Source organism: Saimiri boliviensis, chromosome X, assembly GCF_048565385.1.
Source record: "Saimiri boliviensis isolate mSaiBol1 chromosome X, mSaiBol1.pri, whole genome shotgun sequence".
In the NCBI taxonomy this organism is placed as follows: domain Eukaryota; kingdom Metazoa; phylum Chordata; class Mammalia; order Primates; family Cebidae; genus Saimiri; species Saimiri boliviensis.
In genome coordinates, this window is record NC_133470.1 from 27,530,674 (window position 1) to 27,674,852 (window position 144,179).

At 39.6% G+C, this 144,179-nt stretch overlaps 1 protein-coding gene across 11 annotated transcripts; it reads left to right on the plus strand.

Moving 5' to 3' along the window:
• The first annotated feature begins 8,401 nt into the window (after nt 1-8,401).
• Nucleotides 8,402-89,135, plus strand: GK (glycerol kinase). Of its 11 annotated transcripts, none has more exons than XM_074391933.1 (23): nt 8,402-8,629; nt 20,588-20,661; nt 23,711-23,817; nt 25,334-25,474; nt 33,019-33,096; nt 42,789-42,872; nt 46,680-46,756; nt 50,049-50,186; nt 52,147-52,256; nt 52,719-52,785; nt 53,801-53,818; nt 55,773-55,808; nt 56,199-56,266; nt 62,137-62,179; nt 63,515-63,595; nt 76,726-76,804; nt 77,605-77,701; nt 78,200-78,284; nt 78,808-78,928; nt 79,039-79,182; nt 81,972-82,052; nt 85,335-85,421; nt 87,270-89,135. In XM_074391933.1, exons 1-23 carry the CDS (start codon nt 8,552-8,554, stop codon nt 87,278-87,280), a joined length of 1,905 nt encoding a protein of 634 aa, XP_074248034.1. In that variant the 5' UTR covers nt 8,402-8,551; the 3' UTR covers nt 87,281-89,135. The 11 variants fall into 11 exon arrangements, with proteins under 11 accessions (XP_074248034.1, XP_074248035.1, XP_074248039.1 ...); XM_074391934.1 differs by having other exon boundaries at nt 81,972-82,049; XM_074391938.1 differs by lacking the exon at nt 85,335-85,421 and having other exon boundaries at nt 8,403-8,629; nt 81,972-82,049.
• Nucleotides 89,136-144,179: the final 55,044 nt, after the last annotated feature.

Here is a 144,179-nt window from a genome sequence, read left to right on the forward strand (position 1 = left end):
AACTACTTATAAACATCATGTGCTGGTTTGTGTGTGAACACAAATTTTAAACTCATTTAAGTAAATATCAAGGAGTGTAATGGCTAGATCATGTGTAAGAGTATTTTTCAACTGTCTTCCAAAATGGCTGTACCATTTTGCAACCCCACCAGTTATGAATGAGAGTTCTTATTGTTCCACATCCTTTCCAGCATTTGATGTTTTTCTACAGTCCTTAATCCTTCAATCTCTACCATAGACAGATTGATGACAGAGATGAAGACTTGGGTTTTGTATACACTGGTGAGGAATGGAACTCTGAGAAAATAATGTATAGAAAGCGTGATAGAAAAACTCCCTGAAGAAGGCTGTAGATTTTATCAGTGATGGATCAATTATTTACACATATAATGTTTATATGTTTACAGTAGCTTTGAGGGAAGTAGTACTGTTGATTGATTATAGGTTGGCTTATATTCCAAGTTCTTTTTTTCTTTTTCTTTTTTTTTTTTTTTTTTGAGACGGGGTTTCGCTCTTGTTACCCAGGCTGGAGTGCAATGGCGCGATCTCGGCTCACCGCAACCTCCGCCTCCTGGGTTCAAGCAATTCTCCTGCCTCAGCCTCCCTAGTAGCTGGGACTACAGGCATGCGCCACCATGCCCAGCTAATTTTTGTATTTTTAGTAGAGACGGGGTTTCACCATGTTGACCAGGATGGTCTCGATCTCTTGACCTCGTGATCCACCCGCCTCGGCCTCCCAAAGTGCTGGGATTACAGGCGTGAGCCACCGCGCCCGGCAAGTCAAGTTCTTTTTTTCATGAATAATAATAAATTCATAAGACACGTGCATTTCACCACTGGGTGAAAATGATCATGCATTAAAATAACCTTGGACAACTTACCCTGATTCTTGCCCTCATTTTCTTCATCTCTAATAAGTCATACCCAATCCTGAAAGTTCTTTTCAATCCTTTAGTTAGTAAAAATTAAATCTACGTATTTCTTCACTATGCCTACTATGTGACTTGTCAAAGGAAGCACTAAATGTTATTATTTGTATGATTTGAATGTGTGAATGGAGCACTTGAGAAGTCAGTATCCCATGATTATAAATGTAATAAAAATGTAGAACATGAACTAAATTGTGGTTCCCTAAGGCTACATGTTTTTATCAGTATCCATATTTTTTTACTGTGTACATATAGTTGTAAAAAGCAGAAAATAAAAAGGAACACACATCTTTGGGCTGGGCACAGTAGCTCACACCTGTAATCCCAGCACTTTGGGAGTGTAGAGGTGGGAGGATTGCTTGAGTCCAGGGGTTCAAGACCAGCCTGGGCAACATAATGAAACCTTATTTCTACAAAAAAATCAAGAAACTAGCTGGGAGTGGTAGCTTGTGCCTGTAATTCCACTTTCCTGATGCTTGGGAGGTTGAGGTGGGAGGATTGCTTAACCTGGGAGCTCGAGGCTGCAGTTAGCCATGATGGTGCCACTGCACTCCAGCCTGGGCAACAGAGTGAGACACACTGTCTTGAAAAAGATAAACAAACAAACAAACAAACAAATAAATAACTAAAATAACATACATTTTTGTTTTTCTTCTATTAGCCACTGGAGGCTTAGCGGTAGACATAGATAAATGAAAGATAAACTAGCACACAAAAGAGAAAGCACAAGGAAAATGAGAAGAATGTGAAACTGGAAGACCAAAGGGATGTGGAAGAAGGAAATAAAACAGCCAAAGTTTCCAAGTGTCCATCTTGAGCACCACTTTTCCCTTCACAGATCCAATTATTACCTCAAAAGCATCCCAAGTATGATCTTTACCCCAAACCCTTATAAACAACAGGTTTTCAAATTAAAAACTGCTCGTGCCAGGCACGATGGTTCATGCCTGTAATCTCAGCACTTTGAAAGGTTGAGGCAGAGGATCGCTTGAGCCCAGGAGTTCAAGACCACCCTGGGCAACAAAATGAGACCCTCATCTCTACACACACACACACACACACACACACACACACAAACACACACAAATTAGCCAGGTGTGGTGGCGCAACCTTGGCCTCCTTGATTCCAGCTACTCTGGGGACTGAAGTGGGAGGATCCCTTGAAGCCAGGAAGTCAAGATTGCAGTGAGGTATGTTCATGCCACGGCACTCCAGCCTGGGTGACAGAGTGGAACCCTGTCTCAAAAAAGAAAAAAAAGAAGGCCGGGCGCGGTGGCTCAAGCCTGTAATCCCAGCACTTTCGGAGGCCGAGGCGGGTGGATCACGAGGTCAAGAGATCGAGATCATCCTGGTCAACATGGTGAAACCCCGTCTCTACTAAAAATACAAAAAAAAAAAGAAAAAAAAAAAAAAAGAAAAAAAAGAAAACTTCTCAACTTGAACCAGTAGCAAGTTTTTCAAATGTTTTTGGAAAATGAGAAAACTTCTGGATACTTGTATTTGTATTTTTCCAAAAGGCCCAGTGCCTTGGTCATAATCAGATATGACCAAGAATTAAATTGTGAGGAATGGAGATCACACCAGAATGTACCAATTGCATCATTTATCTATTGCTGCATTAAAGAAATGACTCCAGAACTGGGAGGCTAAAAACAAAAACCATTTGTTATTTCTCATGATTCTGTGGACTAGTTGGGCTCAGCTGTGGTTTGTTGTCATTGTTTTCCATTCTAGGTGCTATTGGCTAAGGTCATTCATTCAACTGGGACACCCATTGAGCAGCTGCAATCCACTGAGAACTCTGACAGGGCTTAAATATGCAAGATGCTTTCATTCACATATCTAGAAATTGGTGCTGGTCAGCTGGGGGGCCTTAGTTCTCCTTCACATGGCCTCTCATCTGCTAGCAGTTTATTTATTTATGTATTTATTTATTTTTTAAGATGGGGTTTCACCATGATGGCCAGGCTGGTCTTGAACTCCTGACCTCAGGTGATCCACCCACCTTGGCCTCCCAAAGTGCTAGGATTATAGGCGTGAGCCACCGCGCCCGGCCCGCTAGCAGTTTAAATTATCTTTCTTTTTTTTTTTTGAGACGGAGTTTTCGCTCTTGTTACCCAGGCTGGAGTGCAATGGCGTGATCTCGGCTCACCGCAACTTCCGCCCTCTGGGTTCAGGCAATTCTCCTGCCTCAGCCTCCGGAGTAGCTGGGATTACAGGCACAAGCCATGATGTCCAGCTAATTTTTTGTATTTTTAGTAGAGACGGGGTTTCACCTTGTTGACCAGGATGGTCTCGATCTCTTGACCTCATGATCCACCCATCTCGGCCTCCCAGAGTGCTGGGATTACAGGCGTGAGCCACTGCGCCCGGCCTAAATTATCTTTCTTAACAGCATGGCAACTGAGTTCCAAGAGGAAAGGCCCACTTTTCTACAACTGCACATAATACTTCCAATATTCATATTAATCCATATCTAAGTAATCATTAGAATAGCAAGGAGGGATTAAGGAAAGGCTAGCTTTCCAAGTAGACTAAACTAGAACAGATAAGTGCTACTTCTCAGGCAAATATGTGAAGACCAAGAAGCACTTCTGGGGATAAAAGCAGGTGCAGAGATTCTCTAGGAAATTCTGCATAACTTAACAAAAAAACAGGAAAAACCAGAGGAAGAATAAGTGAAACACCTATGGACTCTCCAAGAGGGAGGTTAACATTGATTTCCTGCTCTACCCGCCAGAAATCATCTCAGTGAGCTTTAGATGACTCAAACTACTTAATTTGCATGAAGGACTTTGATCTTCACCTCTGGATTTCTTTGGTGGAGAAAGCTGAGATTGCCTCTTGTCCTTTCATGATTAACCATTCTGCTTGTACAGTGCTTTCTCAGGCATTACATCATTTAAGTCTCACTTTAACCCATCTACGTCAGTGACATTTTCCCTATTTTACAAACAAGTAACAAGAAACCTTGGAAAGAAATGAGTTATTACTCAAGTTTATGACGATTAAGTGTCAAATGGCAGGGCCAAGATCAAACCAATGCCCTTCCCTTCCCAGTCCAGTGTTTTTTCTACTGCTTTGCCTTCAGATCTGGGGTGGGTGGTGAGAAGGTGAACCAGCATCCTATCTTTTCCCTTTTCTTTTCTTTTTTTTTTTTAATTGCATTTTATGTTTTGGGGTACATGTGAAGAACATGCAAGATTGTTGCATAGGTACACACATGGCAGTGTGATTTGCTGCCTTCCTCCCCATCACCTATATCTGACATTTCTCCCCATGCTATCTCTCCCCACCTCCCCACCCCCTGTCCCTCCCCCATTTCCCCCCAACAGACCCCAGCGTGTGCTCCCCTCCCTGTGTCCATGTGTTCTCATTGTTCAACACCCACCTATGAGTAAGAATATGCGATGTTTGATTTTCTGCTCTTGTGTCAGTTTGCTGAGAATGATGGTTTCCACGTTCATCCATGTCCCTACAAAGGACACGAATGGAATATTATGCAACCATCTTTTCCCTTTTCTTATGGTTTCCTACTTAACTTCCTTCAGCTTCCGTTCCCTCAGCCTGCTGTAAAAGGACACTAGGTTTGATGTCAGGAGACTGAAATTCTATTTCTGATTCTGCCACAGGAGGCTGGCTAGTCTTAAGACATGTGTGTCACTTATGCACTCGTGGCCTCAAAGGCCCCATTATTGTTAATACTTCCAACTCTGTCTCAATGATAGTACGAAAAATGGAATCAGACTATCTATTGGTTGATTTTTACATTTATATAAAGGTTTTGGACAATAGCAGGGGCTTGAAGGAGTGAGAAGGGTTAAGCAAAAGGAGACTGTCCCTTTGGGGATAAATTCCAGGATGACCCCACCCCATACATACTCACCCTCCCTACCCCGAGGATACAAAAATCCGAGAATGCTCAAATGTCTTAAATAAAATGGCATAGTAGGGCCGGGCGTGGTGGCTCACGCCTGTAATACCAGCATTTTGAGAGGCGGAGGCAGGTGGATCACCTGAGGTCAGGAGTTCGTGACCAGCCGGGCCAACATGATGAAACCCCATCTCTACTAAAAATACAAAAAATTAGCTGCACGAGGTGGCGGGTGCCTGTAATCCCAGCTACTTGGCAGGTGGAGGCAGAAGAACCACTTGAACCCTGGAAGCAGAGTTGCAGTAAGCTGACATCGGGCCACTGCACTCCAACCTGGGTAACACAGCGAGATTCGATCTCAAAAAAATAAATAAAACAAAATAAAATGGCATAGTATTTGCATATGACCTTCGCAAGTCCTCCAGTATAATTTAAATCATCTTTAAATTAACTATAATGTTTAATACAATGTAAATGCTATGTAAATCATTTTTATTTGTATTGTTTTTTATTGTTGTATTTACATTTTTTCAAATATTTTTGATCTGTGGCTGGCTGAGTCCTTGGATAAGGGACCCACACATATGGAAGGCTAACTGTAATTCTAAAAAAATAAGACAAAGTGGACTTACAAGAGTTCACAGTAGGTGGGGCATGATGGCTTACACCTGTAATCCCAGCACTTTTGGAAGGCTGAGGTGGCTGGATCACCTGAGGTCAGGAGTTCAAGACCAGCCTGACCAAAATGGAGAAACCCAGCCTCTACTAAAAATACAAAGTTCAAAGTTAGGCCGGGCGCGGTGGCTCACACCTATAATCCCAGCACTTTGGGAGGCCGAGGCGGGTGGATCACGAGGTCAAGAGATGAAGACCATCCTGGTCAACATGGTGAAACCCCATCTCTACTAAAAATACAAAAAATTAGCTGGGCATGGTGGTGCGTGCCTGTTATCCCAGCTATTCAGGAGGTTGAGGCAGGAGAATTGCTTGAACCCAGGAGGCGGAGGTTGCAGTGAGCAGAGATAGCGCCATTGCACTCTAGCCTGGGCAACAAGAGCGAAACTCCGTCTCAAAAACAAACAAACAAGCCGGGCGCGGTGGCTCAAGCCTGTAATCCCAGCACTTTGGGAGGCTGAGGCGGGTGGATCACGAGGTCGAGAGATCGAGACCATCCTGGTCAACATGGTGAAACCCCGTCTCTACTAAAGATACAAAAAATTAGCTGGGCATGGTGGTGCGTGCCTGTTATCCCAGCTATTCAGGAGGTTGAGGCAGGAGAATTGCTTGAGCCCAGGAGGCGGAGGTTGCGGTGAGCCGAGATCGCGCCATTGCACTCCAGCCTGGGTAACAAGAGCGAAACTCCGTCTCAAAAAACAAACAAACAAACAAACAAACAAAATTAGCCAGGCATGGTGGCACATGCCTGTAATCCCAGCTACTCAGGAGGGAGGCTGAGGTAGGAGAATCGGTTGAACCCAGGAAGCAGAGGTTGCCGTGAGCTGAGATCACGCCATTGCACTCCAGTCTGGGCAACAAGACTGAAACTCTGTCTCAAAAAAAAAAAAAAAAAAGAGTTCACAGTAAATATTTAGGGTGTGGATGAGTTAAGATAGTCTGAGCTCGATCAACTCTTCCATCTAAGACCTTTCCGCTTATCTTTCCCTGGTCTCTGACAGGGTGCTTAGATGTAATTCCTGAAAGGCCAAATAATATTTTGACTTTTCAGTTTGTTTTGGTGAAAGGAATGAGGATGTGGAATACGCATTGTTATAGGAACCACAGGGTCGACAAATTTAAGAATCCCTCATGTACATCTAGCCCAACTTATTCTGAAATGTCCCAATTCTAATCCCATTGTGCTGCCCAACAAATAATTTGCTGCCCTGTTGGAATCTGAGAGTCAAAAGTGTGTGAAAGTTCAAACGTGGTCAGGAATTTTTTTTTTAAATGGATCGATGTGGTAGGTTTGGTGGCTTTGTTTTTACTGCCTTCTAGAACCAAGAAAATCCTTTTCTATGTCATTCACTCAATTAATGCCTTTCAGTGTTTTTAGAGGCAAGTTGGTCTAGTTCCTACTTATATGCCTGTTTCCCTCTTTTCCTCTTCCAGAAAATTCAGCAATACTGACTCATCTTCACTCTTATATTAAAGCAAGCCAGTTTTTCAATAGTTATTATTAAATCTAGTATGTCCATGAGCAGGCTTCATCTGGAACATTGGAATGTGAGGTCCAGACAGTATTAGGGAAAATTGGCTTTCAGATCACGTGTGGTTAAACTACACAAAAAGAGATGATAAAAGTGAGGTGGTGTAGAGCAAGGCGAGAAAGAAAAAGAAAAAGAAAGAAATGAGGTTCCAAAACACAGAGATTTGGGAAAGGGATGGAAAGAAATGACAGTGGGTAGAGCGGAGTGCTTTTGAAGTTGATAGAGAGTATGGTGGGTTACAAAAGCAATTTAGTGATTTTCAATCAGCATTTAAAAAAATGATATGCCATAGTATAAAAATACAGAATGCATATCGTGGAAGGACAAATATTGTTTTGTAAAGTTTTTAAATGTATATATAAATGTATATTAGATGTATATAACATGTATTTACATGTGTAATAATTGTAACTACAAATGCGTTCCACACACAGACACACACACACACACACACTCCAGCTTGGATTTGTTTTGTAAACTGCTTCGCAGTGTGGGCCTTGGTACCAAGTCTGAAAACCCTTAAAAGAGAGGATCCAGAAGGATCCGGGCAAGGTAAATTCAAGGTCAAGGGAGAGTCCCTTTTCTGTCCCCCAGCCATCCAAAGCAGTTAACGCAAGGAGAGGAAATGGCGTGTGGGGGAGGGGAGCAAAGAGTGAGGCCAAACGGGGAGCAAGAGCGCGTCAGGACTGGGTGGTGCCGGGCGCCTTCTGCCTTGGTCAATTGAGGAACTTGGAGAAGTTGACTTTGGGTGTATTCCTTAAATACTAAACCGAAAGAACTTTCGCGTTTCTTGTCGCTGAAAAGCTTGTAACTGTGAAGGATTCGCGTTGCTCCTTAAGGCGACCCTATAAGGGGTCAGTCCCAGTCAAAGGAATGATTATGATTATTACCAGGGGCCAGATGTAGGGCGGTGGGCGGGGCGTGGGAAGCGCGGGAAGGCCGGGCCGGGTAGGTCCACATAGCGACTCACATCGTGCTCTGCACAGCCCACCGGAGGGAACAAGCAGTTATACACACTTTTGGGACCCCTATAGACGCGAGACCCAGAACACGAGTGGAAGTGCGCTCTTTTAGCCGGCCAGGGGCGCCGTGCGCCAAAGAGCAATACTCGTCTCCGCCCCAAGCCAAGCAGCTGGATGGCTCGGCGTCTACAAGCCGGGCCCCCACGTGACATACTGCGCGGGCCACCGCCTCCACGGCGCCCAGGCCCCGCCCCCGTGACGTATCACCGCCCTCTGCTTGTCCGAGCGTTCGGATCTTTTGGGTTCGCTGATTGGCCGGCCCAGGTGACAGCGCCCACCCCCACCCCTCCCCCCGACACTCCCCTGGAGCCTTGGGGAACGCGGTGGGGGGGCGGGGCCTGGGTCGGAGGGGCGGGGTGAGAAGGCTGCGCGCGGGTAAAGGGGCCGCCTCGAGCGCGGTCTGAGTGTTAAGCGGACGCGCGCGGCCTCGCTCACAGGACTCGTCACCCGCCCCTCCCCCTCCCGCCGCCGTCACCCGGGAAACCGGCCTCAATCGCTGTTGGACCTGAAGCTGGTTTCATGGCAGCTTCAAAGAAGGCAGTTTTGGGGCCATTGGTGGGGGCGGTGGACCAGGGCACCAGTTCGACGCGCTTTTTGGTGAGCCCGGGGTGACATTTGAAGAGGTGCTGAGCCGGGGCGGGAGTTGGGGGATGGAGGTGGCGGCGGTTGTGTCCCCATCCCGTGTCTCTTCAGCCCGGGACCCCCGCCGCTGGGCAAGGGAGGGAGGCCCGAACGAGACCTACCATATTAGGGGTGCTCCACCTGGGCCTGGGGGACCTCGGCCTCTCGTGACCTCCACGGCCGAGTTGAACGGTCACAGTTTTGATAGCGAAGCTGAGTCAACTAGTAATGGGGTGACTCTTCCCCCAAAGGGAGCAGGGACTGTCCGAGCATCCGCGCAGAGCGGCCCGCTTGCAGGAGGGGACAGGTGGCCACATTGTCGGCTACCGCGGTCTTCCCCAGGAGCATTTGGCCTGCGAGACACAGGACGTCCTTGGATGGGGGGAAAGCTGTGTCACGGCTGTGGTAGCTAACACAGCGCCCTTTCCAGCAGTAGCACGAATGAAGTATTGGAGTGATGATGCGTTGTCATCCTCTCCCACAGAAATTGCAGAGGGCTGAATAGTGGGGAGGGCGGCAGAACAAATTAGGAAACAATCACACTACACTACTTTTGCCAGAATATTTAATTCTGAAGATTCAGAAATTTCAGTTCTGAGACTCTGTCCATTAAAAACAAATGATTGTCCTCACTGTGCTTCCCAGCATAATGTGAGACGGAAATTCGGTTTCTCTTTTTATTTATCATGTGTGACAGCACAGTTTTACCACAAAAGATTGCTATTTAAGTGACTCTGCTGATTAATTTTTGTGCAATTAGGAAACTTGCTCTTAAAGGGACCTAGCACTGAGTTCAGTAAGATAATTTAAAAGTAATTGAGGCCGGGCACCGCAGCTCACGCCTGTGATCTCAGCACTTTTCGAGGCTGAGGCAGTTGGATTACCTGAGGTCACGAGTTGGAGAGCAGCCTGGCCAACCTGGTGAAACTCCCTCTCTACTAAAAAATATAAAAATTAGCCGGGCGCGGTGGCTCAAGCCTGTAATCCCAACACTTTGGGAGGCCGAGGCGGGTGGATCACGAGGTCAAGACATCAAGACCATCCTGGTCAACATGGTGAAACCCCGTCTCTACTAAAAATACAAAAAATTAGCGGGGCATGGCGGCACGTGCCTGTAATCCCAGCTACTCAGGAGGCTGAGGCAGGAGAATTGCCTGAACCCAGGAGGCGGAGGTTGCGGTGAGCCGAGATGGCGCCATTGCACTCCAGCCTGGGTAACAAGAGTGAAACTCTGTCTCAAAAAAAAAAAAAAAAAAAAAAAAAAAAAAAAAAAATATATATATTTTTTTATAAATTAAATAAATATAAATTAGCTGGGCGCCTGTAATCCTAGCTAGTTGGGAGGCTGAGGCAAGAGAATTATTTGAACCCGGAAGGTGGAGGTTGCAGTGAGCCGAGATCACACCATTGTACTCCAGCCTGGGTGACAGTGAGAATCCGCTTCAAAAAAAAAGAAAAGAAAAGAAAAGAAAAATAAATAAATAACAAGTAAAAGTAACTGAAATGGGACAGGCCTGGTGGCTCATGCCTGCAATCCCAACACTAGGAGGTGGAGGTGGGTGGATCACTTGAGGTCAGGACTTCTAGACCAGCCTGGCCAACATGGCAAAACCCCGTCTCTACCAAAACTACAAAAATTATCCGGGTGTGGTGTCATATGCCTGTAGTCCCACCTACTAGAGAGGCTAAGGCAGGAGAATCGCTTGAACCCAGGAGGCAGAGGTTTCAGTGAGCTGAGATTGGGCCACTGCACTGCAGTCTGGGCAACAGAGTGAGACTCTGTCTCAAAAAAATAAATAATAAACAAAAGTAATTAAAATGAGTGCCTGCTGATAAAAGTCCATGCTTTCAATGGATATTTGACCAACCTGGCAAGTTGATATAAATAATGATTATTTAGCTCTTCACTTTACTGCAAATCATGTTTTTCTGCATTATTTTAGGAATAATGCAGGAAATATTTGTATGTGTATATCTATACATATATACACATGTGTATATTTATACATATGCCTTATACATACAACATATATATTTTATTCAAAGTCCTGTCAAAGCTGGCACTTGACTAAAACTTGCATTTGTGCTTTGATCCTGACACATATTTTTTTTGTTTAGAGTGAGAAGCTTTCAGTCTAATTTTGGTTTGAATCTCATTTAATTACTTATCCTGGTTTGAGCTGCTAAAGCATAGTTCCACTGTCTCTTGTACTGTTTATCTTTTGATCACACAGGGCAGGTTTCACTTTGTCTTATATTCAAAGAAATGTTTATAAGGTAATCCTGAATCATAAGAAAGTTTGCTTAACTAGATTTGATCAATACATAATATACACGATCATCATCTTCCCAACTTAAGAAAGACCATTAAGACATGTTTGAACTGTGGGTTGATGTTTAGTCATATTCAAGAATTGCCCACACAAATGCCTGCAGGGGCCAGGCAGGTAGAAGGGGGAAAGCAGACTAGAGAGATATCTGGGCCAAGGGGACAGCTAGTGGCTGCCAAGCAGGAACGCAAGCCCAGTGCTGCCAGATCTTCAGATTAAAAGCTGGTAGTCTAGAGTTTTCAATGGAATCTTTCAATTCTTAAATGTTGGCAATTAGTTTATAAAGCACTGTGGGAGCCAAACCAAGCATGGCAGGTGTTCTCAAATTTAAACAGCCTTTGCTCAATATGAAAATGGGTCAAATATTTCATAACTTTGTAGGCTTTCTTTTTAGGAGTCAGCTTGAACTGTCCATGCCTTCTTTTTCACTCTTCATTATTGCTGTCCATGTTGCCCAGCAATCTTCTTTATCCACTGCAGGTTGTTACTGGTCCCTCAGGTTTTGTTGCCCAAAAGACATCTTACTATGTCAATGAAGAAGGAGTTGATCAATTTCATATTACCACAATCAGTTGTTCAGTGTGTAACATGAACAACATGAGCCTTCAAAAATTGGCTCCTGTTTACTGGGCTCTGTGAGGTATATAAATAAGTTGGTCTCATTGCATATAAGCTAAGATGCAAATTCAGAAGACGCTCATTCTCATCTCATCTCAACTTTTATACATTACTTAGAAAGTATATGTATAAAAGTTGATCAGTAAAGACTAAGTATAACTAAGTAAGTTATACTTAGAGAGTAATGTATAAAAGTTGATCAGTAAAGACTGCTCCTTGAGAAGCAACTATGAAATAATGCTCTAGAGGCAAATAAAAAAACCTTAGAGATCCTGTGTAAAGTAGCGAAAAACTTGAAAATGGTTTAGCAAGGTGTTTTTTCTTTGTTTATAAGGAAACAGGTTGCTAAACCACTCCTTGCAAAATGCAGATGAAAGATTTGCTGAATAAGTGCTTCAATCACAGGGTGATTCCCAGGAGTTATTCCAGTCATATTGCTCCATGTTGTAATTATGACTGAAAAATAATTGCTTACCTTCTCAGGAAAGAATACAGTGGATAAGAGCTGTCATAAGGAAGCTTATAAAGTTAAAGATATTTAAATAATTTCCTGGCTATTATTCATTAAATTTGCACATTTAACTCAACTTTCCTGAGACCAATAACCTCTAAGCTTTCTTCTTTTTTCTGTGTTAGCAATATTAGCTTTCTCCCATAAGGAGAAAGTGCTTTACTTGTGCTCTTTCATCCTGGGGAAATGCCTCTATCCCTATCCCCCTTTCTGCTTCTCTACCTCTAAATAGCGACTCAACTGCCACCTTTTAGTGTAAGTCTTCCTCAAACCCTATTCAGAATTTCACCCTCTTCCTATAGCACTTTTAAAAATACTTCTATTAATAGCTCTGATTAAAAAAAAAAAAAAAAAAAAAGCTCTGATTACCTTCCCCCTTGTATTATAATTGTATAACTGCTGTACTTGGGAGCAGGGACCTCCTTTTAAGCTATTTGTCATGTTGACCAAGATGTTTCATGAAATACAAAGAGGAACAGCACTTAAAGACTGTTCAGTGAGTGTTTTATGCATGTTTACTAAGTAGATTTTTATTTCTCTTTAATAAATTAACTAAATTTTAATTCTGGTTTTCTTACCTCTTAAAACTTTCTTACTTGGGTATGCTTGGTTAGTTAATTTCTTCTTAAATTTTAGTAGTAGATATACAATAGAACATGTTCATTTCTTCATCAAATTGCCAAATAATTAATCTTGGGACTTCATGCATATGCTTTGTACTAGTGGAACATTTCCAACTTATCTGATAGGAAAATGAATTGGGGTTGGCACATAGTAACTCAGATTGCAGAGTAGGAACTTCTTGGAAAGAGAATTAGTGTAACAGGTTTAAGGAGGGGCCATTTCTTTGTAAGTCGAAAGTTTCAGCTTAAAAATCAGCTTCCTTCTTTAATTTGGTAACTTAATTTTTTCCCCACTGTGATGATTTTTTTTAAAGACTTGTAATGTGTTGTGACTTGAAATGTGTCAGGTACTATGTTGAGGACTTTTCCAGCATTATCTCATTTAATCCTCATAACTCTGTGATGTAGATAGTATTTGTAAGCTTCTTTACACAGGTGATTAAACTGTGGCTCAGGATTGTGCCCAAGGTCGCAGAGTAACCGGTGGAGCTAGGATTCAAGTCCAGGTCTGTTATACTCTGAAACCAGTCCTCCTGACTATTGCCTTGGGTTCCTTAGCTGTCTAGAGCACTGTGAAGGGGAGATGAGAGAGGCCACTTTCTCACCTATCTATCAAGTGTCTGTTCTGATTATTGTCACAAATGAATGAATCTTCACCAATAAAAACATAGTTATAAATTGGTTTTACAGTCTATTAAAAATATTGCCTTTGAATGAGTACTCTGGGTTATGATCATCTTGTGACTCAAATTCAGTGGGTCCTAGGCAGGGCTCAGGTGTGTCACTGTGGATAATGGTTGCATAATCATTTCATTTCAACAGACGGTCCATGTAAAGAATGACTAGAATTATGCCGGGCGCGGTGGCTCAAGCCTGTAATCCCAGCACTTTGGGAGGCCGAGGCGGGTGGATCACGAGGTCGAGAGATCGAGACCATCCCGGTCAACATGGTGAAACCCTGTCTCTACTAAAAATACAAAAAATTAGCTGGGCATGGTGGCACGTGCCTGTAATTCCAGCTACTCAGGAGGCTGAGGCAGGAGAATTGCCTGAACCCAGGAGGCGGAGGTTCCGATGAGCCGAGATCGCGCCATTGCACTCCAGCCTGGGTAACAAGAGCGAAACTCCGTCTCAAAAAAAAAAAAAAAAAAAAAGAATGACTAGAATTATCTCAGTGCTTGTTTTGGCAGGAAGCATTCCCTTGGCCCCAGTTGTCCCATCATACTTAGAGATCTCATAAGGTTTACAGATGGATTTCCTTTTTCCTTCATTTATTTATTCAACTCATATTTATTAAGCACCCATTATGAGACATGGACTAATGAACAATAAATTTGGTAAAACTAATTTGGCTCACAACTGGAATGAGGCCACTCTTGTGATAACTAGAGTGATTCTTTTGTTGTTTCTTTTTTTCCCCACTACATTTGCTTGTTTCCTTGCCTGTCATGTTACACAAGTAGCATGAACACATTCTCAACAGAGAGCTGCCACCCACTCTTGTCTTCTTGTCTGTCACAAGACTAAGTGGTAAGAGCTTTCCATTTTGAGCTTTTTGAGGGACTGAACCATGTCTTTTTCCTTCCCCAAAGCCTGAAACAGCATCTGGCATGTGGTAGACACATGTTGCATGAATCAACATTAGCAGCAAGGGACCTACAAAGACTCAGGTGTATTGACTGGAATGCTTGGATTAGAAGAATAGACAGTTAAAACTTGAGGCATCTTGGAACAAGTCAAAATCAGAAACTATAGCTGTATTTGATGTGTGTATGTGCCATTTACTACAATTTCATTTTTAAGAAAAACGTAATTTCATTTGCTGTTTTCTTCTGTGGCTTGTTGGAAGATGCCTTTTCTGGTCAAATTTGGCATGGAACATACTTGTGCCTAATATTTTTATTTTCAATCACTCATGTTTATGTAGTATGGTGTTCTCAAGAGGGAGTTTACATTTCTGAATAATGTCTTATCACATGGTAAAGTTTAGTGTGTCATAAAACAGTAGGCTAGTGGGGACATCACATGGGGAGGGAAATGAATGTGCACATTTATGATAGGATAGATGAATTTGTCATAGGATGAGTGAAGGAAGCCTACAGGGACAGTTACTTAGTAAAGACAGCATTTTGGCTCTCCACAACTCTCCTCGTTATAAGGCAGAGAATACATATGTTGTTTCAGAAGCTTATTTTGAAGCATTTTTTTTGTTTTTGAGACGGAGTCTTGCTCTGTCACCCAGGCTGGAGCACAGTGGTATGATCTCAGCTTACTGCAACCTGTCTCCTGGGTTCAAGCAATTCTCCCCCCTCAACCTCCCCAGTAGCTGGGATTATAGGTATGCACCACCACACCCAGCTAATTTTTGTTTTTTTAGTGGAGGTGGGGTTTTACCATGTTGGCTAGGCTTGTCTTGAACTCCTGACCTCAAGTGATCCACCTACTTCGGCCTTCCAAATTGCCTGGATTACAGGCATGAGTCACCAGGCCTGGCCAAACATTTTTAAATAACAAATTTTCTTGTTTTTTCAGTTTTAAATTATTCTCCTCCTTCAAATCTGGAATTGAGTCATAGTTTGGGCATAGAGCTGAATATAGACCTGGTGACTTCCAATTGTGATACTACCACTTGTAGGTAATAGTAGTAATAATGATGTGGCAGTAGTAGCAGCAATGGCAGTAGTGGTTACATCTTTTGGGTATTTACTGTGTCTGCACTGAGCTAAATTCTCATCCTATGTGCACTTTCCTTGTTTCTTCCTTTTTAAATTGCCCTTCCCCCAAAACAAAATCTGAAATTGAGACATGATTTGGGTTTAGAGATGAATATAAGACTGGCTTCCTATATTCATGATTCAGAATTAGTGATTTCTAATCCTTATTCTGTCATCCATTAGTGGTGGTGGGAGTAGTAATTGTCATAATAGTAATTATAAAAATAGTAGCAGTAGTAGTAGCAATCCTAGTGTTAACAGCTTTTGGATGTATACTCTGCCTATTCTGTGCTAAATGCTCTTCAGAAATTATTATATTATCCTTTTACAAATGGAAAAATAGAGGCTGAGAAAAAAAAATGTCAAATAGCTGATGTGGGCAGGGCTGGAGCTCAATGTCCCCTAGCTCTCTGTGCTTCTGGGGTCTGTATGTGCTCTTTGCTTCTACATCACATCAAGCATAACGTTCTCATCTACCTTTTTGGCCCACTCAAAAGTCTGGGAACGGATCTTTTTCTTTAAGCTTATGACCTAAAGTAGAAGCAACTGATTAGTCGATATCGCCATTTCTTTGCCCAAACAACACTTCAAACACACAATTTGTAATCTCCTATGCGTTCCTGTCCTGAAGCTATTGCTCCCACCCTATCCCTTGCCTGGGAAACACTGCCTACTCAATTGCGCTGATGTGTAGCTTGTCATCCCTGAGTGTTGTTCTTTCTCCTGCTTGTACCTCCTGAATTAATATCTCTCTGCACTTGCACTTCACTTCTCTCAACCCCATCGCAGCTGACCTCCTAGTGGCAGCCCCTGTATGTCTCACCTGGACTGCAGACACATTGCAGCTGCTCTTTCTGTCCCAGCCTGGCCTCCCTCTAACTCTAATCCTTACTCATCAGCAAGTACTGTGCACCTTCGCCCACCTGTATACCCTGCACTCCTATGCCCAGTGTCCCACATAGACTCCCTTCTGTTCAACCTGAAGTCTTAGTTTAGAAGTTACCACTTCTGAAACTCCTCCTCAGACCCCCATAATTCTGGGTTACATGTCCTTTCTCCTCTTCATAGTGCTGAGAGCCCTATGTGAGGCAGAGTTTGCAGTGAGCTAAGATTATGCCACTGTATTCCGGCCTGGGTGACAGAGCCAGACCCTGTCTCAAACAAACAAATCCTCCCCCTCCCCCAAAAAATGATCATTCTAGACATTTTATAAAGCAAATGGTACAGCCAATGCTATCTTTAATTGGCAATGATTTCTGAAATTTACTTGAAAAAAATCAAAGTAGCATTCTTGCCTCTGGGCACTGTGTTCTAATGTGGAGTTAATTACCCTCCACCATAGAGTCTTGTGGAAACATCATTAGCCTACTTTGTACATTTGTCTATCTGCAGACAAATGGCCAGAGGGCTTCATGTGAACCTAGATATATGAAGAAGAAAGTACTCTAGAACTTCATGTACAGTACAGTAGCCTCTGGCCATATGGGACTACTGATTACTTTAAATGTGGCTAATCTGAGTTGAGTAGACTGTAAGTATAAAATATATACCAGATTTCAAAGACTTAGTAAAAAAATCATTAATATTTTATAGTGATCACAAGTCAAAACCATAATTTATAGATATATTGGCTTAAATGTGTCTTTAAAATTAATTACATGTTTCTTTTTACTTTTTTAATGAGAAAATTTAAAATTAGTATATGGCTTGCATTTTTGGTTTGGGTTATATTTTTATTGGACAGGCTACATTAAAAAAAATTTCAGGCCGAGTGCAATGGCTCACCCCTGTAATCCCAACACTTTGGGAGGCCGAGGTAGGTGGATCCCATGAGGTCAGGAGTTTAAGACCAGCCTGGCCAACATGGTGAAACCCCATCTCTACTAAAAATACAAAAATTAGCCAGGCATGGTGGTGGGTGCCTGTAGTCCTAGCTATTCAGGAAGCTGAGGCAGGAGAATTGATTGAACCCGGGAGGCAGAGGTTGTAGTGAGCTGAGATTGTACCACTACACTCCAGCCTGGGCAACAGAGCAAGACTGTGTCTCAAAAAAATACATATAAAAACATTGCAGATTCTAAAAAATATTAAATCCAAAACGTATCCTACAAACTTGAGAGTGGTGCACAGGGTCAGATTCTAAACACCTAAAGGTGGCATTGGTTTCCTAAGTTTCAGAGCTTTAATGAAGTAGAGAGGTCTAGGCTCCATCCTGGTACGTCCTATGTTGTGTTGTTTGATTGGATAGCTTTATGATCTAATAGAACAAGTAGAATTTACCAAAATCTTTCCTTTTTCTGTGTGTCTTCCAAAGATCTATAAATTCATTTTTAGCATAAGGGCCCTGACATTGCTCTAGTTAAAACTAGGAGGTGATTTGGCTGGGCGCGGTGGCTCAAGCCTGTAATCCCAGCACTTTGGGAGGCCGAGGCGGGTGGATCACAAGGTCAAGAGATCGAGACCATCTTGGTCAACATGGTGAAACCCCCCTCTCTACTAAAAATACAAAAAGTTAGCTGGGCATGGTGGCGTGTGCCTGTAATCTCAGCTACTCAGGAGGCTGAGGCAGGAGAATTGCCTGAACCCAGGAGGCGGAGGTTGCGGTGAGCCGAGATCACGCCATTGCACTCCAGCCTGGGTAACAAGAGCGAAACTCCGTCTCAAAAAAAAAAAAAAACAAAAAAAACACTAGGAGGTGATGGAAGAGGGGTCTCACTCCATTAAGAGCCCCATAGGTCTGCTACTGAGGTTTTTATGAATCCAGCCAGCAAAAAGGGACACCTTGTTTTTTTTTTTTTTTTTAAGATGGAGTTTCACTCTTGTGTCCCAGACTGGAGTGCAATGGCATGATCTCAGCTCACTGCAACCTCCACCTCCCGGGTTCAAGCCATTCTCCTGCCTCAGCTTCCTGAGTAGCTGAGATTTCAGGTGTGCACCACCACGTCCAACAAATTTTTGTATTTTTAGTAGAGGTGAGGTTTTGCCATGTTGGCCCAGTTGGTCTTGAACTGACCTCACGTGATCCACCTGCTTCAGCCTCCCAAAGTGCTGGGATTACAGGTGTGAGCCACCGCACCCGGCCAACACCTTGTTTTGTAACCTAGAGTCCTTTAGGGATTTGAGAGTAGCAGGGGAGCAACAGTAATATGATAAAAGTAATACAACTGGAGTTTCCTATTATAGTAGTTTTTCTGCATGTTTCTCATTTTATTTGATAATTTTTGTCCGAATAAGTACATGTAATAGACCATATTTTTTGCACATTCAGCAAATACTTATTGAGTACCAACTCTGGGCCTGGCACTATTCTAGCTCCTAGAGATACTTCAGTGAATAAAACAGGGCAAATGGAACTGGCCTCCTAGAGACATACCCTAATGCTACGTTGTAAATCAGAGGGCTATCACATTGTGTATGATGTATGATGTGTCAAGTTAACCTTTGACTTGTAAGATACTTTATCTCCTCAAAGGACTTCAGAGTTTGCCCTCTTGCTTTCATTATGTTTATTTTTCCTCCAGAAAAGGGGGAAGGGGGTATGTGTGTTGTAAAAGGAGGGAGGCAACAAGTCACAGACTCAATGCTTTTTCTTTTCTTAGTTTGCATTGAACAGGTAATTTTCTCCCACAGGAAACCTAGGTATGGAAACAGTTTACTAATTGGAAGTGACTTCACTGCTGTAATTACAGTGATTTTGGAAGTTAATTTTAATCAAAATATGCATCTTACTCTGTAAGATTAAGTACTTTGACACTCAAATATAGATACAACAACATGGAAAAAATATATATGAAAAACTTGCTACATTTTAAAAAGTTTTATTTTACTAGTGCTAAAATTCTAGAGGATTTTTAGCACTGACAAAGAAGATAGCACTTCGTTAGTTTTCATCCATTGGTTTTAATGTTTTATATCAAGGTCAGCAATTTATGACAAGCATGTCACAGAGATATTTAGCTGGATGGGGCCAAGTATATACTTATTCCTCTACTAACAGGACTCTTGCTCCTTTTTTTTTGAGACAAAGTCTCACTTTTGTTGCCCAGGCTGGAGTGCAATGGCACGACTGCAACCTCCTGGCTCACTGCAACCTCTGCCTCCCAGGTTCAAGTGATTCTCCTGCCTCAGCCTCCTGAGTAGCTGGGATTACAGAAATGTGCCACCACATCCAGCTAATTTTTTGTATTTTTAGTAGAGACGGGGTTCCACCAAGTTGGCCAGTCTGGTCTCGAACTCCTGACCTCAGGTGATCTGCCCGCTGTGATTTCCCAAAGCCTTGTAATTATAGGTATGAGCCACTGCATCTGGCTTTCTATTTCCCCTATATAAGAGCTAGATGCATAGCCACACTTCCCTTCAAAGGAATCTACACAGTACTCATTTATGTGTCTGAACATCTGTGATCCTTTCTGTCTCCACCTCCAGGATAAATGAGGAGTGGAACTTTATACCATTGCTATTATATCACTGTATCAGCTCTCTTTTATTATTCTTGGTTCCCTATTCTGTAAAAGAAATCCATACTATTTTTTTTTTTTTTTTTTGAGACGGAGTTTCGCTCTTGTTACCCAGGCTGGAGTGCAATGGCGCGATCTCGGCTCACCGCAACCTCCGCCTCCTGGGCTCAGGCAATTCTCCTGCCTCAGCCTCCTGAGTAGCTGGGATTACAGGCACATGCCACCATGCCCAGCTAATTTTTTTGTATTTTTAGTAGAGACGGGGTTTCACCATGTTGACCAGGATGGTCTCGATGTCTTGACCTCGTGATCCACCAGCCTCGGCCTCCCAAAGTGCTGGGATTACAGGCTTGAGCCACCGCGCCCGGCAAATCCATACTATTAATTAATGTGTTAAATTTCCTACAACTAGAGAACCATTTTGGTTTTGTAAGGAATAGGGAATTGCCTCTTAATTTACCTTTGTCTTCAATAGGTTTCTTTTTACCTAAAGAGAAGTTATTTCTGATGTTGACTTATATCTTTTATGATTCCGTATGAAAAGGAAGTCGAACATCGTGTATAGCATTTCATCTCATTGGACTTTTCCACCAGTGAACAAGAACTTTAGTTACTGAATAATTTTGAAAATCTTTGATATCTGCCTGCATTTTTACATTAACATTGTAATATCTTTTTCAGGTTTTCAATTCAAAAACAGCTGAACTACTTAGTCATCATCAAGTGGAAATAAAACAAGAGTTTCCAAGAGAAGGGTATGTTTCCGAATTTAATATGTAAAGACACATTATGTTTATTAGTCCATCTCACCTGACTTGCCCTGTGGATTTGTTAAGTAAACTTGACCAGACACTCTCCTGAAAAGATTTGAGAGGTTGTTATTAGTTAAGAAAATATGCAATAACTTGCTATGTCTTACATGTGATGAATTGATGGCTTAGGAATTCAGTTACATACAAGCAAGGAATAATAAAGTGATAAAGCAAAACTATTAACTTTGAAGTCATTTAGTTCTGTGTTCCTATTATTGCAAAAATGCTGCTTTGCTGATTTGAGTGTCAGTTTTGTTTTATAATAAAGGTATCTGTACTGGACCCCAAACAGTAAAAAAAAAAAAAAAAAAAAAAAGAAAGGTATCTGTTTTTTAAAAAATACTCACCTATCTTATCATCTAATACTAAAACCACATTTTTGGGAATAGTATTCATATGTAATAATTGTGATTAAATATAATGTTAAGTATATTATTTAAAATTTAATGATGTTTATGATATAACCACATTGGAAAAACTGTTGCAGTTTCTTGCAAAGCTGACCATACACCTGCAGCATTTCACTCTTAGGAATTTACCCAAGAGGCTAAAAGCTTATGTCCATTGAAAGACTTGCGCATGAACGTTTATAGCTCCTTTATTAAAAGTAGCCCCAAACTGGAAACAACCCAAATGTCTGTCATCAGTACAATGGATAACAATGAAATACCATTTTAGTAATTTTAAAAAAGTTAACAGATACTTGCAACAATATGAGAGAATGTCACTAGAATTATGGAAAATGAAAAAGTTGGATACGAAAGAATATATACTGCATGACTCCATTTATCTGAATTTTTTTTTTTTTTTTTTTTTTTTTTTTGAGACAGAGTCTTGCTCTGTCACCCAGGCTGGAGTGTAGTGGTGTGATCTCAGCTGACTGCAACTTATGCCTCCCAGGTTCAAGCGAATCTCCTTCCTCAGCCTCCTGAGCAGCTGGGATTACAGGCGCATGCCACCACACCCAGCTAATTTTTGTATTTTTAGTAGAGATGGGGTTTTACCATATTAGCCAGGCTGGTCTTGAACTCCTGACCTCATGATCCACCCACCTCGGCCTCCCAAAGTGCTGGGATTACAGGTGGGACTGGCTTTATCTGAAATTTAATAATAGTCTAAACTAATCTAGGATGATAGGAATCAGAAAAGTCATTGTCTGTGAGGTGTGTGATTCACTTGAAAGGAGCATGAAAGAACTTTCGGGGATGCTGGAAATATTTTGTATCTTGACTAGGGTGTTGGTTAGATTGGTATTTCCATTTGTCAGAACTCAGCAAATCGTGCACTTTAGATCTGTGCATTTTACTGTAAAGTTTACCTCAATTTTTTTTTTTTTTTTTTTTTTTTTTGAGACGGAGTTTCACTCTTGTTACCCAGACTGGAGTGCAATGGCGCGATCTTGGCTCACCGCAATCTCCGCCTCCTGGGTTCAGGCAATTCTTCTGCCTCAGCCTCCTGAGTAGCTGGGATTACAGGCACACGCCACCATGCCCAGCTAATTTTTTGTATTTTTAGTAGAGACGGGGTTTCACCATGTTGACCAGGATGGTCTCGATCTCTCGACCTCATGATCCACCCGCCTCGGCCTCCCAAAGTGCTGGGATTACAGGCTTGAGCTACCGCGCCCAGCTAATTTTACCTCAATTTAAGAAATAGAGAAAAAAAATTGACTTCTTACCAATTTGTATTGTCTTCTTCACATGAAAAAATGTTCTATCTTATAGTTCCTTTGTTTAATAATACAAGTCATTGATACATTAGCAGCATTAGCATGACTGTCCACAAGCCTGAGCCCAGTGCAATTTGTAAAGAGGATACTTGAGTCTTGGCTAGATGAAAATTATAAATACACAGGAGACTGGGTTTTCAAAAATAAGTTAGAGACTGGCCAGGTGCAATGGCTCACGCCTGTAACCCCAGTACTTTGGGAGCCTGCGATGGGCGGATCACGAGGTCAGGAGTTCGAGACCAGCCTGACCAACATGATGAAGCCCCTATCTCTACTAAAAATACAAAAATTAGCTGGGCATGGTGGCACATGCCTGTAATCCCAGCTACTCAGGAGGCTGAGGCAGGATAATCACTCGAACGCAGGAGGTGGAGGTTGTGGTGAGCCAATATGTCACCACTGCACTCCAGCCTGGGCAAGAGGGAGACTCTGTCTAAGAAGTTAGGGACAGAATTCAAAGCCCAGGAAAGGGAAGCATTTAGGTAGGCCTGAGAAAGAGAAGAAAGGCAGTTGGAATTCCCTTGCAACTTCCGTATCCTAGGGTAGAATCATTTTAGTTTGCAGTATTTCCACTTTCGGACTTTCTCAAATTACCATATTTCTCCTAGGCTTCTCACCCTTCTAATTTACAATTAGCCTTTCGTCCTTCTGAGGCCCTGGTACCTTACCAAAATTGTACTGAGATTAGGTCTGAGAACTTGGACCAATCACTTATCTACATGAGATAGTTAGAAGAAGTTTTAGATTTTCCCCTAAATTCTAACAAAACATTTTGGGAAAAAAGTAGCAAAAAGGAATAGTATACTTATTTGATTTTTCAGAATTCCTTTTGCTTCCCAAATATATTATTCTCAAGAATAATAAATATATTTCTGTCTACTTAGAAATAACCAGTGATTAGTGAAACATGCAGATAGTTAATCAAAATTACTTAAATCCACAGGATATAAAGAAGGGAAACTAATTTCTTATTGGACTTGGAAAAATAATTTTAAAATATGTAGATATTTGCTGTTTGTGGCTTGCTATTAGTGGCCTCCTTAAAAATGATTAATTACTATGTGGAGAATAATAAAATTGTAAGGAAATAGGCTTTTCTTGAAATCATTTCTTTAAAATGTGGAATGTGGAATGTAATTTGCTTATCTGATTTACTTTAATGTATACATTAGCCAAACCCTCATAAGTTAACATTTCTATAGAAAAAAGTTACATTTGTTTTGCTTTCTAACTGACTAACCAAATGCTTTCTTTTGTTCAAAGATGGGTGGAACAGGACCCTAAGGAAATTCTACATTCTGTCTATGAGTGTATAGAGAAAACATGTGAGAAACTTGGACAGCTCAATATTGATATTTCCAACATAAAAGGTATTTTAATAAAATATTTTACCCACATGGTATGACTCACTTAATCAAATTCATTAATTTATTCTTTCAGCTTATAATTGAGTGCCTATTCAGTGCCAAGCATTTCTGTGAGAACTTGAGGATACAACACTAAACAGGAAGATTTAAGTTGTTTTCCTCATGGAGCCTTTATTTGGATGGGGACAAGATAATAAGAGCAGACAAACATAATTTCAAATACTAAAAAGTTCCATCCAAAAACTGAAAACCAAATGGTATGGTGGGTTGTGTGTAGAAGGGCTTGCTTTAGATTAGGTGGTCAGGAAAAGCCTTTCTGAGGATGTGACACTTTTGCTGAGATCTCAAAGGGCAAAAGGGGTCAGCCATGCAAGTATCTAGAAGAGTGTTTGAGGAAAAGGATGTAGCACATGCAAAGGCTCTGAAGTGGGAATAAGCCTGGGACATTTCCGGGTTGGAAAGAAGGCCAGCATGTCAAAAGAAGACTAAAAATGTTGAACAGTGAGAGTGGGTAGAGGGTTTCAGTAGGAGATCAAATTGGGGAAGTGGGTTGGGCCTCATCAGCCATATTTAGGATTTTGGATATTATTCTTAGTATCATAGGGAGCCATGAAAAAGGTAAGTAAGGTGGCAAGGGATGACTTGCAGTATAAAGGCAACTTTCTGGCTGCTGTGTGGAGAGTGGATGGTAAAGGCATAAGTGTGGATACAGGGAGACCAGTGTGGAGGCTGCTATGGAAGTCCTAGAGAGGATGGTGGCTTGATCTATAATGGTAGCAGTGGAAGTGAAGAGAAAGGGCCAGAATTTGCTGATAGACTGGATGTTGGGGTATCAGAGAGAGTAGTGGGGTTGAGAGAAGAGATTGGTTAAAGGTGATGCTTGGGTTTTTGCCAGAGCTCCTGGATAGATGAGGATGCCTTTCACTAAGGAGAGAAAGACTAGAGGAAGGAGTATGTTGTGGGAAGGGGTATTTGGAATCCAAACTCTTCACTTGTAAAATTTCCCTGAAATAATTGCTTGAGGGTGTTAGATTGTTACAGATTTATCTGTGAAGTCCTAGTAGTTTTAATTGAATCTCTACATTTGGCCTTTCATCATTCATATAGGAAAAAAAAAATCTAGCCACCCAAGATTGATATAAGAGCATAAAAGGTGGAAGCATAATGTGGAAGTTTGCTATCTACTTTATAGCCTAAAATTTTCAAGTTCACCATTCAAGGGCTGTTTTTTTCCTCTTTAGGTAGTTTGGCTATAGATAGAACAACCATCAATTGGTGGTGGTGACTTGATTGCCATCATCTTGGCTTTGATACTTATCATAACTCCTGAGCCTTTCCCCTATTTGTATAAATTAAAACTCACTTTAAAAAAAGACTACAAATCCACAGAGTCCTACTATGTGCTAGATATGCTAAGGATACAATGGAGCTAATGCTCAAGCATGGAAAACATGTTACTCTGATAATCACAAATGAATGGAAATGCATAACAGTAATAGAGTTATTTCTGTTATTGCAGATTTTTGTTTTTTTTGGGAGATGGAGGCTTGCTCTGTTGCCCAGGCTGGAGTGCAGTGGTGTGATCTTGGCTCGCTGCAACCTCTGCCTTCCAAGTTCAGGCAATTCTCTTTCTCAGCCTCCCGAGTAGCTGGGACTACAGGTGAGTGCCACCACACCCGGCTAATTTTTATATTTTTAGTAGAGACAGGTTTTCACCATATTGGGTCAGGCTGGTCTCAAACTCCTGACCTCGTGATCCGCCCACCTCGCCCTCCCAAAGTGCTGGGATTATAGGCTTGAGCCACCGCACCCAGCCTATTGCAGATTTTTTAAAAGTACAATTTGATATTTTATCAACAACTTTTAATATTATGCACATATTAAACCTTTCCTCCTTTTATCCCTACATCTAACTGGAAGGGCTTCAAACTTGCTTTAGGGTTGCAGTACTGAACTTTAGATGAATTGTGCATTAGTGATTGTTGTTGATCATTTCTTTGGGCTGTTCTTGCAGTTCTCACAGTCTAAGCAGTGCAAACAAATAATAGGCATTCAGTAGCACACCCTTGTCAAAATTACCAAAGACATAGGTAATCTAGGCAGCTTAAAGCCATGTTTAGAATGTAGAGTCCAGGGTGACTGACCATGGCTTTGACATCATTCTACCTCCCTTACAGGTAAGCTAGGCTGTGGTGTGTTAGCTTTCTGGACCCCATTGGGTGCTATTCCTTTTTCTCTTGTTTTTACGGTTTATGTGAAGATGACGCACAACTCCAGCCCAAGTGACTTGTCTTCCACTTGCACTACCTGGTCTAAGAATTGAACAGGCAGCTTCTCTATACTCCTCTGTGTCTGGCCAGTGTGAAGCCCACATCTGAGCCAAAGTGACCCAGCACTTCCATCTCTACAGCTACCACCCTCTGGCCACAGAAGAGAACATCCCACGAGCTCCTCCATACCAGGCCAGTTGTGCTAATTTTTTTCCCAGAAAATTTATCCAGTTGGCAATGCCAAGGGGCAAGCTTTTGCTTGCCTGTATAGAATTCTAGATCACAGACTGTTAAAGCTATAAAGGAGGTCGGGCATGGTGGCTCACATCTATAATCCCAGCATTTTGGGAGGCCAAGGTGGGTGGATCACCTGAGGTTAGGAGTTCAGAACCAGCCTGGCCAATATGGTGAAACCCTGCCTCTACTAAAAATACAAAAATTAGCTGGCTGTGTTGGCAGGTACCTGTAATTCCAGCTACTCAGGAGGCTGAGGCAGGAGAATTGCTTGAACCCAGGAGGCAGAGGTTGCAGTGAGCCAAGATTGCACCACTCCAGCCTGGGCAACAAAGGAAGACTCTGTCAAAAAAAAAAAAAAAAAAAGAGAGAGAGAGAGAGAGAGAGGCCTGGCATGGTGGCTCACGCCTGTAATCCCAGCACTTTGGGAGGCCAAGGTGGGTGGATCGCCTGAGGTCAGCAGTTCAAGACCAGCCTGGCTAACATGGTGAAACCCTGTTTCTACTAAAAATACAAAAAATTAGCTGGGCATGGTGGCATGTGCTTGTAATCCTAGCTACTCAGGAGGCTGAGGCAGGAGAATCGCTGAGGTGCCTTCCTGAAACTCCATTCATGCGATAGAAGCAAAACACAACATAAACTGTTTCAAAATTAAGAACATAAAATTCTCAGAGATTAGATTATCTTGTATCTAAAGCAATTATTTCCCTCTTAGAGAAAAGGGAAACCCACACATCCATTCCTCCACTGCCTTGTCCTACCCAACATATTCACATACATTTCTACTATTTCTTTTTTTTTTTTTTTTTGAGACGGAGTTTCGCTCTTGCTACCCAGGCTGGAGTGCAATGGCGCGATCTCGGCTCACCGCAACCTCCGCCTCCTGGGTTCAGGCAATTCTCCTGCCTCAGCCTCCTGAGTAGCTGGGATTACAGGCATGCACCACCATGCCCAGCTAATTTTTTGTATTTTTAGTAGAGACGGGGTTTCACCGTGTTGACCAGGATGGTCTCGATCTCCTGACCTCGTGATCCACCCGCCTCAGCCTCCCAAAGTGCTGGGATTACAGGCTTGAGCCACCGCGCCTGGCTCACATTTCTACTATTTCTTAGACTCATACTCTCAGGGACCTCAGGGGATTTCAGGAAGGCACCTTGTTCTCCAAAATGTTTCCAGCAGCAGCTACATCTCATTTGCAAGTTTTCTAACCTCAAGTGCCCATCTTCCAGAGTTTGCTTATATATATATATAATATATATATATATAATATATATATATAATATATATATAATATAATATATATATAATATATATATAATATATATATAATATATATATAATATATATATAATATATATATAATATATATATTATATATATATATATATTATATATTATATTATATATATATATATAAAAAGATGAGGTTTCTCCATGTTGGTCAGGCTAGTCTCGAACTCCTGACCTCAGGTGATCCAACCACCCCTGCCTCCCAAAGTGCTGGAATTACAGGCGTGAGGCACTGCGCCTGGCTTCAGAGCCTGTTTTAAAAAGCTTTGTCTCTCTTCCCACATGGTATTACTTTTTGTAGCCAGAGAAGCTTCCTCTGAAGCTCTTATTATTTTGCTCTGTGTGTTTTTGTATATTATGATTTTAATTTTAAAAAATGATGCATCTCATCCATCATTCTACCAAGACAACAATTATTAACATCCTGGAGTATTTTCAAAGGCTCTTTTTTCTAAGGTATATTTTCTTAACTGCAATTATAACTTTTCAGAGATACTTTTAAGAAAAATTTAACCAGAGATTTTGCGAGTAGCTTTTAACTAGTTTAATTTTACTACTGACACTCAGTGTAGAGGAAATTGGCCCCAAAGGAGAATATGTGGGTAAAGTATGAAGCTGGTAAATGCAAGAGCAATACAGTATATGATAATGGTTACGATATCCATAAATGAAAGATTTTGAGGCCAGGTAATATATGTTTTATGCATGTAACTTTCATATTATCTGAAATGGTGCACATGAAGTGAGTGGAGAATTATAAAACCTGAATGTGTTATTCTAAGAAAGAAGGAATTAAAATTAGGAACCATTAGGAATGGCACATGTGCTGAGACTAACAGTTGGAAATGTTTTCTTTAAAAAACAGAGGATTTTAGGGTAGGAATGACAAGATACTTGAACATTGAAAAAGTTCAGAGGTATCACGTAAGACTTGTGTGCCCTGGGGAGAAACAGATAATAAAGACATATTTGTGGCTGGCAGAGAATCCTGGAAAGCTACTTCACTGGACTTTGTCTGCAAGCAAAGCAATTTTACTTGGCATGAAGTGATCCAATTAAGATAGAAGAGAAGGAAAGAATGCCCAGGGAGGAACCCGTGACTGTAGAATCAGATTGAAATAGGTCTAGATTAGATTCTGAAGATAAGTTAGAATGAGCCAGTAAAGATAGGTAGCATGAGAGGCATAGGATAGTGACTTAAGGATTGTGAATAAGAAAGCAGCCAGCTTATTTATGGTAAAATTAACAGAGTGAGGAGGAATAGGAGATTTTAGTTGATCATGAGTTCATTGTGATCCTATGCTGTAAAGTTGTCACACACACAAACAAAACATCACATTCACAGTATGTTCCAATAGAGCTGCTGCAGAATTCCTTTATTTGCCCTGCTTAGCTCAGTCCCATTCTCTGAAACTGTTACTCCACTGTCTTCTCAATAATGATGACCATGGTAGCAGCAGTAGGTAACATTTATTGAGTGCTTACTGTATGCCAGGCATCTGTTGTAATATACATTGACTCCTCACTGTAACCCTGATTCCTCACTGTAACCCTGTAAAGTTGGAACTATTATTCTCTCCCTTTCACAAGACACAAAACTGAGACCCACAGTCACGCTGCTAGGAAGCTCAGGAATTGGAATTTGAATCCCAGCTATCTGGCCTCAGAGCCTGAGCTTTACTGAATAATGCCCCAAACTCTCACCCTGTTTTGACAGATAACCTTACCTCCTGCTTCACAGAGTAAATTGAGGCTCCGTGGCCTTAAATCTTCAACTTTCTGTTCCTGTGCTTAATATCTGGATCTCCTGCCAACTTTCCCTCATCACAAGGGCAGCAATAGCCTTCTGCCCTACTTGGATCTCCGCCCCCTACTTGTGCTGGTAATCCATCCTCTCCTGTCACTACATCAGTCAGAACCAAGTTGCCATTGATTACCAGCCCCATCTATCCCTGCATACTCCTTTCTCTTCTTCTTTTTCTTTTTCTTCTTCTTCGTCTTCTTCTTCTTTTTTTTTTTTATTGAGACAGAGTCTCGCTCTGTCACCAGGCGCCAGGCTGGAGTGCAGTGACGCGATCTTGGCTCACTGCAACCTCCACCTCCTGGATTCAAGCAATTTTCCTGTCTCAGCCTCCCAAATAGCTGGGACTACAGGCACATGCCATGCCCAACTAATTTTTGTATTTTTTAGTAGAGATGGGGTTTCACCATGTTGGCCAGGATGGTTTCGATATCTTGACCTCATGATCCACCTGTCTCGGCTTCCCAACGTGCTGGGATTATAGGCGTGAGCCACCGTGCTCGGCCCCTTTCTCTTCTTTATTTACTTTTATAAACATTTTTGTCTTACTGAGAATCTCTTCCCTGTCCTCTATGCCTCTAAATTTCTTTGGAGTAGAATCTCAATTATCTTTGGGGTACAGATCCCGTTACCCAGGTAGTGAGCATACCGACCAATAGGTAGTTTTAGAAAAGATGTTAAATGAAGTAAGTCAATCTGCATTGGATAAATAGTATTAGAACAAAGGAACAGATGGATCCCCCTTAGCTCTGTGCTGGTTAGTACATTCCTAGAGTATTGTGTTTTGTTCTGGGTGTACAATTTGAGTGATGTGGACATATAATTGCATGTTCGTAGGTGTGGTGATAAAGGGACTTTAAACTATGTCGTATTTAGGCGGGGTCAGTTGAAGGAAATTGGATTGTTTAGCCTAGACAGCAGAAGAGAAGACTTGATGTATAAAAGAGCTGCTTCAAGTTTTTGAAAGACTGGCATGTAGAAGAAGGATTACCTTTATTCTATATATCTCCAAAGAATATGGCTAAGATCGGGAGGTGGAAGCTACACAGAAAATGAGTTTTATTGATTAATTTTTTTTTGAGACAGAGTCTCACTCTGTTGCCCAGACTGGAGTTTCAGTGACACCATCATAGCTCACTGCAACCCTGCACTCCTGGGCTCAAGCAGTCCTTCTAAGTAGCTGGGACTATAGGTGTGCACCACCATACCCCCCAATTGTTTTTTTAACTTTTTTTTTTTATAGAAACAAGGTCCCACTATGTTGCCCAGGCTAGTTTTGAACTCCTGGGCTTAAGGAATCCTCCCGAGTAGCTGGGACTAAAGGAACACACCAGCACACCTGGATTTTTTTTTTTTTTTTTTTTTTTTTGTGAGATGCAGTCTCACTTTGTCACCCAGGCTGGATGGCAGTGGCACAATCTCAGCTCACTGCAACCTCTGCCTTCTGGGTTCAAGCGATTCTCCTGCCTCAGCCTCCCAAGTAGCTGGGATTACAGGTGCATGCCACCACCCCGGCTAATTTTTTGTATTTTTAGTAGAGATGGGGTTTTACCATGTTGGCCAGGCTGGTCTTGAGCTCCTGACCTCAGGTGATTCACCCACCTCAGCCTCCCAAATTGCTGGGGTTACAGGTGTGAGCCACCGCACCATGCCTCTGACTAATTAAAAAAAAAATTTTTATGAAGACTTGGTCTCACAACATTGCCCAGGCTGGTCTTAAACTCCTGGGCTCAAGCAATCCTCCTGCCTCAGTCCCCTGAGTGGCTAGTACTACAGTTGTACACTACCGCATCTGGCTAATTATTTTATTTTTTGTAGAGATGGGGTCTTGCTGCATTTTCCAGTCAGGTGGATTTACAAAAAAAAAAAGAAAAAACCCACCAAAGGTGTCCAATAGAGATTGTTATGCCTTGAGAGATGTAGTGAGTGTCTTGTTACTAGAAGTACTGTCTGGCTGGTCATGACAGGTGATTCTAGAGAAGATTTGAGCTTAAGAAGTATTGTTGGTTATACAGACTTTAAGGTCTGTCGTAATCTTAAATTCTGGAAAAGCTGGATCCTTTAGCCCAGTGTGTTCCATCCAGGATGCACATTAGAATCACCTGGGGAAATTTTAGGAACCCATACCAACACTCACATCCCATCTCCCAGGTCAGTTAAATTGGAATGTTTTGACCAGGGCTTTGACATTGGTGGTTTTTTTTTTTTTTTTTTTTTTTTTTTTTTTTTTTTTGAGGCAGAGTCTCACACTGTTGCCCTAATTGGAGTGCAGTGGTGCAATCTCAGCTCAGTGCTACCTCCGCCTCCCAGGTTCAAGCAATTCTCCTGCCTCAGCTTCCCAGGTAGCTGGGATTACAGGCACCCGCCACCACATCCAGCTAATTTTTTGTATTTTTTTTAGCAGAGATGGGGTTTCACTATGTTGGCCAGGATGGTCTCAAATCCCTGGCTTCATGATCCACCTGCCTCAGCCTCCCAAAGTCCTGAATTCCAGGCATGAGCCACTGTGCCTGGCTGGACATTGGTATTTTTTTTAAAAGCTCCTCAGTTGATTCTAAAGTATAGTCAAGTCTGAAAACCTCCGATTTAGCTCAACCAAGTTGAATTCAATAAGATAGTGTGGGTTAGTGTTTACTTATAATAACTTACGCTACATACAGTACTTATTTTATGTAAGTCAATATAATGTAAATGCCATTATGTAATATGCTTATGCATTATTTAAATTCTTATGTATTGCGACATATTATTAAAACACATGAATAAAACTGAATTCCTAACAAACCGTCATATAAGGACGCTCAGCATGAAGGATTTTGTCCATAGCTATTTTCTTTTTTCTTTTTTTTTTTTTGAGATGGAGTTTCACTCTTGTTGCCCAGGCTGGAGTGCAATGGCACGATCTCGGCTCACCGCAACCTCCGCCTCCTGGATTCAGGCAATTCTCCTGCCTCAGCCTCCTGAGTAGCTGGGATTACAGGCACGCACCACCATGCCCAGCTAACTTTTTGTATTTTTAGTAGAGACGGGGTTTCACCATGTTGACCAGGATAGTCTCCATCTCTTGACCTCATGATCCATCCGCCTCGGCCTCCCAAAGTGCTGGGATTGCAGGCTTGAGCCACCGCGCCCGGCCCAGCTATTTTCTTAAAATGTAGAGATGCACGCGTGCGCGTGCACATACACACAAACACAAAAATGCACACACATAGGGAGGGAAATTTCTTGTAGCAATTGGTAAACAAATGAATAAGTTGATTATTGGTCTGTTCAGAATAGTAAATTGGGTATTACAAATTTGCAAAGTTATTGCACTCCTTAAAGCAACCAGTGTGTCTTTTATTTGGGTATTGATCTGGGTCCATGTCATTGTGTGCTAGTAGTAAAGCCGAAAGGAGTATGTGGAAATGAAAAGAAACACTTGACATTGGATATTGACTTTCTCTGGAGCCACTACAAGAAAATAAACTAATAACTACAAATGTTTCAAATATTTTATTGACTTGTTATGTTTGGTTGTGTCTATAAGTAAAGATGAGAGCTATTCTCTGAAGTAGTTTTCTACTTGTTAAATTGTTGACTTCCTTCTATTTAACTTTCTCTTTAAAGCTATTGGCGTCAGCAACCAGAGAGAAACCACTGTAGTCTGGGACAAGTTAACTGGAGAGCCTCTCTACAATGCTGTGGGTAAGCTATCATGCATGGATCTCAAATGTAGGTCCTTTCTTCACATTGCAAATGTGGTCATATTAAAATATCTTGCTAAAAAAGAATGCAGTCATGTTCCCTATAATCTGATAATCTGATGAGATGGGCAGAAGAGTCCTCTAAGAAATTAACTGTTGTATATTTACAATTTTTGGATCATATATATTCACATATTGAATTAACTCTCCCATGCTCTCTCCTCTTGCTGATTGTCTTACAAATGGGTGAATTTTGCCAAATTGTTTTATAACCCCTGCTGTTTGCAACATCTAAAAGAGATCTTACCTCCTTACCCTCAAAAAATTAAAATTACATATGTTCATAGTCATTTTTCTATAAAGTACTTGTGTGTTTATCTTTCCGTCTAGGAATTTGAATTACTCTTCTAAGGTTATAAAAATAGAATATCCAAATTTTAGCTGCTCCTGCTATAAATGTGGCTATTTGAGCAGGAGTTAAAAACCCCAAATCTCAAATATACCACTTTTAGATATTATATCTTTTTAGATGTAAATGATCCTGAGTATATTTTAGCAGCAATATTAGCATATGACAATTGTTGAACACTGAATGACACTACCACTTCCTAAAAGGAAAATTTTGTTCTAAATTACAATCACTAAAAGACTTCATTGTGTCAAATAGCAAAGCACAATTTTTTCTATCAATAGAATACTAGGTTGTGGGGTGGGGAATGGAATCAGAAATTATCAGAGAGGGGATAATTTTGGGGGAATAATCTTTATTAAAAGTTAATGTATTTAATGTTTTTGTATTATAAGAAAGCATTTAGTATGTTTTCTGTATTTATGATAAAAAATTAAATTCTCAAAAAATTTCAAAGAATTACAACCAAAGATCCTTTGAGTACATTTTTTCCTGTGGGTTTTTTTTTTTTTTTTTTTTTTTTTAATTCCCCAAGACAGAGTCTTACTGGTGCTCAGGCTGGAGTGCAGTGGCACAACCTTGGCTCACTGCAACCTCTGCCTCCTGGGTTCAAGCGATTCTCCTGCCTCAGTCTCCTGAGTAGCTGGGATTACAGGCACCCACCACCAACCCTAGCTGTTTCTTTTTCTTTTTTTAGAATATTTTTAGTAGAGATTGGTTTCAGAATGTTGGCCAGGCTGGCTTGAACTCCTGACCTCAAGTAATCCACCCGTTTCAGCCTTTCAAAGGGCTGAAATTACTGGCCTGAGCCACCATGCCAGGCAAAAGCACATCTTTTAAATGTTTATTTTGTTCTCATTCTCATGAGTAGTTCATGAGAATGTAAGTAAAGCAGAGTATTTAATGGCTAGTACTTAGGAGAGTATCCTTTGATAGATCACTGTTAGCTAACTTCCTGAACTAGTTAAGGTTTTACTTTCTTTTGTTTTCTCAATGAAAGGAAGAGCCTACTCAGGCACACCAGAATGTTCCAGTTAAATTCTGAGGTTTTTTTTTTTTTTTTTTTTTTTACACAGCGTCTTCCTGTTTCACCCAGGCTGGAGTGTAGTGGTACGATCTTGGCTCACTGCACCTCCCGGGTTCAAGTGATTTTTGTGCCTTGGCCTGCTGAGTAGCTGGGATTATAGGTGTGCACCATCACGTGCGGCTAATTTTTATATTTTTAGTAGAGATGGGGTTTCACTGGGCTGGTCTCAACCTTTTGACCTCAAGTGATCCGTCTGCTTTGGCACACCCAGCCAGTTCCAGTTAAATTCTAAACATTAAATTGTAAAAATAAAATGTTGGACTTTGATTTGTTATTTTTCAAATAATGCAACTAGGTAAGCTGAAGTTATGCTTACAGTAAAGATTTAAGTAAATGTTTTACTAGAAAATCTTTCTGTCCTGTGCTTATTTATTTCCTTTTCTTCTGCCTGAGTCCCTCTGTACCTCTCCCCAATTCTTTGTGCTTTGCAGTATTAATTCAAATGTTCATAGGATATGAGGAACTCTTTTCTTCTATCCTGAGCCACATACATGTTTTGAGAACCTCTTATGTGTTTGATGTTATCCTGGGTACTATAAAAGATACAAATTATGTTGGCTGTTTTTGTAAGCACTTTATAATCTAGTTTTGGAAAGAGAAAACTAGGGAACAATCCATAAAACAAAATTAGGGAATAGTTGATAAATCATGTGTTGAGAAGTTGAATAGGAATTAGAGCAAGTACAGATCAGTATGGATTTTGAAGTTTTGGAATACTTTTCATAGTGGAGGCTGAACTTCATTTGGGCCTTGAAGCATATGTTGGATTGCATTAGGAAAAGAGAAAATTGAAGAATAATGTGAACAAGCTATGAAGGTGAAAATGTGTAGAAATATTTTGCCAGAGTAAAGGAATGGATGACATAGGTTGACTCATTTTTTTGTTTTATTTTTATTAGAACTGGCAGTGACAATAATACTCAGTAAGTGCTAACTGCTATTACTTTGGGATTGTGCTAAGTATTTTATCCATATTCTTTAATTTCACTGACCCTGTGAAACAGATTATACTACCTCTATTTTATAAATTAATTGTGGAAAAGCTCTATAACTTGTCCAATGCCATGTAGTTATAAGTAAAGCCACAGTTTAAACATAAACACTCCCCAACCTCAAAGCTTGTCTTCTAATTTGGATAGCCAGGGGGTGGTAAGGATATGGAGGGGGCTGAAAGACATGCAGTGTAGTATAGACTTAACACATGAGGCAGCTTGAGCCAAAACAGATGATAAAGGAGAGTTTACCATAATGGTAGAATGGGTTGTTTCAAACACACCAGTATGCTGAGAACGGCCAAAAAACACTGGATGAAAATGAAACAGAATTCTGAAGAACTGGAAGGCTACCAAGGCAGCGAGGAGCAAAGGAAAGCCCAGAGACATAAGCCTGGCATTTGGAGTTGATTATCTCCCCTAGAGATATCTGTAGGTTCTGAAAGGAGTATCTGACAGGCTAAGCCACACTTTCACAGGTCAATAAAGATAAGGAGACAAAAGGTAGAGTCAGGGGCTACCAAGGGTGGGGATGAGTATTGGTAAAATCCCAGACTTTGGACTAGAACTGTGAAAGGTCAAATCCTGGAAGTGAGGTAAACTGAAAATAAATCAAATCTCACAGGAATTGAAGCCCAGATTCAAATGATCTTTTTTTTTTTTTTTTTTTTTTGAGACGGAGTTTCGCTCTTGTTACCCAGGCTGGAGTGCAATGGCGCGATCTCGGCTCACCGCAACCTCCGCCTCCTGGGTTCAGGCAATTCTCCTGCCTCAGCCTCCTGAGTAGCTGGGATTACAGGCACGCACCACCATGCCCAGCTATTTTTTTTGTATTTTTAGTAGAGACGGGGTTTCACCACGTTGACCAGGATGGTCTCGATCTCTTGACCTTGTGATCCACCCGCCTCGGCCTCCCAAAGTGCTGGGATTACAGGCTTGAGCCACCGCGCCCGGCCTCAAATGATCTTTAACCCTGATTGGATTAAGATGGTCTGAGATTGCTAATGCTAGTAGCCTAACTTCCTTCCTTTCTTTTTTTAAAAAATTTTTTATTTATTTATTTTTTATCTTTTTATTTATTTATTTATTTTGAGACAAAGTCTCACTCTGTTGCCCAGGCTGGAGTGCAGTGGCATGATCTTGGCTCAATGCAACCTCCACCTCCCAAGTTCAGGCAATTCTCCTGCCTCAGCCTCCTCAGTAGGTGGGATTACAGGCAAGCACCACCATGTCCAGCTAATTTTTGTATTTTTAGTAGAGATGGGGTTTCACCATGTTGGTCAAGCTGGTCTCGAACTCCTGACGTCATGATCCACCCGTCTCGGCCTCCCAAAGTGCTGGGATTACAGGCGTGAGCCACTATGTCCGGCCCTAACTTCCTTTCAGAAGTAAAAGTAAATCCTTTCTGGAGGAAGACAACATTATGTAGAGGCTCAAACCTCTAGAATTTTTCATATGCATTATCTAGTTTTCTATTAAAAAAAAAATACATACAAAACGTAAATGAAAACCAACAGAAACAAGTGACATTAGAAACAGAATCAAGAAATTCACATACTAGAGTTTCCAGACTTTAAAATAGCCATAATTAATATGTTCAAGGAATTAATTGACAAGATTGAGATTGATTATCTTGGCAAATAATTGGAAGTCCATTTTAAAATGGAAATTCTAGAAGTGTATTGAAAACTCAATTGATGGGGTTTTACCATCAGAGTAGACATAGCTGAAGATGAATTTGTGAATGAGAAGAGAAATCAGAACTGGAAGAGAGAGTGAGTAAAATATTTAGACTGAAGCACAGAGAAACAAAAGTTTAGAAAATGCAGAAAAGAATATAAGATAAATATGGGATAAGGTGAAGAATTTTACCATTTGTAATTGGAGTTCCAGAAGGAAAGGAAAGAGAGAAAATGAGGCAGAAATAACATTTGACAGATAGTGGGAGAAAGTTTTTCAAAACTGATGAAAGATAACAAGCTGCAGATTCAAGAAGCACTACAATCCCTGGCAAGATACATACACAGGGCCGGGCGCGGTGGCTCAAGCCTGTAATCCCAGCACTTTGGGAGGCCGAGGCGGGTGGATCACGAGGTCAAGAGATCGAGACCATCCTGGTCAACATGGTGAAACCCCGTCTCTACTAAAAATACAAAAAATTAGCTGGGCATGGTGGTGCGTGCCTATAATCCCAGCTACTCAGGAGGCTGAGGCAGGAGAATTGCCTGAACCCAGGAGGTGGAGGTTGCGGGGAGCCGAGATCGTGCCATTGCACTCCAGCCTGGGTAACAAGAGCGAAACTCCGTCTCAAAAAAAAAAAAAAAAAAAAAAAAAAAAAAAAAAAAAAAAAAAAAAAAAAGATACATACACAGAAGCCCATACTTATGCTGGAATATGAAGATAAAAAGTTTTGAGGTAGGCTGAGGAAAAAAGATATATAACCTTCAACAGAGTTAACCCTGACTTTCAGCTAAGTTATCAATGGAAACAAAGCAAGTCAGAATGCAATGGAATGAAATCTTTATAAAGTACTCAAAGAAAGTAACTTCCACATACAGTTTTATATCCAGTGAAAAAATTCTTAAGAAATGAAAGTGAAATATGCTAGGAGTTGGTGAGGATTTAGAGGTCACCAAAAGCTATGCAGAGTAGTGTAGACTTGATAGACTAGGCAACTAACCCATTGTCTTAGTCCATTCAGGTTACTATTACAAAATACCCTAGATTGGATTATTTATGAAAAACAAAAATTTTATTGTTTATACATTGGATGGGGCATAAAGAGGAGAGAAAAAATAAAGCAGCCTCATGCGATTTTCACCCTCAGAGAACAGAAGGAAATTAAATAATATTTAGCGGGTACCAACCTGAGAGAAAAAATGGCCTTGTTTTGGACAAGGTGAGTATTGAACTTGTAATGGAAGCTAATTCTGGGCAATGAGAAATTAGATGGTTCAAAATGTAGACTTGAAAGTTGATACCATAGATGTGATAATCTCAATTTATTACAGATGAATTTACTATAGTAATTAATGTAAAATTAATTCAATGAAAGAACAAGTGCTTTTCTGCGTTCTAGGTTTTGTGATGACCCTTGGCATATAGTGACAAGTCAGCAAGACCTTGTACTTGCCTTTGTGCTATGGAAACTAAGGATAGGAGTTTGGAAACTAGAAGGAGAAAGGGAAATAGAAAAGGAGGAGAGAGAAGGAATAATTAGCTGAGAAGCCCTAAGAAATGACAAGGATAGATTCTCTCTCCAGTTTTATTTCATCCAGGAAAATACTCAAGTGTCATATCTCCATGTAGGTCTTCAGTTGAGAATACCAATGTAATATTAAATCTTTAGCAGTTTTGTTCTAAAGCAACACAAGGTAGGATGGATGGAAACAATGAGATTTTCACATGTATTTGTCTTTGAACTTGTTTTGTTTTGTTTATATCACAGTCTGGGGGTTTTATACTGTTTTCTCTTTCTGTCTCAGTTCAGGCTGCTATAACAAAAATATCGTAGGCTGGGTGGCTTATACGGTAGAAATTTATTTCTCATAGTTCTGGAAGCTAGAAGTTCAAGATCAAGGTGCTCACACCCCTTTGGTGTCTAGTGAGGACCTATTTCCTGGTTTGCAGATGACTGTCTTCTCATCCTCGTATGGCAGAGAGTACATAAAAAGAAAGCAAGCTCTCTCCTCTTTTTATGACGGTACTGATCTCATTAATGAGGGCTTCACCCTCAAGACCTGGTTTATCTCTCCCGTCTCCTAAGACCATCATATTAGGGATTAAGATTTTAACATATGAATTTGGAGGAGACACATATATTCAGTCCATAGCAGTCTCTTTGTATGTTTTCTTCCTTCCTTGTCTATTTCTCTTGTAAATCTGTTATTCTAGGCCTGTCCTTTTCCTCTTCATGTCTCTGTCTTACTAAATTATATAACAGAATATATAGCTGTATATAAGTGTATATATTTAAATATGGTCTCGCTATGTTGAGTAGGCTGGTCTTGAACTCCTGGCCTCAAGTGATCCTCCCATCTCGGCCTCCCAAAGTGCTGGGTTTATAGGCGTGAGCCACTGTGCCTGGCCAGATGAGCATATTTATTACAGACAAGAATATGAGAGGAGCAGCTTATGTTTCCCTTTTTAAAAACTTCTACGTGGCCTCCTTTGTTTATGCCCCAGGGACACTTGATAAGTAGTAATTCACTCACCCCCACTACAGTAACAGGAAAACCTAGATAGGAGAACTTCAGGATATCATTGGTGGCTATGGCATAGGCTTGGTGAAGTTAAAGAGTGATAAGAGCTATTTGGTTTTTGTTTTTGTTTTTTGGGTTTTTTTTTTTTTTTTTTTTTTTTGAGACAGAGTTTCACTTTTGTTGCCCAGGCTGGAGTGCCGTGGCACGATCTTGGCTCACTGCACCTCTCTGCCTCCTGGGTTCAAGTGATTCTCCTGCCTCAGCCTCCTTCCCGAGTAGCTGGGATTACAGGAGTGCACCACCATGCCCAGCTAATTTTGTATTTTTAGTAGAGACGGGGTTTCTCCATGTTGGTCAGGCTGATCTCAAACTCCTGACCTCAGATGATCCGCCCCCCTCAGCCTCCCAAAGTGCTGGGATTACAGGCTTGAGCCACTGTGCCCAGCGAATACTTGGCCAATTATTAAACCTATGTGATCATGTCTTGAGATCTGAACCTTGAACTCAATCCTTTTATCTTTTCTGGAACTGGCTTAAGTTGCAGACAATCAGCAGAAAAGAAAACCATAGATGACAAACCACCTAAGCACACTTGCCCTTAAACAATAAAAGTATGATTTTTTTTTTTTAATTCGTTCTTTGTGGGAGAAGGTTTTTTTACTTTTGTGAAATCTAGAATTTTCAACTTTATCAAGATCTACTCATTTTCCATTAAAAAATTCCATTATTACAGCATTCCTTGAAAATCTTACATCTTCCTCAATCCTGGGTAAAGAAATACTGCTGTATTTTGCAGTGATTGAATTCTTCAAATCTGGCTAAGTAAAAAGAAACTGACTTAGGTTTCAACTTTGTGTTCTCCAATCTTTAATATTTATTTTTATCCCATTAAGACTGTGATGTCAGCCGGCTGCGGTGGCTCACGCCTGTAATCCCAGCACTTTGGGAGTTCGAGGCAGGTGGTTCACCTGAGGTCAGGAGTTCAAGACCAGCCTGGCCAACATGGCAAAACCCCATCTCTACTAAAAATACAAAAATTAGCTGGGCATGGAGGTGCATAACTGTAATCTCAGCTACTAGAGGGGCTGAGGCAGGAGGATCACTTGAACCTGGGAGGTGGAGATTTCAGTGAGCCGAGTGCAGCCTGGGTAACAGAGTGAGACTCCACCTCAAAAAAAAAAAAAGACTGTGATATCATCATGGCTATACCTATGTATAGGTTTAATTCTGGATTCAAGCTCTGGGAAAATCCTGGCTTTTCCACTTCCTACCATTCTGTACCTGTTCCCTTGACAGTTAAACTTGGGGGATGAAAAGTTTATACCTTATAGGATTGAGGTATAGATCAGTGAGTTCATCCATGTAGGATACTTAAACCAGGGCCTGACGGACTATAAGGCTTCAGTAATTATTAGTGAGGGCCACTGTTCTGAATTGGCTGATGGCCTTTTCATCCAGTAATGCTAGATGAAATGATTGGTTTATATACATGACAGGTATTCCTAGGGGAAATGCAGAGCCTACCTGGGATCATCCACACAGAGTCAGTCATTGATATTTTGGCATTTATATACCTAAGCACTGAAATTGGTTTCAGCCCCTGCCTTTTGGCACATATGTAAATCAGTCTTTCTTCCCCAACTCTCTGTTTTACTTTTGGCCCCACCTGTTTCTGATAATATCACGTGAGGGGCAGCCATCAGTATAGTCTCTTCTACCTTGCAAATGACCACTTACCCAGTTTAATTAATAGCTTAGCTTTTGGCAAATGGTAAAATACCATAATTAAATCTGTTTTACTATCATGTCTCTTGTAGGAGAAACAACCTAATAACACTCTGTGTAACTGTCAGCAGTCTGTGCTTAGGATGTATTTCGTAACCCGGAGCCTCACCTTCACTTCACTTCCTATCACCCTACCAACTCGTGACAGACCATCTCAGAGATTTATTATTTGCCTTTGTTTCTAGTCAACTGAAAATCAGCTAGATGATTTTAGTGGTTTTTTTTTTTTTCACTTTATTTTGTTTTTTCTTCTATTATGACTAACAAAAAAACTGCAAATTTTTGCTTTTTTATTATTCTAAATAGTTTAGAAATAATTTATTCCTCTGTAGTGTTTGTTACTATGTCACTAACTCTAGTCCCTGGGGATTAAGGGAACTACATTTATCTTCACTCTTCAATCTTTTGTTTTTTTCCGGAACAAACTAAATCTACCAGACAGATTGGATGTGACTTTATTTTATACAAATAAATTCAGATCATCCAAGTTGTTTTTACTGACTTACTTATTTGATGGTCTTGACCATTTAATTCCACTTTACTTGGTGTAGATAAGGGGAGAGACATACCTTCTAGAGATGGGCTGTCTAGTGTTCTGGACTCCCTGGCATCTGTTTTCCTTCTATTTTTTTCCTAATTACTTTGGAAGTTAGCAATTGCCTGTTCCCTCTAGACCTGTTGTTCCCTTCTGTGGAGGTACCCTTTATTCCCAGCTGTCTTACCAGGAAAGTGCTTTCTTGGGGGCCTCCCTTCCCAAAGCAGCCCTTTCATGTCTTAGAGTAGATGGCCACAACACAGACTGTAGCATGCTCCTTGCCATTCTTGTCTAACATCCCCTAGGATTGATGCTCCCTCAGAACATCATGTATCATTTTAATTAATGGTTGAACGAGTAGTCATTTACCACCTGAGCCACTTTTCTAATTAGGATGCATATATGTTGCCAGGTAGAGAAGAGTCATCCTAAACAAGAAGCAGGTATTTACCTGGTCTTCGTCCAAATGGAAATATTATTGAATCAGAGATTCATATTGGACTTCCTTTGTTCCCTTTCTGCTCCATGCCTCTGCCTTTTCTTTTTCTACACTCCAATGTGTAGAAAAATGTTCATTCTGATGAACTTGCCCAAGTGATCTACCATTTCCTACATGGTCAACAAGAGACCTTGAACCTGGCCATCTCTAGCATGAATTGCCCTTATTTCTTCTAATGCTCCAGCTGCTCCAGTTTCTCCTGGCCCTTCAGTTCCAGTTGCCGTTGTTCCCTCTGGCTCTTCAGTTCCAGCTGCTGGTACTTCCTCAGGTATTGGTGCTCTGGCTATTGCTCACCTCCTAGCCTCCCAAGTCCTATATGTTGGGGAAAATTGACTTCTGCTGCCAGATCTGGATCTGTCATTTCTTTTGATTGTTCTCAGAAATTACCTACACAAGGGGCTTAGTCCTCCAGCTTGGGGGTCTTCCTTTTGGCTTTTGGTCTCTTCTGCAAATCTAATTCTGCCATCTTAGCTTCTTTAATGAGTTTTCTAATTGTTTTGTTCTTAATTCAATTAATTTTAAGCATTTGTGAATTGCTTGGTAGTGTACCAACCACTGATATTTTTCTCTTTGGAAGTTTTACTAATGCATTCCATGTATTCTAACTGCCTTAACGTCTGACTATAAAAACAAAGTAATTATGACAGCTTTCTATGATCATGGAACAATGGCAGGAGAAAGACTTTAGAGACGATCTAGTCCAGCCTCCTTATTTTGTGTTTAGAGAATCCAGACCAAGAAGGGTAAAATGAGTTGCCTAAGTCATATAGCTTATTGGCGGCAAAGCCAAACTTTGAATTTTGGTCTCCCTGATTTCACATCCAATGTTTTGATTCTTTGTGGTGAGGATTTAACTGTGTATTTACCACTATTGTCAGTCGTAGCTGCAAACTTTCAAGTGAGGAATAAAGTGTCTAAGTGGTCCTTGCCAAGGAGCAACAGTATCACAGGGTCAATGGGACTCAGGGAACCACCTGATTATCGGGGTGGGGGGGTTAGATTTTTTTTTTTTTTAACAAATAATTGAAACACACCTAGTATTTTAAAGAACATGCTCTTGAAAAGGAGAGTTTCCTCCAGGAGGCGGAGGCTGCAGTGAGCTGAGATTGCGTCACTGCACTCCAGACTGGGTGACAGCGCGAGACTGTCTCCAGGAAAAAAAAAAGAGAGAGAGAGAGAGAAAGAGAAAGTAAAGAGGTTCTCATGTTTTAGTATTCTACTGAATTACTTGAGATACTTTTAACAAAAGCATAGAGAGTATACAGGCTCAGGGCTCAGGCCTTGCCTAGACCTGCAATCAGAACCTTGCAAGATAGGGCCTGGATTTTAAGGTTTTCCAGGTAGTTCTGGTATGCTTTATAGGAAAGAACCACTGCTGTGAAGTCTAGCAGTGTTTCTCAAAATGGGTCACCTATTTAAAAGTCAAGATTTCTGGGCCTCATTCCCAGAACTACTATCTTAGAATTTATGGGTATGGAACCCATCTTTAAGCTCCCTTGTGAATGTTATATCCATTAAAATATGAAAAAACACTGCTCTAGAATATTTTAAGTCATTAACCAAGAAAGCCTAGAGCAGTGGCTTTCAAATGTATTTGTTCATGTCCCTTGGTAAGAATTACATTTTACATAATGATTCAGCAAATCCACATAACTAAAACAAAAGTTTCACAAATCAATATTTATCTTACCCAGTACAGTGAGCTCTGATATTTTCCATTCTAATTCATCCTATTTCAATTTTTAAAGTAGGTAATCAAACCTCACTAAATTCATTTTTAAACTCAGGGCTCACTGTAGTTTGAAACACTGAGGATTGAGATGTGCTTGTTAATTCTACCTATCATAGATTTAAAACTTTTCTTTTTTTTTTTTTTTGAGACGGAGTTTCGCTCTTGTTACCCAGGCTGGAGTGCAATGGCGCGATCTCGGCTCACCGCAACCTCCACCGCCTCCTGGGTTCAGGCAATTCTCCTGCCTCAGCCTCCTGAGTAGCTGGGATTACAGGCACACGCCACCATGCCCAGCTAATTTTTTTAGTATTTTTAGTAGAGACGGGGTTTCACCAAGTTGACCAGGATGGTCTCGATCTCTTGACCTCGTGATCCACCCGCCTCAGCCTCCCAAAGTGCTGGGATTACAGGCTTGAGCCACCGCGCCCAGCTGATTTAAAACTTTTCTAATTCTTCTTTTTCTAGTTATTTCTGTAAGCCAGTAACACCTGTAAGGAAGGTCCACCTTTGTCACAGTCATATAGTACCGCCATTGTGTAAAAGTAGACTGCCTTTGTTCCCTGGACATGGGAGATCTTGCCACCTCCATGATGAAGTCACTAATGGCTTTCAATCACAGTGTAAATGATAGAAAATTCAATTTCAACTAAATGAAGTTTAAGGCAGTGGGGGAGGTCTTTTGCCCATGGAAGCAGCAGTCCAAGGGTAGATAAGTTCAGGTGCTGTTTGATTACAGACTCAGACAGTATCATCTGCATCCCCTCAAGCCTGCCTTTTCTGGGATGACTCCTGATGTGGCATATTCCTCCTTTCATGAGGGCAGCAGGCCCATGCCACACACTGCCAAGGTCAGCTGAGAAGAAGGACTCTTGCAGACTGAGCACACATTTCTTTGACCACATGTTCTCTCCTGATCCAGTCACTGGGGTCCAGACCCATTCCTGGAGCTGGTAGTCAGATCAAATCTCCGGCACACTACATGGCTGAGGATGTGGGAGGACCAATTTCCTAAAAAAAATTCGAAATACCTCTCCCCGACGGATGCAGGAGGAGAAGATACTAGGCAGCAAATGCAGATGTCATCTATTATAGGCCATCTATTTTCACGGTCTTTCTCTTTTCCCTCCTGTTTTCTTGGTTGTAATGAGTCTTTTCTTGCTGCTTTTCCCAACTGTAGACACCAGTTTCTTGTCTTGAAGTTTCCAGTTTAAATCTTGTTGGAAGTCGCCACTGTCAAATGAAGTGCGAGACCCCCCAGGGAAATAACAGCATAAGTAATTCGAAAGAACTGATTAAAATTCACTACAGGAAAGAACTGTTTTTTTTTAATGAATAGAATGGAGTAATACAGAAGAGTTAACCAAACTACACAATGATTGCTAGCATTCAAATGTGTGGCAGTGGGCAAGCTTGTATAGTCTTCCTTGGAGTCCTTTAAATAGACTATGCGACTGAGTCTTTTCAGGAAGTATCTGAGCACAGTCAGTGTCCTAAAAATATCAAATGACCACAAATAGATGAAGAGTTATCAAAGTTAAGTACAAAACTTAAATCTGGCAAATAAAGCTCAGCTGATTCTATTGGCTGCCTTTCAGAATTACTTTATATACTATTTAATGTTTCCTCTTCCTCAAGCCTTCCATCATGAAGCAAAACAGACATTCTTTCTACCAGGGGGTTAGAAAGTAGATGATAGCGACTTAGTAAAGATAATGTTGATCCATTAAAATTGAGATTTTTTTTCTACAGTCCAGCAGAGAGAAAGAATGGTACCTTTAAAAGTTTCCTAATGATTCCAGGTCTACTTGGAAAAGATTTCAATGTAAATAAGCATTTCATACATAACAGACTGAATCTTTCGTTTCCTCAGTAATAGAATCAAGTTCTCTACTTTGTCTTTGTCACAAATCACTCCCTAGTTTGTGAAGATGCACACTTTATATATGGTATGATGATCCTGGGTTTTGCATTTTGTGCTACCAACTAGCCTGCCTAGCTTTTAGATATTCTCTGCCCTCAATGTGTGCTTAGAGAATCTATATTCCAAACATTTTTTGTAGTTTTGTTCTATAAAAATAATACAAAATAAGCACTCTAAGGTTTGTATTATTCTTCTAACTTGGTCTGTAATTTTGCATAAAAGCTTTAAATCCTCTCATAAATTTATTTTTCTCTAACAATATGCCCATTCATTTCTAATTTTCTAATTTCCATCTCTTAAAAGCTATAGCATTTTAATTGCTTATAGAAACTAATCAGTGTTTTATCCTTGATGGTGATTTCATTAAGTTCTTACTTTTTGAATGAAGTTTTTCATGTTTATTATTATTTTTTGGTTTATAGTGTGGCTTGATCTAAGAACCCAGTCTACCGTTGAAAGTCTTAGTAAAAGAATTCCAGGAAATAATAACTTTGTCAAGGTAAGCATTTCTTCAAAAGTATACTTGCTATAAGAATGTTTTTTAAAAAATAAAAAGTTTTCAAATTTCACTAGAAAGAAGCATCTTATGATATAATAGTTATTTGATACATTTTTTGTTTGTTTGTTTGTTTGTATGTTTGTTTTGAGACTGAGTTTCACTTTTGTTACCCAGGCTGGAGTGCAATGGCACGATCTTGGCTCACCGCAACCTCCGCCTCCTGGGTTCAGGCAATTCTCCTGCCTCAGCCTCCTGAGTAGCTGGGATTGCAGGCACATGCCACCATGCCGAGCTAATTTTTTGTATTTTTAGTAGAGACGGGGTTTCACCATGTTGACCAGGATGGTCTCGATCTCTTGACCTCGTGATCCACCCGTCTCAGCCTCCCAAAGTGCTGGGATTACAGGCTTGAGCCACCGCACCTGGCTTTGATACAATTTATAGAATATTTTTCCCGGATAATTGAGGCCAACTCAAATCTTTACTTTCCTGTGTTTCTTGCTCTGTGGTGGATTGGAACAATAATACCCCAAAATTGACAGGCTGGAGGAGATTATAATGCATCTCAGTGACTTAAGTCATACTTCCTAATGGATGCTTTCTGTAATTGAACTATGCTTTCCAAATCTATCCCTGTTATTTTCTACTGCCCATCAAAGAATGTTCTGGATGCTTTTGAGTTTTTAAGCATCTAGATTCAGGGAGAGAGAGAAAGTAGAAGACACTCTAGCCCTTTATTGAACTCCTCTTCCACTTCGTTTACATGAAGAAGGCTAATAAAACTGCCTAATTTTCAGTCCTTATATAGATCCCTCTTCACATAAAGGAAGGGAGAGAGAATTTTTAAAATAGGCAAGGAATTTTCTTTTAGCAAGATCAAGGCCAAGTTCTTCTAGCATCTGAAAGGAAGTTCCCTTTTTCTGTGTGTGTGTGTGTGTGTGTGTGTGTGTGTGTGTGTGTGTGTGTGTGTTTATCCCCTTTTGATTTTTCAGTGGGATGCTTATGTCATTTTCTTCTAAAACTATTGTTGAAATCTCATTAATTGCAGTAATCTGACCATTCCATCCCCCAACAATAACTTCAGACTTGTCCTGAATAAACCGTTTTCTATTCTGTTCTCTTCATCACTCTGCCCAACACTCACTATCACCTCTAGCTGCACTCCACTTCAAGAGATGCATGTTGGGCCGGGCACGGTGGCTCACGCCTATAATCCCAGCACTTTGGGAGGCCGAGGCGGGTGGATCACAAGGTCAAGAGATCCAGACTATCCTGGTCAACAAGGTGAAACCCTGTCTCTACTAAAAATACAAAAATTAGCTGGGCATGGTGGTGTGCGCCTGTAATTCCAGCTACTTGGGAGGCTGAGGTAGGAGAATTGCTTGAACTCAGGAGGCGGAGGTTGCGGTGAGCCAAGATCGTGCCATTGCACTCCAGCCTGGGTAACAAGAGCGAAACTCTGTCTCAAAAAAAAAAAAAAAAAAAAAAAAAAAAAAAGAGATGCATGTTTTTCTCTCCGATGTCATTTTAGGCAGCTTTTACACTTTCTACCCACATCATGAAAATAAGATATTATGTACTAACTCACTATTGACTTTGTGGGATCTTCCCAGGTCATCTTTTGGGATGATCCTGGGTCCTCCAAATCCAATAATATTTCCATAAATTATCTCCTTCTATTATTTTTATGCATTGATTTTTTAAAAGAAAGCTAGAAAACCTTGAGTTACAATTTTTAATTTACAGTTTGCATTAAAGTATTAAATCCTTTGGTTTGAGTTTTCTTACAAAACCATAGTCACCAGAGATAAGAAGGAAAAAGTTATCACTTTCTGTAGTTAGGTGATAAATGAGAATAGGGATGAGGAGGGGAAACATAGTTGTGTTATTTTTGTGTATGTATTTTCTTGACTAGTTAACTTTAATCAGCCTTTATGTATAAATTTGGTGTTTAATATACTAACCACAAATGAGTTGGGTTTGACCCATTCTCAAGGAAGATTGGTAAGCACATATGTGTTTCATTTTTACCCGTTAACCTTTCTTCAGTTCACATTCCCTCCATTCAATATATTTCCTAAATTTAGACAACAGCTGTTTTATATAGAGCAATTCTGTGTTGCTTTATGGTTTTTTATTTTTTATTTATTTATTTTTTTGAGACGGAGTTTCGCTCTTGTTACCCAGGCTGGAGTGCAATGGCGCGATCTCGGCTCACCGCAACCTCCGCCTCCTGGGTTCAAGCGATTCTCCTGCCTCAGCCTCCCGAGTAGCCGGGATTACAGGCACGTGCCACCATGCCCAGCTAATTTTTTGTATCTTTAGTGGAGACAGGGTTTCACCATGTTGACCAGGATGGTCTCGATCTCTTGACCTCGTGATCCACCCGCCTCAGCCTCCCAAAGTGCTGGGATTACAGGCTTGAGCCACCGCGCCCGGCTTGGTTTTTTATTTTTTATTTTTTTTTAGACAGAGTCATGTTCTGTTGTCCAGGCTGGAGTGCAGTGGTGTGATCTCAGCTTACAATCTCTGCCTCCCAGGTTCAAGTGATTCTCTTGTCTCAGCCTCCCATGTAGCTGAGATTACAGGCATGCGCCACCATGCCCAGCTAATTTTTGTATTTTTAGTAGAGATGGGGTTTCACCATGTTGGCCAGTTTGGTTTCGAACTCCTGACCTCAAGTGATCTGCCCACCTTGGCCTCCCAAAGTGCTGGGATTATAGGCATGAGCAACTGCACCCAGCCCTGTGTTGCTTTAATTTGGCATGTCTTTGAGCTCTACTTTAGTGTCTACTAATTTAATGTTATTTGAATACGTGTGTGTATATATGTAAAATATATTATTAAGTCTTATGTGTTTTAAAACAGTTTTCTGGTTATGATCATTAGTTTATGATTTGATGTACTCTGATCTTTCATAGTTTATATGTCATTTTCGTGGAATATAAAATAAATAGCATAGTTTTGGGCTAGGTTCTACATACAATACTAATTTATTGCAAAAATTAGCATCTACATTGTCACTATCTAATTACAGGATGTTGTGTCATTTAATTTTCTCTTTACCTTGCTACGTGGATGCCCTTTGATCTGTAAACACTTCACCCTAATCTTTGTTCATGAACATGCTTTCCTGTGCCATGAGACAGGAAAAGTATTTTTATTCATAATACAATGGGATTGGCTTTAAAGTCTTTGAATAATTTGTGATTTGTTGAGTTCTTTGGTTTGGTGGTTTTGTTTTAAACTGTTACACATTTCATTCGCTAACTGAAGTTCACAACTGTTTTAGTCCAAGACAGGCCTTCCACTTAGCACCTACTTCAGTGCAGTGAAACTTCGCTGGCTCCTTGACAATGTGAAAAAAGTTCAAAAGGCTGTTGAAGAAAAACGAGCTCTTTTTGGGACTATTGATTCATGGCTTATTTGGGTATGTTTAAATATAATGACTATATGGAGAATTTTTCCAGAAAATTTTCTAGACTGCCTTGCCTATTGTTTTCTACTAGCAGGTCAGGCTTTTTAATTGGTAGCATTATGAAGAAGAGCCACTCAAGAAGCAACAGAACATTTCAGCTTCCATTCAAGCAGCATTTTCGCCTACTTTCTCTTTATTTTTTCTTGTCTTATTTCATTGAAAATGAAGGATAATTACCAAAACCATATCTCATATCTATTATCTTTAGGATGAGTAATTCAGGTACCCTTTCTCTATTGTCTGTCGTATGCTCCTTTCCTACTAGCCACGTCTTAGAAGAAATAACTGTTTAACAGGATAAAATTCATAGAGTACTTGTTTTTTATTTTTGAAGTGGAGTTTCGCTCTCGTTGCCCAGGCTGGAGTGCAGTGTGTGATCTCGGCTCACTGCAACCTCCGCATCCCAGGTTCAAGCAATTCTCCTGCCTCAGCCTCCCGAGTAGCTGGGATTACAGCCATGCACCACCATACCGGGCTAATTTTTGTATTTTTAGTAGAGATGAGGTTTCTCCATGTTGGTCAGGCTGGTCTCAAACTCCTGACCTTGTAATCCACCCGCCTCAGTCTCTCAAAGTGCTGGGATTACAAGCGTGAGCCCCCACACCTGGCTGAATACCCAGAGTACTTTTATCTTTTGCTTTCAACATTACACAACTGTCTCTTGTATAATCAAGCCATAATATGAAACTAAATCATAGTGGAAATTTCTATTTAGAATCTTTTTGCCTCCGCTGAACATGCAGCAATTATCAACCTATGGCCAATCTTGTTTTTTCTATACTCACATATGCTTTCTCCCCACAGATAATTTTAAAACAAATGCCAGACATTTAATTTTATTTGTAAATATTTCAGTAAGTATGTGATGATCTTTTTCAACATTCGAGGAAATGTCACGGAAATATTGTCCCTGCTCTCACTTGCCAGATCCACAGAGCAGGTCTTTCAGAACCAATACTCAGCAAGAGGCACCTACTTCACTTCACCATGTGCTTGGCCAGGGCAGAATGCGCTCTGTGTTCATGGCCAGCCATTTTCACGTGTCAGTCACAGTTGAATGAGTATCTTTGACAATTGCATCGAACCAGAGTAAGGCAAGATGTGGGAACTGTTAGCTGCAGGAGACTCAAGGGAGCACGTTTTGCCTATATCCCCAGTGGATGTTGCTTATCAACTTTTGTTCCTTTCCTACCTCTTACTGCTTCCGTGTAAAAGATGGTAGCAGTACCTCCAGTTCAGGCATGTGGGTATACCTGAGAAAGAAAGTTTAAAACCTGTGAGTGGAGACAGCATAATGCAAATTGTTATGTAAACAATAATAGGAACAAAGAAAAAAACCAGAGATGACAACAACACAGAATTATCTAATATCCTTATGAAGCAGATACTTCAACTTGCCAAATTTAATAAGACTCTGAGTTTTCTAAACATAATAGGATGAAAACAAAACTGATTTTTTGTTTATCCATCAAGTAACTGGAATTGTGCTGATAAGCTAGCCACTAGCCTCATTTGACTATGGAGCACTTGAAACATGATCAAATTGAGGTTTGCTGTAAGCATGGAATATACACCAGATTTCAAAGACTTAGTATAGAAAAAAGAAGATAAAATGTCTCAATAATATTTACACTGATTATATGTTGAAATGACATTTTGGGTTTAATAAAATATACAGTATTAAGATTAATTCTGTTTCTTTGTATGCTTTCAATATAGCTACTAGAAAATTTAGAATTACATATGTGGCTCACATTTTATTTCTGTTGGACACTGCTGTAAACTAGAAAACTTGATAAATGAAGTGTTCCATTCTTTTGCTTTATGTGCTCTGCTGATTATAACCCTTAACAATATGTAAATTAAATTCCAAATAAGTACAAATTTAACCTGTGTTTTTTATTCTGTTTAGAGTTTGACAGGAGGAGTCAATGGAGGTGTCCACTGTACAGATGTGACAAATGCAAGTAGGACTATGCTTTTCAACATTCATTCTTTGGAATGGGATAAACAGCTCTGCGAGTGAGTTCTGTTTTGCTCTAAATATAATTTTTCCAATGTATTACCTATTTATAATCAAAATCTTACTATTTTCAGATGTCAGTGGAGCACCAAAATTTAACTGTTGCTATTTCAACTACAATATGCAAATCTATGTTGTGTGTTTTTTAAAGAGAGACTATTGCTTATATAATAAACAGGCCAAATTAATTATTCTTCAGGGAAGATTAGGTTCCTTTATAAAAGTACTTTGTTTTCTGTGTGCTTTCCAATTTTTATTGATTGGCTTGTATAAAGTTAGAACGTTAAATATCTAAGAATACAACTATGTTCTGTTGGCTTATGTTATTTATTACTATCCAACTCCATGCTCAGAAACATCCATTTCTAATTGTATTGATACTTTTTGCATTTAAATACATATAAATGTTTCTAGATGTCTATTCAAAACAGTGTTAAATACCCAATCTTATTGTTTTTTAGATTTTTTGGAATTCCAATGGAAATTCTTCCAAATGTCCGGAGTTCTTCCGAGATCTATGGCCTAATGGTAAAAAAAAAAAAAAAAAAAAAAAACCTAATAATTAACGTTTTTTTATTAGAAAAAAACTTGACTATTCATTATTCAAAAGTCAACTGTTTTGTAACTTAAAAACTTTAAAGTCATTCTTACCAATGGATTTACCATTTATAAACTTATTTATAAACTTCAATTGGTTTTTCTTTGAGTATTATTATTTTTAAAGAATTAATGGGATACTCGAATTTGGCATGAGCCAATTTATTCTTTGAATCCAAAAAACTGTTTAGTAGTAGTGGTGTCTGCTTTTAATTTAGAGGAGAGACTGTACATTTAGTAATGTTATTTTTCCTGTTGAATCTCTTTTATAGCCAAACTATGTTATATATTAGATTCTTTGTCTGCATGAGCAAAATTTAGCAAAGAAACTGAAAGCAAAGAGTATGTTTCTGATTTGAGATTGCTAATTAAACTGGTTTCTGTAGTGGACATTTTTACTTTTTATTTCATTGAAATCCAGTAAAAACGTAGTTTCAGCAAAAAGTGTGCTTAGCATTGCTAAGGGTCTGTGATTAAACATCAGGAATGAACGCCTCTAGGAGGAATTGCACTGGTGTTTAAGCACAAAAATCTGAAATTTATGATAAGACTCAGGAATAAGTCTGTGATAAATTGCAAAAAGCATTACTTAGACATTTCGTGAAAGATATGAGAAACTTCCCTTATAAAGTGAATAATAATGCAATGAACACTAAGTGCTCTGGATAAAGCTTGAGCAAGAATTTTTAACTGTTTCATTTATAATAAAGCTTTTTAAGGCAACATAGAATTTCTTAAGGGAAGCGTAGTCACTGCTTATCTTCAGCAAAAGTGCTTTGATCATTTCATAGCTGTCTGCAAACTGACTTGGGTCAAGAAAAAAGAAACTATGCTTGAGAAATAGTTTTAGAGGATGGTTAGAAAAAAAACGTTGAACTGGCCTAGTTTTCTCTTGCATTTAAAATATTATGCTTCTATCCTTCTTTTTCCCCCTTGCTGACTATAGAAAATCTCTCATAGCCTGGTGAGTAGGTTGCCCACCAATTATGTACCCATTCATTTGGAAAAGATACAGTGCACTTCCATTTATTTGTAGACACAAGCAGAAGTCCATTTACTAAACATATATATCTGGAATGTTTGTGATCTTCCAAATTATTATAAGCTCTGGTCAGATTTTAATTTAAAAAATTCTTCTTTTTTTTTTAGACGGAGTTTTGCTCTTGTTACCTAGGCTGGAGTGCAATGGTGCGATCTCGGCTCACCGCAACCTCCGCCTCCTGGGTTCAAGCAATTCTCCTGTCTCAGCCTCCTGAGTAGCTGGGATTACAGGCACGCACCACCATGCCCAGCTAACTTTTTGTATTTTTAGTAGAGACGGGGTTTCACCATGTTGACCAGGATGGTCTCGATCTCTTGACCTCGTGATCCACCCGCCTCGGCCTCCCAAAGTGCTGGGATTACAGGCTTGAGCCACCGCGCCTGGCTTCTTGTTTCTTTTTTAAGAGTAATGTTCTAAAATAAAAGACTAAGGTAGTTTCCTGGAATGAGAGATTCTGATATTCTCATAAAGTAACAACTGTGATGTCCTTTGGGCCTTAGCATAATAGGGCAATTAGATATAGTTTGAAATGTCTATTTTAAATAATATCTTGATTACCTTTCCAGACCAGTTAGGTGGAAATGCACTGTTACTTTTTCTGCATGCTTCATCAAGGATGCTCCAGGAGGAGCATCAGAAGCCCCTCCCTGTGAAGAAAAAAGAGCACTTTATGTGCCTGAACACACATAGTAGATCCTGTTGATAGTTTGTTAATTTTGAAAGCATAAGCAAAAACTTCTTGTAATATTTCAATATATCAAGATATATAGCCTCTATATTTCCTATAGATGTACTTAGAGCCTTTTGAGAAATTTACCTTTTACTTAATATCTAGATCCAGATTTTCAAATAATATATACAGTAAATAACGATAACAGATTTTGAATTAACTGGAAAACATGAAAGAAATAAAATGATACCAGCTATCTAGAAGACATTTTCTATTTTGTAGAGGGTTTCTACATGTATGTTATTATTTCCTCATTATCATAGCCATGAAAGGTGGATTCTGTTCTTGCCCTCACTTTAACAGACAGGATATCTAAACCTCCCAGAGCCTGGGAAACTTGCTCTGACCAACAAGTCAGGTCTAAAGCTTTAGTTTGGTGCTCTTCCTAGTACATCGCCCCTACTTCAGGGATCATATTTCTTAGTTTTCCTAATTCCTTAATATCATTAAATATTGCTTTGAGTTAGTGTGCTTTTTTAAAAATTAAGTTTGTAAAGTCTACAATCAGCCACTTAAATCTCATTTTTCTTTCTAGAATTCTGGCCATCACGATCAAAATAAAAACCAGTATTTATGATGTAAATTAACTATTGCTTATCAAAATTTGAAGACAGATGTTTGCTATGAACAAATAATATCCAATACCTGAACACTCTTATGTTCAGAGCAGCTTGAGTAGAAAGAAAAGTTGCTAAAATATGGCCTTGCAAACTAAATGTTTCATACTGGTTTGATAGCGATTTCAAGAATATATTAGTCATTTCTTAATAATGGCAATAATAGCAAAGCACTAATGAACTTGGGCAATCATGTAGCCCAGTCTTCATTTTGTAGAGAAATAAAGTGATGTATTGAGAGGTTTCAGCGGCCTGCTAGTGGATTAATACTAACCAACTAACCAAGAGTAGAGCCCACATTTACTGGCTCGCAGTCTAACATTTTGTGTTCATTCTTCAGTGCCACATCTCTTCCTGTCATTCTAGGAATACTTGTAGTATCTGTCTCTGTATCATCTTTTAGTTGAAATACTTTCTTTGTCTTGTCCACCCACATCCTCTGGCACGTTGTTATTTGTGTTCACCCTTGTTGCAGAGTAGAGCCAAAATTTTGTGATTATTCATAATCTTTTTTTTAAAATTTCATTAGAAAGCTGGGGCCTTGGAAGGTGTGCCAATATCTGGGGTAAGTTTCATCACCAAGTATCTCCCCATCCCTACCCCTTTCCATGTTATGGCTTTCCTTCTGTTAGTTCATCAGTCTGCCCCTTTTAAACTAGGGAAAACAAGTAAAAGTAGCAAAATTGGCTAATTCTTGTTCTTATGTAACATACTATGGGCCATTGGGAATTTTTTGAATAAATTAATTTAACTCTCCCTTCCCAAACTTATTCTCTTATATATTAACTAATGGTATTAACAAATGGGGAAAATGGCCAAATGGAGAAAATGTAAGAAATTTAGACAGTTCATTCCTTGATAAATAAAAAAGAAAAATAAGTCCCATGGCTCTTCTAAAGAAGAAATTAATACTATTGTATTAGTCAGTGTTTTTAATTGTCATTTATACTTTCAGTGTTTAGGGGACCAGTCTGCTGCATTGGTGGGACAAATGTGCTTCCAGAATGGACAAGCCAAAAATACGTGAGTTTAAGAAACAGACTTAAAAACCAGTGCTGTTTTGTTTTTCCCACTTGGTGCTTTAAATGAGGAAAAGCTTTTGAAGTTCATCCAGGATGCATATCAATAGTTTAATAGCTCCAATATGTATATATACATTTACCATTTTTAAATAAAATATATTATGACATATATATGCACACTGATGAAGCTTATAAAGACCTTAATTTGTAAAATTAAGTTTTTTTTAATCCCCAAAACTAAATTTTGGTTCAAAGTATTCTTGCCTTTTTGGGGAGATTGGTGGGGTGGTGAGAGGGATGGGAAGAAGTGAGGAAGAGCCATAATGTAAACTGTAATTTTCAGCATATTAAGTCTTTCTCACTAACTGTAAAGTTATATTTTTGTGGAATTTTCAAGGTTATTTTCCTAGCACTGTGCTTTCTCTCCATTATCTGAAGTTTCTCCTTCAACAAGAAGCAGAAAGAATGATAGAAGTAGAGATTTGGTATATTTTTCTCTCAATCTCATCTTCTTACTACTCATACATGCAGAGTCTGGGACAAGCACCATATCTAAGAGTAATAAGAAGATGACTCTCACTTTACGATGAGAAAATGGATGTTCAAAGAGGTTATGTGCTTGCTAAGGTCATAGCCTTGACACAAAAGCAGAACCAGATCTCAAGCCCATACCTTCTGAGTCTGAATCTGGCACTCTTTCTTTCTGTTCCACCAATCACTATACTTATTTAAAGGTAAACTTTTAAATATTAAAAAAGCTACCTGCCAATTATATGTATTCATGAACAAAAATGAATATGCCACAAAAGCTGAAATAATACTGATAATTATAACACAAGCTCAGCCAGTGGCTATTGTGTTACATATAACGCTCCATGTGCTTGAAACACATTATACAATTTAATCCACATACACATCCTGTCATTCCCATTTTATAGATCAGGAAACTGAGAATTAAAGAAAATAATTTATGCAACAGCACGCAACTAGTTAAGTGGGAGATGCAATATTTGCACCTAGATCCATCTAATTCCTTAGCCAGGGTTCTTAACCTATGTAGTATACTGCCTCCTGTGTGGAAAAGATTTCCATACAACTGGCAAGAGACTACATTTAATTGTTCTTTTCTTGAGGATTTCCTAAATGTCTCATCAATTTTATCTTCAGTGGTTAAGTTCTTCCTTTGTGAATAATGGAATGTGTAACATTTCTAGGTGAAACGTTTTCGTAGTCTAGCAGGGTCAGGGGCTCTCATGTGAAAGTGTGACATTATTTGTGTGAAGTTTTTGAGGAGGAGGAGTGTGGACATTCTTTGAAGGTCATGATAATCTAAGGTGACTTGACCAAGAGCATTTGAGTCAGCACAAGTCTGAAAACATTCTTGAATCTGGGTTCCAGGTAGTTGAATCAAGAGTCAAGAGAAATAAGATAGAAAACTGGGTTATTTTTCTCTTTCTTTCCTCCTCTGCCAGGAACACTATTGCTAGTAAATCAAATGTTATTTATATTTTAGGTGCCTAGCACAGTACAATGAATCCTCTGTGTCTGCAGGTTCCACATCTGTGGATTAAAAATATTCAGGGGAAAAAAACTCATAAAAATGTCAATACAACAGAAAAATACAAATTTTAAAATACAGCATGACAATTATTTACATAGCATTCATATTGTATTAGGTATTATAAGTAATCTAGAAATGATTTAAAATATACAGGAGAAGGATATATGTAGGTTACATGTAAACATGAAATATGACACCATTTTATACCAGGGACTTGAGGATCCTTAGATTTTGGTATCTGTTGGGGCAGTAGGGGACCCTGGAACCAATGCCCAACCCCCCCACCAGATACCAAGGGATGACTCTATGTGTAGCACATGATAGGTACCCAATACAATAGCCTGCTTTTCCTCTTCTCTATTCCCCTCCCCTCTAACATTATCAGCCAAGTCCTTAAGTGATGAATTTAAGTTAGGGAGGACTTGTTTGAGTACCTCTGCAGCTACTGCAGATTGGAAGAGGGAAATAGCGAACTGTAAGATCTTTGATCTTTTATTTATCTTCCTGAGGGAAAAGAACACAAGTATGCATTTAATCATATATAAATCAGAAGTTATGTGCCATGAGAAACTTTAAAGTAAAGCTGTTGAGTTTCAATGAGAGGAAAGAAAAATCGTGAAAGATTATCTAAGTAATGAGATGCTTTGAAAAATGAGCAGTATTGGAGGATACAGAGAACATTGAACAAGATACGTATGGGGAAATAGAAGACTTTGTTTAGAGAATGTAGAGAACATTAAAGTAGAGAAGTGACAAAAAACACAAGGCTAGGATCATGTTGTGAAGCCCTATATTTCAGGCTAAGGAGCTTTTCTTGATAGGCAGTAGGAAACTTTTGATGGTTTATGAACTGGTGTTCAGAGATGACTGGAGTTGTCAGTTTATAATACAGCAGTCTTGGGTGAAAGTGAGGAAAGACTAGAGGTCAACACGCCATGGAGGAAGCCACTATAGTATCCTAGTAATAAGTACATGGGCTCAGAAGGATGGAGACAGAGAAGGAGACCATGAGTGGATGTGCATGACACTGCAGAGGAGAAAGGGAAGGGAAGTAGGTATGTAATCTAGGTACCTGGACCCAATGGTTAGGCTTAGGAAAACGTCTGAGTAGAATATAAGGAAAGGGTCTGAGTAGAATTTTTGTTCAGAGCATGTTTGTGGTACTGGCAGACTGTATGTTACACACATTTGGAAATGTGGAATAAGTTCAGTATAACAGTGGCAATTTTTGGCCAGGTGCAATGACTCATGCCTCTAATCCCAACACTTTGGGAGGCCGAGGCAGGTGGATCACTTAAGGTCAGGAGTTCGAGACCAGTCTGGCCAACATGGCAAAACCCCGTCTCTACTAAAAATACAAAAATTAGCTGGGTGTGGTAGCAAGTGCTTGTAATCCCAGCTACTCAGGAGGCTGAGGCATGAGAATTGCTTGAACTTGGGAGGTGGAGACTGCAGTAAGACAAGATTGTATCACTGCACTCCAACCTGGGTGAGAGAGTGAGACTACCTCAAAAAAAAAAAAAAAAAATTGAAATTTTGAATTTCCTCTAGATAGAGGGGGTTTTGAAGCAACAGAAGTAGATGAAATTACCAAGAAAAAATATACAAGTAAAGCGATGAGCCACTGCACCTAGCCTGAAGTTATTCATTAGTGTGGAAATCCTGGGTAGAGATATTTATGAGGGAGGCATGGTCAGTAACACAAAACACTAGTAAGAGGTCATAGAGGCTGAGAACCAAGAATGGACCATTATACATTGAAATTAGGTCTTCATTTGGTGACTTTCAAGAACGCTCAAGATGGAAGCCTGGTTGCAAATGGCTTACAAAAGAGATGTAAGCAGGTAGAAAATCGAAGATAGGTGCTTTGCAAAAATACAGCCATACAGGAATGGTGAGAGAAGGACATAGTTTGTGAGGTTAACAGGATTATGAAACAAAATTTTGTTTGATTTTGTTTGTAAGTTATGGTAAGACTAGAGAATGTTTCTTTGGAGTCTGAGCAGAGAACAGATGAAAGTTGTGAAATAAATGGGGGATAAGTGATAGGCAAGACCAAGTCCTAAAAGGTTAGAGAGATTGGGATTGAAAACTTAGTTAATTTCTCCCAACCTCAGCAGGGAGAAAATGACAGTCAGCTCAGAATTCAATGAAAAGCCCATCTCTCTGGTTCAGGGTCGGGGAGAAATTATGGATGATTCTGATTTTTCTTTTAGCTTAGCTGTATTTTCCAATTTTTCTAGAACCTAAAAAAATTGATTAATTGAACATTAAATTATATTTTTCTGAAAGAGCACCTAAGATAGCTGTCTCATCTGTCCTGGGGTGCTGACTGAGTGTGAGAAAGTTTTTGACCTCCTTCACCGCTTTATCGGGGGCAAACCCCCCTACCCCTATGTGCCATCTTTGTCACACCTCTCTGGACTGCTCAGTCCTGATCTGATAGTCATGAAGAAGAGCAAGCAACCTTTACCTTTGCAGAAGTTAGAAAAGTAAAACATCTTTCTGGGATGTTTGAACACAGTACAGTGTTCTGTGAGTACAGTGTATAGTGAGGAATGCAAGGTAGATCACATAAATGCTGAAAGCTGCATACATGCTTGATGACTGGGAATAAAGAACAATAAAATTTAAGAGGAAAATGCTTCCTATGTACTGCTTTAAAAGCTGTGGCCTAAATATAGCAAAGAAGTGTCTTCATATTTGCTAATATTCATTAATTGCTTATTAAGTATACACACTTAAGAATTCACTTTTATTAAGCGCCTTGAGCCTTCTCATCAATTTTGCACTTTAAGACTCATGCAACTGTTCAGTATAGTGTTTATATAGATGCTAGATTGGTACAGATTTCTCCTTTAAAAAGCACAAAATAGATAATTATCTTCCATTTTTATGAATATTTATCACAGTAGATTAACTGGAAATATATAGCTTTTTCAGTGTGTGGAAATAAAAAGGTATAGTGATTTTGTGTTTTAGTTTGTAAATGTATTGCCTGTACCTAGTGTTATTTGACAAGTGTCTTTACAAAATAAGATATTAGTCCCATGCTCCTTGAATTTGTCACCTGCTCATCAAGCAGGCCAAGAATATATTTGAGTGAGAAGAGATAGACTATCCTAGGCTAATCCTTATTCAGAACAATGGTACCTGGAAAAATGTCAGAAAACAATTTCCCTTGGTTTTGTGTTTGTTGCACAATCAAAATGCAGCTGATAGGATCTGTTGAGCTAGTGTTGACCAGTAGTACCTTCTTCTGGGATCCTTCTGCCAACCCCTGGACTGAGCACTGTCATATCTCTCAATTGCTAGAATGTCACCTTGTTACCCCAACTCAGCCTAACTGTTCCTCTGTGACCCTTATGGGTATCAGTTTGGGCCACTTACCTGCCTGGCACAAGTCAAAACTACCTATTAATGTCCAAGGGCCAGACTTGCTGCAGAGTCCAAAGTTTATACTGATAAGGCTGCCACAAAATAAATTCACTTCTTCCGTATCTGCCATGTTACATTCGGGCTCTGATTATCAAAGATAGGCCTTAAATTGCATTGTCTTCCATGCTTTGGAAGCTACACCCAGCTTGTCCAGCTACACCCTTTCACATGCTGCATCCAGCCGCCCAACCCTGCCAAAAGATAGTGGTGTTTCTCATCTAAGCTGACTGTCAGTCATGATGCTTCACTATGACATAACTTAGAATTTTTGTAATTCAGCCGGGCGCGGTGGCTCACGCCTGTAATCCCAGCACTTTGGGAGGCCGAGGCGGGTGGATCACGAGATCAAGAGATCAAGACCATCCTGGTCTCTACTAAAAATACAAAACATTAGCTGGGCATGGTGGCGCGTGCCTGTAATCCCAGCTATTCTGGAGGCTGAGGCAGGAGAATTGTCTGAACCCAGGAGGCGGAGGTTGTGGTGAGCCGAGATCACGCCATTGCACTCCAGCCTGGGTAACAAGAGCGGAAAACTCCATCTAAAAAAAAAAAAAAAAAAAAAAAAAAAAAGAATTTTTGTAATTCAGTGGTATTTTATAAATACAGCCCTGATGTATGACTGACTAAACACTAAATACTATACCTGCATTTTTCCATTAAGATTGCAAGTACATTTCCTTCTAGGCTGATTTCTAAAGCATTATTCCATGAAGATATATGATTTTTGTTAACTTTAGGAACTTTTCTAAAACTATAATATAATGACTTTTTTGTACTAAATTATATGTCAGTTTTGATCATTTGTATTATTAATGTTTCATTATTTGCTTTCAATAAAATTGTCTTACTATTCATTGTCCCTTCAACTATAGGTATGGAACAGGATGTTTCTTACTATGTAATACAGGCCATAAGGTTGGTTTTTTAAATTTAAAAATTGATAAAAGTCTTTAAGTTCATATAAATAATGCTTAGACATACTTTGCTATTAAGTTACTTTTAGTCATTAGTTTTTACTTTATCAGGGTTTAATTTAGAGCTCAATACAAAATTTAAATGGTTCTAATAAGAAACATTTTAGGTTCTTTGAATCTTATATGTGTGTTTTTAATTGTGTTGGTGGGAAATCTAGACTGAGACCTCGTCAAATTCTTAATGCAACTCTAATTTGAAACAAGGAATAATTTTCTTTTTTTTGAGACAAAGTCTCACTTTGTCACTGAGGCTGAGTGCAGTGGCACAATCTAAGCTCACTGCAACATCTGCTGCCCAGGTTCAAGCAATTCTCCTGCCTCAGCCTCTTGAGTAGCTGGGATTACCAGTGCATGCCACCGTGCCTGGCTAATTTTTGTAGTTTTAGTAGCGATGGGATTTCACTGTGCTGGCCAGGCTGATCTTGAACTCCTGACCTCCGGATCTACCTGCCTCAGCCTCCCAAAGTGCTGGGATTACAGGTGTGAGCCACTGTGCCCAGCCAGGAATAAACTTTTTATACAGTTAAAAAAAATTTTTTTTAAAGGAGTCTTGCTCTATTGCCCAAGCTAGAGTGCAGTGGAGTGATCTCAGCTCACTGCAGCCTCTGCCTCCTGAGTACAGGCACCATCACTGCACTCAGCTAATTTTCATATTTTTTAGTAGAGACGGGCTTTTCATCATCTTGGTCAGGCTAGTCTTGAACTCCTGACCTCGTGATCCACCTGCCTCAGCCTCCCAAAGTGCTGGGATTACAGACATGAGCCACTGTGCCTGGCCATGTGTTTTTAATTCTGATCATTTTCTTTCTTTCTTTTTTTTTTTTTTTTTTGAGACGGAGTTTCACTCTTGTTACCCAGGCTGGAGTGCAATGGCGCGATCTCGGCTCACCGCAACCTCCACCTCCTGGGTTCAGGCAATTCTCCTGCCTCAGCCTCCTGAGTAGCTGGGATTACAGGCACGTGCCACCATGCCCAGCTAATTTTTTGTATCTTTAGTAGAGACGGGGTTTCACCATGTTGACCAGGATGGTCTCGATCTCTTGACCTCGTGATCCACCCGCCTCGGCCTCCCAAAGTGCTGGGATTACAGGCTTGAGCCACCGCGCCCGGCAATTCTGATCATTTTCACTATAAAGATTTATTTTTAAAAATTGGGTTATTCATTGCATTATTTTTTACCTATATCATTTTAACCATTTTAACTTTAAAAAAATGTTCTTATGTTATCTTTTCATTTTCTACTACTGAAATCTTTTTTTCTCTCCTTTTCCTACAGTGTGTATTTTCTGATCATGGTCTTCTCACCACAGTGGCTTACAAACTTGGCAGAGACAAACCGGTATATTATGCATTGGAAGTAAGTTCTTTTTAATCAATATGGATAATATGACAGACATTCAAAGCTGATGCAAATTTCAGTGTTTTCTAACACTTTTCTAGTAACTCTTAATACAGAGGACTCAAAAAATTCTGCTTTCTTGGCATTTGATTGAGTGGAAGGAACCTGAGACTGATCTGGGTGTCAGGACTCACAGGAGACCTTGATTATATTGGTTCCTCAGTTCTTATGCCAATTAATTGTGTCACCTTAGGTATATTACTTGACAGCTCTACAATGTAAGGTTTTTTTTTTTTTAATCTCTAAAATTTAATCAGATTAAGGGGCTCTCTTACATTTCTTTCATCTTGAAAATTCTTTGTTTTTATAAATAAAATGTCTCAGTGTTCCAAAGAGAACCCCTGGGCACAAGAAGGCAGAACAACTGTCTTTACTTGTCTCCTCATGAAAATAAATTTTATGTAACTTTTTTTCTTTTTTGAGACGGAGTCTTGCTCTGTCTCCCAGGCTGGAGTACAGTGGCATGATTTCGGCTCACTACAGTCTCCACCTCCCGGGTTCAAGCAATTCTTCTGCCTCAGCCTCCTGAGTAGCTGGGATTACAGGTGTGCACCACCACACCCAGCTAATTTTTGTATTTTTAGTAGAGACAGGGTTTCACCATGTTGGCCAGGTTGGTCTTGAACTCCTGACCTTGTGATCTGCCCTCCTCAGCCTCCCAAAGTGCTGGAATTACAGGCATGAGCCACCTCACCCAGCCTAACATTTTGATATAGAAAAGAAAGTGAGGAAATTTATGCCACTTATCACTCGAAACATTTGCTTCTAATGTGTTTGTATGTTATAGTAGGAATATGCCAGCCTAAGCCCATAGGATACAGTAAGTTTGTATTAGAAACATTTATTTATAAAGTCAAAGAAATAGTACTCTTTTTATAAAATTAGATACATTTCTTATAAGCATTTCTATATAATTAATTTTGAATTGGCTACCTTATAATGCACAAGTATACAGTTGATCTGCAAACTTATTGAGGCTCACGTATTAGAGTGCCTGATGATAATTTGGTGACAAGTTCAAGACTTCTAGTTAGAGTTAAAACATTTTATTAGTCATTATGCTTAGCACATGAAGAATATTAGTTTATTGATGTTTTTTCTCCCTTTTCCAACCCATAAGCATCATAATATCGACCCCCAACCCCTTTTCTATGGATGGAAGCATTGTGAAAACTTAGCCTGTATATTAAAGGAATCTTAACACTTCTCAGAACTGAAAATCCTACAACCCTTCTCCCTCTCTACTTTCCCTCTGTGCAAAGTGCATAGCACAACAGTATGCACATAGAATATGCACTTGGTAAGTGTTACCTATAATATAATAAGAAGAATATGATTCTGCTTTCTTTTTCTTCTTGCACAGGAAATAATTAATGCTTTTTTTTGAGACAGAGTCTCACCCTGTCACCCAGGCTGGAGTGCAGTGGCACAATCTCAACTCACTGCAACATCTGCCTCCTGGCTTCAAGTGATTCTCCTGCCTCAGCCTCTTGAGTAGCTAGGATTACAGGCATGTGCCACCACGCCCAGCTAATTTTTGTATTTTTAGTAGAGACAGGGTTTCATCATGTTGGTCACCCTGGTCTTGATCTCCTGACCTCGTGATCCGCCCACCTCAGCCTCCAAAAGTGCTGGGATTACAGGCATGAGCCATTGCGCCCGGCTAATTAGTGCTTTAGAATTACAGATGCCTTAGACCTGGGACAGGCTTCAGGGACAGTGGTCACCCGGTCTTAACTTCCCACCCAATATGAAAAGCCTTCTCCTGTCTCCTTACCAGTAGCCATCCAACTTCTGTCTGAAGACAGCACCCAAAATTGCTTCTTAATAACATCTCTAGCTTTGGACCTACATTGGTTGTCAAAAGCGTTCTGACATTTGGAGGTTTCGGTCAGTTTCTCTGGGTCTTCCTCCTCTGGGGTAAACCAACCCAATACCTTAATCTCATGTGGTTTCTGGATGCTTTATAGTTTTGAGCTCCTTTCATTGGGTGCATTGCAATTCCTGTCATCCAGACTGGAGTATAATATTCTACATCTAATCTGACCTGCACTCAATTGATAGGGTGATTTGTGCCTCTCCTACCATAAGTACTGCTTTTGCTCCTCTAGCCTGAGAGTTCATTATTTTAGACGAATAACCCCTTCATATTATTGGCCCTGGGAGCATATGCTAAAAAACCTAGCTCATTTTCTTTTTTTTTTTTTTTTTTTTTTTTTTTTTGAGACACAGTTTCGCTCTTGTTACCCAGGCTGGAGTGCAATGGCGCGATCTCGGCTCACCGCAACCTCCGCCTCCTGGGTTCAGGCAATTCTCCTGCCTCAGCCTCCTGAGTAGCTGGGATTACAGGCACACGCCACCATGCCCAGTTAGTTTTTTGTATTTTTAGTAGAGACGGGGTTTCACCATGTTGACCAGGATGGTCTCGATCTCTTGACCTCGTGATCCACCCGCCTCGGCCTCCCAAAGTGCTGAGATTACAGGCTTGAGCCACCGCGCCCGGCCCCTAGCTCATTTTCAAATGAGTCATTGTCAAACCAAGTCTGCTCTGTTCTGTATTTGTGTAGTTTTTTTTGTTAAATCTAAATTCAGGTCTTTGTTTCTTCCTGTTTAATTTCATAATAGTGATTTTAGCCTATTCCTATATAGTCTGAATTCATTTTCACTCTTTACTGTTACTCTTTCTGTTTTGTCTCGTCTAGAGATTTAACAAGCATATTGTTTATAATTTTGTTTCAATTTATGTAATGCTTTTAGATGCTTAGAATTGTAAAAGCTGAGAGGCACACTAGATCATCTGACAACATACTTAGTTACACCCTCCTATCCCCTTGTTTTACACATGAGGAAACTGAGATTAGAAAAGTGAAATTGGAGTCCCTTGGCCAAGTAACTTTTGACAGCATTAAGTAGCAAATCCAGGATGCAGATCCAGATGCTTGGACATGAAAGCCTTGATGCCTAGGTCACCCTGCTGTACCATTTCCTTTCTTGTAAGTCTGGAAGTTCTGGGCTCCAGTCTCCCAAGTCCAGTGTTGTTGTCACTGCATCTAGCTTATGTCCCTTCCTTCATCTGCTAATCTAGCAGTCTCAGCACAACAACAACACACATACACATACTAATATATTAACGGTGTAGTTAGAATTTTTTTCTTTAGGTTTTCTTAATTGTTTTTACAATTAACAAACATTAAAAAAATTTAAATTAAACCAAACCAAAAAACAAGGGTAGGGAATAATGCTAGACTGGTAAAACTTTTTATCAGTTAACTCTTGCTGATTTCTCTAATTCCTTTTTTTTTTTTTTTGTAAGTGTTTACATAGTATATATATATATATATATATATATATATATATATATTTTTTTTTTGGAGATGGGGTTTCGCTCTTGTTACCCAGGCTGGAGTGCAATGGCGCGATCTCGGCTCACCGCAACCTCCGCCTCCTGGGTTCAAGCAATTCTCCTGCCTCAGCCTCCTGAGCAGCTGGGATTACAGGCACACACCACCATGCCCAGCTAATTTTTTGTATTTTTAGTAGAGACGGGGTTTCACCATGTTGACCAGGATGGTCTCGATCTCTCGACCTCGTGATCCACCCGCCTCGGCCTCTCAAAGTGCTGGGATTACAGGCTTGAGCCACCGCTCCCGGCCCATAGTATATATTTAATAATATTGTCTTTCATCTGATGGATTGTTGTTAGGCTTAGAAGTTGGAGACACGAAAATTTTAGTCTTTATGCTCTTTAAAACCTAAAACTATAGCTACCCATCTTCAGTCTTTTAGTCTTTTTTCATTCTTCCTCTGCTGATTTGGGAGCAATAAGATGGATTTCTATGTTTTAATTTTGGTGATTTTTTTTTCTTTTGTGTATAGCCTTAGGTTGTTTGTTTATTTGTTTGTTTGTTTGAGACAGCTTTGCTCTTGTTACTCAGGTTGGGGTAGTGCAATGGTACAATCTCAGCTCACCACAACCTCCGCCTCCCAGGTTCAAGTGATTCTCTAGCCTCAGCCTCCTCAGTAGTTGGGATCACAGGTGTGCACCACTATACCAGTTTGATTTTGTATTTTTAGTAGAGACGGGGTTTCTCCATGTTGGTCGGGCTGATCTCAAACTCCTGACCTCAGGTGATCCGCCGTCCTCGGCCTCCCAAAGTGCTGGGATTACAGACATCAGCCACTGTACCCAGCATGATTTTTAAGATATTGTTTAACCGTATATTTTTCTAAGAGTATATGTCATTGTTTGGTATTTTTAATCTCCCAACCATGATGAGGACCTCTAATATTTTACCCTACCACCTCCATCACCAATTTTGCTAAAGCTTTCATTTCCCCCATTTTCTTAAATATACAATAATTACTACTGTTTTCTTTGCAGTCCACAGTAAATCGTATTTATTGACTTATTTTATCTATTTCTGTGTCCAGTATCATTTCTTTGGTCTCACATCTTTTTTATTTCCACCTACTTTTTTTTTCTTTTCTTTTCCTTTCTTTTTTTTTCCTGAGGGGCATCCTTCTTCTATAGTTCTTTTACTGACAGTGTAGGATAGTAAGCCTATTCTTTTTAGGTTTGTCTTTATTTTGCCCTCACTCTGAGGATGAGTATAAAAACCTACATTAACAATTATTTTTCCCACATCCCTTTTGGCCATTTTCAATGCTGATGAGACCTCTTCTGTCAATATGTGGTTCATTTGTAGATAATCTAGTTTATTGTCTGGGAGTTTCTAACATTATCTCTTTATCAGTGATGTTCTGTAGTTTTACTGTGATATGCCTGGGTTTGGATTTATTTTTATTTATCCTGTTAGGTACTTGGATCCAAGTCTGTCTTCAGATCTGGAAAATTCTCAGCAATTACCTCTTCAAATATTGCTCCTCTACCATTACCTCCATCCTCTTCTGGAGTTGATATTGGATGAATACTGGAACCTTTCAACCCATCATCCATGTCTCTTAACTGCCCTTTTATATTTTTTTAATCTCTTTGTTTCTCTGTGCTGCGTCCCTGGTGAGTTTCTTAGTATCTACCTTCCATTTCCAAATTATCTCTTCAAAACAAGATAAAACATAAAAGCCTTTTTTTGTATTGTGAAATAGAAGACACATACAGACAAATGCATTAAATATCAATGTACAACTTGAAAAATTATTATAAAGACTCATGTAACTTGTTCCTAGAACGCTACCAATACCAAGAACCTCTACTTGCCCCGAGATCACAACCTCCTCCTTCTCCCTGAGATAAACATAAACTGACTTTTATCATAATCACTTCTTTACTTTTCTTTGTAAATTTAACACTTAAATGTACAACCCTGATCACCAGAGTTTAGTTTTGCATGTGTTTACTGTTTTATATATTAAAAATATGAAAGATAAGAGAGAGAGCATGTGCATGTATATCTGACTCACTTAGTATGTATTTTTTGATCTGGCTTCTTTCAACATTATGTTTGTGAGATTCATCCACAGTGTTAGATATAGCTGTTGTTTTCATTCCTTCTCGTTGCCATATGAAATTATTGAAATTTAGTATTTATTCAGCTATCGATGACATTCGAGTTGTTTTCAGTATTTGGCTATTAGGAAAAATGCAGCTATGAACATTTTTGTATACGTCTTCTGATATAAATGTATTCACCTTTCTGTAGGAGTAGAATTTCTAGCCCATAGATTGTGTGTATCTTCACTTTGAGTAGATAATGCAAACCATTTTTCATGGTAGATGTAGCAAGTTATACTCCTACCATCAGTGTGGGGGAGTGCTAATGTACTCATCATCTCTATCTTGTCTAGCATTTACCGCATCTATTACATTTTTCATCTTATTTAATATTTTCATTTCTTTTCTTTCCTTTTTTTTTTTTTTAAGACTGAGTTTTGCTCTTGTTGCCCAGGCTGGAGTAGAATGGTGTGATCTCAGCTCACTGCAACCTCCGCCTCCGAGGTTCAAGCGATTTTCCTGCCTCAGCATCCTGAGTAACTGGGATTACAGGCATAAGCCACCACACCTGGCTAATTTTGTATTTTTAGTAGAGACGGGGTTTCTCCATGTTGGTCAGGCTGGTCTTGAACTCCCAACCTCAGGTGATCTGCCTGCCTCGGCCTCCCAAAGTGCTGGGATTGCAGGCGTGAGCCACTGTGCCTGGCTAATATTTTCATCTCTATGATTTTTATTTGGTTATTTTTCACATCTACCTGATTTTGTTTCAGTTCTCTTTTCTTTTGATTCATTTTCATGTTTGTTTTTAAAATGGAAGTCATTTTCTAATTTATCTCTGACTACTTAAAGCATACGTCTTTTAAAATATGTGTTAGATGGGAATGAACCCTAGTCTAGCTATTAAGTTTTGTTGGATTTCTTAATACAAGATTTCTTCATATAAATTAGAATTGTCACTTCCAGCTTTGTCTTCCATTAAGCCATAACTTCAGTCAGCAAATACACAGTTGCTTTTTTTTCTAGCATCTCTACACAAGTAAGAGAGCGCCACCTAGCCCCTGGTTTCAAGCATTGACCTGGATTCTATTTCCATTGTCTTGCACAAAGCATTTTGGACCCCTTTCTTCTGCAGGAACCAGTTCCTAGCCACCACTTCCACTCCCTGGCACATATAGAAAAATAAATCAGAAGCCATCATGCTTGTGGCTTCAGTCCTGTTTGGTTATGTATTTCTGTGTCTGTCCACATAGATGTTATTCTGTATTTGAGTCAGCATGTGTTGTTTCGGTTTTCTCTTTTATATTGTGTCGGTTATCCTCTGTGGTTAGACCAAAGGTGATTTTTGCAGTAGAGACTCATTATTTCGGCTCACGTAAGCATCTATGTCTTCTTTTTCATCACCAAGAGAACTCTTTTTCTCTCTGAAGCCCCTGGCAGGTGATACTAAGGCCTGACATGCCTCTCCTTTCCCTTGTTCCTCTTCTTTTTCCAAATATTGTTTCACAAAACAAAAATCTTTTTGGGAACTTTTAATATGATATTAAATTGAGCTTACTTATCAATTGTCTATCTTGTTTACCACTCTATCCCAGCAGGCTGGCAGATAATATATACCAATTAAATATTGTTTAAATACTGAATCCTATGTTATGCCATTCTTTTTCTTTTTAAATATGAGCTTCAAAGAGGGTTCCCTATATCACTTCATTGGTTTCTTTAAATGTCTTTTCCCCATCTCTTCTTTGGTATGGCTTATGATTGTGGCATTAAGATTTCCTTTTTAGAGTTTTTCATCCTTCTTGAGCTAAATACCAATTTTAGGTATAAGCCTATGTAGTAGATATCTATTGCTGTGTAACAGGATTACAACAAACTTAAGTAGCGTAAAACAACACATTTATTGTTTCTCAGTACCCATGGGTTCAGAATCCAGGCACAGCTTAGCCGGATAACCTGCTCAGAATCTCACAGGGATGCAGTCAAGGTGTGGACTGAGGCTGTGCTGTCATCTGAGGTTTAATCTGCTTCCAGCCTCATTCAGATTATTGGCAAAATTCAGTTGCTTGTGGTTATAGGACTGAGGACTTCAGTTTCTTGTTACCTGTCAGATGGAAGCCACCCTCAGCTCCTAGGGCTATCTGCAGTTCCCTGCTACGTGAGGAACCCCCAATGCCCCTCTGTTTCCTTAAAGTCAGGAAGGGAGGGAATATATCCAGCAAGACAGGCAAAATAAATCATGTAATATAAGCACGTACACATCACCACAAATATCCTATCACTTTTGACATGTACTGTTGGGTGGAAGAAAGTCACAGATATCACCACACTCAAGAGGAGGGGATTACACAAGGTTGTGAACATCAGGAGGCAGGGATCATGGGAGCCACCTTAACTACAAGTCTATCTGCCACAGCATGTAAACATTGTTTATGAACTTTTATAATGTTCTTTCTTGAAAAGTATACTTTCTGAACAATAATTGCTTTTCATTTTATTTATTTATTTGATGGAGCTTCGCTCTGGTTGCCCAGGCTGGAGTGCGGTGATCTTGGGTCACCGCAACCTCTGCCTGCTAGGTTCAAGCGATTCTCCTGCTTCAGCCTCCTGAGTAGCTGGGATTACAGGCATGCGCCACCACGCCCGGATAATTTTGTATTTTTAGTAGAGATGGGGTTTCTCCATATTTGTCAGGCTGGTCTCAAACTCCGGACCTCAGGTGATCTGCCCGGCTCGGCCTCCCAAAGTGCTGGGTTTACAGGCATGAGCCACCGAGCCCAGCCAAATGCTTTTAATTTTAATTCCCCAACTTACTACTGAAGTATTAATGAAATCTATTACATTTCAAAATAATGTTGCCCCAATTCAACTCTGTTCCCTCTCTCTATGCGATTAAAAATGCTATAGAGTTAGACACTGCATTTGTAATCTAATATATAAAAATTAATTACACTATAAATTATATGCATACAGATACATAGTACTGTAGTATACAGAAAACTGTTTGCTATGCCTGATAGATGATTGTAAGCAATTTAGGGTAATCTTTATTTTACATTATTTTTCTTCATACTTACCAATTTTTACCCTAACTGCCTTGTAAGCTACAATTCTACTGCATCCTGAAATATCCTGCTTTATTTTTATACTGTTTGTGGCAGTGGCATTCATGTTAAGGAGCTTTTGAAGAAAAGTGTGCCTGCTGTGACATTACATCAGATCTACTTGATTATTTTTAATTCAATCTTCCTATAGCCTATTAGCCTTTTACTTTCTAGGCTACATGTCTAGTTTTAAAATAATTTATTCCTCTTGCCCTGTTATGATTTATTCTTTACACCCTCTTGCTTTCATTGCATCTCCCTTAGTGGACAACTATTAGGCTTGCATGCATCTTTTCCAGGGAGTCGTAACACACAACAAGGGCTGATTCAAATTTGTAGATGATACACTGAAGTACTGGGTCTTCAGTACTCAATACTTAGGATGTAATTTATGGTAACTTAATTGATAACAAGTAGACAGTCACCTATTTATCATTGTAGATTTTTGTTGCTATGCTCTTTTCCTGTCCAGTTTTAAAGCATTATACCATCTTCCATTTTATTTCCACATGTCTTTTGTGAATTTAGAGGTGTCTCTCATTTTTATTAATTTCCTTAAAAGCTAAATCATACTATGTATTATATCCTGACAGCAAAATTATTTACTTCTTTCAGATAAGTGTTTTTATCTAACTTTTACTGTGTTATATTGAATCTTTATTTTCAATCACAGCAAAATGCTTCCATATATTCCTGATGACAAAAATTAAAACAGTTATCTCCTGGAGCTTTAACAGTGACTATGTATTTCTTTTCTTTTTTTTTTTTTTTGAGATGGAGTTTCGCTCTTGTTATCCAGGCTGGAGTGCAATGGTGCAATCTTGGCTCACTGCAACCTCCGCCTCCTGGGTTCAGGCAATTCTCCTGCCTCAGCCTCCTGAGTAGCTGGGATTACAGGCACGCGCCACCATGCCCAGCTAATTTTTTGTATTTTTAGTAGAGACGGGGTTTCACCATGTTGACCAGGATGGTCTCGATCATTTGACCTTGTGATCCACCCGCCTCGGCCTCCCAAAGTGCTGGGATTACAGGCGTGAGCCACCGCGCCTGGCCCTTTTTCTTTTGTTTTAATCTAAATAATACTCTGATTCTCAACCAGTTATCTCTAATCAAAACCTTGATTTTCCTTTTGCTAAAACAATATTGCTTCCTCTTAAAAATATGGTGTAAGCATGTAACATCCTATCTTTTTCAATGGAAATGAGGCATATCAGCATTTGGTTTCCTGGAGTATAAAGTTCCACCAGTTGAGCCCCAAAATCACTTTACTAGACTTCTAGCACAGTGGCTTCTAAAAATTCGTGGATTACTTGCCTAAAACTATTATGTATGCATTTCTTGGTTAGATGCCGTTTAAGGACAGTGTCTTCGAGAGTAAGAGGAGGAGGGACACCTGTTTTTGTTTTTGTTTTTCAATTAGGTCTAGAATTATACTGCCCATGGCAGCTGTGCCCACATGCAGCTATTGAGCACTGGAAATGTCCCTAGTCTGAATTGAGATGTACTTGAAGTGTAAAGTACATACCAGATTTCAAAGATAGCACAAAAACCCAAAATATCTCAATAATTTAATACTGATTTCATGTTGAAATTATATTTTTAATATATTGGGTTAAAATCTTAATTTTACCTTCCTTTTACTTCTTTAATGTGTCAAAAATGTAAATTACATATGTTACTCACTTTCTATTTCTACTGGATGGCATTGGTCTAGAAAATCTTACATATTTACTAGTATTTGGCAGCTGCTGTCTCTGACTTACCTGTTTCCAAAGGAAATTTGAGAATCTCTTTAAACCAAAATTTTACTTAGTTCTCTTGAATGATCCCACTAAGTACTTAAATATGTAAATGTATCAAACTTAAGAAGTACAAAACTTTTTTTTTTTTTTTTTTTTTTTTTTTTTTTTTTGAGACGGAGTTTTCGCTCTTGTTACCCAGGCTGGAGTGCAATGGTGCGATCTCGGCTCACCGCAACCTCCGCCTCCTGGGTTCAGGCAATTCTCCTGCCTCAGCCTCCTGAGGAGCTGGGATTACAGGCACGCGCCACCATGCCCAGCTAATTTTTTGTATTCTTAGTAGAGACGGGGTTTCACCATGTTGACCAGGATGGTCTTGATCTCTCGACCTTCTGATCCACCCGCCTCGGCCTCCCAAAGTGCTGGGATCACAGGCTTGAGCCACCACGCCCGGCCTAGTACAAAACTTTTTAAGGCAGGGAATGAGGTGTGTTAGAGTCCCTTGTAAGGTATTCGTTGAATTGTTTTTGTCCCATTTTTAAAGCCTTGTCATATTTACACAGCTACGTCAGATCTGTTCCTCAGATACTTTTTATGGTTAAAAAGCCATTTTATATATGTTGAGTTACAGAGTACTATATGTATCTCTACATATATAAAAATGTACAAACAACGATTTTTTCATTATACAGCTATGCAGCAACATAGTAACTTTTCATAGAGGCTGCGAATGATGGAATATATCAGCATATTCATTCTCTAGTTTACTTACGTCTTGACAACTGACAATAAGAAGGCATGACCATTTGTAATTCAGTTAATAGACCTGGGTACAGGTTCCTACATTTAATATCACTGACATTTGGTTTGGAGTGACTCTGTGGAAGTAATTTACATTAATAATCTAGATGAATGAAATATCAGAGCTAAAAAAATTTTCTTGGAATTCCTAATGGTTTGCGCTGATACTTTTTTTTTTTTTTTTTTGCCTTCAGGATCTTTTTATAATAGCTTTATTGAAATATAATTCATATTCTACACAATTTAGCCGTTTAAATTATACAGTCCAATGGTTTATAGTAATACTATATTTACAGATTTTTACAACCATCACCACAATCTGACTTTAGAACATTGTCATCACCCCGAAAAGAACCCCATAACCACCTCCTATCCCCCAGCCCTAGGCAACCACTGAGCTACTTTCTGTCTCTATGGATTTGTCTGTTATAGACACTTCATATGAATGGAATCATACAGTATGTGGTCTTTTGTGCTTGGCTTCTTTCACTTTGCATAATGTTTTCAATGCTCATCCATGTTGTAGCATGTATTAAGACATCATTCCTTTTCATAGTCCAATAGTACTCCATTGTGTTGACATACTGTGTTTTATCTCTTCATCAGTAAGTGATATTTGGCTGATACTTTTTTAATATTAAAAAAATTAATGAAGTCAATATTTACATTTAGTAAGACCCTTCACATATATTTTCATATTGAGCCTCACAGTAGTTAGTTAAGTGTTGTCATAGTCATCCTTTTATAGGTGAAGAAATGGAGGCTCAGAAAGCCTAAGTAACTTGCCTAAGCTTACACAGCAATTAAGAACTAGAACTGGTATTCAAAGCCAGTTTATCCAATTCTGAAATATGTTTTTATCCTTATTGTCATAGCTCCTAAGCAATTTTCTTTTAAAGAAAAATTATGGTCAGGTGTGGTGGCTCACACCTGTAATCCCAGTACTTTGGGAGGCCAAGACAGGGAGAACATGAGGTCAGGAGTTCAAGACCAGCCTGAGCAACATGCTGAAACCCCGCCTCTACTAACAATATAAAAATTTGCTGGCTGTAGTAGCTCATGCCTATAATTCCAACTACTCAGGAGGCTGAGGCAGGAGAATCACTTGCACCTGGGAGGCAGAGGTTGCAGTGAGCTGAGATTGCACCGCTGCACTCCAGAGACGAGCAAAACTCCATTTCAAAAAAAAAAAAAAAGAAGAAAAGAAAAAAAAAAGAAAAATTACCTACTAGCTAGCTTCTTTTTTTTTTTTTTTTTCTTGATTTCCTGTACTGTTAGGTATGGGAAACAGACTTAAAAAAACTTTTAATGTGGCCTTTCCCAATAATTTTATGGCTAATATGGCAATATATTCTAAGTGATAACATACCTCAGTAGCTTAGCAACAGATAGAAAATTGTTCAAGATGCAAACTGATCAACAGATCCACGTCCACCTATGGTGACAAATACAAGGGTGTGCTGAAGGGCTCACTTCTTTTCCCGCATCCCATGAAAAACATTTATTAGTGACTTAGACAAAACTATGTTTGTATCAGAAGACCAAGTTTATCACATCCGTGGGAGTCCCAAAATGGAAACTGAATTCCGTCCTTCTGATTGTGTCATACACAGAAAATATGCTCAATAAAAACCTTTGGTAGTTCTGGCCGGGCACGGTGGCTCACGCCTGTAATCCCAGCACTTTGGGAGGCTGAGGCGGGTGGATCACGAGGTCAAGAGATCGAGACCATCCTGGTCAACATGGTGAAACCCCGTCTCTACTAAAAATACAAAAAATTAGCTGGGCATGGTGGCATGTGCCTGTAATCCCAGCTACTCAGGAGGCTGAGGCAGGAGAATTGCCTGAACCCAGGAGGCGGAGGTTGCGGTGAGCCGAGATCGCGCCATTGCACTCCAGCCTGGGTAACAAGAGCGAAACTCTGTCTGAAACAAACAAACAAACACCTTTGGTAGTAATAAAATATATTCTGTCTTGGATTCCTTTTTTCTTTAGGGTTCCGTAGCTATAGCTGGTGCTGTTATTCGCTGGCTAAGAGACAATCTTGGAATTATAAAGACCTCAGAAGAAATTGGTGAGTGTGTTCTAACAAAAGGTTAGAAAATCTAAAAAATGACACGTTTCAGTGTTTTATCTCTGCAATCTGTAAATACTTATGCTTTACCCCAAATGTAATCCATAAATTATATGGATCCCTATTATGAGTTTGACTTATACAAAAGACTATTTTGTGAAGATTTATAAAAGAAGGAATTGACATAATTAGTGGTGGTTATTAATAAACTGGCAATGTTGGGCATATTAATTATCCAAGTATAAAATTGAACACTGGAGATTGCCAGAACCTGTAGAAAGAGAAGTTGAATTAAATTCATCTGATGAGAAAGAGCTTTAACTCCCAGATTAGAGTGAGCATTAAAACTCTGGTACTATAATTTAAGTATTATGGCTATTTTCAGTCTATAGTTAATTAGTTTGAACTTACGTACTCACTCTTTCATCCACTTGTTTAACTTTGCCTGAAGGTGACACAATCAGAAATACATTTCAGATTAGGGACACACTAGAGGCCACTTTTTCATCTCCTATCAGCAACCTTAAAAATAGTGGAAATGAGCTAGAATACCTTGAAGAAACTAATCCGGTTCCTTGATTTCTTGAGCTAGGCTACATTTTAGTGGGGGGTATTTAATGTGGGATAAATTCATTTTTGTTGATCCTATCCTACTACTGTAGTTAGCAACAATTTGCTCTACCAATGAATTGGAAACCAAAATCCCTGTTCTAATTATTCTAATATTTAAAATAGGTATGCTTATTTAATAATACAGAATATTTGTGTAATTTTTGTTTTTCCTTTTTTTTTAATGTTAGAAAAACTTGCTAAAGAAGTTGGTACTTCTTATGGCTGCTACTTTGTCCCAGCATTTTCAGGGTTATATGCACCTTATTGGGAGCCCAGTGCAAGAGGGTAAGTATTGAAAATATGGTGTGCTCTTGGGGATCTTGACATATTTACTAAAACAGTTAATAACTAATTAGTTTCTTATCTATTTTCAAATGATTTTAATGCGTTGGAGAAAACCTTTTGTTTTTGGAGAGTATAATTTCAGAAGCTTTAAGCTCCAAGAAGTTATGAATTAGCTGACAGTAACCCGTGCCATATCCATATTCATGTTATTATCTTTTATCTTCAAGGTCTCTGCAAGTTGTATAGTGAAGGGACATCATCATAATGAATATTGATTCAGTTTTATGATGGCATCATCTCTTCAAATGCATCATGAACTTTTTCATATATGAATGCAGAATTGTGAAATATAAGGACTTTCGAGTTAATGATTATGTGTAGTTTTCTCTTCCTGAACATTTCTGTCTGCCAAATTTGACCTTTTCATATTTGAGATATTTCAAGTTGATTGATTTGTTTATACCATTCTAATCTGAAAATCTTTTTGTGTATTTTTAGGATAATCTGTGGACTCACTCAGTTCACCAATAAATGCCATATTGCTTTTGCTGCATTAGAAGCTGTTTGTTTCCAAACTCGAGAGGTAACAAATATGGGCCTCTTTTCTTGTACTTAGTACACTTTTATCACTCTTAAGTTATGTGTTATTATCCAAGATTATTTAGTTCTGAAAATATAGTTAATCAAATATTAAGCCTGCCTAAATACTAATCTAAATATAAGTAGGGGTTTCCCCCTTTTCCAGCTGTTATTACCTTCTAAGTTACTGTTCCCTGTCAGGCACTGGGAATTTTATGGTTGTGGGGAGGTTGAGTGATACACATTAGGCAAAGGAAAGAGCACAAACATAGGCATCAAGACAGAAAAACAGGGTGCAATATAGAGTTGTATAGCTTAGCTGAATATCAGGGTGAATACAGAGGTGTAGTGAGAGAAAAGGTTGGCTGTGACCAGATCAAAGAGGGCCTAGAAGACCCCTATAAGAAATGTCAGTTTATTCCATATGCTCTTGGAAGCTCTTGAGACTTTTTGAGTGGAGGATTGCCATTTTCAGAGATGTTACTATGAAATAGAGTTATAGCATTAATTACATTGGTTTATTTAAGATTTTGGATGCCATGAATCGGGACTGTGGAATTCCACTCAGCCATTTGCAGGTAGATGGAGGAATGACCAGCAACAAAATTCTTATGCAGCTACAAGCAGACATTCTGTATATTCCAGTAGGTTAGTAAGTCTTCATTCCTTTAAACTCCCAGAGTAACATTTCTTGTGGAAGAACTAGTTCTTCGGGCATATGTAACCACATAGATGTTGATGGAACTCTCTCCCCTCAGTGAAGCCCTCGATGCCTGAAACCACTGCACTGGGTGCTGCCATGGCAGCAGGGGCTGCAGAAGGAGTCGGCGTATGGAGTCTTGAACCCGAGGATTTGTCTGCCGTCACAATGGAGCGGTTTGAACCTCAGATTAATGCTGAGGGTACATTTAAAGAATGAAAGTTTTAGTGGTATACTTTGAAAACGACCTTAGTGCAAGGGAGTTTTGTTTTTCTGTTTAGTTAAAAGTTAAGGAGCCAAGTAAAATTGTAAATGTTATCATTGCAGATTTGGCTACTAAGCATATTGGGCTTTACTGAATAAATGTGAATGACAGAAATCGCTTCTTATCAAAAGAACTTCTAAAATCACTTCTTAAAAACTATTCACTTTTACTGTTTATGGTCCTTTAGTGTAGGAGAATAATACTGCCACACTGTCAGGTGTAGCTAGTTGGAATAGCGTTTTTTAAAGTGAAAAGGAAGATATATCAGCCGCTCACTCCTAATGTCTACACCAGATCATCTTTGGTGCCAGTGGCCCAGCTTTAGGACATAATTAGCTGGGTTAAGAGATGTTCTGGTAGTTTTTAAGCACAGCAGGACTAACCTGATGAAGGCAGCAACAATTTAAGTAAGTGAACATTAGATAATGTGATTCACTGTGCTAACTATGCTAAGCCACAAGCTCTGGTCAGCACTTTTAACTAAAATGTAGTGATGCATCTCTTAAAGTAAATGTGATTAGAAAAGTAAGGTTTTATATATTAGAACTGGTTTTATAACTTTTTAGAAACCTATGCATAAAATAGTATCAGCCGGGAATGGTGATATGTGTCTACAGTCCAAGCTACTCAGGAGGATCTCTTGGGCCCAGGAGTTTGAGTCCAGCCTAGGCAACATAATGAGACCCCTGTCTCTTACCAAAAAAAAAAAAAAAAAAAAAGCATCAAAATGGATTGTGAGATATTCGGAGTAAGGATTTTTGTTTGGTTTTCTGGGAGACTGTGACAGTGTTTCTCAATTTTATTCATTCTTTTAACATATGAAAATGATTTAAAATACTAGTAATTTTATAGTCAGAGTATATCATATACCTTGATTTAGAAATGCATTTCAACATCTGATATTCTGTCATTTTTAACTTTTGCAATACTGGATAAAATATGAAGTTCAAACAATTTTTCTACTTTTCAAAAAGAATCAACTTTATAATAAGCAAATAATGTCCAGAGCAATATATGGCCTCTAAATGGTAATCTTACTCTTAAAGCAAGGAAGTTCTATGCCAAGAGAACCATCTCTACTCTTAGGAGAGCCATCTTTGCTGCTGTTGAAGGCCTTAGCCTAGAGTGGATCAGTCATACCCTATTGTCCTCCCTCTCACCAGCCCTCATTCCTCCCCATAAACGAATGGGCACCTAGATATAGATAGTCCATTTTTCCAGCAAAGAGTTGTTTATAGCCAATCATAGGCCAGAGACTGTATTGATGTGGGGATATAGAGATGAATGAGACCGGATCTTCTTTTCTTTTTTTCTTTTCTTTATTTTTTTTTCTTTTTTTGAGATGGAGTTTTGCTCTTGTTGCCCAAACTGGAGTGCAATGGCGCGACGCGATCTCGGCTCACTGCAACTTCTGCCTCCCGGTTTTGAATGATTCTCCTGCCTCAGCCTCCCAAGTAGCTGGGATTACAGGCGCGTGCCACCACGCCCAGCTAATTTTTTTGTATTTTTAGTAGAGATGGGATTTTACCATGTTAGCCAGGCTGGTCTTAAACTACTGACCTCAGGTGATCAGCCCACCTTGGCCTCCCAAAGTACTGGGATTATAGGCGTGAGTCACCATGCCCAAGCAAGGCCTTATCTTCTTATCTTCTTTTGCCCTTCAGAAGATTAAAGTATATTAGAAGCAGTAGACAAAACCATAAAAATTCACTGTAGTGGCTGACATCCTGGAGTATGTGTGAAAAGAGAGGGGGATAGAAATGGGGCACTAGAAAACTTTCTGAACTGAGTGATTCTTGAGCCTTGTCTCCTGGGTAATGCAGGGTTCAGGTGCTATGGAAAGTCTGGGAGGCTTGAGAGAAAGGTAGCCCCATATGTGGTTCAGCATCCTTAGAAGTACAGCGTCAAGCTCATTTTTGTTTATGTTGTGGATTTCCACCTTTAAAAAATCTTGCTTTAAGATGCTGGGGTTGGGGGTAATGGGGCTGTGTCAGTAATCAACTCAAATCTTATGAGAAATCAGTATTTGTTAAATCCTCTGACTAAAATAAAAACATCTCCTTCTAATCTTCCCACATTATAGCATACCCTTTCCCTCATACCCTTTCCCCAAAAAAGAAGAGAAAACAGATCAAATGGGATTCCCCTTTCTAATTCATTACCACTTGTTTGTGAGTGTCCTAGTCTGCATAGCAGGCAGTCTGTCTGCCAGTCTCCCTTCACCCTGCTGAATTTCCCCTATCCTGTTTTTGTTTGTTTGTTTATTTGTTTTTGAGATCTAGTCTTACTGTCACCCAAGCTAGAGTGCAATGGTGTGATCTCAGCTCACCCTAACCTCCGCATCCCAAGCTCAAATTATCCTCTTGCTTCAGCCTCCCAGGTAGCTGGGTCTACAGGCAGTGTTTCACATTGCTCAGGCTAGTCTTGAATTTTGAGCTCAAGTGATTCTCCCTCTTCATCCTCCCAAAGTGCTGAGATTATAGGCATGAGCCACCACACCCAGCCTCCCCGTGTCCTGTTTCACTCCAACTTCCAAGCAAGCATCTCTTCCAGTCACTAGCAGTCACCAGCAACCATGTGCTTTCAAATCTGAGTCCTGGTAAAGCCCCACTGCAGTTTAATTCGTGCAATAATTTGCCAAGAATGTTGAGTGACCATAAGTATGGTATTTAGGATATCTCAGCAAATTACTTCTCATATGTGTTTTTTCTACCTTCTAATTCTAGAAAGTGAAATTCGTTATTCTACGTGGAAGAAAGCTGTGATGAAGTCAATGGGTTGGGTTACAACTCAATCTCCAGAAAGTGGTAAAAATGTTTTTGTTTATTATTACCACATTTTCTTAGTATGTTAGTTATTTAAGTATCTAGCCATTTATACATAGCCAGGCTACTCTGAAGAAAAGCATTATCATATGTCCAGAGATTATAATATTTTGAAAACACTTTAAAGTTCTAAACACACAGTGTAAAATTTCAGGTTGATATATATACTTCAACTCTATCCTGCCATATCTTTTCTTATTAGGTTATTCCTGGTACTTTAATTGACAACTTAGTCTTCCAAGAGTCAAATTATTTCTAGTTTCTTCTTAATGGAAAAAAAAATCAAGTAGAGTCTTCATTTTTTTCTCACTCTCCTCTTAATTTACCTTTTTGGGGGGCTGTCTTTATGACCTGAACCAGCTGAAAGCTGTATTAATTTCAGAAAATATTCTGCTACTTCCTAGGCTGATTTCAAGTACATGATGGGAATTCCTTTGGAATCAGAGAGGAAGAAAGAAATATATCAAACATAGTAAATTAGAACTCTTATAAATATATTGGGAAATGCTCTTAGCAGAAAAAATAGTGGACTATTCTACCTTTCAACACTTAGGAAGGTGACTAGCTTAAGTAAACCATTTAGATTTAAACAGCCTTAAGATACATAATATTATTATTTTTTGCTAAATGCAAGATGTGGAGCATAATGAATGGAACAATGGCAAATAATATATTGAAGCATATACTTTTTTTTTTTTTTTTGAGACAGAGTTCCACTCTGTCACCCAGACTAGAGTGCAGTGGTATGATCTTGGCTCACTGCAACCTCTGCCTCCCAGATTCAAATGATTTTCCTGCCTCAGCCTCCCAAATAGCTGTGATTACAGGTGCCCACCAACATACCCAGCTAATTTTTTTGTATTTTTAGTAGAGACAGGGTCTCACCACGTTGGCCAGGCTGATCTGGAACTCCTGACCTCAAGTGATCCATCAGCCTCAGCCTCCCAACTCCCAAAGTGCTGGGATTACAGGCGTGAGCCATCGCACCTGGCTTAAGTGTATACTTTAATGGAGAAGAGTTGACAAATGAAATAATACCTGCCTTCCAACCTCAAAGTTAATGTATCTGTTTTTGTTTTTGTTTTTTAATGTATCTGTTTTTTAGGAGAAGCTTCCAGAACCATCTACTACCACAGATCACTGTGGTCTGTATTTTTACTCCTGGATGGTTTTCTCCTAAATAAGCTTAGTATCTTTTGTTGTGAGACTTAGCTTCCTTTTCCAAGATGGTGGCACAGTTTTTCTTGCTAAGACTGTAATTTTGAGGGCCCCTTTACAGTTAAACTTTTAAGTACTTTTCTAGCACAGTACTAGTTGCTGTGTGAGATATAACAGATGTAAGCCCTGACTTCTTTTCTAGTTGTCCTTAATTATTTGCTTATAATAAATTAAGTTACATGATTTCTTTAACTAGCTGGATGTTTTAAAATGGCACAATCCTCCTGTCTTCCTCCCTCCAACCCCATGACTTACACACACATACAGAATTTTCCTTACTAGCAGTTGAGGATGTAATTCTCACTGCAAAATTCCCACAAAATCAACTGATCATTTTCCCCTTGTTTGTGTACCTTACTATCAGTGAATTTAAAATGCCATGAAAAAATTGATAAAACAAGCAAAAAAAAAAAAAAAAAAAAAGATGATTGCTCCAATTTCTGCTATCAGCATTGATGATAAAAGTAATTTGATTTTTTGAGATTTTTATTTATTTTGTTTGTTTGTTGAGACAGAGTCTTGCTCTGTTGCCCAGGCTAGAGTGCAATTCGATCTTGGTTCACTGCAACCTCTGCCTCCTGGGTTCAAATGATTCTCTTGCCTCCCAAGTAGCTTGGATTATAGGCATCCGCCACCTCGCCCGGCTAATTTTTGTATTTTTAGTAGAGACAGGGTTTCAACATCATGGCCAGACTGGTCTTGAATTCCTGACCTTGTGATCTACCCACCTTGGCCTCCCAAAGTGCTGGGATTATAGGCATGAGCCATGGCACCTGGCCAGAGAGTTTTATATATTTTTTTAAGAATTTTGTTTTTGTTTCACACTGCAGTGGATTTAGGCCAGTTTGAAAATGTTTTTTAAATAGATTTATGAAAAACACTCTAAAACGTAATATTTTGGGGGTCTCTAAGCTGTATAATAATCTTGGAATAGTAATCATCAGTTAATAAAATGCTAGTTGTATTCCTTTAAGCAATATAAGCAATATAACTGTATAATAAGTTATATGATAATAGCAGTACAGATAGAATCCTATTTCAATACACTTGAAAGAATATTAGAATTGCTACCTGTATCTTATCTCATGGGAAGAATATTAGGCTTCCTTAAGTTCCAAAGCGGTTTGCCAATTTTGAAGCAATCATATTTATTTTCTTGTTCATGACTATATTTGAATGCTTTTTAAACAATTTTTAACATTTCAAATGTGTTTAAAATATATTGTCAGAGGCCGGGCGTGGTGGCTCATGCCTGTAATCTCAGCATTTTGGGAGGCCGAGGCAGGTGGATCACAAGGTCAAGAGATCGAGACCATCCTGACCAACATGGTGAAACCCTGTCACTACTAAAAATACAAAAATTAGCTGGGCTTGGTGGCGCATGCCTGTAGTCCCAGCTACTCAGGAGGCTGAGGCAGGAGAATCCCTTGAACCCAGGAGGCTGAGGTTCATTGAACTAAGATCGTACTCCAGCCTGGTGACAGAGTGAGACTCTGTCTCAAAGAAAAAAAGAAGAAATAAAAAAGTAAATATATTGTCAGATGCATTTGATTACATACCACATTCTATTTAAAAAATAAAACTGAACTAATATTTTAGCAAAAATAGGGTTTTAAATTCATCTTAGGACACTAATATAACTCTTCTCTCATAGCCGAAGGACCTAGAATTTGAACTTGGACAGAATTATATAGATCATTTAGTATCTTTCTGGGAAGAATCAAGAAAGCTAAAATTAACAGCCTCCCAAAAAGTTATCCATAGGCTCTCTCTGGCTTTGCCAGTGGAAGGCTAATGTTGGTCTATATGTATTATGTTCTTGGCTGTGTGGCATGCTATCTGTATTGTTTGTTAACTGTCATAAGCCTTCAATACTGATTATATTTTTGATTTGAAGTAGTAACTCTTTGCTAGCTTTTATGAATATACTATTTTTTATAGCTTATTTTGTTTTGCTATCTTGTGATTCTTAACACAAATATTGTAATTATGTGTCTCTCTTTTGGTTTGCTTGACTGGAATTCTCTTCTGCTTGGATGACCACAGGTGACCCTAGTATCTTCTGTAGTCTGCCCTTGGGCTTTTTTATAGTGAGTAGCATGGTAATGTTAATCGGAGCAAGGTACATCTCAGGTTAGTTACTCTTTAAATTAGACAATTATATTAGTTAGCTTTAATGTTTTCGTGTATAACTTGGCAGAAATTTTTCAGTGTTTTTTATTCTTTCTATGTCTAGGAAGCTGGAAAATCAACTTAAGGTCTAATTAGTTAGACTAATCTTTGGGGGCAGTTAGAAGTAAGAACTATGATTCTGCTTAACCTTTTTAAATTTTTAATGTGATGATTTCTTTGAGCGGGACTACATTCTGCTGTCAGCTACAGCAATAAGCAAAAGTGAAAGTACTAATGTTTAAACAAAAGGACTTCCAAATTGACTGCTGAAAGTTAACGTATAATTTTGACATTAATTAAATTGTCTTTCAAATATATATAAATTTTTCATACTCCTGAAAATTTGCTAAGCAAGTCTTAACATTGAATTCTGGCAAGACTTTCAGCCAGAGCATGTCAGCAGAGTTCCTGTAAAACTCTAAAACCAGGGAAGATTTATAGTTACTTTTATTTCAGTTAAAAGCATGTATTTTGTGAACTGAAGGTTTAAAAATTATTGCTTATTTTTAAATAAAAGTAAAATGACTCAGCATGTTATAAAATATATTGCATAATCTTATTAATTTATAATAGCCATTTTTGGAAGCCACTCCTGATGATAGCTCAGTTTTTCTTAAAATTACTGGCTTAAATAGAAATGGTGTTTCTTATTCTGTATGTTCCCATAAAATTGAAGCGTTAAAAAAAAATCTTCATGATTAGGGAAAGACTTAAATTCTCTCTCTTATTTAATAAGGTAATGACCTGAGTTTAAGACATAAAATTTAAACTTTAGTGATACGAGAGGGAACATCTGTTTGTGAAGATCTGACAAACATTTATTTGGCTTGGCATTATCAGTTTAGTGCTATATATAAACGTGGAATGAAAATTATTTACAGAAAATTATTTGCAGAACATTAGATTATCTTTTAATGAGAAAATTTCGGTTACTTGCATGAGAATTTAAAACTAGATTATATTACTTTTTTCCATATTCTGAATGTTCAAGCATATTCAGAATAAATTTGTTCAAATTGTCTGCTTCTGTACTAACAATACCTTAGTTTGGTGTCAGTAAAAGAAGAAAACACTATGGAATACTACAGAAAATATTGTAAATATTGTTTCCAAAAATACAACCACTAGTCTAAATAAACTTACTTTTTCTTTAAATTACCTTACAAAGGACCTCTGTATACATAAATCTATGTGGAATCTGTTCTTTCTGCTTCTCAGGAATGTTTGGTGGAAGACTGTAAACATTCCCATGAGAACTATAATTTAAATCTATAAAGAAACATATACATTGTTTTAGAAAAAGTTCTGTTATTTTTCATTATCCTGAGTATTTTGGGCTGCATAATGATGGTCTGGAAAAGTAAAGAAAAAAAAACATTGCAGCTGAAAATTTTGATTTTTTTGGTTTGTTTCTCCCTTGGTATTATGACATCATGAAAAGGCCTTGTCTCTATGAAAATTGAAACATGTGGCATCTCTCTAAGCTAAAAGATGCACTAAGTGTCCAGATTCTCAGGCTTCTAAAATGCATATGATCACTATATTTAGGTTCTCTCTTTGGTGACATACACTGCAATTTGAGAGGGCTGGAAATTGTTTGCCTTGGTAAACAATTAGCAACAGTGGCAATATTTGCTAATTTTGGAATTGGCCCTGTTATATTTATTGCATTTTAATTGTGAGGCATGGTTTAGAAATCATATGGACTTTCTAGCTTAATAAATGATTGAATAGTCTTCATTGCTTTAACTCCTGAATTGTATGCACCTATGTATTATTGACATATATGGTTTTTGTTCCCCATTTCAGGTATTCCATAAATACTACCAACTCATGGATTCCCAAGATTCAAGCTTTTTACATAATGAAAGAATCCAGCAATTCTGTCTCTTAATGTGATGACACTATTCATAGACTTTGATTTTATTTATAAGCCACTTGCTGCATGACCCTCCAAGTAGACCTGTGGCTTAAAATAAAGAAAATGCAGCAAAAAGAATGCTATGGAAACATATGGTGGCTTTTTTTTTTAACATCCACAGTTAAGGTTGGGCCAGCTACCTTTGGGGCTGACCCCCTCCATTACCATAACACCCTGCTCCATTCCCACTAAAATCTTGGAAGAATTCAGATCCTCACCATTGGAACCTTCCATCAAACATACTCAAACACTATTGGAACAGGATTTGAGTCTCTGCATGACATATATTTGATTAAAAGATAATTACTAACCTGTTAAAATGAGCAGCTTTTTGCATTTAACAGACACCCCCAAAGTCTTCTTTTCTATTTAGTAGAAGACTGCAACATCTTTACTGAATGTTTGAATAGAAACCTCTACTAAATTACTAAAATAGACATTTAGTGTTCTCACAGCTTGGATATTTTTCTGAAAAGTATTTGCCAAAACTGAAATTCTTCAGATATTTTCCAAGGTCCCACTAATTAAAATGAATTTCTGTCTGGATCTTATAGGAAAGGATACTTTCTTTTGTCTTCCGTCTTTCCTTTTTATATTTTTTACTTTGTATGTATAACATACATGCCTATATATTTTATATACTGAGGGTAACCCATTTTTAAATTAAGAGCACATTATATTCAGAAGGTTCTAACAGGGCTGGTCTTAAGTAAACCACTATGTATATGAAATGTTGGAAAACAGCTGTATACATTTTTGGGCAACGGTTATGCATAATATTTACCAGAAGAATTTTTTTCTTAAAGAGCCAACATTTAAAATTTGTGTTTTATGTCGACAAAAGAAAATATACTTCATTGTGACTTCAACTATATTTCTTATCCCTTACATTTTTATTTAATTGTCTTAGCTTAAAAAAAAAGAAGAAACTGCAGAATACTACAGTAAATATTGTTTTCAAACACAAGCACTAATTCAAATAGTTATCTTTCCTTTGAATTACTTTTAAGTGTATTTGGGTCCTATTGAGGGGATGAGAGGATGTCAAAAAAAAAGTTAAATACCTATGCAGAAAAAAGTTTAGAAATAAAGCCAAGAATCTCTTTCATTTCAAATGTTATCAATTGTTAATAAGAAACTGCTATCTGGGATGACAGAATTATCTCTGCTTAATATCATAACTGAAAAAAAGGTTTACCATTACAAATGCCTTCCAATGAAACCAAGAATTTCTCAAAATATTTAATGTCATATATTATAAGAAGTTACCTAATGTAGCTTCTTAACGTCAATTTTTAAAAATATCTTAAAATCACTTTGTTTTGTAGTAGTGAAGAAAAGATTGCCTCCTAATTATTTTCTTCAATGAGTTCTGAATGGGAAAATATTTATATCTTACTATGAAAGGTTCTGTTTTGTTTAGAATTAATGGTAGCTTTATTAACTGTTCTGATTGTGCTGTTTCCAAATTACTGAATTGGCTAGGTTTTATTGATGCACCTGTCATTTAACTGGCATAAATACTATAGAAGGGTACTGTGAAATAATCACTTTGTGGCCGGGATACTTTTAAACATGAATGTTTCTACAAAAGTAGGTTGAGTTCATTGTAAATAATTGTGAAAACGACTGTTCAAATAATTTTAAGATTACATTAATTTTTCTATAAATTGCAAGATTTATAAATGTTTGAAATTGTACACATTGATATCTAATGACAAATTTACTTAAAATAAATTGACCCCTTGTTCTTATTTGCATTTCTCATTTACAGACTAGAACTTAGATGAAAGTTAAATTAAGAAAGATGTTTCAGGAAATGTGAAACTCAGCTGTTAGCACTTGATATGGCCCACTCTGAAGAGTTAACCAACGGCCAAAGAAGTAATTTCTGTAATGATGAACACCTTAAACATTCTATTAGAACAGACTACACTGTCCCATCTCAGCATTTGCAGAAAATACATTGATAAGGTCAGCAGCCATTATCCATAGGATCTCACGTGGCTAACCATGACCACCATTGTTCTCTCAACCTGTTAGCCAACACCTCAATCCTTTGTTCTCCAACTAATCGCTAAAATAAGTAATGTATCTCTGCTTTTGTAATGATATCTTAGAATTTTTAGTATGTTTCTATTGAAGTACCCAAAGCCCAATTCTTTGGGATCTCTTCTGGGCATCTGGTATCATGTGGGAGTGAAGAATGAAAGTTATTTTGGAGAAACCAACGAAGTTCTGATAGCACAAAAGCTAATGGCGTAGACAGTGCAATGGGTAGTATTTCCTCTCTAGTGTTTAGTAGATAGAAGTACCAGTTTTTTAAACTGTAACTCTTTAATAGCTTGTTTTGTCTAGTAATAAATAATGAAGTTTCCTTGATTCTTTGCTTTTGCAACCCAGCAACTAATAAGTTCACATAATAAACACATAACTAATAAATTCCCATAACAAATAAGTTTACATAATAAACAATTAGTAACTTGGAAAACTGAGTGAATTTGTAAACTAATCTGATTTGTACTTCGTGTATACTTCATAGGTACATATCTTAACTCTGGCCTTATAATTAAATATAAGATGTGTCAAGTACTGTAGACAAAAAGAAAAATCTCACAGGTATTTCCTGAGACTTCCCTGTCATCAGATTTAATGAAAATGACTCATTAAACTAAATTTGAGGATTATAAAGATAAATATTCTGAGAAGGAAAAGTTAGGTTAAAAACAGGTTTCTCAACTAGGCCAGTATCTTTGACAGTTTTCATTCTGTTTCAAATAACTAGTTCTACCTGACAGCATAACAGTTGAGAGGATGACAATATTTTATTTTAAAAAGCAGCCTCAGGCCTCTTTCAATTTTCCTGTTTAGTATTAAAATTAAGCAGCTTCTTTTATTCCTTATTATTGAACTTGATAATATCTATCTCATAGGTATCTTATTATTGTATGACTAATTAACAAGTGGATTTCATAAATATCGAATCATTTAAGTAATCACCAAAATATCCATCAATGAGAAACTTGTTAAATTATTTCTGGTACAGCCATAACAAATAAAATGTGTAGCTTTAGAAAAGAATGAGGACACTGTCTAGAAAGACATGGTATTCAGGTTAAGTGAAAAAGCAAGGTGCAGAGTAGCATGTTAAGTGTGCTACCCTTCTATTAGAGAGCGACAAAGAGAGAAACTAGAATGTTTGCTATGCCAGAAGGACAGAAAAGCTGTTAATAGTGCTTATCTACTGGGACAGAAAGGGGTGATAATTAGGTATTTGGGAGATGGGGTGGGAAACTTCTCTATATATACATTGTGTGTGTGTGTGTGTGTGTGTGTGTGTGTCTATATATATATATATATATATATATATATATATATATATAGACAGCATTATGATCTGGGCTCACTGCAACCTCCGCCTCCCAGGTTCAAGTGATTCTCCTGCCTCAGCCTCCTGAGTAGCTGGGACTACAGGTGGACGCCACCATGCCCAGCTAATTTTTGTATTTTTAGTAGAGACAGGGTTTCTACTAAAACCCGGCTGGTCTTGAACTCCTGACCTCAAGTGATCTGCCCACCTTGGCTTCCAAACTGCTGGGATTACAGGTGTGAGCCACTACTCCTGGCCACTATATATATATATATATATATATATATATATATACACACATATATATATATTTGAACCATCTTAATTGTTAGTATGTATAATATTAACCCATATTAATGTATTAACTGTTTAAAAACTAGATTTTTAAACTCTATGTTCAAAAATCTAATTTTTATCTTTAATGCTGCTATGAATATTTATATACAGTAACCTCTGAATTTAAGTTCAAAGGTTCATTCAGAGGTTACTGTATATAAATATTCAGACAGCATTATTCATGATAGCCAAAAAAAAGGAAACCACCAAAATGTCTGTCAATTGATGAATAGATAAACAAAAGCAGTATATCCTTGTAATGGAATATTATTCAGCAATAAAAAGAAAGTGCTGATACGTGCTGTATGAATGAACCTTGGACATACTATGAAAAGTGACACAGAAAGCCACATATTGTACTGATTTCAGTCATATGAAATGTCCAGAATAGACAAATCCATAGAGACAGAAAGTACATTAGAGATTGCCAGAGGCTGAAGGATGGGGAAATGGGAAAATGACTGCTAATGAGTATGGGGTTTCCTTTGCAGTGATGAAAATGTTCTGAAACTAGGTATGCTGGTTGTACTTTGTGAACATACTAAAAGCCACTGACTTGTTTATACTTTAAAGGGGTGAATTTTATGGTATATAAATTATACCTCAATAAAAATGTAATAAAAAATTTCAGAGGTCATGAGTTAGTGATCCATAGGCCAAATTCTGCCCACAGATTTGTTTAAAACAACAAAATTGTTTAAAATTTTTATTTATGTAAAATAAACATAAATGCCCAGTCCCTAATGCCACATGGGTTTCTGATCCCCGAAATGAGCCCCTTGAAGAAAATGAATTTTATTTACTTTTTGAAAAATGTAGGTTAAGAAATTTAACTTCTTTTTATTTTTCACTTTTTCTCAAGCATTTATTACTGAAAGTAAGAAAACTGCTTTAGGCACTAATACATAAATACAATGATAAACAGAAGGTCCGCCTTTCCACTCACCATCTCAAGAGTGTTCCAGGTCTGTCCAGTAGAATATACTCATACAACTTGGCCGGGAGTGGTGGCTCACAGGTGTAATCCCAGCCCTTTGGGAGGCCAAGGCGGGTGGATCACCTGAGGTCAGGAGTTCGAGACCAGCCTGGCCAACACGGTGAAACCCGTCTTTACTAAAAATACAAAACATTATCTGGGAATGGTGGGGGATGCCTGTAGTCCCAGCTACTTGCGAGGCTGAGGCAGCAGAATCGCTTGAACCGGGAAGGCGGAGGTTGCGGTGAGCCAAGATCGCCCCATTGCACTCCAGCCTGGGCATCAAGAAGGAAACTCCGTTTCAAAAAAAAAAAAAGAAAAAAAGAAAGAAAAAGAAAAGCTGGTCTCGTGTAAGAAACAAATTTTGCCACTAGGTGGCGCTACTTCCCACAGTCCGGCTTCTCTGTCTTAGCCATCCTTTCTATCAGCATGTGCTGCAGAAGTTGCTACTGTGCTGGTTTTTGGTAATCATAGTGAAGTGAAAGCATTGTAGTGACTGTGGGAGACGTACAGAACGCTTTCATGCTAGGATCGTAAAAAACAGAGGCTTAACTGAATCCAACAATCTGTTTACACTCCTGCATCTTTGATTTTTCCTTAGACTTTCAGCTCATCATAAAAGTAAGGTTTATAGATATTTCTCTTTATAATTTCACACTTGAAATATCTCTGCTAATTACACATATACTCTGCTAAATCTATTCAATCACAAATATATTCTTAGTTATAGCCTGTTCTATTTAAAAAGTGGTTAAAAATAAAACACCTCTGTTTATATTTGAGTCTTGGAATGACATACTAGAATCAGCCAATTCCAAGGCAAAATTCTTCCCCCAATTTTTTTCTTTCTTTTTTTTTTTTTTTTTGCTTGTTTTTGCCTTTCACCAAATGGTTCTAGAAATATATACAGAAAAAAATCTCTTTTTATGTAACAATCTATAAACATGACCCAATTAAGACAAAATTGTGTTAATAGTCCCTTATCTTGATAGCATCATTATTTTTGTCAATACCAGGCAAATCTTTATTATCATTGTCATTAGCTTTCTACATGTTGAGCTTTACAAAGTTATTAAGAAAGTATTCTTTATTACTACAATCCATCAGTATTTTGATCATATGCTATAAGCACCATAGCATCCAAGTATAATAAAACTGCCAGGCAAGGTGGCTCACACTTGTAACCTCATCACTTTGGGAGGCCAAGGTGGGAGGATCATTTGAGGCCAGGAGTTTGAGACCAGCCTGGGCAACATAGTGAGACCCCATCTTCACACAAAAATAATTTTGGAAAGAAAAATTGGCCAGGCATGGTTGTTCATACTGGTGGTCCTAGCTAACATTCAACATACAGTTTTAAAAGACAAATGATATACTTCTAAAAAAAATCACAATAGATTCATAGCATTTATAATAAGCTACATATAGGATTAAATTTATTTAATAATTAAAAATTTAGTCTTTAAGCCAGGTGTCCCCAAACTTTTTACACAGGGGGCCAGTTCACTGTCCCTCAGACCGTTGGAGGGCCGCCATATACTGTGCTCCTCTCACTGACCACCAATGAAAGAGGTGCCCCTTCCTGAACTGCGGTGGAGAGCCAGATAAATGGCCTCAGGGGGCCGCATGTGGCCTGCGGGCCGTAGTTTGGGGACGCCTGCTTTAAGCCAATTGTATATATACAATTGTGTGTGTGTGTGTGTGTGTGTGTGTGTATGTATGTATAAATATATATATTGAGACAGGGGACAGGGTCTCACTCTATCACCCAGGCTGGAGAGGAGTGGCATGATCATGGCTCACTGCACCCTCGACCTTCCTAGACTCAGGGCATCCTCCCAGCTCAGTCTCTCGAGTAAGAGTACTTGGGACCATAGATGCCTGGTACCGCACCCAGCTAATTTTTGTATTTTTTGTAGAGACAGGGTTTCGCCATGTTTCCCAGGCTGGTCTCAAACTCCTGGGCTCAAGAGATCCACCCACCTTGGCCTACCAAAGTGTTGGGATTACGGGTGCGATCCACCATCCCCAGCCTAAACCAACAATTTTAACACCATAATCCCTTGGGCATCTTTTGGATAAAGTTTATTTCAAATTGAATTATTTTATTTATTTCTTTTTTCTTTCTTCTTTTTTTTTTTTTAAGACGGGTTTCACCATTTTGGTCAAACTGGTCTTGAACTCCCGACCTCAGGTGATCCACCTGCCTTGGCCTCCAAAGTGCTTGGATTACAGGAGTGAGCCATCGCACCTGGCCTGAATTATTTTATTTAAAATAAGAAAAAAAATTAACATATTACTCTAAAAACACTATTTTGGAACTGAGTAATCCAAATCTAAAAGAAGGAAAGGCATTTTGCTTTGCATTCTACTATTAGTGCAAAATTTAGTTATAGATTTATAGACACTAAAATTGTACGACAATGAAAGTACAGGCAAGGAAAGTAGGCAAATAAATTGTCTTGCTCACAAAACTATTTTTGGAGCTAGCTCTCTTATAGAAAATCATCAAAAAGGGTTTTATCCAAAACGTTTTAGTAAGATGTTAACTTGAAATAAAGTGAACAGCCTTAGGGTTATGCTAGTCCTTCCTCTCCTCTCAGGTTTCTAGGTTAAGAAATAATGAATTTTGTTTCTAAACGTTGCTTTAGCACAGCTAATTGTAGTCCCCTTAGGTGAAGAGATTGGAGAAAAGACAATGAAGTTTTTCTTACCCTGCTTCAGTACTCAATTGACTTTGGTATATGCAAGTGGACTTGGCCATTTTAACTGTGTATGCTTAAAGATTTCTCTAAAGTCAAAAGGAAAAACTAAAATAAAATTCTACCATCAAATATTTGATGATTATAGTAAAATATATTTACATTGTTAACACATTTTTCATAAATATCTTCTGTAGAAAGTAAAAAGTTCTTCAAAGTTTCCCTTCTTGTTAAAGAAGAATAATAGTTGGCCGGGCGCGGTGGCTCAAGCCTGTAATCCCAGCACTTTGGGAGGCCGAGGCGGGCGGATCACGAGGTCGAGAGATCGAGACCATCCTGGTCAACATGGTGAAACCCCGTCTCTACTAAAAGTACAAAAAATCAGCTGGACATGGTGGCGCGTGCCTGTAATCCCAGCTACTCAGGAGGCTGAGGCAGGAGAATTGCCTGAACCCAGGAGGCGGAGGTTGCGGTGAGCTGAGATCGCGCCATTGCACTCCAGCCTGGGCAACAAGAGCGAAACTCCGTTTCAGAAAAAAAAAAAAAAAAGAAAAAAAAAGAATAATAGTTAAAATCATAGTTTCTTTTAAAGACTTTCTTCAAAGCCATCTTGCTTTTTGCTAGTAACCCTTTGTTAAGCCCTATCCTATGTAGCTGTTAGATATAAGGGAATAAGTACATTCTATAAGGGAATAAGTCATTGTACTTTAACCAAGATATTTGTGCTGGACATGCTCATAGGCACACAGTACATTCTATGTCCTTGTACTTTAACCATGCTAGACATGCTCACAGGCATATCCTAGCTCGCAGTCTGTGCCCCTTCCTTATTTGGGAATGTTATTACTTTTCTAAGTCCTTTCACAATCAGCTCCCTCTTTTCCTTTGTTCTCCATTTCCTTTACCTATTCAGGAAAGTTTTAAATTATTAGCCAGTCGGGTTTAGCTTAGACTGTGAGGTCCAGATCCAACCAACAGAGTTAGGACACAGCAGTAAGGACCCAATGCATAAGGAATAAATATTTCTGCCTTTCCTTTGTTCAGTGTGCTTTCATGGAAAGATTGCTGACAGACACCACCCTTTCTGCAGAAAGTAAAATTGCCTTGCTAAGAGATCCTTTGTCTCAGTGTTGATTTTTTCTTTGCGGCACCGAGCATCTGTTTCCAACATCTTCTCAAAATAATGAATAACAAGCATTATGTTAGTAATGTTTTAGGCATTAAAATTTCCGTTTAAGGTAATTGTGGTTTTTAATAAATAGTGAGCTGGTTGTATCAGTTATCTATTGCTATATAAGAGACCACCCCACAACTTAGTGGCTTAAAACAACAACCATTTTATTGGTCACTATTCTGTAGAGCATTGATTTGATCTGTTCTGTTGAGGACAGTTCTGTTGATTTTGCTTAGATTACTGCTGGGCGAGTAATCCAAGTCAGATGGCCCATTGGCTGGAGGCTGGATGGCCCTGTTTGATCTCACTTATCCATCTGGCAGTCAGTTGGGGCTATTAGCCAGAGCCCCTCAGTTTTCCACATTGCTTATCCAGTAGGATAGGTCAGACATCTTCCCATGGTGGCTGGGTTCCAAAAGGGCAAGAGTGGAAGTTGTAAGGCCTGGTGAGGCCTTGGCTTGGAAAGTCCCACAGTGTCACTTCTGCCACTTTTTTTTTTTAGACAGGGTCTCACTCTGTTACCCAGGATGGATACAGTGGCATGATCACAGCAGTGGCTCATTGCAGCCTCTCCCTCCTGGGCTCAGGCAATCCTCCCACCTCAGCCTCCCGATTAGCTGGGGTCACAGGTGCTCACCACCATGTTTGGCTAATTTTTGTATTTTTTGTAGAGATGATGTTTTGCCATGTTGCTCAGGCTGCTCCTGAACTTCTGGACTCAAGCAATCTGCCTGCCTCAGCCTCCCGACATGCTGGGATTACAGGTATGAGCCACCGCACCAAGCCTACTTCCACTGCTTTGTATTGGTCAAAGCAAATCATAAGACTGCCTAGATTCAAGGGAAGGGAAAACAGACCTCTTTTTTAGGTTTTGAGGTGGAGCCTCGCTCTGTCACCCAGGCTGGAGTGCAGTGGTGTGATCTCAGCTCACTGCAGCCTCTGCCTTCCGGGTTCCAGAGATTTTTCTGCAGCAGCTTCCCAGGTAGCTGGGATTACAGACATGTGCCACTACACATGCTAATTTTTGTATTTTTAGTAGAGACATGTTTTCACCATGTTGGTCAGGCTAGTCTCAACCTCCTGACCTCAGGTGATCCGCCCACCTCAGCCTCCCAAAGTGTTAGGATTACAGGCGTGAGCCACCACGAGACCTCTTAATAGGAAGAGCTGCAAATAGTTTGTGGCTTTGTCTCTCACAGTAGGTTATTCAGATTAACTATTGCATTGAAAATGTCAAAACAACACCTTAAAAGTATTGAAGAGGCCAAGTGTGGTGGCTTACACCTGTAATCCCAGCACTTTGGGAGGCTAAGGAAGGTGGATCACTTGAGCTTAGGAGTTCGAGACCATCCTGGCCAACATGGCAAAAACCCATCTCTACTAAAAATACAAAAATTAGCCAGGCTTGGGGGCACACACCTGTAATCCCAGCTACTTGGGAGGCTGAGACGGGAGAATTGCTTGAACCTGGGAAACAGAGGCTGGCTTAGTGAAACAATAGGGCAGAGGAAGTGGATCTCAGGAGCCTCAGAGGGATGCTGTCTGTCTGTCCCTTGTCCACAAGGAATTTCCCTTTGATTGAATTGTGAGGGAGGCCTGTAGTTGTTTTGTCTTTGTAGCTATGTTATTTAGAAATAAAATGGAAGGCAGTTTTGTCTGACGCAGTTCCCAGCTTGAGTTTTTCCTTGATTTACTGATTTGGGGGTATTGAAATTAATTTTCCTTTCACAATATATTGAATGGATCAGACAGATCTTATTAAATCTCCCAGTTTAATTAGTAAACTGTTTTTGGTTTGGTTTTGTTTTTTAAAGATAGAGTCACGCTCTGTTGCCCAGGCTGGAGTGCAGTGGTGTGATCTTAGCTCACTGCAGGTGAACTCCACCTCCCAGGTTCAAGTGATTCTCGTGCCTTGGTCTCCTGAGGCTGAGATGGGATTTCACTATGCTGGCCAGGCTGGTCTCGAATTACTGACTTCTGACTTCAAGTGATCCACCTGCCTTGGCCCACCAGTGCTGGGATTACAGGTGTGAGCCACCACTCCCAGCCATTAATTAGCAAACTGAAAAGCACATCAGGACAAATTACCCGATATTGAGCAAAGAAAGAAAAGAAGGTGAAAGAAAATCTCTGCCAGCCTGACTGGGGTAAGTTCTGGAGTGGTGATTGACTGTTAAAGAAGTCCCACACTGGGCAGAAGTGGCCAGGTCCAAGTTCCACCTCATGCTCAATCATTGGCTAGGAGCCACCCACAGAAAACATAATTTCTGTTCAAAAGCTAACATGGGCCCTGCAGGATCTAATGGCTCTAGGCATATATAGGTAGTAAAACTATTTAAAAATGCAAAGGAGGCTGGGCACTGTAGCACAGGCCTCTAATCCCCGTACTTTGGGAGGCGAAGACAGGTGGATCACTTGAGGTCAGGAGTTTGAGACCAACCTGGGCAACATGGTGAAACCCTGTATCTACAGAAAATACAAAAATTAGCCTGGTGTGGTGGCAGACACCTCTAGTCCCAGCTACTCGGGAGGCTGAGGTAGGAGAATTGCTTGAACCCAGAAGGCAGAGGTTGCAGTGAGTCAAGAGCATGGGACTGCATTCTAGCTTGGGTGACACAGTGAGACCCTGTCTCAAAAAAAAAAAAAAAGCGAAGGACACTGAGAGTCAACTCCACGTGTCAGACTCCAAAGCCAAACCTCCTAACCACTCCCCTGAGTTTCTTAGCATTATTGACCCTCTTCTGAACATGATCAACTATTGTTTTGCCATATGCATTTCTGGGCCAAAAGTTCAGGGACACATATATTCACAAATGTTACCAAGAAATGGTAGTGGGACACTATATGGTCAGGTGCAATTCAGCCACTCACCTTGACATCCTAGTAGGATAGCTTAGATGACACATTCTAGCTATGACACACACAGACTTTCTTTTTAGAAACGTGCGCCACTTCCACTCAATAAAGTTGCCATGATGAATATTTGCAGGTATATTTACTTCCAAGCCTTTGTTTTCTACTTTGATAGCCTCTGCTATTAATGTTTATTATTCATCCACAAAGCCTACATGATTGTACCTAAGTAGGTGACCCTAAATCAGTAAATTTCTATCCTATCAACCACACAAGATTTATTCATTCCAGGAGTAATTCATTTTGTAATCACTGATTCTCTGGGGGTAGCAGGGCGGTGGATTTCAGAGCTTCTTTTCATATCCATTGCTTCTCACCTCACTGGAAAAATAGACTGAGCAGCCTTTGACAGTGCTGGATGTTTGATAAATGTCTATAACTTTTATTTAAAGATAAGGATGGAAGGTGATCCTTCCTCTGATAACTCAGTTTAATGAACAAACTTTTTACCCACCTGTTCTGGCAATATACAAGTGTAGAAATAATAGACAAATTAAAATGTTTGTACATGTTTTATAAATAAAATAAAGGAGAAAGCATCTCAGATAAATTTAACCATCATTTAGGGAAGAAATTGGAAATAAAAGGTCAAGCAAATAATCTTCCATGTTTTAAAACCACATTTTCAATGTGAGGTGGAGGAGGGTGAAGAGGTGGAACAGAGGAAGATAGGAAAAAGAGGAGAGGGGGAGACAGAAGCAAATTAAAAAAAAAACAAAAACAATTGGACAGGCATGGTGGATCTCAGCACTCTGGGAAGCCAAGGGAAGGGGATTGCTTGATCTCAGGAGTTCAAAACCAGCCTAGGTAATATAGCGAGACCTCATCTCTACAAAAAATTTAAAAAATAGCTGGGTGTGGTTGTGTACTCCTGTGGTCCCAGCTACTTGGGAGACTGAGGCTGGAGGATCGCTTGAGCCCAGGAGGTTGAGGCTGCAGTGAGACGTGATCATGCCATTACACTCTAGCCTGGGTGACAGAGTGGGACCCCATCTTGAAAAAAGAAAAACAAAACAAGAAAATCAATCAACCCAGGAACTCAGTGTGACCAGCGGATTGAAAAGATAAGTCATTATTGAAAAACCCTTATTAGGTCACTGTCAAAGTCAATATGCAAAATGATTGTTCAAAAATACTCCCTCCCTTTCCTCTACTTCTGTGGAAGGACTCTATTTCATCACATCTTAACTACCTGTTGGGCCATGTGGAATGTTAACAGATGTGTCACAAGTAGACACTTCAAAAGTGCCTGTGCCGTTAAGTGTGTCTTCTTGTGCTGAGGGAGAGAGGTGCCTTGGCTAACCTTCTGAATCCAGGATGACGAGAGACACTTGGAGCTAATGCAGCTCCAGCTTAAACCATCAGACCCCGCAGCTGACCTGCAGACACGTAACAAAAATCAACATTTATGGCTGTATGCCATAGAAACGTTGCATTTTGTCATTACTTACCAAGAGCTAACTGACACAATAATTATATCTGTTCTAAAGAAAGTTTTTTTTTTTTTTCCTAAAGGAAAAGCTTACGTAAGCAAATGTATAGTGGTTTGTGAAATACTTTGAGTCAAATAGAAGACATGGGACAGACCAAAATATAATTCAAAGGTTTCTCATTAGAAGCACAAAAACCACAAGAAGTGATACTGCAGTGGCTGGAGAACCTGCTAGGGAATCAATGCATCAAAGCCATGGAATGACTGAGCATCAGTCAATTCTATACTTTGGTCTTGACTACCCAGGACACAAATTAAGTCAACATAGCTAGACTCCAGGTCAAGAACACTAGGTCAAATCATTGTTGTGCAAATGCTAATGTATGGGCTCTACATAAATGTGAATAAATCACTGGGATTGTAGAAAATTATCCCACAAGTTTTGAAGTCAAACAACAAAACTATATATGGCAGATTGTTTCGGTAATTATCTCTAATTTGGTCACAGCTCTCTATAGCCATGTCCTTGAGTGGTCCTCTTGTACCATGATTATGGACTTCAATATGTGACTTTTGTCCAATGGGACAACAGTGAATGAGACGCAGACGAAGTCAGGGGAATTGACAGCACTTTGGGGCTAGCTCGTCTTTGGAGCTCTGATATCATATAAAAGAGAGCAGGTACATTAGTCTGTTCTCACACTGCTAATAAAGACGTACCCCAAACTGGGTAATTTATAAAGGAAAGAGGTTTAATAAATTTGCATTTCCACATGGCTGGGGGGCCTCACAATCATGGTGGAAGGCAAAGGAGGAGTAAAGGCATATCTCACATGGTGGCAGGCAAAAGAGCTGTGCAAGGTAACTGCCCTTTTTAAAACCATCTAGATCTCATGAGACTTATTCACTAACACGAGAACAGTGTGGGGCACACTGACCCCATGATTTAATTAACTCCACCTGGTGCCACCCTTGACTTGTGGGGATTATTACAATTCTAGGTGAGATTTGAGTGGAGACACAGCCAAACCGTATCAGCAGGCTAGCCTTCTGGAAGATGAGCAGATCATATGGAGCAGACTACTCATCTCAGCACAGCCCAAATTAGCAAGCCTCAGAATTGTGAGCGAACAGGTTATCGTTGTTTTAAACTATTACATCTTGGGGGTGATTATACAGTAAAAGCTACCTGATAAACCCTGTGAGTGACCTCATGTGAATGCCTTTGCAATTCTTATTTAAAAGAAAGTATGGCTTGTTTTTCCTTTAACAAATTGGTAGAAACCTTAATAAAGGTAATATGGAAATTTAGGGGGATATGTGAGTCAACTTTGACACCTTCCTCAGCCTGCATACACCCATCACCAAAGTCTGTTGTTCTTATCTCCTATACATCTGAATTCCTTTTCTCCATTTCCACTGGCACCATCCTAGTCCAGGCTCCCAGGTGGAGTAGTAACCAGGGATTCTTCTCAACCCATCTCCCTGCACCCACCCTGCCCCCACTCTGAACATCTGTTCTCCATGCAACAGTCAGAACAATCATTTTTAAAAGCAAATCTGATCATGCCCTCTCCCCCATCTTAAAGTCTTTCACTCACTCTCCTTTATCTTAGGATAAAAACCTCTGTATTTCCTTGGAGCTGCAGCCCTTCCCAGCATATGCTGCTCCCTGTCTCCAGCCTCGAGCCCTTCCTTCAGTTCTGCTGAAGGGTGGTAGCTCCTCCTCCCACAGAACCTTTTTGCATGCTGTTGTATTTGCCTTGGACTCTTCACCTCTTGCTCCCCACTCTCCTTCCCAACTTCTCATCTCATCTCAGGCATCACTTACTCCGGGAAGCCTTTTCTGGCCCCCAGGTCCAGGTTAAATTCTTCTTTAATTGTACTTTTATCTCATTTTTTTTTATTGGATATACTTACATTTCTATAATCCTAAGACTGATTTCTGTATTCTCAACTACACTATAAACTCTAGAAAGCAAAGAATGCTGAATTTTGCTCACCTGTAGAGTCCTAATATCAGGCATTGTACCTGCCAAGCATAGTGCCTGACACATAACTGACACTCAGTATATATTTGTTGATGGAATGGATGGTTTGATATGCAGAGTTGCAATTATAGTACTTGGCATACAAAATATACTCAATAGATATTTGCTGAATGAACGAATACGCCTGGAATGAAGAGGGGCTGGCAAAGGAAAAAGCGTATCTTACATGACAAGTAGCATTGCTCCTTGCACATCATAAGCCAAATAAGTATTTTCATAATGAACAACTTGGAAATTTTGAAGGAATAAATAGGAATATGGACAACAAGAGAACAATAATTTGTTTCCTTTATACTTGAAATAATCATGAATTAAGTGGCCTTCTTTGTGTAGATATGAAACTAATCTGCAAACAAAAAGTAAATTGAAATAGGTACCTCTCTGGACGTAGAGCTGGAAACAGGATGAGTTTCTATAGGACAATATCTTGTGATCATAATTACCTAACATTTCTATACGGCCTAAAGGATGAATTTTCTAGGTTTGCACAACACTTAACATCTTCCCATTAGAAAAATGAGCACAAACTATAGTCAACTTTTCCCAAACATAAATAGAAATCAAAATAAAACATACATATTAGCCTGTCCACCTAATTGTCCTCCTTATTAACCTGTTTAAAGCCTCATCAGCTCTCGAACGCACACAGATGTTTAAAAAGTCACCAGAGGTGCAGAAAATCTGCCCACAAATTTTGGAGTCACCCACAGGTTATACAATGAAACCCCCTGCTATAGATTGCTGCAATGATGGGCCTCAATTTTGTCTGTCTCTCTCAGAAGAAAAGTCAAGATCCATTCAGGAATTTGGTAAGGGGTGTGTGTGTTTGTTTGTGTGTGTGTGTGTGTGTGTGTGTGTGTGTGTCTGTGTGTACGTGTTTGGGCAGAGAAAGTGTCAGTGTCTATGAAATTACATATGTTTCTGTATAATCTAATCTAGTGGAAAGTTTTAACCTTATTTTGAAAATTCAAAAAGACTTTTAGGTATTTTTATTTTTATTTTTATTTTTTTGCCATACATGACATTGACAGAGTTCTAAGTCTTAGGGAAAGAGAAATGTTTGTAGTCATTCTCTCCTTGATTTTGTTTTTTTGATGCATACTTAGCTTCTAGTGCAATACTCTGGTTAGGATGTAACCCCCTTCACATTGTTGAATAGTGAAAAATAGGTCCAGACGTTTTACCTTAAAAGGACATTTTAGCTAATGTTCCTTGAGGAGAAGCAATAGTAAACAATGTTGCCCATTTGTCTGGTCATTTTGGGCTCCAGATGGCTTCATCAATGCTTGAGGAAATAGGAATGTTTTATTGAGCTGGGAGATTAAATATGTGTGGAGCCACTTCTACCACTTTGGGAGGAGTTTTAAGTTTAAGCCTACAGCATTTCTGGTAAAACTCACAAGAAGCGTGACAAAGTAATCAGAACTGCTTGCTGTTGCAACAGGGAGCTGTTATCATCTTTTCCACAACAGAATTTATAGAACTGTCCCTCAGCCTACTAGCAGAAAAGCACTTTGGAGTATTACCAGCCAGATTTGCAAAGGATGCAGTTTCAGGACAAAGAAGATATATATATATATATACATATACAATGTGTGCCTCTGAGATAATTAATTAAGTATCCTATCCAAAGTCCTTAAAAATGGGATTACCCAGCTAAAATGCCAGTAGGGGATTGCTTTGAAGTTACTGTTGGTTTAAAGACTTGAAATATATGTCTCGTAAAGTTTGCCTGATTAGTTGTAAGTGATAGCTTTGGCAATGATATATGATTGTAAACATCATTCCACACTAACATTTAAACAATTTTTTTTTGTTGAGACGGAGTTTCACTCTTTTTCCCAGGCTGGAGTGTAATGGTGTGATCTCAGCTCACTGCAACCTTTGCCTTCTAGTTTCAAGCGATTCTCCTGCCTCAGTCTCCCGAGTAGCTGGGATTACAGGTGCCTGCCACTCCGTCTGGCTAATTTTTGTATGTTTAGTAGAGACGGGGCTTCACCATGTTGGCCAGGCTAGTCTCAAACTCCTGACCTTAAGTGATCTGCCCGCTTCGGCCTCCCATAGTGCTGGGATTACAGACATGAGACACCACACCCCGCCCACTTTAACAATTTTCAAATAGTTTCTATCAGTAGTTGATCAAGTGACAGAAATCCAAATTGAACTAGCTATAGTAGATTGCAAGCTACCAAAATTCTTTTCCTCCCTTTCCTAGGCCTAGTCTGTTTCTCCAACCCTTGCACTTGGATTGACCATGTGGCTGGCTTTGGCCAATGGAACATTTAAAAATGTGATGAATTAAGAAGCTTGAAAAGTGCTTGGACATTGAGGCTTGCCCTCTCTAACAAGAAACAGAATCCTGCAATTGCTGCCTGGAGAAGCTGAACTGGCCTACTGAGAACAAAAAAAAACATGGCCCGGTCACCACCACAGCACCTCAGCCAATAGCCCACCACCTGTCAGCCCGTAAGTGAAGTCATCCTCTGGATAACCCAGCTGCCAGCTAACCACAAATGCATGAGTTAGCACAGGTGAGATCAAGCAAGGCAGCCCCGCCCAGAGTCCTCTAGCTGACCCCCATTATCAGGAGCTACATATAAACGCTGGTTTTACGCCACTGTTTCAAAAGAGGAAGTTACGCCGTAAAAGCTGACTGCTTAGCTCTTTTTTTTAAAAAAAAAAAAGCTTAAAGAAAATTTGTTGGACGACCCTGTGTATTTTGAGACTGAGCCAAGTAGAAGAAGAGACGGGATGTACTTGGGCCTCAGGAACAACCAGAAGCACAAAATAAAAGATGAAGATATTTTAAAGGCTCATATAGCTGGTAAGCAAGTAAAAACTCAAATGTTGACCAAAACAGGACTTCAAATCTGCTATTTTTTTTTTTACCCTTTGAACTACTTCCTCTCATTTTTTTTTACATGCTCCCTGCCACTGCCATTTTGCCCTCAGTTTCATTTCTTTTTTCTTTTTTTTTTTTGAGAAAGAGTCTTGCTCTGCCGCCCAGGCTGGAATGTAGTGGCGTGATCTCGGCTCATTGCAACTTCTGCCTCCTGGGTTCAAGCGATTTCCCTGCCTCAGCCTCCCAAGTAGCTGGGACAACAGGCACACACTACCGTGCCTGGCTTATTTTTTGTATTTTTAGTAGAGATGGGGTTTCACCACGTTGGCTGGGCTGGTCTTGAACTCCTGCCCTCAAGTGATCCTCCTGCCTTGGCCTCCTAAGGTGCTGGCGTGAGCCACCGTGCATGGCCTACCCGCCGTTTCTATGTATTCAACTTTTTCTTTTTAATTCCACACATATGATTATTCAGTATCTTTTTTTTTTTCTGTGTTTCGTTTATTTCATTTATCATAATGTTCTCCAGGTTCATCCATGTTGTCACAAATGGTAGGATTTTCTTCTTTTATAAGGCTGAACACTATTGTACCAAAATATTCCTTTATATCAAAATTTTGTTATCCATCTTTCAACGGATATTTGTTTTGATATTTGGCTGTTGTGAATAATGCTGCAATGAATATGGGACTGCAAATACCCCTTTGCCTTAATGATTTCAGTTCCTTTGGATATCTACCCAGAAGTGGGATTGCTAGGTTATATGGTACTACTTCTTTGGTTTTTTTTTTTGATACAGGGTCTTGCTCTGTTGCCCACACTGTAGTGCAGTGGCACAATCATGGCTTACTGTGGACTTGACATCCTGGGTTCAAGTGGCCCTCAGCCTTCCAAGAGTAGCTGGGACCACAGGTGTGCCCCACCTTGCCTGGCTAACTTTTTAACTTTTTGTAGAGATGGGGTCTCCAGCTGGGCACAATGGCTTACACCTGTAATCCCAGCACTTTGGGAGGTCGAGGTGGGCAGATTACCTGAGGTAAGGAGTTCCAGACCAGCCTCATCAACAAGGTGAAACCCTGTCTCTACATATAGTATTCACCTAAAGTAAAATAAATAAATCAGAAAAAAAAAAAAATTACATCGTCTCCAAAAAAAAAAAAAAAAAAAAAATTAGCTGGGCTTGGTGGCAGGCCTTTGTAATTCCAGCTACTCAGGAATCTGAGACGGGAGAATCTCTTGAACCCGGGAGGCAGAGGTTGCAGTGAGTCGAGATTGCACCACTGCATTCCAGCCTGGGTGACCAAGTGAAACTACATCACACAAAAAAAAGAGAGAGAGAGAGAAGGATGGAGTATCCCTACGTTGCCCGGGCTGGGCTTGAATTCCTGGGCACAAGAGACCCTCCTTCCTCAGCCTCCCAAAGTACTGTGATTACAGGTGTGAGCCACAGTGCCCAGCCAGTTCTACTTTTAATTTATTTAGAAACCCCCCTATTGTTTTCCACAGTGGCTTCACTAATCTACATTCCCATAAAGCAGGCGTCCCCAAACTACGGCATGCGTGCGGCCCCCTGAGGCCATTTATCCGCCCCCCCCCCCCCCCCCCCCCCCCCCCCCGCCGCACTTCAGGAAGGGGCGCCTCTTTCATTGGTGGTCAGTGAGAGGAGCACAGTATGTGGTGGCCCTCCAACGGTCTGAGGGACAGTGACCTGGCCCCCTGTGTAAAAAGTTTGGGGACGCCTGCCATAAACAGTGTATTAGTGTTCCCTTTTCTCCACACTCTTGTTAACATTTGTAATTTCTTGTCTTTTTGATAAAGGTCATTCTAACAGATGTGAGGTTTTTTTTTTTTTTTTTTTTTTCTTCTTCTTCTGAGACGGAGTTTAGCTCTTGTTACCCAGGCTGGAGTGCAATGGCGTGATCTCAGCTCACCACAACCTCCGCCTCCTGGGTTCAGGCAATTCTCCTGCCTCAGCCTCCTGAGTAGCTGGGATTACAGGCACGTGCCACCATGCCCAGCTGATTTTTTGTATTTTTTTTTAGTAGAGACGGAGTTTCACCATGTTGACCAGGATGGTCTTGATCTCTTGACATCTTGATCCACCCACCTCGGCCTCCCAAAGTGCTGGGATTACAGGCTTGAGCCACCGCGCCCAGCCTCCTGGCCATTTTTATGTCCTCTTTGAAGAAATGTTTATTGAGGTCCTTTGCCCATTTTTAAATCGATGTATCCCTTTTTTTGCTATTGAGTTAGGTGAGCTCTTTAAATATTTTGGTTGATAACCCCTTACTATGTTATATGTAGCTTGCAAATATTTTCTCCCAACCTATAAATTGCCTTCTCATTTTATTAACTGTTTCCTTTGTGTTTGGAAGCCTTTTTGTTTGATGTGATCCCATGTGCGAAGTAGAAAAGTTCCTCTTCAAAATTTCCTTTCTTGTTAAAGAATAAATTACAAGTATTAGAAATAATAGTTTGTTTTAAAGACTTTCTTCAGAGCCTTCTTGTTTTTAGCTAATAACTCTTTGCTAAGCCGTATCCTATGAAGCCATTAGATATGCTCACAGGCACGTAGTACATTCTACCTCCTTGTACTTCAATCAACATATTTGTGCTAGATATGCTCACAGGCACATAGTACATTCTATGCCCTTGTACTTTAACCAAGATTTTATGCTTTTACTTTTCTAAGTCCTTTTGCAAGGAACTTCCTGTCCCTTCCTTATTTGGACTTTCTCTTTTCCTTTTATTCTCCATTGCCTTTACCTATTCAAGGAAGTTTTAAGTTATTACCAATCAGGTTCAGTTTTAGATTGTGAAGCCTAGCTCCAACAAATGGAGATCGATACAGAAGTAAGGACAACCCCACATGCTTAAAGGTAAAGATGTCTGCTTTTCCTTTGTTCATTGTACTCTCATAGCAAGACTGCTAGCAAGTGTACCTTTTCTCTAGAAAGTAAAATTGCTTTGCTGAGAGAGCCTTTGTCTCAGTGCTGATTTTTCTTTGCAACATCAAGCATCTGTTTCCAACATCCCACTTGTTCATATTTTTTTGCCTGTGCTTTTGATGTCATAACCAAAAAAAAAAAAAAAATCATTACTATGACCCATGCCAAGAAACTCTTTTCCTATGTGTTGAGTTTATGGTTTCAGGTTTTATGTTTGGGTTTTTAACACATTTTGAGTTGTGTTTTCTCGTGTGTGTATGGCATAAGATAAGGGTGCAGTTTCATTCTTTTATACATGAATATCCAGTTTTCCTTGCTCTATTTAATGAAAAGATTATTGTTTCTCCATGGTGTCATCTTGGTACCCTTATCAAAAGTTAGTTGGACATATATGCTGGGTTTACTGCTGGGTTTTCTATTCTGTTCCATTGATCTATGTGTCTGTTTATGCTAGTGCCATAATGTTGTGATTGAAATAGCTTTGTAGTAGAATTTGAAATCAGGTAGTGTGATACCTCTAGCTTTATTCTTTTTGCTTAGGGTTTCTTTGGCTGTTTGGGGTCTTCATGGTTCCCTATGAATTTTACAATTTCTATTTTTGTGAAAAAGACATTGTAGTTTTTATAGGAATACAAATTAAAAGCCCAACTCCTATCTAATTCAATGCAAATTGCATTGAATCTATAGATTGTTTTCTGGGTGGTACAGGCCTCTTAACTGTTTTTCCAATCTGTGAAAAATATTCTATTTTTTTTTTTTTTTTTTTTTTTTGAGACGGAGTTTCGCTCTTGTTACCCAGGCTGGAGTGCAATGGCGCGATCTCGGCTCACCGCAACCTCCGCCTCCTGGGTTCAGGCAACTCTCCTGCCTCAGCCTCCTGAGTAGCTGGGATTACAGGCACACACCACCATGCCCAGCTAATTTTTTGTATTTTTAGTAGAGGCGGGGTTTCACCATGTTGACCAGGATGGTCTCGATCTCTTGACCTCGTGATCCACCCGCCTCGGCCTCCCAAAGTGCTAGGATTACAGGCTTGAGCCACTGCGCCCGGCCTTATATTTATTTTTGTCTTTAGTTTTTTTCCTTTTTGAGACAGGGTCCTGCTCTGTTGCCCAGGCTGGAGGGTAGTGACACAATCATGATTTACTGAAGCCTCCAACTCCTGGGCTTAAGCAGGTGTGGCTACAGGCATGCACCATCACACCTGGCTAGTGGTTTTTATTTAATTTTCATTTGGTAGAAACAAGTCTCACTGTGTTTCCCAGGCTGGCCTCAAACGTCTGGCTTTAGGTGATCCTCCCACTTCAGCCTCCAAAAGTCGTGGGATTACAGGCATGAGTCACCATGCCTGGCTTCTTTCAGTGTTTTATAGTTGTCTCTGTACAGACCTTTGACCTTTGGTTTAATACAGTCCCAACTATTTTTTAATGCTATTGTAAATGGAATTGTCTTGATTTCTTTTTTTGTCCTCTTTATTATTATTATTATCATTATACTTTAAGTTCCGAGGTACACGTGCAGAATGTGCAGGTTTGTTACATAGGTATACACATGCCATGGTAGTTTGCTGCACCCATCACCCCGTCATCTACATTTGGTATTTTTCCTAATGCTATCCCTCCCCTGTCTTCCCACCCCCTGCTGTCCCTCCTCTAGCTCCCCACTGCATGACAGTCCCCTGTGTGTGATGTTCCCCTTCCTGTGCCCAGATGTTCTCATTGTTCAACACCCACTTATAAGTGAGAACATATGGTGCTTGGTTTTCTGTTCTTGTGTCAGTTTGCTGAGAATGGTTTCTAGCTTCATCCATCTCCCTGCAAAGGACATGAACTCATCCTTTTTATGTCTGTGTAGTATTCTGTGGTGTATATGTGCCGCATTTTCTTTATCCAATCTATCACTGATGGGCATTTGGGTTGGATCCAAGTCTTTGCTATTGTAAACAGTGCCACAATAAATATATGTGTGCATGTGTCTTTATAATAGAATGATTTATAATCCTTTGGGTATATACCCAGTAATGGGATTGCTGGGTCAAATGGTATTTCTAGTTCTAGATCCTTGAGGAACCACCACACTGTCTTCCACTATGGTTGAACTAAATTACACTCCCATCAACAGTATAAAAGCATTCCTATTTTTCCACATCCTCTCCAGCATCTGTTGTCTCCTGATTTTTTAATGATTAACATTCTAACTGGCGTGAGATGGTATCTCGATGTGGTTTTGGTTTGCATTTCTCTAATGACCAGTGATGACGAGCTTCTTTTCATCTGTTTCTTGGCCACATAAATGTCTTCTTTGCAAAGCGTCTGTTCATATCCTTCACCCACGTTTTGATGCGGTTGTTTTTTTCTTGTAAATTTGTATACATTCATTGTAGATTCTGGATATTAGTCCTTAGGCAGATGGGTAGATTGCAAAAATCTTTTCCCATTCTGTTGGTTTCTGGTTCACTCTAATGATAGTTTCTTTTGCTGTGCAGAAGCTCTTAAGTTTAATTATATCCCATTTGTCTATTTTTGCTTTTCTGGCCATTGCTTTTAGTGTTTTAGCGATGAAGTCCTTGTCTATGCCTATATCCTGAATGGTATTGCCTAGGTTTTCTTCTGGGGTTTTTATGGTTTTAGGTGTTATGTTTAAATCTTTAATCCAACTGAAGTTAATTTTTGTATAAGGTGTAAGGAAGGGATCCAGTTTTAGCTTTCTGTGTATGGCTAGCCAGTTTTCCCAACACCATTTATTAAACAGGGAATCATTTCCCCATTGCTTGTTTTTGTCAGTTTTGTCAAAGATCAAATGGTTGTAGATGTGTGGCATTGCCTTCAAGGCTTCTGTTCTGTTCCTTTAGTCTATATCTCTGTTTTGGTACCAGTACCATGCTGTTTTGATTACTGTAGTCTTGTAGTAGTTAGAAGTCAGGTAGCGTGATGCCTCCAGCTTTTTTTTTTTTTTTTTTTTTTTTTTCCTTGCTTAGGATTGTCTTGATTATGTGGGCTCCTTTTTGGTTCCATATGAAATTCAAGGTGACTTTTTCCAATTCTGTGAAGAAAGTCAATTGTAGCTTGATGGGCATAGCATTGAATCTATAAATTACTTTTGGCAGTATGACCATTTTCACAATATTGAATGTTCATAACCATGAGCATGGGATGTTTCTCCATCTGTTTGTGTCCTCTCTTATTTCCTTGAGCAGTGGTTTGTAGTTCTCCTTGAAGAGGTCCTTCACATCCCTTGTTAGTTGTATTCCTAGGGATTTTACTGTTTTTGTAGCAATTGTGAATGGAAGTTCACTCATGATTTGGCTCTCTTGTTTGTCTATTACTGGTGTATAGCAATGCTTGTGATTTTTGCACATTGATTTTTGTATCCTGAGACTTTGCTGAAGTTGCTGATCAGCTTAAGGAGATTTTGGGCTGAGACGATGGGGTTTTCTAAACATAAAGTCATGTCATCTGCAAATAGAGATATACTGGCTTCCTATTTTCCTAATTGAATACCCTTTCTTTCTTTCTTTCTTTTTTTTTTTTTTTTTTTTTTTCCTGATTGCTCTGGCTAGAACTTCCAATACTATATTGAATAGGAGGGGTGAGACAAGGCATCCTTGTCTAGTGTCAGTTTTCAAAGGAAATGTTTCCAGTTTTTGCCCATTCAACATGATATTGGCTGTGGGTTCGTCATAGATAGCTCTTACTGTTTTGAGATACATTCTATTGATACCTAGTTTATTGAGAATTTTTAGCATAAAGTGTTGTTGAATTTTGTCGAAAGCCTTCTCTGTATCTATTGAGATAATCATGTGGTTTTTGTCTTTGGTTCTGTTTATGTGATAGATTATGTTTATAGATTTGTGTATGTTGAACCAGCCTTGCACCACAGGGATGAAGCCAATTTGATCATGATGGATAAGCTTCCTGATGTGCTGTTGGATTTGGTTTGCCAGTATTTTATTGAGGATTTCTGCATCAATGTTCATCAAGGACATTGGCCTGAAATTTTCCTTTTTAGTTGTGTGTCTGCCAGGTTTTGGTATCAGGATGATGTTGGTCTCATAAAATGAGTTAGGGAGGATTTCCTCTTTTTGTATTGTTTGCAATAGTTTTGGAAGGAATGGTACCAGCTCCTCTTTGTACGTCTGGTAGAATTTGGCTGTGAATCTACCTGGTCCCGGACCTTTTTTTGACTGGTAGACTATTAATTGCTGCTTGAATTTCAGACCATGTTATCGGTCTATTCAGGGATTCAACTTCTTCCCTGTTTAGTCTTGGGAGGGTGTAAGTGTCCAGGAATTTATCTGCTTCTTCTAGATTTACTAGTTTATTTGCATAGAGGTGTTTGTAGTAACCTCTGATGGTAGTTTGTATTTCTGTGGGATCGGTGATGGTATTCCCTTTAACATTTTTTATTGTATCAGTTCGATTCTTCTCTCTTTTCTTTACTAGTTTGGCCATTAGTCTATTTTGTTGATCTTTTCAAAAAGCCAGCTCCTGGATTTATTGATGTTTTTAAAATTAATTTTTTATTTTATACATATATTTTTTATTGTACTTTAGGTTCTGGGGTACATGTGCAGAACATGCAGGATTGTTGCATAAGTACATACATGGCAATGTGGTTTGCTGTCTCCATCCCCCCATCACCTGTATCTGGCATTTCTCCCCATGTTGTCTCTTCCCAACTCCCCACCCTCCACTGTCCCTACCCTAGTGCCCCCCAACAGACCCCAGTGTGTGATGCTCCCCTCCCTGTGTCCATGTATTCTCATTGTTCAATACCCGCCTATGAATGAGAACATTTGGTGCTTGATTTTCTGTTCTTGTGTCAGTTCGCTGAGAATGATGGTTTCCAGATTCACCCATGTCCCTACAAAGGACACGAACTCATCATTTTTTATGGCTGCATAGTATTCCATGATGTGCCACATTTTCCCTGTCCAATCTATCATCGATGGGCATTTGGGTTGCTTCCAGGTCTTTGCTATTGTAAACAGTGCTGCAATGAACATTTGTGTGCATGTGTCCTTATAGTAGAATGATTTATAATCCTTTGGATATATACCCAGTAATGGGATTGCTGGGTCAAATGGAATTTCTATTTCTAGGTCCTTGAGGAATCGCCACACTGTCTTTCACAATGGTTGAACTAATTTACACTCCCACCAACAGTGTAAAAGTGTTCCTATTTCTCCACATCCTCTCCAGCATCTGTTGTCTCCAGATTTTTTAAAGATCACCATTCTAACTGGTGTGAGATGGTATCTCAATGTAGTTATGATTTGCATTTCTCTAATGACCAGTGATGATGAGCATTTTTTCATATGTTTGTTGGCTTCATGTATGTCTTCTTTTGTAAAGTGTCTGTTCATATCCTTTGCCCACTTTTGAATGGGCTTGTTTTTTTCTTGTAAATCTGTTTTAGTTCTTTGTAGAGTCTGGATATCAACCCTTTGTCAGATGGGTAGACTGCAAAAATTTTTTCTGATTCTGTTGGTTGCTGATTCACTCTAATGACTGTTTCTTTTGCTGTATAGAAGCTCTGGAGGTTAACTAGATCCCATTTGTCTATTTTGGCTTTTGTGCCAATGATTTTGGTGCTTTAGTCATGAAGTCCTTGCCTATGCCTATGTCCTGAATGGTTTTGCCTAGATTTTATTCTAGTGTTTTTATGGTGTAAGGTCTTATGTTTAAGTCTTTAATCCATCTGGAGTTAATTTTAGTGTAAGGTGTCAGGAAGGGGTCCAGCTTCTGCTTTCTGCACATGGCTAGCCAGTTTTCTCAACACCATTTATTAAACAGGGAATCCTTTCTCCATTGCTTGTTTTTGTCAGGTTTGTCAAAGATCGGATAGTTGTAGATATGTTGTGTTGCCTCCGAGGCCTCTGTTCTGTTCCACTGGTCTATATCTCTGTTTTGGTACCAGTACCATGCTGTTTTGATTACTGTAGCCTTGTGGCATAGTTTGAAGTCCGGTAGTGTGATGCCTCCTGCTTTGTTCTTTTTGCTTAGAATTCACTGGGCTATGTGAGCTCTCTTTTGGTTCCATATGAAGTTTAAGGTGTTTTTTTCCCAGTTCTTTGAAGAAAGTCATTGGTAGCTTGATGGGGATAGTGTTGAATCTGTAAATTACTTTGGGTAGTATGGCCATTTTCACGATATTGATTCTTCCTAACCATGAACATGGAATGTTTCTCCATCTGTTTGTGTCCTCTCTTATTTCGTTGAGCAGTGGCTTGTAGTTCTCCTTGAAGAGGTCCTTTCTGTATCTTGTTAGTTGTATTCCTAGGTATTTTATTCTCTTTGTAGCAATTGTAAATGGCAGTTTGTTCTTGATTTGGCTCTCTTTAAGTCTGTTATTGGTGTATAGGAATGCTTGTGATTTTTGCACATCGATTTTGTATCCTGAGACTGAAGTTGCTTATCAGTTTGAGGAGATTTTGGGCTGAGACGATGGGGTCTTCTAAATATACAATCATGTTGTCTGCAAATAGAGACAATTTGACTTCCTCCTTTCCTGATTGAATACCCTTTATTTCTTTTTCTTTCCTGATTGCTCTGGCTAGAACTTCCAATACTATATTGAATAGGAGTGGTGAGAGAGGGCATCCTTGTCTAGTGCCAGATTTCAAAGGGAATGCTTCCAGTTTTTCCCCATTCAGTATGATATTGGCTGTTGGTTTGTCATAAATAGCTTTTATTATTTTGAGATACGTTCTGTGAATACCTAGTTTATTGAGGGTTTTTAGCATAAAGTGCTGTTGAATTTTGTCAAAGGCCTTTTCCGCATCAATTGAGATAATGTGGTTTTGGTCTTTGGTTCTGTTTATGTGGTGAATTAGTTTATGGACTTGCATATGTTGAACCAGTTTTGCATCCCCAGGATGAAGCCTACTTGATCATGGTGGATAAGCTTTTTGATGTGCTGTTGCAATTAGCTTGCCAGTATTTTATTGAAGATTTTTGCGTCTATATTCATCATGGATATTGGCCTGAAGTTTTCTTTTCTTGCTGAGTCTCTGTCGGGTTTTGGTATCAGGATGATGTTGATCTCATAAAATGATTTGGGAAGGATTCCCTCTTTTTGGATTATTTGGAATAGTTTCAGAAGGAATGGTACCAGCTCCTCTTTGTATTTCTGGTAGAATTCGTCTGTGAACCCATCTGGACCTGGGCTTTTTTTGGGTGGTATGCTCTTAATTGCTGCTTCAACTTCAGAACTTTTTATTGGCTTATTCAGGGTTTCAAATTCTTCCTGGTTTAGGCTTGGGAGGATGCAAGTGTCCAGGAATTTATCCATTTCTTCCAGGTTTACTATTTATGTGCATAGAGTTGTTTGTAATAAGCTCTGATGATGGTTTGTATTTCTGTGGAATCTGTAGTGATATCCCCTTTATTGTTTTTTTATTGCATCTATTTGATTATTTCTCTTTTCTTGTTTTTATTGCATTTTAGGTTTTGTGGTACATGTGAAGAACATGCAAGATCGTTGCATAGGTACACACATGGCAGTGTGATTTGCTGCCTTCCTTCCCCTCACCTATATCTGTCATTTCTCCCCATGCTATCTCTTCCCACCTCCCCACCCCCCCATTCCTCCTCCTTTTTCCCCCAATGGACCCCAGTGTGTATTGCCCCCCTCCCCGTATTAATCTGGCTAGTGGTCTGTCTATTTTGTTGATCTTTTCAAAAAACCAGCTCCTGGATTTATTGATTTTTTTTTTGAAGGGTTTTTTTTGTGTCTCTCTATCTCCTTCAGTTCTGCTCTGATCTTAGTTATTTCCTGTCTTCTGCTAGGTTTTGAGTTTTTTTGATCTTGTTCCTCTAGCTCTTTCAATTTTGACTATAGGGTGTCAATTTTAGATCTCTCCTTGCTTCTCATCTGGGCATTTATTGCTATATATTTTCCTCTAGAGACTGCTTTAAATGTGTCCCAGAGATTCTGGTATGTTGTGTCTTCATTCTCGTTGGTTTCAAAGAACATCTTTATTTCTGCCTTCATGTCATTGTTTATCCAGTCAACATTCAAGAGCCAGTTGTTCAGTTTCCATGAAGCTGTGCGGTTCTGAGTTAGTTTCTGAATTCTGAGTTCTAACTTGATTTCACTGTGGTCTGAGAGACTGTTTGTTATGATTTCCATTCTTTTGCATTTGCTGAGGATTGATTTACTTCCAATTATATGGTCAGTTTTAGAGTAGGTGTGATGTGGTGCTGAGAAGAATGTATATTCTGTGGATCTGGCGTGGAGAGTTCTGTTGATGTCTATTATGTCTGCTTGGTCCAGATCTGAGTTCAAGTCCTGAGATCCTTAATTTTGTGTTGTTGACATAATATTGACAGTGGGGTGTTAAAGTCTCCCACTATTATTGTGTGGGAGTCTAAGTCTCTTTGTTAGTCATTAAGAACTTGCTTTATGCATGTGGGTGCTGCTGTATTTGGTGTATATATATTTAGGATAGTTAGCTCTTCTTGTTGCATTTATCCCTTTACCATTATGATGTAATGCCATTCTTTGTCTCTTTTGAACCTTGTTAATTTACAGTCTGTTTTATCAGAGACTAGGATTGCAAGCCCCTCCCCCCTTTTTTTTTCCTCTTCGTTCGCTTGGTAAATCTTTCTCCATCCCTTTATTTTGAGCCTATATGTGTCTTTGCCCATGAGATGAGTTTCCTGAATATAGCACGCCCATGGATCTTGAGTCTTTATTTGCCAGTTTGCCAGTGCATGGGGAAGAACTTTGGCCCAACTGGAGCCTTGTGGGCACAGGGATGTGCTGGGGGCCTCCCACTTATTCTACACTTCTCATGACTCTTCACTGTGCCAGACTGGAGTCAGGCTCAACAGAATCATCTTTCCCTGCTGATTCCGCCAAGCCTGTTCTCTTGGCTATGGTTTTGCTGGATAGTAGGTAGGGACAGTGGGAATCTCATTCATCCATTCATGCGTGTCACTAATTACATGATAAGGCATTTGGCTACCTTAAGAGAGTCATAGTTACTGCCACCATTTACTTGTGCTTCATTGAATTTCTTCACTTTGACATTCAGAGCGCTGTGCAGAAGTCACATTGTGTCACCACCCTGGCGGGCCTTCACAATTTTTTTTTTTTTTTTTCTCTGAGGCAGAATCTGCCTCTGCTGCCCAGGCTGGAGGGCAGTAGAGTGATCTCGGCTCACTGCAACTTCTGCTTCCTGGGTTCAAGTGATTCTCCTGCCTCAGCCTCCTGATTAGCTGGGCCTACAGGCGTACACCACCCCGCCCAGCTAATTTCTGTATTTTTAGTAGAGATGGGCTTTCACCATGTTGGCCAAGATGGTCTCGAACTCCTGACCTCGTGATCTGCCCCCCTCAGCCTCCCAAAGTGCTGGGATTACAGGTGTGAGCCACTGCGCCTGGCCTACTTTGTGATTTCTTTTTCAGATAATTCATTGTTAATGTATAGAATCACTGCTGATTTTTCTATGTTAGGCTTTTTAAATAAATACCGTGCAACTTTACCAGACTCATTTATCAGTTCTGACTGTTCTTTGGAGTCTTTGGGGTTTTCTATATATAAAATGATGTCGTCTTTAAACAGATACAATTTAAATTCCTTTCCAGTTTGAATGTCTTCTATTTCTTGACTAGACTTCCAGTCAAGAAGAGTAGAACAGAAGTGACAAGAGTGGGCATCATTTTCTTGTGCCTGATTTATTTATTTATTTTTATTTTTACAGAAAAAGCTTTCAACTTTTCCATATTCAGTATGCTCGCTCTGGATTTGTCATATATGGCCTGTATTATATTGAGTTACATTCCTTCTTTTATATATTGGCAAATTACAGTTGTATATATTTATAGAGTAATAAGCTGATAGTATGATTTTAAAAAAATACAACATGGAATAATTAAGTCAAGCTAACCTGCCTAGCACCTTAAATATTTGACACTTTTTGTGATGAGAACATTTGAGATTTACTGTTAGTGACATTGAAATGTTTAGTACTCAGTTGTTAGCTATAATTACCACACTGTGCAGTAGCTCTAAAAAAAAAATCAAACTTATTTCTCCTATATGACTTAGGCTTTCTGCCCTGTGACTATCACCTCCCCATTCTGCCAACCCCCGGCCTCTGGTAAACTGTCCCTCCCCTCCTAGTTTAAAAATTGCCTTCTTGGTTAAATATATTTAAGTCATTGCCCAGTGTATTACAAAACCAATTATGTATATTCATATATTTAAAATATGTTCTAGTAAGCATACTCTTGTTAAAAAACAGGAAAGCACTATCTTTCCAAATAACATTTTAGAAGATTATAATGATGAGGATAGCTATTGGCTAATATACTACCTTCTGTGACCAAAATTCCAGAGCACCATTTAAGGTACTTCATGAATATTTATCTTATTTTCTGATGGGAACATTTATATCCTCTTAAAAACATGTTACGTCGGGTATTGCAAAGGATAGGTCAAACCACCTTAAAGGGAGAAAATGTGGAACAGAACTTTCTCATGTAACTTAGCAGTAGGGCTAGATTCATAGACGCAAAGGCAACTGTGATCTTTCTCACAGCAGACAGAATCAGAGAGGATCCTCCCCAGAAAAGGGTCTCTGACCTAAAAACTCTGGGTGCCCATCTCTATATGGCCAATGAAGAAGGAAGACTTCCTTTTCAACTGCAATCCAGAAAGGTCTGGGGAAGAACTTTGGCCCAACTGGAGCCATGTGCCCACCCCTCAGATTTACTGTGACAATGGGATGAAGGGGCTACAGTTAGCAGTTCCAGAAGCACATGGATGAAGTGAGGTAGCAGCAGCTTCCTAAAGATCATTCTGTCAAGATAACAAATATTCTCTGAATAAAGCCTGTAATCCAGTTGTGAGCCAAGCTATCTAAACACAGCAGAATAGTATGCAAAAAGCATTACCAAAGACTCTTTTCAAATGGCCATTGTAAGTTCCAGTTTTCTGAGGAGTTGTAGTAAACTCATATGCACTGAATAACAGACCCTGAAATATTTAGAGCAAAAATTGACAGAAATACGAGGATAGACAAACCCGTAATTATAATGGGAGGTACTACCCTACTTGCTCAGTTTAATATATCAAGAAGATAAGAAGATGGCCAGCTAAATACAGCCAGGTCAAACAGCTGCCAAGGGACCAGGACAACTGGTTTATTCCTAGCTGATCTTCAGAGGGAAGGCACTGAGACTGGACAGATGGAAGATACAGAAGCTGGGCTGAACTGGGAGGAAGCTGGGAACCCTGCATGGAGCTACTGTGCATTGGGATTCATACCTGGCCCCCAGTGACTCTGGAGGAATGGGTGAGTTGAACAGGCAAGCAGAAACCTTATCTTGCCCTGGGCCTCTGGAATCCTGGCAGGAGGAGACCACTCAACCACCACAGAAACTTAAGTTGGCCAGGAAATCTGCTTAGAGAAGTAGTAGGGGCAGCAATCCAGCTGATGTGGAGCTCAAAGGGTTTGGCAGGGGAGCATCTGTAATGGAGCATGGCCAGAAGGGTCCATCCTCCTAGGCTCAACTTGATTCTATAGGAGACTTCAGCCCTAGGAGAACTGTCAGACCTCAACTCTGTAGGGTGGTCTTGCTTATCAGATAGGGCTGGTCCTACCTGAGTACCACTTGGTGCAGGCCTCATGTGCCCTGGGAGCCCACATTATAGCTCCTGCATTGGCAGACCATGCTTGATCAGCGGAGAGGGCCCCATGGCCATGCACCAGCCTAGCCACCCCCACATTGCTTTGCCAGTGTGGTTCCTATATATAGGGGCAGACCTTGCCTTCTCTGCCCCACTAGCATGTGTGTGCGTGTGCACCCTGCCCTGCCACTGCTGATGGAATGAATGCACTCCAATCCTTTCCCTCTACTGTATCACTATTGCAGTGGGAGCCTTGATGGGCAAAGACCTGCCAGTGCTGTCCTCTGCCAGCACCCAGCCCCTGCACTGACGCTGCCACCAGCTTGAAACTAGGCACAGAGAACAGTGGAACCTCCCCAACCCTGAGTGGCGACCTCTGCCTGCATGACCATGCACAGAGAGAGCACACAGTCCTGTATGTACTGTATCCCAATACCATGCTAACACCACCACTATTTTGACCTATGCATATGGTTGCCAGCAGGGGTTCCCCCGTCCCCCAGAGCCATGCTGCCTCTACTACAGCTGCAAATGCCCACACAGAGGCTAGCAGCCTGGTACCCGCTAGCACCCTGCCACAGCCAACAAGTGTGCATATAGTTCCACTGCTGCAGACATGTATGAACAAGAGTGGATCCCACTGCCACCACCCTATGAAACACTTTGGTTGGCACCACTCATCAGTGTTGTGACCAGCAGTCTGGGAGCACCTCAGCCTCGCCAACCTAGAACAATGAGGGTTCCTAAACTTGAGGAGCCAGAGAACAAAGTTGAGGCCTAATACCAGTCCCCCAGAGTTAGAGCATGCAGTCTAAGAATTGGGAGCTAAACCTATGGCCCCTAAAATCTTCTAGAAATGAAGCCGGTTGACTGAACTCACCTTATACCACAAGCGAATCCTCAAGGTTATCGAGAGCTGTACCACCTCTCTAGCAAGGGTTCTGAAGCAGACTGAGATGGCTGAAATGACAGAAACAGAATTCAGAATATGGATAAGAACAAGGATCACTGAGATGCATGAGCACATGGGAACCAAATCCAAGAATCACAGTAAAACAGTACAGGAGCTGACAGAGAAGATAGCCAGAATACGAAAGTACATAACTAACCTAATAGAGCTGAAAAACACAAATTTTATAGTGTAATTACAAGTATTTCTTTTCCTTCTTTCTTTTTTTTTTTTTTTTTAGACTGAGTTTCGCTCGTTACCCAGGCTGGAGTGCAATGGCACGATCTCAGCTCACCGCAACCTCCGCCTCCTGGGTTCAGGCAATTCACCTGTCTCAGCCTCCTGAGTAGCTGGGATTACAGGCACACGCCACCATGCCCAGCTGATTTTTTGTACTTTTAGTAGAGACGGGGTTTCACTATGTTGACCAGGATGGTCTCGATCTCTTGACCTCGTGATCCACCCGCCTCAGCCTCCCAAAGTGCTGGAATTACACGCGTGAGCCACTGTGCCCGGCTTTTTTTTTCTTAAGACAGAGTCTTGCTCTGCTGCCCAGGCTGAAGTGCAGCAGTGCGATCTTCGCTTATTGGAACCTCTGCTTCCTAGGTTCAATTGATTTTTGTGCCACAGCCTTCTGAGTAGCTGAGCTTATAGATATGCCCCCATCACAACTGGATAACTTCTGTACTTTTAGTACATATGGGGTTTCACTATGTTGACCAGGTTGGTCATGAACTCCTGGCCTTAAGTAATCTACCCATCTGACCCTCCTGAAGTGCTGGGATTACAGGCATGACCACCATACCCAGTCAACAAAATTGCAAGTATTAAATAACAGAATAGACCAAATAAAGGAAAGACTCTCAGAGCTTGAAGACTGGCTTTCAGAAATAAGGCAGTCAGACAAGAATAGAGAAAAGAATGATAAGGAAGAAACAAAACCTCTGAAAATACGGAATTATAAAAAGAGACCAAATCTATGACTCGTTGGTGTGTCTGAAAGAGAGGGGTAGAGTATAAGCACCTTGGAAAACATATCTCAGGTCCCCAGTCCAGCTAGAGAAACCAGCATTCAAATTCTGGAAGTGCAGAGAGCTCCCATAAGACACTTCCCAAGATCATTTCCAAGACACATAATCATCAGATTCTCCAGGGTCGAAATAAAAGAAAAAATGTTAAAGGCAGCTACACAGAAAAGTCAGGTCACCCATTAGACTAACAGGAGACCTCTCAGAAACCCTACAAGCCAGAAGAGATTGGGGACTAATATTCAAATATTTTATTTGAGACAGTGTCTCATTTCTGTTGCCCAGGCTGGAGTGCAGTGGTGCAATCTCAGCTCACTGCAGTCTTCAACTCCTGGGCTCAGGTCATCTTCCCACCTCGGCCTCCTGAGTAGGTGGGACTACAGGTACATGCCACCACACCCAGTGAATTTTTGTATTTTTAGTAGAGATGGGAGTCTCGCCATGTTGTCCAGGCTGGTCTTGAACTCCTGGACTCCAGCAATCTGCCTACCTCGGCCTCCCAAAGTGTTAGGATCACAGATGTGGGCCACTGCTCCTGGCCTATATTCAACATTCTTGAAGAAAAATACCAAGCAAGGGCCAGTTATAGCTGCTCGTGCCTGTAATCCCAGCACTTCGGGGTGCCAAGGTAGGTCCTTCACTTGAAGCCAGGAGTTTGAGACCAGCCTGGGCAACATTTTGAAACCCCATCTCTAATAACAATACAAAAATTAGCCAGGGCATGGTGATGCATTCTCAGGAAAAAAAAAAAAAACTTTAAAAATTTATATGGAACCAATAAAAGAGTCCAAATAGCCAAGGCAACCCTAAGCAAAAAGAACAAAGCTGGAGGCATCACACTACACAACTTCAAACTATACTACAGTCTATAGTAACGAAAACAGAATGGTACTGGTACAAAAACAGACACACTGAGCAACAGAACAGAATAGAGAACTCAGAGATAAGGCCACACACCTACAACCATCTGATCGTTGACAAAGCTGACAAAAACAAGCAACGAGGAAAGGACTCTCTATTTAATAAATGGTGCTGGGATAATGGCAAAAGATTGAAACTGGGCTCCCTCCTTATACCATATACAAAAGCCAACTCAAGATGGATTAAAGACTTAAATGTAAAATCCCCAACTATAAAACCCTGGAAGACAACCTAGGAAATACCGTTCTGGACATGGGAACTGGCAAATATTTTATGATGAAAATATCAAAAACAGTTGCAATAAAAGCAAAAACTCACAAATGGTATCTAATTAAACTAAAGAGCTTCTGCACAGCAAAAGAAACTATCAACAGAGTAAACAGCCTCCAGAATGAGAGAAAATATTTGTAAACTATGCATCTGACAAAGTTCTAACATCCAGCATTTATAAGGAACTTAAACAACTTTACAAGAAAAAAAACCCATTACAAAGTGGGCAAAGGACATGAACAGACACTTTTCAAAAGAAGACATACATGTGGCCAACAAGCATATAAAAAAAAAGCTCAACATCACTGATCATTAGAGAAATGCAAATCAAAGCCACAATGAGATACCATCTCACACCTATCAAAGTGACTATTATTAAAAAGTCAAAAGATAGCAGGTACTGTCGAGGTTGCAGAGAAAAAGGATTGCTTATATATTGCTGGTGGGTGTATTAGTCTGTTCTCACATTGCAATAAGGACCTACCTGAGACTGGGTAATTTATGAAGAAAAAAGGTTTAATTAATTCACAGTTGCATAAGCTATACAGGAAGCATGACTGGGGAGGCCTCAGGAAATTCATAATCATGGCGGAAAGTGAAAGGGAAGCAAGCACATCTTCATGTGGTGGGGCAGGAGACAGAGAGTGAATGGGAGGTGTGACATACTTTTAAACTACCAGATCTTGTGAGAACTCACTGTCACTAGAACAGCAAGGGGAAGCCCACCTCCGTGATCCAGTCACCTCCCAGCATGCCACTCCTCTAACACGTGGCGATTACAACTCAACATGAGATTTGGGAAAGGATACAAATCCAAACCATATCAGTAAGAGTATAAATTAGTTCAATCATTGCGGAGAACAGTGTGGTGATTCCTCAAAGCCCTAAAAAATAGAATTATAATTTGGACCCACAATCCCATTACTGGGTATAGACCCAAAGGAATACAAATTTATCATAAAGACACATGTACACATATGTTCATTGTAGCACTATTCATAATAGCAAAGACATGGAATCTAAATGCTTATGAATGGCAGACTGGATGAAGAAAATGTGGTACATATATACCATGGAATACTATGCAACCATAGAAAGGAATGAGATCATGTCCTTTGCAGGAACATAGACTGAGCTGGAGGCTGTTATCTTCAGCAAACTAACACAGGAACAGAAAACCAAATACCACATATTCTCACCTTTAAATGGGGGCTAAATGATGAGAACAGATGGATACATAGAGGGAAACAACTGACAGTAGGGCCTGATGGTGGTGGCTGGGAAGAGGGAGAGCAGCAGAAAAAATAATAGGTACTAGGCTTAATACCTGGGTGATGAAATAAGCAGTACATCAAACCTCTGTGACATGTCTAAGTAACAAATCTGCACATGTACCCCAAACCTAAAACATAAAATCGTTGAGGATATAGACAATTTGAACCATGCAATCACGTTTGATTTAATAGAAATACAGCAGCCAAGAGTGGAAAAATATTACAATATATTACGAAATGTACTATAAAAATTTGCCCATAAAATATTAACTATATTCCCAGTAATTGTTATACAGATCATGCTCTCTGAGCAAGTCTAGTTCAGCAGAGTTTTACTTTGTGTGGCCAAGTAGACTCCTAATTTAGTGACCCTGCAACAGACAACTAAAAACTCTGGACAAAATACAGAAAGCAACTATTTAATGGCTTCAGAGAGTGAACCAAAGTAGGCATATTTGGAATGGGAGTAAGATTTGGAAGGAGGGATGAGCCTAGAGTGATGTAACCATTTTTTATGATTTTTCTCATTTTTATGATCTCTTGCTTTAAACTTAAAAAAATAAAATAAATAAACAATGTACAAAGACTTGGGGCAATGTTCCTCACTTAAAATCTCAGATTGCTTGGTGGGTGGCTGAGGTGGGGTGGGGGGGGGGCGGAATTGACTAACTTGATAAAGAGATTCCCTAACAACTCTGTAGATATAATTTTATTATGAAAGTATATACCTAACCTCAGCCCAGATGAGTAATCCATTTGGTTGGCCACGATTTTTTTTTCATCCCTTCTAAAATCAGTCCTGTTCTAGGATTCCACCCCATGGACTCTCTGAACCCATTCCATCGTGACTGATACTGAAACAGTAGTCCTCACTGGGTTACCTTCCAAAATTCATTCCAAGAAGTAGACATTGGCATTATAGAAAGATGGCCTAAAGCATCACAGAGGGAAGTTAAAATTTACTTACTGCTTTCTTGTCTCATCCTTTTTTTCCTCCTCCTCTTCCAATGAGTTGGGAACTTGATACCTCTGAAGTCATCCTGTTAGATTAATAGCATGGCTGCAACTAGGGTAATGTTCTTCCTATTTGTTCATATTATTTTTTTTACTATGTGTATAGTCTCAGTAATGAAGTAGAAATCTGGTAAACATGCCAGGCATGTTGGCTCACACATGTAATCCCAGCACTTTGGGAGGCCAAGGTGGGCAGATCACGAGGTCAGGAGTTTGAGACCAGCCTGGCCAACATGGTGAAATCCCATCTCTACTAAAAATACAAAAGTTAGCCGGGTGTGGTAGCACATGCCTGTAATCCTAGCTACTCAGGAGGCTGAGGCAAGAGAATTGCTTGAACGTGGGAGGCGGAGGTTGCAGTAAGCTGAGATCGTGCCACTGCACTCCAGCCTGGGTAACAGAGCGAGACTCTGTCTCAGAAAAAAAAATCTGGAAAACAGGGACAACTTTAACTACATTTATGTGTCTCATGTATATCTGTAACAATTTTGGTGAAAAAGACTCCATGGAGAAACCAATATACTTGCTAAAATTCCTACTAGAAAGTGATTTGGAAATTGATCAGGATAATATCACCTCATAATTTTATTCAGCTAAGGGCTGAATAATGAGCACAAGAAAAATTAGAATTTGCTGAAAGAACAAAATATAGTCTATTCAAAACCCAAAACCTCTTCAAAAAGATGGAGGTCCTTGGACATCTGCTGCTCATTCTTGCATGGAGGAGGTACTCTTGGCAAAAGGCCCTTGTAATGAGTAAAGGAAATGTTTTTTATTATTTGGATTTTTTTTAAAAAAGCAAATGGGAACTATTTATTACTTGTCAGTAATTGTGAGTTTTATGGCTGTGACTTCTTATTTGCTGTCAAACAAGCAAGGAGGTGCTGTATCTCTTAACTCATCTCTTAGTCACCATTCCTGGTACTCTATTGTCAAATCGCCTGTCAGTTGGTTTTTATTCTAGCACATGTTTTAAATAAGTTTTCAAAGTAGGGAATAGTTAAATCTATTTCTTCTTTTCAGAAGTCTTAACTTTGCTTGGAGGCTATTAACAAGATTAAAATCCACAGAAAAAAAGGTTGAAGAGGAATCTGCTGAAATGTTAACAGTGATTATCTCTTAGCAAGGGAATTTTAGTTAATTTTACTTTCCTCTTTGTACTTATTTTTCTACTGTGAACATAAATTGCAAAATCAGAAGGAAAAAAAAGACACTAAAACAAAGCATTTACGGCAAAGGCCATTTAAAGTCAGTCCATTTCTCAGGGCAATTATTTATATAAACAAGATATTTACTGGCATCGTTTATCCTTGTATCTTCCATAGTTCCTAGTTTTTTTTTTTTAAAAAAAAAACCAGCCAGGTGTAGTGGTTTACACCTGCAATCCTAGCACTTTTGGAGGTTGAGGCAGGTGGATCAGTAAGTCCAGGAGTTCGAGACCAGTCTGGGCAACATGGCAAAACCCCATGTCTACAAAAAGTATAAAATTAGCCAGGCATGGTTGCATGTGCTGGTAGTCCCAGCTACTTGGGAGGCTGAGGTGCAAGAATCACCTGAGCCCAAGTAGGTTGAGGCTGCAGTGAGCTGTGATTGAACCACAGCATTCCAGCCTGGGCAACAGAAAGAAACCCTGTCTCAAAGATACACAGACACAAAAACCCCACATAACAAAGGGTTGAAGTGTAAAGCACAATGCTAAGCATTGGAAGAGATAAAGAATTATCACAACACATGTAAAGAATGTAAAATTATCAGTCTTTACAAGGACCTTTATGATATAAATGATTTCTGTATTTTATAGATAAAGTATAAGAGAGGCAAATTATGTGCTCGATGTTATATAGTGCGTAGCTTGGCTGGACTGGTTAGTAATGACCCTGTAAAAAGCAAATCTCATGTGGCTTGCCGTGTCCAATGGGACATGAGCAAATAGGACATGAGCAGAGGCTTAAAAAGGACTCAGACATTGGAGCATGTCCTCTTGTTTGTTGTTGTTTTTGAGACTGAGTCTCTCTCTGCCGCCCAGGTTGGAGTGCAGTGACGTGATCTCGGCTCACTGCAACCTGGGTTGAACCTCCTGGGTTCAAGCGATTCTCCTGCCTCAACCTCCTGAGTAGCTGGGATTATAGGTGTCCACCACCATGCCCAGCTAATTTTTGTATTTTTAGTAGAGACAAGGTTGGCCAGGCTGGTCTCCAACTCCTGACCCTAAGTGATCTGCCCGCCTTTGCTTCCCAAAGCGCTGGGATTATAGGCATGAGCCACCACGCCCAGGCCTCTTGCTGTTTTTTGTAACCCTGAGTCAACCATGTGAAGAAGCCAGGGCTAGCCTATTGGAAGGTAAGACACCATGTGGAGCAGAAGTGAGCCCGCACAGCTAAGGCACATGAGACATACTAGCTTCACCACTGCCACGCACCTAAGGCCATACTAAACTGTCCAGTCTCAACAGAGGCTCCAAATGATTTCAGGAGTCAAGTGAACTAGCTGGAACCAGAACTGCTCAGCAGGTCCCCAGAATTGTGAGAAATGACAAATGCTTACTGTTTTAAGCCACTAAATTTCAGAGTCTATTATGTAGAAAGATTATGTTATACGGTGACCCAACCTGAATTTGATCTTTCTCCCTTGGAAACTCTGATCTTTCCTATTGTATGCCACTGACTACCCATTCCTGCCAGCCTTCAAACAGATGAAAGGAATAATGACCCAAATAACTGAACACAAAGGGGCCATGTCATACACATGTGTAACTTATATTCCGCTAGATATAATCGGCAAAAAGGGAAGTCAACTTAGGAGGTGAAATTATGTAGAGTCAAAATTACCTTTGGAAATACTTTAGGTCCAGGCAGAGAAAACAGCAAATATAAAGGCCCTGAGGACGTAGAACATGGGCTTAGGGAGGTAGCAGGGCCTTGCAGCCCATGATTGAAAAGTTTATCAACAAACAGAGCAAACTGAGTGCGATTTTAATAGATTTAACAAAACACAGCAGCTGTGGGTTTCTGAGCAAAATTGTAGTAAGACGGCTCTGAAAGCAAGCAGTTAGAGGAAGGAAGAAGAGATGGGGAATAATTGCAGCCATTCAGGGAAGAAACGGGAATGGCCGTGTGGATGGAAAGGATGCACTATAATCAAAGCCTGCTACAGAAGTTGAATCGCGGCAGGTATTGACTAAATAGATGTGGAATGCAAAATCCAAGAAAAGAACATGAGCGTCTACCATTTTCAAAAGCATATAGGCTGAATGCAGTGGCTCATGCCTGTAATCCCAGCACTTTGGGAGGCCAAAGTGGGGAGATTGCTTGGGTCCAGGAGTTTGAGATCAGCCTGGGCAACACAGGGAGATCCTGTCTTTACAAATTTTAAAAGTTAACTGGGCGTGGTGGTGCATGCCTGTAGCATCTTGGCTACTTGGGAGGCTGAGGTGGGAGGATCATTGAGCCTGGGAGGACAGAGAAAGACCCTGTCTCATATCTCAAAAAAAACAAAAGTATATAGAAGAAATCTTTTTTTGAGACAGGGTCTCACTCTATTGCCCAGGCTGGAGGGCAGTGGTGATCTCGGCTCACTCTGCAACCTCTGCCCCCACCCTGCCCCAGGTTCAAGTGATTCTCTCGTCTCAGCCTCCTGAGTAGCTGGGATTATAGGCTCCTGCCACTATGCCTGGCAAACTTTTTGTAGTTTTAGTAGAGATGGGGTTTTGCCATGTTGGGCAGGCTGGTCTCGAACTCCTGACTTCAGGTGATCCACCCACCTCAGCCTCCCAAAGTGCTGGGATTACAGGAGTGAGCCACCCTGTCAAGCTGGTTTTTTGTTTTTTTTTGTTTTTTTTGTTTTTTTTTTTACTTTTTTTGAGATGAGGTCCCACTCTGTCACCTCAGCTGGAGTGCAGTGGGGCAATCTTGGCTCATTGTAACCTCTGCCCCATGGACCTAAGTGATCCTCCCACCTCAGCCTCATAAGTGGCTGGGACCATAGGCGTGTACCACCACACCCAGATGGAGATATATATTTGTATTTTTAGTAGAGCTGGGGTCTTGTTATATTGCCCAACCTGGTCTTGAACTCCTGGCCTCAAGCAGTCCACCCACCTCAGCTTCCCAAAGTGCTGGGATTGCAGGCATGAGCCACCATGCCTGCCCCAGAAGAAATTTTTTATACCTACTGTCTGCCAAGCACTTCATAGTCAGCGTCTCCTTTAATTTTTACAGCAATCCTCAATGAGGTAGTTGTTGTTCTCCACATTGCGCGAAAGAGAAAACTGAAGCTTGAGACAGTTTGGAAAATACACCAAATTTCAAAGGGGTGGCAAAGTCACAACTTGAACCCAAGTGTGTATGACCTCTGGTTGGCGGGGGGAGGGTGGTTGGTGGCATTAGAAACAAATGCACAAACGTGGGACAAGTTTAGAGGAAGAGGTAAGTTGAGGTTGAAGCCTGTTGCGTGTGAGGCACTGGAAAGCATTCAGGCATGGATGTTTGGCCACCCGGGAAACAGGGACTAACCAAGGATCTCAAGAGAGACAAGGAAGCAGATTTAGGTCAGCTGCCTTTGCCTCGCCTCATATATAAGCTGATATATTCTTATGAAGCAAATTAAGACTTTTTAAAAGTAAAATTGTGCCTATCAATTTGTATTCTAGAGAAGTTATCCAAAAATTTCACGTAAGCCAACCAGGCTAAATCTTTATCTTCTTGAACAGGGTTAGTTAATTCTCTCTCTGAACCCCAAAATACCTCACTGTTAGTTAAAACATTTTGAGACAGGATCTTTCTCTCTTGCCCAGCGAAAGTACAGTGGCACGATCTCAGCTCACTGCAGCCTTTACCTCCTAGGTTCAAGTGATTCTCCTGCCTCAGCCACCAAGTAGCTGGGATGATTACAGGCGCGCTGCCACCACCACGTCTGGCTAGTTTTTGCCTTTTTAATAGAGACCCGGTTTTAGCATGTTGGCCAGGCTGGTCTCAAACACTTGAGCTCAAGTGATCCGCTTGGGTGGGCCTCCTAGAGTGCTGAGATTACAGGCATGAGCCACCGCACCCGGCCACTGAAAGCATTCTTTTAATTTTTTCAAGGCAACAATGGCACAAGTAATCAAGGTCTTACATTACCGATGTCAACTTACTGTCTGCTGAACTCGCAGGAATTAAACCAGTGAGTCAAATGCAATAACTCATCTATGTTATATAAGCATTCTTCTTCCCTGCCCCCTTAGTTACTGGGCTGACAAACTGTTTTTGTAAAGGGCAAGAGAGTGCATATTTTAGAATTTGCAGGTTATATTGCTTCCATCACAACTACTCAGCTGTGTTACAACTATTCAGTTCTACCATTTTAGCAAGAAAGAAGCCATAGCCAAGATGTAAACAAATGGGCATGGCTGTGTTACAATAAAACTTTATTTACAACAACAGGCACGGGCTGGATTTGGCCCACAAGCTACAGTTTGCTGACCTCTGCCTTAGATAAATATGTAAGAAAATATGAGTCATATTTTCTGATGTACATTCTATACCTTAGAATGGGTACTGTATTCATTTGATTGTTTTAAAAATTACAATTCTATTATCTTTGAATCTGGAACATTAGAGATCATTCAGATTTTGAGGAAAGAAACCATTCCTTCTTCAGCTTGTATCTCCTGCTCCTCGTTCAGTGCATGGCATGCATCAAATGCTTGGTTAATACTCATTTATAAATTGATGAGTTAATTGCATCTAGCCTACCAGTGCCGTCATCTCAGAGGTGAGGATATGGTACCACTGAAGAATCACTGTAGCCAGTGGGGGATGCTTACTATATATAGATTCTAATTCTAAGTCTGGCTGTGAGGCCAAGTTGCTACAAGTCACTTCCCTTGTCTGAACAGAGCTTCATCTGTTAAACCAATCACTGCAATCGTGGCAGACTCTGTTGCTTCCCTAGCTGAGTGCTATATATATTTTTTGACTGCTACTTCAAACCACCTTCTTCCTTGTCTGTCTCCCTACAGAAGCTGTAAATGCCAAATGGACACTTTCCACCCTCAGGCCCGTCAGAATTGACCATAAGACCCAGTTTTGGTCAATGAGATGGGAGAAATAGAGGAGGCTTCTGAGGAAGATTCCCCCTCTGCCTATGAACGGAGCAAGGCCTGTAGGAAAAGCTCCTTTTCTTTTTCACTTTGGACACCCTGCCATTTGTGGACATCATGTCTGCAGCTGTGACAGCCATATTGTAGCCATAAGGCTGTAAGGCTTTAGGGAAGCCATAGATACCTCTAGTTTGTTGCTGTTATTTTGCTGCCAAACTCATGTTAACCAATACAGTGATCCTTAGCATACCCTTTAGATCTCTGAGCAAAGACACAGATGCAAGTAATCAAAGAACTGAAACTTGAACTCCGTTATCTTGATGCATGTGCTTTTTTTTTGAGATGGAGTTTTGCTCTTTCACTCAGGCTGGAGGGTAGTGGCACAGTCTTGGCTCACTGCAATCTCCCCTTCCTTTTTCAAGCGATTCTCCTGCCTCAGCCTCCCAGGTAGCTGGGATTACAGGCGCCCATCACCACACCTGGCTAATTTTTGTATTTTCAGTAGAGACGGGTTTCACCATGTTGGCCAGGCTGGTCCTGAACTCCTGACCTTGTGATCTGCCTGCCTTGGCCTCCCAAAGTGCTGGGATTATGTTCATGAGTCACCACACCCGGCCGGCATGTGCTTTTACTAGCATATGAATCTGCTTTATTTAATGTCCCATTTTATATTTGACTTACCCATTCATTAATGTAACTAAAATATATGGGACATATTTTTAAGGGAATGCAGTCATTCTCTTAGGCATTGATACCCATACTCCATAGATGGCATTTTGCACAAATGTCCTCAAAATGGATACACAGTCAACTGAGAGATGCCTCAATAAAAGCTGAGGGTTTGTTTGCTTTTTCTTTCTCAGATTTGTATGCCAACCAAACATCATAAATGATTTTTAAAACCTTAAAGTTGGAAAACACTGAGCAGTATTATTTGATATTTGAAGAAAACCAAACTGTTTAGTTCTAATTAGGCCAAATAGAACACTTCTAGTTCAGCTGAAAAAAAAGTAAGTTGCTGTGACAACCTTAAAAACAAATATTCTCTCAGATCCCACCAGAAGCTCTTAGATGCTGTGTGCGAATCAGTTTACTCAATTGCCCTCAGTTCAGAATAACTCTTTCATTAGGTGTTTTATTTCTTATATTCTTTTCCTTTTGCTATGAAGTCAAAACTACCCTTGTATACCAATCAAACATTTGAGACAAATATTTAAGGAAGATTCATTTTATGAAGCAGCTCATGGACCTGAAAGGATTTTAGAATACTAGAGATAAATCTGAGAGCTGTAGGGAAATTCATCAAAATCTGATAATCTGGGCCATCATTAACTGGACAGATAACACTGTCAGGAAATCAGAATTTAAAAATATTAAGAATCAATCTGTGCTTACTACTGAATAAATTACGATGTGGCACCTTGGAATAATTTTGCGATTTCTAATTATAAGAAGTTTATGGGCTGGGCACAGTGGCTCACGCCGCATTTTGGGAGGCTGAGGTGGGTGGATCAGTTGAGGTCAGGAGTTCAAGACCAGCCTGGCCAACATGGTAAAATCCCATCTCTACTGAAAATACAAAAATTAGCCAGGCGTGGTAGCGTGTACCAGTAATCCCAGCTACTCAGGAGGCTGAGGCACAAGAATCACTTGAACCCAGGAGGCGGAGATTGCAGTGAGCCGAGATTAGGCCACTGCGCTCCAGCTTGGATGACAGAGTGAGACTCCGCATCAAAAAAAAAAAAAAAAAAAAAAAAAAAGTTGATGAAATACCAAAAATTAAAAACTGAGGAAAAGGTGACAAGTTCATGATGCAAGTAGGAGTGACTAGTTTAAAAAAAAAAAATCTATTCTTAAAAAAAAAAATAGAAAAAATCTTTTAGCAGAGAATGACTTTTTGCTGAAGGAAAAAATCCATGCCACCCTATCTTTCAATAATAACTTGATTTTGTTATTATAAAAAATTGTTATATGTTCTTAATAATTTACTTTGTATTTTATATTTACTATATTCCAGAATATCATTTTGGACATTCATCTCCCATGTCATTTGCATTGTTATAGAATGTCATGCTTTCAAATTATGTAACTAACCACCAGTTATATTACAGACTAATATTTTTGTTGACTCTGCTATTTAGTCTTACATCTGTTGTTCTCTAGATTTGTAAAGGTCTCTATTTCAAAATTCGGAATACGACTTCTTTAATTTTTATTTTTCTCTCCACATTGTTTACCCAAGTGTAAGGCTAACTTTATTATTGGCTTATCTACTTTATGCTAAATGATGAATACTGTTAAGCATAGCTAAATTTTAGTTGAGGTAATTTTATGTTACGCAAATAAGATTCCATATTTCTGCAAACTTGTTTTTATTCTATGGTGCATATGGGATGGGTTGTAAAAATGGCTACAATATTTTGCAGCTTTTCTTGCCAAGAAGTGAAGTGTATTTCCTGGTCCCTTGAATCAATCTTTGATGAACAGAACGTAAGAAATGTGTAAAATCTTGAGCTTCAGCCTAACAAAGCCTGGCAGTTTTTGCTTTCTTGTGGCTGTTGGCACCGTTTTACCACTGTGTGATAAGGCTGGGCTAGTTTGCTGGAGGGTGAGACCAAATGGAGCAGAGATAAACTGTCTTAGCGGAGCCCGTCACCAAAACCAACCCAGCCAATCTGACAGCTAACCATAGAAACTTGAGTGAACCTAGCAAAGACCAGGGGAGAATATCCCTGCTGAGCCCAGTGCAAATTGCTGACCCACAGAATTCTGAGATAAATGAACAGTGGTGACTATAAGCAAAGAAGCTGTGGAGTAGTTTGTAACATAGCAATAGATAACCGATATACTCCATCTCTAAAGGACTTAAGTAAAAAAAAATTAGTGCATTTTTTCTACTTAAACAGTTTCATTTATATGTGTTTATTCTTTTGTAATTTGTGCCTTAAAGATCATATAAACGATTCTGAAAAAAGATACATAGTCTTGAGCTGACAAAGCAGATGTGTGTTGGAGTTTGAGAAGGATCAAGGATAATCTTTTTCAAAAAATTATTTATTTATTTATTTATTTATTTATTTATTTGAGATGGAGTTTCGCTCTTGTTACCTAGGCTGGAGTGCAATGGCACTATCTCGGCTCGCCGCAACCTCCGCCTCCTGGGTCCAAGCAATTCTCCTGCCTCAGCATCCCGAGTAGCTGTGACTACAGGCGTGCGCCATCATGCCCAGCTAATTTTTGTATTTTTAGTAGAAATGGGGTTTCACCTTGTTGACCAGGATGGTCTCGATCTCTTGACCTCATGATCCACCCGCCTCGGCCTCCCAAAGTGCTGGGATTATAGGCGTGAGCCACCGCGCCTGGCCCAGATTATTTATTTTTAATTAAGAATTAGATACATTTATAGGATACAACATGTTTTGATATATGCATACAATGTGGAATGATGAAATCGAGTGAATTAGCATCTCCATCACCTCACCTACTTTTCTTTTATTGGTGAGAATGTTTAAGATCTTCTGTTTTAGCACTTTCAAAATATATAATACTCTTTCCCGTAGTTTCCCATTCAGGTTTAGAACAATTCAGTGACAGGCTCAGGAATAAGGCATAAAGATAATAAACGATCACTGTTACTACTCTCTAGTCTTGAACTGCATCTCAGGAATCTTGGAGTGCTCTAGATTCTGATTCTGATGCTACTGAGTGGCAGATTGAGAATTATACAGCCACCAACTGCATTGAATGAGTTTAGGCAACTCTCTTAAGGGACCAGCCCTTGTGAAACTTTGAGCATGGAGGGGCAGAGCAGAGTGAATGCCCTCTGTAAAAAGAAAGGAGGACTGGGAAGAGAAATTGTGTCAAGATGAACAAGTATCTTCTCTTAGATTCACCAATAGTTAAGTCACCTCCCTCCGTAGAAGAGCAGAGGAATGCTGCTCTAATGGACTCTCTTCCAAAGTGTCAAGCCACATTAGAGGCAATAAATAAGTATTCTTGCTTGACAGTGTCGTGAACTAAAAATGCTGTGGGTAACCTGACCATCACTCAGAAGTTAGCAGATTTAAAGTGAGAAATGGACCATCTTGAGAAAAGTAGAAACAAACCAACAAAAAAACTTTTGCATGAGTAATGCAAAAATAGCGATTGGCCTTTGAGCATTTATTGCATGCCAGGCTGTGTTCTAATGAAAGTGTTTCATTTAACCCTCACATAACCCTATGATATAGGTATATTTATTATCTCCTTTTTACATACGGGGATAATTATGCACAGACAGCCTAAGGAACTTGCCCCATGATACATAAGATGGGATGAAATTTGTATCTTTTCTGGTTTGTTTCCATCTATGAGTAAGAAGTATATTTTGAGAGATTTATGTAGTTCACATGGATGGATTTGTGTAGTTCACAGACTTATCCTAGGATGCAGTTTGAAACCTCTTCATTCTATGATTCTTATTGTACAAACACTGACTTACCATAAGCTTTGTTTATTTTAATTCAAAGATTGCTTTTCCATGTAAGACATTAAAGCCAATGCACTATTTTATTTTATTGAGATATAGCTTCTAGACAAAAGCTTTATATTTAACCGTCGGTATGTCTCATCCAGTTACACCCTGTTTTACCCATAGCCCTCTCCTCTTTACCCCATTGTAGATAGATAATCAGAACAAAAGCTCGCAAAGTTTGAGGCTACCATTACAGTTTGAAAAATTTGTCAGAAGCAGACTCATCCTAGGATGCAATTTGAAGTCTCTTCCTATATTCTGTGATCATTTATTTGTGTGTATGTGTTTTTTTTTTTTTTGTTTGTTTTGTTTTGTTTTGTTTTTGAGACGGAGTCTTACTCTGTCGCCCAGGCTGGAGTGCAGTGGTACCTTGGCTCACTGCAACCTCTGCCTCCCAGGTTCAAATAATTCTCGTGCCTCAGCCTCTGGAGTAGTGGGTATTACAGGTACACATCATCATGCCCAGCTAATTTTTGTAGTTTTAATAGAGATGGGGTTTCACCATGTTGGTCAGGCTGGTCTTGAACTCCTGACCTCAGTTGATCTGCCCACCTCAGCCTCCCAAAGTGTTAGGATTATAGGCATGAGTCACCACACCCAGCCCATTTATTCTTATTGCACAAACACTGACCTACCATAAGCTTTGCTGGTGATTCACAGATACCATGAGTCTCCTGTTCTAGTTATCTGTTGCTTCACAGGAAGTTATTTAGTACTTAATACCTTAAAACTAAAGCCATTCAATATATCTCATGATTTTGTGGCTCGTGAGTTTGGATGAGTCTCAGCTGACTGATTCTTTTACTCCATATGGCATTGAGTTTCAAGCAGGGAGAGTGGGTACATGGTGGACCCGTTAAATAAAGCCACGGGATTCAGGAGGATAAATCACCATAGTGTTTGCAGAAAGAAAGTAAAGATGCAGGAGGGTAGGGAAGGCATACATTTTTCTTGAACTTTGTTCCTTTTGTTTTGTTTTGTTTTGAGATGGAGTCTTGCTCTTGTTTCCCAGGCTGGAGTGCAATGGCGTGATCTCGGCTCACTGCAACCTCCACCTCCCAGGTTCAAGTGATTCTCCTACCTCAGCCTCTCTAGTAGCTGGGATTACAGGCATGCACCACCATACCCAGCTAATTTTTTGTATTTTTAGTAAAGACGGGGTTTCTCCATGTTGTTCAGGCTAGTCTTGAACTCCCGACCTCAGATGATCCACCCGCCTTGGCCTCCCAAAGTGCTGGGATTACAGGTGTGAGCCACTGTGCCCAGCCTGAATTTTGTTTCTTAGGGTAGAATTCACATACCACAAATTTACCTAAAGTATACCTTTCAATGGTTTTAGCATATTCACAGTTATACAACTGCCACAGCCATCTAAGTTTAGAACATTTTCTTCACACCAAACAGAAACCCCTTACTCATTAGTAGTCACTTTTTATATCCATTACCACTAATCTTCTTTCTGTTTCTGTAGATTTATGTATTCAAAAATTTTCATATAAATGCAATCATGCAATGTGTGGCCTTTGTGTCTGGTCTCTTTCAGTTAGCATAGTGTTTTAAATATTCATCTGTGTTAGGGTACATACCAGAATTTCATTCCTTTTTATGACTGAATAATATTCCATTGTAGAGATATGCCACATTTGTTTAGCCATTTATCAGTTGACACACATTTGGGTGGCTTTTACTTTTTGGCTCTTATGAATAATGCTGCTATGAACATTCATATATGAGCTTTTGTGTGAACATGTGCTTTCATTTTTCTCTGGTGGAGTGGAATTTCTGGGTCTTATTCCAACTCTGTTTACAGTATGAGGAAGTTTATGGTTTACAATTTGAGGAAGAGCCAAACTGTTTTCTAAAGTACCTGACTACTTTATATTCCACCAAAAATGTATAAGATTACTGGGCACAGTGGATCACACCTTGTAATCCCAGTATTTTGGGAGACTGAGGCAGGTGGATCTCTTGAGCCCAGGAGTTCGAGATGAGCCTGGGCAACATGATGAAACCCTGTGTCTACAGAAAATACAAAAATTTTCTGGGTGTGGAGGTGCTTATCTCTGGCCCAGCTACTTGGGAGGCTAAGGTGGGAGGATTGCTTGAGCCCAGGAGGTGGAGGTTGCAATGAGCTGAGATAGAGCCACTGCACTCCAACCTGGGCAAAAAAATGAGACCCCTTCTCTCTTTCTCTCTCTCTCTCTCTCTCTCTCTCTCTCTCAGTCACACGCACACACACACACACACACACACACACACACACAAAGAGATTTCTGACTTTTTCACATTCTCACCAACACTTATTGTCTTTCTGATTTAGCCATTCTAGTGGGTGTGAAATGATACTTCATTGTGGCTTTGATTAGCATTTCCCTAATGTGTAATAATGTTGAGCCTCTTTTAGTGTGTTTATTAACTAGGTGTGTATCTTCTTTATAGAAATGTCTATTCATGTCCTTTTCCTATTTTTAAATTGGATTATTTGTCTTTTTATTGAGTTGAAAAGGTACTTTGTATAATCTGGATACCAGTAGTTTACCTAATATATGCCTTATAAATATTTTCTCCCATTTGGTGTCTGTGGGCTGTCTTTTCACTTCCTTTTTTTTTTTTTAGATGGAGTTTCACTCTTGTTGCCCAGTGGAGTGCAGTGGTGCAATCAATCTTGGCTCACTGCCGCCTCCACCTCCTGGGTTCCGGCGATTCTCCCGTCTCACCCTCCCGAGTAGCTGTGATTGCGCCACCATGCCCCACTAAATTTTGTATTTTTAGTAGAGATGGGGTTTCACCATGTTGGCCAGGCTTGTCTCGAACTCCTGATCTCAGATGATCTGCCCATCTCGGCCTCCCAGAGTGCTGGAATAACAGGCATGAGCCACCACACCCGGCCTTCACTTTCTTAATGGTATCATTTGAACAAAAGTTTTAAATTTTTATGTAATCCTTTTATATATAGGTAAATATATATATAAGGATATATATAAAATATATATAAAAGGTAAATATATATAAAAGGTAAATATATATAGTTACCTATATATTGTTATTTATGTTTTTAATGCCATGTCTAGAAACCATGGTCTAATCTAAAGTCATGAAGACTTATGTGTTTTCTTCTAGGAGTTTTATAGTTGGAGCTGTTACAATTGGGTCTATTTTTGTGTATGGTATTAAAAAGATAAAAAGAGGTAGGGGGTTCCTACTTCTTTTTCATGTGAATATTCAGCAGTCCCACCACCATGTATTGAAACACCATTCATCCCTCTCTCCATTGAATTACCTTGACAACCTTGTTGAAAACCAATTAACCATAAATATAAGAATTAATTTCTAAAATGTCAATTCTATTCCCTTGATATACATATCTATCCCTCATGCCAGTATTATGTTGTTTTGACTACTATACCTTTGAAGTAAGTTTTGAAATTGGAAAGTGTGACTCCTCTAACTTTGTTATTTTTGAAGATTGTGTTGACATGTGGTTCCCTGTGTTTCCTTATGAAATGGCGAATCAGCTTGTCAATTTCTTCAAAGAAATCAGCTGGGATTCTGATAGGTACCGCATCAAATCTATAGATGAGTTTGGGGAGTATTGGCATTTTAACGATGTTAAATCTTCTGATATATCCACATGGATGACTTTCTTCATATTTAGACTTCTCTAATTTCTTTCAACCACGTTTTTTAGTTTTCAGTGTACAAACCTTACGTTGCTTTTGTTAATTTTATTCCTAAGAGTTTTAATCCTTTTGGTGCTGTTATAAATGGAATTGTTTTCTTATTTTAATTTCCAGATTGTTAATTGCTAGTGTATAGAAATGCAGTTGATTTTGTATATTGATCTTATATCCTGCAACTTTGCTGAACTTATTTATTCTAATAATGTTTAGTGGATTTGTTAGGATTTCCTATATATAAGATTATGTCATCTGCAAATACAGTTTTACTTCCTCCTTTCCAATATGGTTGTGTTTTATTTCTTTTTCTAGCCTAACTGCCATGGGCTAGAATCTCCAATACAATATTTAATAGAAATGGTGAGACTGAACATCCTTATCTTGTTCCTGACGCATCCAGTCTTCACAATTACGATGTTACCTTTGGTTTTTTTTTCTATAAATGTCCTTTATTATGTTCAGGAAGTTCCCTTATATTCCTATACTATTGGGCATTTTAATTACAAAAGGGTGTTAGATTTTTGTCAAGTGCCTTTTCTGCATCTATTGAGATCACACGGTTTTTGTTCTTTATTTTATTAATATGGTATATTACTGTTACGGTTAGGATTTGTGTCCTCACTTAAATCTCATGTTCGATTGCAACCTCAGTGTTGGAGGTGGGGCCTGGTGGAAGGTGATTGGGTCATGGGGCAGTTTCTCATGAATGGTTTAGCACCATCCCCTCAGTGCTCTTCTTGTGATAGTGAGTAAGTGATTTATCATGACATCTGATTGTTTGAAAATGTATAGCACTTCCCCCATCTTTCTCTTGGTCCTGCTTCTGCCATGGAAGATGAGTAAAAACTCCCTGAAGCCTCCCCAGAAGCAGATGCTTGCACTGTGCTTCTGGAACAGCCTGTGGAACCATGAGCCAATTAAACCTCTCTTTTCTTTTCTTTTGACAGAGTCTTGCTGTGTTGCCCAGACTGGCGTGCAGTGGCACGATCTTGGCTCACTGCAACCTCTGCCTCCCAGACTCAAGGGATTCTCCTGCCTCGGTCTCTCAAGTAGCTGGGATTATAGGCACATGCCACCACCCCAGCTGAGTCTCTGTATTATAAATTACTCAGTTTCAGGTGTTCATTTATAGTAGTGTGAGAATCGACTAATACAATTACATTGTTGGTTTTTTTTTTTCCTCCAGATGCTAAATCAGTCTTGTATTCCTGGAACAAATTCCAATTGGTCATGGTATATAATCACTTTTATATATGTCTAGGTTAAGTTTGCTAGTATTTTGTTGATGGCTTTTGCATAAATAACCATAAGGGATGTTGTGATGGTTAATTTTTTTTGACTTTTTAATTGGATTTTTTTAAATTTTACTTTAAGTTCTGGGGTACATGTGCAGATCTTGCAGGATTGTTACACAGGTATACACATGCCTTGGTGGTTTGCTGCTTCCATCCCCCACCCCCATCACCTACATTAGGTATTTCTCCTAATGTTATCCCTCTCCATTCTTCCCACCTCCTGCTATCCCTCCCTAGCCTCCCAGCCCCCAACAGACCCCAGTATGTGATGTTCCCTTCCCTGTGTCCATGTGTTCTCTTTGTTCAGCACCCTCTTATGAGTGAGAACATGCAGCATTTGGTCTTCTGTTCTTGTGTCAGTTTGCTGAGAGTGAAGGTTTCCAGATTCATCCATGCGCCTGCAAATGTAATGGTTAATTTTACATGTCAGCTTGATTGGGTAACGGATCCTGGATAGCTAGTAAAACATTATTATTATTATTTTCTTTGAGACAGAGTCTTGCTCTGTTACCCAGACTGGAGTGCAGTGACATGATCTTGGCTCACTGCAGCCTCCACCTCCAGGGTTCAAGTGATTGTTTTGCCTAAGCCTCCTGAGTAGCTGGGACGACAGGCGAGCACCACCAGGCCTGGCTAATTATTTTCTATTTTTAGTAGAGACGGTGTTTCACCATGTTGGCCAGGATGGTCTCCATCTCCTGACCTTGTGATCCGACCACCTTGGCCTCCCAAAATGTTGGGATTACAGGTGTGAGGCACCACACCCAGCCAAAATATTATTTTTTAATGTGTCTGCGAGGGTGTTTCTGGAAGATATTAGCATTTTAATTGGTAGACTGGATAAAGAAAATCCACTCTCATCCATGTCGGGGGGCATCATGCAGCCCATCAAGGCTCTGAATAGAACAAAAAAGTGGAGGAAGGGAGAATTCACTCTTTGTAGGAAGTTTCTAAATTATTAATTTAATCACTTGTTGCAAGTTTATTAAGATTTTCTATTTCTTTGAGTCAATTTTAGGAGTTTGTATTTCTCTAGAAATTTTTCCATTTTATCTAAGTTATCTAATGTGTTGGCATATAGTTGTTCCTAATATTTTCTTAAAGTCACTATTACTTCTGTAATATCAGTAGTGATGTCCTCTCTTTCATTCCTGAGTTATTTGTTTCTTCTTTTATTTTCTGTTCAGTCTAGCTAAAGGTTTTCAATTTTGCCGATCTTCTCAAATAACCAACCTTCCATTGATTTTTTTCTATTTTTCTATTCTCTATTTTAATTGTGCCCTAATCTGATTTCTATCCTTCTATTTACTTTGCATTTAGTTCACTACTTTTGCAGTATCTTTTTTTTTTTTTTTTTTTTTTTGAGATGGAGTCTCACTCTGTCACCAGGCTGGAGTGCAGTGGCACAGTCTCAGCTGTCTGCAACCTCCGCCTCCTGAGTTCAAGCAACTCTACTGCCTCAGCCTCCCAAGTAGCTGGGACTACAGGTACATGCCCCCACGCCTGGCTTTTTTTTTTTGACACGGAGTTTCACTCTTGTTACCCAGGCTGGAGTGCAATGGCGCAATCTCAGCTCACCGCAATCTCCGCCTCCTGGGTTCAAGCAATTCTCCTGCCTCAGCCTCTCCTGAGTAGCTGGGATTACAGGCACGTGCCACCATGCCCAGCTAATATTTTGTATTTTTAGTAGAGACGGGGTTTCACCATGTTGACCAGGATGGTCTTGATCTCTTGACCTCGTGATCCACCCGCCTCGGCCTCCCAAAGTGCTGGGATTACAGGCTTGAGCCACCGCGCCTGGCCCCTGGCTATTTTTTTTGTATTTTTAGTAGAGACGGAGTTTCACCATGTTGGCCAGGATGGTCTTGAACTCCTGACCTCAGGTGATCCACCTGCTTCAGCCTCCCAAAGTGCTGGGATTACAGGCATGAATCACTGTACCTGGCCTATTCATTTTTAGATAATGTCTCTGTTCTTCCTGAAAGGTTTTAGGGTCCTTTCTTAAGTTCATTGTGAGGTATGTGTGTATTCTTTGCTATTTATCTTTAATATCACATAGTAAACTCTACTATGTTCCTTAATCTCTAGGAATTTTCTTGTGTCGTGTTTTTAATAAGTTTCTGTTTTTCTCTATTTTCTTTCTGGAATTCAGTATTTGGGTATTTAACTTCCTGGGTTGAACCTCTGTAGCTCTTCTTTTTCCTCCTATTTTTCATGTCCTTGTGTTTTGCTATACATTTGGGAGAGTTCCTCAACTTCCAACTTTCTATAGATGTTTACTGTTTTAGTAGTTATATTTTTAAATTCTAAGAGCTTTTTTTGTATAATCCAGTTATTTCTGTTATAGTGTCATATTTAGCTTAGCAAATGTAATTCCTCACCATTTTTAACAAATAAATAAATATTTATGTATTTATTTATTTATTTTGAGACAGGATCTCAATCTATTGCCGAAGCTAGAGTGCAGGTAAGTGATCATGGCTCACTAAAGCCTCGACTTCCTGGGCTCAGGTGATCCTCCCACTTCAGCCTCGCAAATAGCTGGAACCACAGGCACTCTACTCCCCACCAGCTAATTTTTTTTTCTTTTTTTCTTTTTTATTTTTTTATTGTACTTTAGGTTCTGGGGTACATGTGCAGATCATGCAGGATTGTTGCATAGGTACACACATGGCAGTGTGATTTGCTGCCTCTATCCCCCCATCCCCTAAATCTGGCATTTCTCCCCATGTTATCCCTCCCTGACCTCTCCACCCACCGCTGTCCCTCCCTTGGCACCCCACAACAGACCACAGTGTGTGATGCTTCCCTCTTTGTGTCCATGTGTTCTCATTGTTCAACACCTGCCTATGAGTGACAACATGTGGTGTTTGATTTTCTTTTCTTGTGTCAGTTTGCTGAGAATGATGGTTTCCAGATTCATCCATGTCCCTACAAAGGACACAAATTCATCGTTTTTTATGGCTGCGTAGTATTCCATGGTGTATATGTGCCACATTTTCCTTGTCCAGTCTATCATTGATGGGCATTTGGGTTGCTTCCAGGTCTTTGCTATTGTAAACAGTGCCACGATGAACATACATGTGCATGTGTCTTTATAATAGAATGATTTATAATCCTTTGGATATATATCCAGTAATGGGATTGCTGGGTCAAATGGAATTTCTATTTCTAGATCCTTGAGGAATCGCCACACTGTCTTCTACAATGGTTGAACTAGTTTACACTCCCACCAACATTGTAAAAGTGTTCCTATTTCTCCACATCCTCTCCAGCATCTGTTGTCTCCAGATTTTTTTAAAATTTATTTATTTTACTTTAGGTGCATACTATATCTGGCATTTCTCCCCAAGTTATCCCTCTCCACCCCCCAGTGTCTCTCCCCTACCCCCCATGA

Coding starts and splice junctions, on each gene's coding strand:
- GK (XM_074391933.1), top strand. CDS start 8,552: ATGGCAGCTTCAAAGAAGGCAGTTTTGGGGCCATTGGTGGGGGCGGTG. Junction 20,662..23,710: donor CAAGAGTTTCCAAGAGAAGG/GTATGTTTCCGA, acceptor TTTTGTTCAAAG/ATGGGTGGAACAGGACCCTA. Junction 23,818..25,333: donor TGATATTTCCAACATAAAAG/GTATTTTAATAA, acceptor CTGTTATTGCAG/ATTTTTGTTTTTTTTGGGAG.